This window comes from Garra rufa, chromosome 20 (assembly GCF_049309525.1).
Source record: "Garra rufa chromosome 20, GarRuf1.0, whole genome shotgun sequence".
Classification (NCBI taxonomy): domain Eukaryota; kingdom Metazoa; phylum Chordata; class Actinopteri; order Cypriniformes; family Cyprinidae; genus Garra; species Garra rufa.
In genome coordinates, this window is record NC_133380.1 from 32,080,914 (window position 1) to 32,225,092 (window position 144,179).

Consider the following 144,179-nt stretch of genomic DNA (forward strand, 5'->3'; position numbering starts at 1 on the left):
GAGGAGGAGGAGGAGGAGGAAGAGACAGAGGAGGAAACAGAGGGGGAAGAGACGAAGGAGGAGGAGGAAGAGGAGGAGGAGGAGGAAGAGACAGAGGAGACAGAGGAGGAAGAGACAGAGGAAACAGAGGAGGAAGAGACAAAGGAGGAAAAGACAGAGGAGGAGGAGGAGGAGGAAGAGACAGAGGAGACAGAGGAGGAAGAGACAGAGGAGACAGAGGAGGAAGAGATGGAGGAGGAGGAGGAGGAGGAGGAAGAGACAGAGGAGGAGGAGGAGACAGAGGAGGAGGAGGAAGAGACAGAGGAGGAGGAAGAAGAAGAGCCATCATTTCCAATGAAATTAGAGCAACAATCATACACCATGTTCTGGTTCATGGAATGAGTATGAGGGAAGCAGGACTACGTGTTCAACCAAATATAAGCAGGTTGGAAGGAGGGGTATGTTCTCACAACAGCAGGAGACCATTATTGTCAATATGGTCCTTCAAAATAATCTCTTTCGTCTGCGTGAAATACAACAGCGAGTTGAGGAAGACAACGTGAACTTTGAAGGAATCAACAGTGTGAGTCTCTCCACAATTGACCGTGTCCTGAAACGCAACCTGATAAGTCTCAAACAAGCCTACAGAGTACCATTTGAGAGAAATTCTGAAAGGGTAAAAGAGCTACGATATCAATATGTACAAGTAAGTAATCATGTCCAGAGATTAGACAGCACTATTGAGTTACTGTACATCTTTACTGTGTTGAATGTAATGCAGCACATGTATATAGAGGCATGAAGCCTGGAATGCTATGTAATTTACGTCACTTCAAAAATAAATTTTTGTTCTTTTCTATGGAGAATGTTTCAACTGGATTCCATGGAGAGGCCTCATGAGTGCATTTTCTCGGATGAAGCTGGCTTCAATCTCACCAAGAGGAGAAGGAGAGGCCGCAACATTATTGGTCAACGTGCCATTGTAGAGTTGCCAGGGCAGCATGGTGGCAACGTGACCATATGTGCTGCCATCAGCAGCTATGGGGTTATTCACCGCCATGTGACTTTAGGGCCTTACTGCCCATCTTATAACGTTTCTGTATGCTCTACAGGAAGCATTGCTGAGACGTGTAGAGAGAGGTGATCAGCAGGCAGAGCATCCCATGTATGTGGTAATCTGGGACAATGTGAACTTTCACCGTGGTCCTAGAATCCGTGAGTGGTTTGAAAATAACCCACGTTTTATAAATGTGTGCCCCCCACCATACTCACCCTTCCTTAATCCCATTGAAGAATTTTTTTCTGCATGGAGGTGGAAGGTCTATGACAGAAATCCTTATGCACAGGAAAATCTCATTCAGTCAATGGATGCAGCATGTGACGACATTGGAGTGGAAGCGATTCATGGTTGGATTCGGCATGCTAAAGGATTTTTTCCCCGTTGTTTAGCAAGGGACAGGATTGCCTGTGACGTTGATGAGGTCCTGTGGCCTGACCATGCCCAGAGGCATGATGCTGAGGCAGAATGATTCCAAGACATTGCTTGCTATCGATCTGCTGCATTTTTTGTTTGTGACTACATTTATATGTGTGCAGGATTGTGCAAATACTTCATAATAAATACATTTTTTCCCCTGCTCTGCCCTGAGTGCAGTGTTTTGCATTTATCTCTGTAGTGTGTAATGACTGCTGTGTAGTGTTTATGCATTAGCTGGATGTGTGTGTGTTATCTGAAAACAGTGTTTGGTTTTGGGTAAAGATAACATAGTTCTGAATCAATTGTTTGATATAGCAAGACAAGTCAAAGGTTTTGACAGTATAGCTTAAGTTTGGTGATTTGTGTTTAAGATTTTGAGAAAGTGAGAGAAACATTCAAAAAATGCGTTTTAGCAATTCAGAAATACTGTACTGTTCTTTGTCTTCGCTGACCACCTTGACCACCTCTCACAGGAACACTTCCTCTCAGGCCTCACAAACCAGTGCTCTCTGAACTGGCTTACTGTATATGTTCCCTCACATCATTAGCCACAAGTGTGATCAGTTTTGAGTTGTTGTGTTCAAGTGGTGAAACCTGTGCTTTAATTGTGTTTGACTTTTGTCACCTGTGCTCACCATTATGCAGCACGGGTGCATCACAATGAAAATGTGTTGGCAAGTTGTGTCTAAACAGGTGAAAAGTGCTTATGGTTTTGCCAAAAGAGTGATTGATTCAATCAATGGGTTCAGGCAACTGAGCATTTGGTTCAGACATTAGGGTTTAGTGTTTTAGCAATTGAGAAAAACTGTAATCTCAAAGTTCAGGCCCATACAATTTGTTCATTGTACAGTATACAGCCTACAATGCACTGTACTACAGTATACAAATACTAAAAGGGACAAAAATCAAAGGAGTAAACATGTGATCAATGTGCTTCCTCTTGTCTTTGGGCTGAGTCAGGCTAGAGCACTTTGTCGACATCACAAGCAATATTGTCCTTCCTGAGGAACGGGGGAAGAAGCCTCTTGTGTGCTGTATCCAGCCCTGACATGATTCCTCACCTATACAAATACAATCTTTCTTGCCCTCTCCACAATGTGAGAGGATGAGGATGAGTGATTATGCAAGGTGGGTGACGAGGAGGAAGAGGAGGAGAAAGGCAAGAAAGAGGAGGATGAGGAAGAGGGCAAGAAAGAGGAAGCGGAGAAGGAAGAGGAAGAGGGCAAGAAAGATTGTATTTCTACACAGATAATATTTGACTTGGAATCCTTGGAATATTTGAGCAGCAGGTTCAAAAGCAGCAGGGTCAAGAGCTACATGAGAATCCCATTCCCACCTATGTGATAGTGTGAGACAATGTCAGTTTCCACCGAGCTGCTCAGGTAAGGGAATGGTTTAACATCAATGGGCAGTTTATGAACGTGTACTCCCTCCATACTCTCCTTTCCTGAATCTGATTGAGGAGTTTTTCTCCTTTTGAAGATGGAAAGTATATGATAGACAACCCTACACCAGAGTAAATCTGCTGCAAGCCATGGACTTAACCTGTGGTGATATAGGTGAGGAATCATGTCAGGGCTGGATACAGCACACAAGAGTCTTCTTCCCCCGTTGACTCAGGAAGGACAATATTGCTTGTGATGTCGACAAAGTGCTCTGGCCTGACTCAGCCCAAAGACAAGAGGAAGCACATTGATCACATGTTTACTTCTTTGATTTTTGTCCCTTTTAGTACTATATACTGTAGTACAGTGCATTGTAGGCTGTATACTGTACAGTGAACAAATTGTATGGGCCTGAACTTTGAGATTAAAAATTTACTTCTCCCTGAGAACTATATTTTTTGAACAATGTGTTTTCTGTTTTTTGTTTTATGGTTTACTGACTGCTTGATAGTGTATATCATTTTGCTCACTTTGTTTATGATTTGAGAGCAGTGCTTGATTTTGAACACAGGTAAAACTGTTTTGAGGCAAAAAGTTCCATTTTGCAAGAGGAGTAAGAGGTTTTGTAAATGGTGCTTGAAGATGAGGTTTTGTGTTTACAGTTTTTCTCGATTGTTTACACACATTTTCTGAAAGCATGCCTCATATTCTCAGAACTCTACACACAAATCCAAAAACACACACACAATGGGCAAAACCTCTCAATTCTCCTGCAAAATTAAACTTCACATTCAAAACAATGTTATTTCTTCTCAAAAAGGTATTTTGTTTTCAAATGACACACACAAACCATCATATCAATAGACATTTATAAGAACCAGTTGAACACTGACATGCTCAATGTAAAACACACTTCTCCATTCAACGTAATGACTTAGGACTTTTTTTGTTCAGTGTTACACTTACTACAGACAGTATATAAATAAGTGTGTTGTGATGTAAAATATTTAAGAATATTGTTTTTATACTCAGTCAGAACACACAAATACATGGTAATAATATATTTAATTTTTCCCACAAAAACAATGTGCACGTGTACATCCCAACCAACACAAAGTTCCACATACTGCACAGTAGTCTACATACAAAACAGAAGGATTTACTGTATACAGTTACTGTAAAAAAAAACAAGAAAAAAAAAACTATGCTGCATCCTGTCTTATGTTTCGTTCTAGCCACAGCACCTCATCAACATCCCAAGCAATGTTTTCCCTGGCCAAGCAGCGGGGGAAATATCGCCTAGCATGGCGAATCCAGCCATGAAAAGCATCAACTGCTAAATCTCTACATGCGTCTTCCATAGCTTGGAGAAAGGGTATACGCATGTGTGGATTTCGGTCATACACTTTCCATCTCCAGGCAAAAAAATAATTCCTCAATAGGATTTAGGAATGGGGAATATGGAGGGAGATAAACAACTAAAAAACATGGGTGGGCAATGAACCAGTTCATCAAACCCCAATTGTAAGTCTCTTTGGATAAAAGCGTCTGCTAAATGAAGAAATGTAAATGTAAACCTGTGTGACAGGTGTTTACCATTGTGATGAGTCAGTGTGCATAGTAGGACAACTTAACTTTAGAATTTGAATGGTAGTGTGTTCCTTGTGAAAACAAGATATTTCCGTCATGAAAATTGTGCCAAATTCAGAGAATTGTGTGTAGTGTTGTGAAAAAAATGTGTTTTAGAATTGCAATTTGAGTGTAAAGCAGTAATTGTGCTTGTAGTTTAGCAGAATTGGTTCAGGGGGTTGGTGCACGAGTTACATGTTGTGGTCATTGTGTCTCAAGTACCAGTTTTTGTGTGTAAACAATCGAGAAAAACTGTAAGTCTGTTTCAAAATTCTTAATTTTTTGGACATTAGCGTCAAATGTTTTTACAGAGGGAATTTGGGGTATGTCATTTTGGCACTCCATAATTCCGAGATAAAAAAACGGGGATAAAATTCATATAATCAAGCAAATTATATATGAACAAATCCCTCTGTAAAAACCTTAAGGATAGTGTTGGGTGTGTAAGTGCTACTGAAGTGGAGATTTATAGCCAGTCTAGGAGGAAAAACTTATTTTGAGAAAACAAACTTTAAAAATATGTATTGTAATTTAAATCTGTTGACACAAGTAGATAAAGTGCTATAAAAGAAACCCTTTTGGGTGTTTTCTTTCCACTAGTCTAAAAAAACAACACATCTCAAACTTGACAGGTGCATGAAAAACTGGAGTATGGAGATTTGTTTTCTGAGAAATTGTAATTTTTTCCCCTCTATGCTTAAAACATGTCAATGACAAATGAGAACTTTTGTTTTTCTGAGCCCATTGACAGACATTTGTGTTTGTTTTATTCATATTTATAAATAAAATGTACATTAAGAAAATATATTGATGTAGGGTGTTATTACATTTATTAAAAAAATAGAACCCTGAAGAACCCTATTAGTACAAAAGATAGCATATCAGACAGGATTTGTGCTTCATACTTAGAAGTATGTGGACTGTGTAATAGGTAATATCCAAGAATGTGAGGCAGAAGCAGATCTAACTTTTTATTTTAGACAATCACCCTTTTTAAACACTATTTCAACAACAGGGCTAGAGTACTGTCAACATAAAAAGGCTAAACAAATATGAAAGTTAAAAAAAAATAAATGCAGAACAATATTCTGCTGACCACCACAAAAAATGATCATCTGATATTAGAATATTTCAAATAAAATAAAGGCTAGAAATGGACTGAAATAAATCTATTTACAGTAAATGTTTTCAGTATTGTGCTGTATAAAATTACAGAATTCTGAAGAATATTTCAACATGAGGTTATCATTTTTTGGGCTGACAATATTATAGCATAACATGTATATCCCACAGTAGATATAGGACTGCAAATCATTAGTTTGAATGGGCTGCTGTTATCTGTGATTATTAAAGAAACACATCCTCTAAAGATTCTTTTATCATTTAAACACAAGTAAAAACCCACTGGGACAAGCCAGGGGTCTCCAAACTAGGTCCCGAGGGCCGGTGTCCTGCAGAGTTTAACTCCAACTTGCCTCAACACACCTGCCTGGAAGTTCTAGAATCCCTAGTAAGACCTTGACTAGCTGGTTCAGGTGTGTTTAATTAGGGTTGAGGCTAAGCTCTGCAGCACAACGGTCCTCCAGGACCAAGTTTGGAAACCCCTGTTCCATGAGTGGTCATACATTATCTGGTAAATATCCAATGCCATCCTACATTCAAACAATTCCATTAAATTTAGCCCACATGGAGGAGCACTTTTACCATCACATGGTGGACCTATAGCTATTTCATGCCCTTAGATCTGATGTCCACTGGAGCCTCTGTCCCAGTATTGATGCTTTTTGGCGCAGTTGTTGGTCTTATCAAGTCTGGCTGAGATTTGGACGGTGACTTAGGGGCGGTTTTGGGTCTCGTTGTGTCCTCTGGAGGTTTGGTCGTGGTTTTTGTGGGTGCTGATTCCTGTTTGGGTTTTGAGGCGGTTGCTGGCTGCCACAGGAAGAATTCGTGTAAGAGAGTGTTAACTACATCCGGGCACTCCATCATGACCATGTGACTTCCGTCATCGATGATCTTTAGGAACCCCAGCAAGAGGATCTATGAGAATGTGAACACAGAAGGAAAAACATCTGTGGTCAGGTGCCATTAAAACTCTGAAACAAACTCTTTTCATGGAAACCCCAAGAGAAAAGAGCCACATAAATAACTTTATGGATGAGGCCCAAAGCTTGGAACATAAAGTCACTGTACCTCTGCCATACGCTGGTCCTCCTGTACTGGTACAAACTTGTCGTACATGCCGTGAACCAGCAGAACAGGCACTGTGATTTCAGCATGGTAAACCTCATCGCCCTCAGGCCAGTACTGTCCACTCATCATGGACCGCAGAACGAAGGAAGACACGTTGAAGGCTTTGTTCTCTTTTAGTAGTTTCTTTTCTCTTGTTCCCTGATGGGCAAATCCAGCCCTTGAAGAAAGAAAAAGGCATCTATATTAAAAACGACTAAAGGAACAAGGTGGCTGCCAAACACAGAAAACACATTTAAGCTGGCAAATGGCAAGGCAAGGACAAATATGGGTTACACTTTATTTCAATAGTCCACTTTAGACATTCTAGTCACCAAAAGTCAGAGCCAGTCTGAAAATCCCTAGAAAATTGCATAGTGTTTGATAGTCACAGAATCTGACAAACTGGAGTCTGTGACCATCATACACTACATTATTTTCTGTGAAATCAGTTGACTCGTCTTCAGACTGGCTCTGACTTTTGGCAACTAGCCTCAACTTGTCCAGACTGTAAATGGGTTCAAAAATCCATGCGGAAATGGTGTAGTGTATTCCAAGCTTTAGTAGAAACTACTGAATATACAAGGTAGTTGCCAAACATAAGACACTCAAAGGGCAAGGCAAGGACAAATGTGGATCAACTACGTCAATTAAAGACTGGAATACACTATGCAACTTTTGCCCAGATATTTGCCCCAATTTACAGTCTGGACAAGTTGCCAAAAGTCAGAGCCAGTCTGTAGATTTGAGTTGCCAGATTTCATAGAAAATCTTGTAGTGTATGACAGTCACATCAACTTGTCCAGACTGTAAATCCTGGCAAAAATATGTCCAAAAGTTGTGGTGTATTCCAGGCTTTACTAAAAACTGTTAAATTAACTGGTAGTTGCCAAATAAAGACTCATGTTCAAGATAGAAAAGGGCAAGGCAAGAACAAATGTGGACTGCACTTTATTTTGATAGTCCACTTTAGGTGTTCCACTATCTATAAGTAACTTTGCAACTACGTCAACTAACTTTTGCCCAGATATTTGCCCTAATTTACAGCCCACTATTAGTCAGTTTTGAGTTTAGAGATTTCATAGAAAATCTCATAGTGTATGATAGTCACAGAATCCGACAAACTGGAGTCTGTACCCATCATACGCTATGCACTTTTCTGTGAAATCTGTCAACTCAAATCTGGAGACTGGCTCTGACTTTTGCCAAATAGCATCAAAATGTCCAGACTGTAAATCGTGGCAAAAATTGGTGCAAAATGTGTGTAGTGTACTCCAGGGCTTTAGTAAAAACTATTGAATGGACAAGGTAGTTGGCAAACACTCATGTTCATGCTGGGGAAGGGCAAGGCAAGGACAAATGTGGGTTGCACTTTTTTTCGATAGTCCACTTTAGACAAATTAAAGGCTGGAATGCTACACAACTTTTGCCCAGATATTTTCCCCCCGATTTACAGCCCGCTAGTTGCCAAAAGTCTGTGCCAGTCTGCAGATTTGAGTTGACAGATTTCATAGTAAATTGTGTAGTGTATTATGGTCACAGACTCCAGCTTGTCGGATTCTGTGACCATCATACGCTACATTATTTTCGGTGAAATCTTTCGACTCATCTACAGACATTTGGCGACTAACGTCAACTTGTCCAGACTCTAAATCATAGCAAAAATCTGTGCAAAAATTATTGCATTCCAGGCTTTAGTAAAAAACTATTGAATGAACAAGGTAGTTGCGAAACATAGACACTCATGTTCAAGCTGGCAAAGGGCAAGGAAAAAGCAAATGTGGGTTGCACTTCGATATTATCTATCGGTTATTTCAATAGTCCATTTTAGACATTCTACTAACTGTAAGTAACTTTGCATCTATGACAAACGAAGGTGGAAATACACTAGACAACTTTTGCCCAAATATTTGCCCTAATTTATAGGCCGCTAGATGGCAAAAGTCAGAGCCAGTCTGCAGATTTGACAGATTTCATTGAAAATCTTGTTGTGTATGATGGTCATAGAATCCGACAGGGTGGAGTCTATGCCCTTCATATGCTTTGTGATTTTCTGTGAAACTTCTGACTCTTGCTAACTAGCATCAACTTGTCCAGACTGTCCAAATCGAGTCAAAAATCTGGGTTGCACTTTATTTCAATAGTGCACTATAGACATTCTACTAACTGGAAGTAAATGTGAAACTACGTCAACTAAAGACTGGAATACACTATTCAACGTTTGCCCAGATTTAAAGTTCAAATATCAGAGCCAGTCTGCAGAGTTAAGTCAACAGATTTCATAGAAATCTTGTAGTATATGATGGTCACAAAATCTGACAAACTAGAGTCTGTGCCCATTATACACCCTGCAATTTTCTGTTAACCTGTTAACCTAAATCAAAAAACAAATAGACTGGCTCTGACTTTTGGCAACTATAGTCAACTTGTCCAGACTGTTAATTAGGTCAAAAATCTGCAAGATTTGTGCAGTGTATTTCAGGCTTTACTAAAACCTATTAAATCAAATAGACAAGGTAGTTGCCAAACATAGACACTCATGTTCAAGCTGGAAAAGGGCAAGGCAAGGACAAATGTATCCTGTGGACCATTATTCTTACATGAGAAAGCTCCAGGTGAGGCACGGAGACAGAAAATTAAGGACACACGTGGGCAAGTTGAAGACAGAGCAGAGACTGGGCTCGAGTGCTGTAGGACCTCCACCATTAATCATCACAACTTTATGAACTTGTTCTGGATACTCGTGAGCCAGGAATGTACAAAACGAGACACTGCAAGACAACAAAGAAAATGCTTAAATGAGTGGGGAAACATATTTGCATTAATCAGGCAAATAAGTAAACTCCTTACCCATAAGAGTGTCCTATTAAAATATTCCGCTTCTTTGCATATCGCTTGAAGATGATTCTAACATCTTCAGCCAGAGCGTAAAAGGTATAGGCAGCGGGAATCCGAGGAGCTGAACTTGCACCATGGCCGGCCAGGTCTGGGGCGATGACCTCGTAACCAAGTTGGGAGAAATAGTCTAGTTGGCTTCCCCAGATGTCCAACGACCCCCCGACTCCATGTATGAAAAACAAGGCCACATCAGGGTGAGTACCTTTGCAGCACGTGATCTTCCGCTCACAGTCAATCACAATGGAGCGTTTGGGTTTGCGCCGTCTGCGCTGCACTTGCTGCAGATCCTGCTGCGGTGCAGGTTTGGTATCCGGTGTGGGTTCAGCAGCCTGGCCTGCTACGGGAAGCTCACAGTTGGAAACATCTGTATCCACAGTGCTGTCTCCATTCTGATAGCGGACCAGCTCTGGATGGGTGGCTTCATTGACGTTCTCAATCAGAAGCTGTCCATTTCGGTACACTGAGATTTTACGCTTGCAGCTCACCGTACCCCCTTCCCCAGTCCCTGGTTCCTCAACCACTAGTCTATCTGGGATAATATGTCGAACCCTCAGAACCCTTCCTGGCTTTACCTCAACAAATTCAAAACCATCGGTGGGTTCGGAGGACTCAACAGGGACCACAACGTTAGTAGACTTGCCTGTAAAGCAACAGAATATTCCATCCACAAAGCCGGTGAGCATGGTGAACACCTGGGGAAATAGGAAGCACATTTGTGTTCTCAAAGATTCAATGCTTTAGTACATTGGCTTCGACCAGTTTGGATTGGCACACGAGTTGACCAGTTATCCACATGTAGAGCGTTTTCACGACATACATATCTGTACATATCTTTACCCAGAGTTGTGGACTCGAGTCGCATGACTTTAATATTTGACTCAATTGACTCATTGATTCAAATCATTGAATTCTTAACAAATGAAACAGTGGACTTTAATTATTCAATCAATTAGGCTTATATTTGTTCACAAACAATAATTCATTTCTCAATGAAACAACACTAATATTATTTATTATATCTTTTGTACTTATACCTACTATAGACTATTATTGACTTTAAATTTACTGTAGTAATTAATACAGAGACACTCATTTGGGCAAACAGCACTAATGACTTGTTTAGGACTTGCAACTCGACTTGGACTTGCTCGTCTTGACTTGCAACTTGATTTGCGACTTGTCTGTCTAGACTCAGGACTTGACTCAAGACTTGAATGCAAAGACTCGAGACTTACTTGTGACTTGCAAAACAATGATTTTGTCCCACCTTTGTCTTTACCGCTGATTAACTTCTGGATAACTGACCAAATTGTGATGTAAGTGCAAACCCTCTATTGGATTTCGTGTTGAGTGCAACAAGCTACCCAGTTCCTCTTGCCAAAAAGTGCCCCTAGAGCAGGGCTGGGCAACTACAGTCCTGGAGGGCCACTGTCCTGCAGAGTTTAGCTCCAACCCTAATCAAACACTCCTGCCTGTAGCTTTCTAGTGATCTTAAAGATATTGATTAGCTTGTTCAGGTGTGTTTGATTAGGGCTGGAGCTAAACTCTGCAGGACAGTGGCCCTCCTCCAGGAGTGAAGTTTTCCAGCCTTGCCCTAGAGCAGAGGTTCTCAACTCTGGCCCTCGAGGTCCACTTTCCTGCAGAGTTTACCTCCAACCTTGATCAAACTCACCTGCCTGTAACTTTCTAGTAATGATGAAGAGCTTGATTAGCTTGTTCAGGTGTGTTTGATTAGGGTTGGAGCTAAACTCTGCAGGAAAATGGACCTTGAGGGCCAGAGTTGAGAACTCCTGCCCTAGAGCATGATGTTCCATAAAACAAATTTACCAAATAAGTCAGGCTTATTTCAGTTAGTCTGACTTATTTGGCTCCAACACCCCCCTGGTGAGGCACAGGGCCCACGACCGATCTAAAGTGTTCAGATAGAAATTTGTGGCCCATTTTTGTGCCCAAGCAACATTGTTCAAAAAAAGTTGTCCTTTAGTCAGGGTAGCGCCATATTTAATTTTGGACAGGAATGAAAATGAGGGTGTGAGGAAAAGAAATACAGTGCATTTGATGGATTGTCATATTGTTTAACAACATTGTTCAGCCAAATGAATGTCTTTACGTAGACTAGAGGTGCCCAAACTCAGTCCTGGAGGGCCGGTGTCATGCAAAGTTTAGCTCTAACTTGCCTCAACTCACCTGCTGGGAAGTTTCTAGCATGCCTAGTAAGAGCTTGATTAGCTGGTTCAGGTGTGTTTAACTGGGGTTGGAGCTAAAGTCTGCAGGACACCGGCCCTCCAAGACCGAGTTTGGGCACCCCTGATTCAGACAAAAACTCTATAAAACAGATTTAAAAATTGAGAGTTGTGAAATAATCACAAACACTGTAATTCCCTAGTTTTATCTGCGTAAAATTCAATATGGAGTCTAACCTGGCTAAAGTCTCTCGATGTTAAAAGTGAAGTTGCATGTCGGTTTGTTTTTGCACCAAATATAGTACTTGTGCTGTCAGGCCTATTAGCTACTCTCACAGGACCACAGAATTATGGCACCTACTCGCATCTTCATGAATTACATTCTATTTCAGGAAGTGAAATATATGACTCCATTCCCGAAACATTTTGTTGGGTCATCATTATCAGCAGTACATTAACATCAATACCATAAATGTAATTATTCATTATAGAATTACCTTCACATGTATACTAATTGTGCTTTAGAATTTCCTTACAAGCATTATGAAATTTGGCCTTGTAGGTTGCCTCCATTTGTAGCTATGATACATAAGTACATTTGCATTCCTTCGCATACTGTACAGTGAAATATCTCACCTGATTATCGATGTTCCCGATACATGAAAAAGCTGGATTGTTGACTCCAGTAGCTTCCCTTCCCAGTGTAATGAAATTGCAGGTTGGTAATCTGCAACCCTCAATCCAATAACTGAATCTTAGTAGAATCTCTTTTAACACACAAATAAAGTACTTCTAAGATATTTTCAAAAATCCCTTTGATGTAAAAAAAAATAATAATAACATTAATAATTAAAAGAGCAACAACAGATCCGTTTTTCGCTTTCATTCACTCCCAGTCATCCAAATCTACATGGCCACAGTAAGAAGTCCAGATTAAAGCGGATTACACCTGTTGAGCATATGCTGTTACAGCCTCGCTGAAAACACGCTCTGGCTATCAATCACCACCTATTGTCTTGAATGTATTATAAACTATGTTTAAATCTAAATTCAATTTGGCTTGACACAAAACAGTTTTAATCTCATTTTTATTGATTCTCAAAAAAAAATGTTGTTGACCTCGAACAAAAGTTGGGAAGGCTTCATAAGAACAAGAACATACAAATGCAGGTGTACTTGCGGTAATTGCGCTTTCAGCTAGATTTAGACTCAAGATGGGCTGCTCTCTGCACACTTCCCCCCCAAGAGGTTTTAAAAGCTACCTTTACTCAAAACATGCATGCATTCTTTTTTTGTTCACGTTAATGGCTTCAATACATTTCAATCTTTTCAACAAGAACAAACCAACAAACTTGAAACAGCTGACTTAACCTAACACCGTGTCTCCAGCCACAGAGAAAACACATTATACGTTGTGGACTCAAAGCACACTGGCTGAAAGTATTAAGCCTTGTGTGTAAAGCTCCTCCTGTTTTATTGTACCCGACCATCCACAACCACAGCTCACCGACTCCCTCTGCAGGTTAAGAGAGGAACTGCATAGCTGCACTTTAAAACTCAGAACTCCCAAATGAAAGTACAAATCCAGACAAGGAGAGACACTATTAAACTTGAACCTGGGAAACCCTATTATATTTAGAAGGCAAACTGAATCAGCGCACAGGGACCAAATCAGAGATTGAGTCAGGCATCTAAATGCAAGTGATCCGTTTATAATTCTGGAACGAACACGGCACTGAAAACCTATATGATGAAGGGGGAAGTGAAAGAGACTGACATTTGTATTGTTATCCTCAACCTGTGACAACAGAAAAACTGCCCTAACAGTGCATTCATGCACAAGTATGCACCTGCTAGGAAGACCGGCACATTACCAACACAAAATACTACATCTAAATCTGCCCGAACGTGGCTGTACATTTCCGAAATTTCCCTTTTTGGACACTGAAGCGAGACCCTGTGTGTTCGGAGTATATCATGAAAGCAGTAATTCACAGCTGAGATTACTAGGGTGTTTTTAAACTTTTAAACACTGCATTAATAGTGTCCTAAGAAATCAAATTTCACACACGTCTTCATAGCAGACATTCGTTATTATGTGCTTGTTGAATATCTCTGTACCCGCCCCCCGCCCCCCTCGCAGTTCAGAGTTCAGCAGAATCGTCAAAGCTGGCAGTGGAAACCCGTCGCGCCCCACATGTTCCTAACCGGGCAGACGGGCTGGGAGAGGGGCACTGACTGCATCAGGAAGCACTCAGTAAAATAAAAAAAGCACACTGTAAGAGAAGTGTTCTTCCATTTCTTTCTTTCTGAGATGAAGTTCCTGTGTGGTGTGCGGGTGTTTGGGCTTGTTGTGTCCGTTCTTGTGCTGTTGGATGGTGGGTTACTCTACGAGTCCTCGTTCATCTCCTGGCTGTCTGTCCGGGCGATTTTGCGCGGAGGTGCCGGACTTCCACCCTCCCCTTCTGCTTGCTCCTGCTCTCGCTTTTTAGCTGCATTCTGTATGACATAAAAAAGAATGCAGAAATTCATCTTACTGGTAGCTAGAGATTTGTGCGGGAACAATTTTTCAGTCTCGTTCCTGCTAAAAATACATTTACATTTTGTTCCACTCTCGCTCCTTCTAAAAAGGTAGATATCTACACACAGTTTTCATTCTGTGGCTTAAAATATAAAAGAAATGTAAATACATTTTATTTTTAATCTTTATCCCACTTCCTGTGCACTCAGCAATTCATAACTTGTCCCACATCACATTCAGTTGTGTAGGTTCCCACAGGAAAACAAACCTCTACAAGCAGCTGCAATTTTTTTTTTTTTTTACCAGAGTAAAACAAGAGGATGTTCACCCAGAATGCATTTTTGCATTACATTGCAGTGCTTTTCCATTTATTTTGAAGTATTTTTTTATGTAACAAAACACATATTCCTTTGTTCATTTACAAAAAAGAAGTCCTACATAAACAGTATAACGCTAGTAAAAAAGTAATAGATTTAAAATGCTTTTTTTATACTAAGTATAGTTAAATTCTTATGGGGCGTTCACACCAGACGTGACTTGCGCGAATAAATCGCGCGTAGTTGGACGCTTGAACATTTAAGTTTACTCGCTTCATTCGTGCGTGACATTTACTTCACAACAGACGCAAATTCGCGTCATGGGAGGGGCGTCTGCCACTCGTCAGCGGGAAAGTAGTTGTAAAATAGGTGAATGAGCTCAATTTGCCAGCTTTAGCTTGCTTCAGGTTGCTTGTAGTCTCAATATGTATATATATGTAGGTCAGATTGAGTAAAGAGCGTTTTTTTTAAACTTACCAGATTGTCCGACCTCTTCACTCACTTTCTTCCAAGCAAGATCCTTTTAATTCCCGTTTCTATAAAAGTACAAAGATGTATCGTACAGCTCCGAGTAACCACAGACAGCAACGGTGATTTTGTCCTCCATTGTTGTTTTGGATTTCTGCCTCCGTCACTACTAGAGCAAGCTCCTGATTGTTTAACGTGGCGCAAATTTTCACCAAAGTTCAGATTTTTGAACTCGCGCGGCAAACGCTTGAAACGCTCAATTCGCGCCGCTTCATGCGCGCTATTCGCACATTTCGCGTCTTTGCATTGACTTAATATGTAAATTATTCGCGCTTGCCACTTCATTCGCGTCCGGTGTGAACACACCATTACTAATATAAAATTGTAATTAAACTTTATTTGAAGTACTACTTGAGCACAATGCACATTTCTTAATATTAAGCAACACCGAATGTTCGGCAACCAAATTATTAATATATAATAAGCGAAGAATAAGCAAAAAGACTGAATAAATTATATCCCGTAAAATGACGTGAGATGATCAAATAGAGGCGCGCACTAATGCAGCAAACATGTCGGCAGTGTGGAAGCATTTAAAACTGTCCGAGAAAGACGCAAAACCATTACAAGCAACCATGGGCGACATTTGACTCTTGAGTCAGGGGGGGCAAGAAAAAAAAAAATCAGATGTAAGCATTAAAACAGTGCCCTACGGTATTGCAGCACATCAAAGCAGTCAATTAAAGCGCTGCACGTCAGCCCGGGCCGATGGGCCCTGACTTTTTTTTACACCCCAGGGCTACGGCTTCGGGCCAATTTTCACGTCATAGTTCAGACCCGGGCCGGCATCGGGCCTGTTTTAGGCTTCTCCTTATTTTCATAATTTAGACATCCATCAATTATGGTGAAGAAAAAAAATACCGCGCTGTTGGAAACAACACGAAACTTCACTTTCGCTTTCACTTTTGAGACCGACTCAGACACCGTTTAGTGTGCTTTAGCGCAGCTGAATCCGCGTTCAAGCGCACACAATAGGCTAAAACTCGCCCCAAGCACCGGCAAAAATAAATAACAATGAATGTGTCGAGGAAAGAGTAAGGACATAAATGAATTATTTATTAATTAATTTTTGTATTCTGAGTCAGTGTCGCAAAGATCCTGACTCGCAATCTCCTTTTTGGACGCGCCTTTAGAGAGAAATTCCTCTTTACGGATTACATGAAAGAGTTTGTGCTTTTGATTTGTTTTATTTCGTTAAGTAATAATTTAAAGCTTTCTATAAATGTATTTATTATGTCTGTGAGGCATGCATTTCGCTTCATTTTGTTAAGCACTCCTGTTCAAGAACCAGACGGTAGAAAGCACATAATTTTTGTTTTCTTTATTTTATAAAAATGCTGTAATGTTTTTTTCGATGTATTACTCGTACTTTGTGAGCAAAAATGACGGATAATTTTAAATTGCTTCCAATGAAAAAAATGCAAGTGATCGCGCTGGTGCCTCGATGTCCTGCAAGCTTTAGCTTCCACTTTCTGCACAAACTATGCGCATATAGCGCACATTTATCTGTAACGTTTAAACTACCATTGTTTTATACCTGAACTGTTTTATATCTATAGATTTCATTTTAGGCAAGTCGTGATGATTTGAGAAGGCAAACTGATCAAACAGACTATGATCAGTCTTCCGCTGGGCGCTGTTCGGTAAATATATATAGGCTATATTTAACGAATAAAAAAATGCTCCAAGCGTTTTTCTAAATTAGCTAAATAAAAAACGAAACTAAATATAAACATTTTGCCATTACATACAAAACTGAACTATTTTATAGCTGAAACAGTAAGTTGTTTTGGGAGAAGGGGAAAATATATTTTTATCCCGTCTATTGCTTCACCGTTATTTCGAGAATAAACCCAGCGTAAATATGCAAATGTCACTCCCAAAACATATCAGCTTGTGTGTGCCGAAAAACGAAAGTTTCATACAAATTCTAAATGGATTATAGCCTGGAAAGTGCAAAGCACGCTCCCCTTATTATCACTAAAAGTTCATAGAGATCTCACAATATTCCGTTATAATTAATAAAGCTCTCTAAACTACACAATTCAAATTTTATTTACATCGCGTCTACACTCATAAGATGATTCATGAGCGCACAAAACGGCACTTAATAAAAACCGATCAGGCGCTTTCAGCAGTGAGTGAATTCTGACAAGTGTTTCTAATTGTTCGGAAACAACAGATATGTCTGTGATTGGTTACATTGCTCAACGCTGCAAAAACACGTTGGATAGTTTGCCAGATCTTCAATTGCTTTGCTTTCGTTTGAGGGTTATATAGCACCGTCTAGTTCCCAAGTACAACCGAGCCTAAGCTTGGCTAAAGCAGTTGCAGCGGGGCTGTCGAGGATTCCATGACTAACCACAGGGGGGGCAATTGCCCCCCTTGCCCCCCCCTAATGTCGCCCATGCAAGCAACGACAGCGAGACTGTTTAGTACCACATCGCAAGTCTTCGATGAGAAGAGAAAGGGCTGGTTGTTGCTGGTTACTGGATGATGACTAAAATCGTGAAATGGCCTTAAACCTTTAGTAAATAAACTACAGAACGTTATGTTGTCTAATTCACACACAAATTGTATGTATTCTGACAGAGCTGCACAAGCTTGTAAGCCAGGGTTCAAAGTCCAAAGCGTGAGGAAAATCTGCTTAATGAGAATCATTCATAAATCTGCTGCTGTCAGCAAAATGTAGTACTGAGGTCTTCTTGTGGGTTTCCGCCAAACTAAAAGTCAACATTCATAAATGTTAGCATTGTAATTTTACTGTTGTTCTGTAAAATAAAATAAAAACGTAAGACATAAATGATAATAATCATTACAACATTCTCCTTTGCTCAGCAAGGCTGCATTTATTTGTACATTAAAAATGGGCAAAGAATATTATTTTACTAACTTTGAGTTAAATTGTGCTTTGTTGGTGGGCTATAATGTCTACTAGAATGTTACAAATGTTCAGTAAGTAAATATTTTTAAATTGTTGTATTGTAAATTTTTTTTTTTTTTTTTTTTTTTTTTTTGAAAAGCAAGACATAACTGTAAAAGCACATTTTGGCAAAATAATTGGCAAAATACATGGGGGAAAAAATATGAAAAAACGAGTTCGGTAATCGGCCTATTTTGGCTATTTTGGCTATGGAAACATAGCTAGTATTACATACCCAGTTTTACGTAAGGGAAGACCTTTGATATTCTGACAGTAGTTTGTATGTTGTATGAAATAAGTCAGTTTATCTATCAATTTGCAGTTGCTTTGTCAAAGGAGAATTTGAAAGAATTCGATCCAATTATGGTATTATAGTAAAACTACAACAAAACTATCTTTACCGCGGTTTTACTACAAATAAACAAAACCAAAAACAAACAAACAAGTGAAAAAAAATATATATACACATATATATATAGTTAAATCATAGTAACCATAAATTAACCATGGTTTTGGTACACTAACCATAGTTATTTGTAGTAAAACTTGGGTTATACAAATGGTAATCAATATGCCAAAAACCATAGTTATTACATTTTTACTATAATAAAACCACGGTTAATTACTAAAATAAAGGGTAAATCCATAAAAATACATTTTCATTAAATAAAATAAAATAAATCTTAACTTGAATAGAATTGTTTTATTTCAGCTAATTAATAACGCAACTAAAACAGCTTAAACCTAAACTGAAATACAAGCGAGTAAAAACAACGTGTTTATTGAATTTGAAGAACACTTGCCTTTTTGTCCCACTGTTGATGAAGATAACGCAAAAGGATGTTTGTCTTCTCTGTGACGATGACTGTGAGGAGGGATAAGAACATCTAAAATTAAACTTTGGACTGAAACCAAACATCAAGTTTCATTTTATTATGTAACACAGGTCTACATTTTCATCCAAGCACTCACTCTGTTCGGAGGGATACTCTCGTGTCGGCAGATACACTGACGGCCTTCTGTTCTGTAAGACAGAAAAATGGACTGTTAATGATTTAAACAAACCCTGAAAATGTAATTCACAGCTGCGGCGTGAAATCACTCAGTGAATATTCAGAAACATGAGTGTTAATGTCCGAAAAACAGTGTAAAAGAGCAAATCTTACCGATGCTTTACATACAGAGTCCGCGTGAAATCTGCTGAAGTTTGTCTTGTTATACACAGGTAGACCTTTCAGGAAATCCGCCTTTAGACACAAAAAGAGGTTACTAGAAATACACCAGAAGGGCTAAATTAACACACTTGACATTGGACAGATTCTCGCCTAGAGGGGGAAGACACATTTTCCTTTTAATTCCGAGTTCACTTCAGTTTTAGCTTGAATTCACCACATGATTCAGTGAATACAAATGGCTTTTAAAACACAAACACTGCTTCCCAAAGAGTCCTTTCAATTTTTAGAGATCTACTGAGCGTTTACATACAGATGCACCATTATTAAACTACTGCACATGACATAATGCTAGAAAAATATCAATTTCTCATGACTGTACTGATTGACCATAAATCCATCCATCCATCCGCCAATGATCTGACAGATTCAAAGCACTCAGAAAGCATGACGCATTTAGCCAGCAATCAATGACAGGACAAGACTTGTAAGCTCTTATAGAAATACATAAACAATTAACACACATCTGAATAATATATCTAAAGAAATGTTTCTCATTTGCAAACATATGCTGAGAGAGTAAACTCGAATCCAGATGGAGGATGGTGCATGTCAAGCATTTGGGCGTTGCCAGTCTTGTCCACTACATGTGTACAGGATATAAGCTTTATCCTTTTAATGTTATTTGTTAATTCAAACCAAAAGTAATAAAACATTCAAAACATATTCCGGTTGCGACAGCGAACAAAAGCTTTGGCAAGTCTCGCTCGCGGTTCTCAGTAACTATGCTAACACATTAGCATGCAAAAATGACATGTGTGAGGTGATTTAAAGATTACTCAAGCACCAAATCATCTCATAACCACGAATAGATGTTTTATAACCTGATTCAACCGTGCTAATGTGTGTATTTCGGCCTGTTGATGTAATGGAAGTGTGTATGAACTATCCATGAGTGTTTGAAGCGGCCTAGCATGCTAACTCACTAAAGCAGCCTGTCAGCTCAAAGCGAGTAAAATCTCATCGATATATAGTTTAGATTTTAGCCTTCAGGAGGATATTTCTAAGCCCGGTTCTTTAAAGCTGGTGTTACGTGAAGGTAAGATGAAGTTACGAGTGCAGAAACTTACTTTATCCATGGTGAAGTCAGTTCAGTCCTGTAGGTGTGTTTGTGCTCAGACAGGCCTGAACACTGACAGAAATCAGAGGTTTGAAGCCGGTAAGACTCACTCACTCACTCTTACTACTGAACGAGACACTAAAACACAGAAATATGTGTGAAATAACAGAAATAACAAATATACAGCAGCTACACGCCACAGTACAGACTCTGCTAGCTCACAGCTAAGTTACCGACTGACAAGTCTCTCTCTCTCTCGCTCGCTCGCTCTCTCTCTCTGTGTGTGTGTGTGTGTGTGTGTGTGTGTGTGTGTGTGTGTGTGTGTGTGTGTGTGTGTGTGTGTGTGCTGTAATTTTCTACCAAATCACTTCTTTACAAAAATTCACCATGGTAACAGTAATGTCCTTCAACATACAGTAGCTACTGCGATTGTTGGTTTTACCATCAAAATGTGGTAACCTGGTATTAAACAAAGCTGTTATCAAAATTAGAAAGAAAAGAAGACGAAAATTAAATGCATTTATAAATAAAAGTGTGCGTTACTGAAAATGTATTTTTTTTTTTGTTCTGACCATGTAGTGCAATTTTAAATAGTGCAATAATATAGTTAATGATTCTCTTAATTACCCCTTTTATTATCTTCAAAATGCAGGCGTTTTTTTTTTTTTTTTTGTGTGTGACTGGGGTCATTTTGACCCTAAACTGGATTTAATCCAATTAGGTTATTATAGTAAAACTAAAACTAAAACTATCTGCAAACAAACAAACAAACAAACCAAAAATACTCTAGTTAAATCATGGTAACCACAAATGTGACCCTGGACCACAAAACCAGTCATAAGGTTAAATTTGACAAAACTGAGATTTACATCACATGAAAGCTCAATAATTAAGCTTTCTATTGATGTATGGTTTGTTAGGATAGGACAATATTTGGCCGAGATACATCTATTTGAAATCAGAAATCTGAGGATGCAAAAAAATCAAAAAGACTGAGAAAATCACCTTTAAAGTTGTCCAAATTAGGTTCTTAACAATGCATATTACAAATCAAAAAATACATTTTGATATGTTTACAGTAGGAATTTTACAAAAAATCTTCATGGAACATGAACTTTACTTAATTTCTTAATGATTTTTGGCATAAAAGAAAAATCAAAAATTTTCACCCATGCAATGTATTTTTGGCTATTGCTACAAATATACCCCAGCGACTTAAGACTGGTTTTGTGGTCCAGGGTCACAAATGAACTATGGTTTTGGTACACTATTTGTAGTAAAACTGGGGTTACACAAATGGTAATCAATATGCCAAAAACCATAGTTATTACATATTTACTATAATAATACCATGGTTAATAACTACCCATATTAATACATTTCATTACATAAAATAAATTAAATCTTAACTTGAATAGAATATAGAAATGTGTTTATTTCAGCTAGTTAATAAGGCAACTAAAACAGCTTAAACTAAAGTGAATAAAAACAATGTAGATGTGTTTAAAAAAACAGTAAAAAAAGATCAAGTTACTAAAATTGTAACTAAAATTTACAAAAGCAGAACACATCAAATAAAATCTATTTCAAAATATTAAAAACTGTGGTAACTGTGTATTAAACAGCTGTTTAGAAAAGAAAGAAAAGAAGACGAAAATTAAATGCATTTATAAATAAAAGTGTGAGTTACTGAAAATGAAATTGTTCTTCTGTTCTGACCATGTAGTGCAATATTAAATAGCGCAATAATATAGTTAATGATTCTCTTAATTGCCCCTTTTATTATCTTCAAAATGCAGGCGTTTTTGTTTTGTTTTGTTTTATTTTTGTGACTGGGGTCAGATTGACCCTAAACTGGATTTAATCCAATTAGGGTATTATAGTAAAACTAAAACTAAAACTATCTGCATGAAAATTAACCACGGTTTTACTACAAACAAACCAAAAATACTCTAGTTAAATCGTGGTAACCACAAATTAACCATGGTTTTGGTACACTATTTGTGGGTTACACAAATGGTAATCAATATGCCAAAAACCATAGTTATTACAGTTTTACTATGTGACACTGTCACACAGGACACATGTTTTAACCTGCTCGATATATTATGATTTTATGTATATTTGAGTTTTAATAGGTTTTCATGTTGTCTTAGCCATTTTATTCCTCTTAACCATTTTAATGTGTGTATGTCTTTAAATGAGTCTGGGTCTGCCTGTCATGTGATCAGTCACATGACAGGAATCAGGAACTAAACAGTATAAAGGAGGCAGCATGTCAAACAATCAGGGTCATTGACCAAACACTGGATTGTGGAGTTTCTTTTAAGGACTTACCATTCCAGCATCACTTCTATTGGACTACACTTCTTTGGATTGTATATACACCGGTGGACACTTTTTACTTGGAGCTTTCAACCAACTAGGATTCTTAAGGACTGTTTTAGGGTATGATTTGAATGGACAATCTGCTTTTAACAGCCTAAGTTATTCTGGTTTTACTGTGTTGTTTTAGTTCCTTGTGAATATTGTAAATACATTTATTTATTCACTTTACTTTTGTCGTTGTCTTATCTTTTTAAAACACTTATTTTACCTCACACAGCCTAATCTGACCCCTTTTAAATCTAAGTAACATCTACCAATAAGGCCGATCGTTACATATGGTGGCCCGTACGGGGAACGTTAAAAGATTTCGAAAGCTGTGTTGAGAAAAGTGTTTTAAGATGACGACAAACCACGTTAATGCTGCTTCTTTTAATACATCTGCTGTTTTTAATGATGAACGGATTTTACATCACTGTGAGTGTGTACAGCTTCGCGCTGAGGTGGTTGCTCTTAAAAACATTGTTTTAAAATTGGAGAAGGATTTTAAAGACTCTGTTGAAAGTAATATTAACCGTGAAGTGTGTTTTAGAGACTCTGTGGATTTTAAGTTTGCCAAAATGGAGGAATCTATTAAGGATGCCGTGGCGACACTAGAGAGAGAGGTCTTCGAATGTTTTAAGAGGAGAGACAAGAAATGGGCGAAACAACTGGAGCAACAAAAGGATCCAGAAGTCGCCATCTCTCCTCCCACTGCGACGACCAGCCCAGTGCCTCCCACGTCAACCCCTGGCTTTCCTCCGGCTAACCATCCCAGCACATCTACCACTTCACGGACTATCAACAGAGACATCGATGGAGAATTCTGTGCCACCACTCCAACCAGGTCAGACTTCGACACCATCTTCTCCATCCTCCCCTTCTCCAAAGAGCAACTCTGCAGCGTGCTGGGTGATGACGACACTCTCCAGGGACTTTCCATCTCTCCCTCCACTCCACCGACCAACGGGATTGAAGTGCTCGACCACCAGGGCTTGCTGTATCGGCGGTTCCAGAAGGGGGACGGCATCTACAAGATCCAACTAGTCGTCCCCAAGGCCCTGGTCCAGCAAACGGTACAGCATTTCCACCAGAGGACAGCAGAGAAACATCATCGACGTCTAAAGACCCTCCTGCTGATCCTGGAAGTGGCCTGGTGGCCTTCGGTCCGCAGCGATGTCTGGGACTTCGTCGAGAGCTGCAAGTCGTGTGGTGTGGAGGCCAAGGACTGTGCCGTCATCAACCCTACCAAAAACCCACCTCATCCACCTCAACCCCGTTCATCAGCACCTTCATCATCCATTAAAGAGACCCGCAAGCCGGACAGGAGGAAACGCCAGGGGGGCTGGCGGACCAGCGTGGCTGGGTGCAACAGTATCCTGGGAGGAGCGGCGCCACCTACCCTAGGACGCCCAGGCTGGTATCAGATTCCACCTTTCTCTAGTGTTTGCTTAGATTCCTCCGGCGGACTAGTGCCTGTGTGGGAGGGCCTAGTTTTATCCAACTTTTTACAAAGACATTTTAAGCCACACATTTTAGAGGATACCCACTACATGGACAATGGCTGACAGGACATATACGGGACTAGCCTCTTCCCCGGGAGCCGTAGGCTAAGGGGGGGGACTATGTGACACTGTCACACAGGACACATGTTTTAACCTGCTCGATATATTATGATTTTATGTATATTTGAGTTTTAATAGGTTTTCATGTTGTCTTAGCCATTTTATTCCTCTTAACCATTTTAATGTGTGTATGTCTTTAAATGAGTCTGGGTCTGCCTGTCATGTGATCAGTCACATGACAGGAATCAGGAACTAAACAGTATAAAGGAGGCAGCATGTCAAACAATCAGGGTCATTGACCAAACACTGGATTGTGGAGTTTCTTTTAAGGACTTACCATTCCAGCATCACTTCTATTGGACTACACTTCTTTGGATTGTATATACACCGGTGGACACTTTTTACTTGGAGCTTTCAACCAACTAGGATTCTTAAGGACTGTTTTAGGGTATGATTTGAATGGACAATCTGCTTTTAACAGCCTAAGTTATTCTGGTTTTACTGTGTTGTTTTAGTTCCTTGTGAATATTGTAAATTTATTTATTCACTTTACTTTTGTCGTTGTCTTATCTTTTTAAAACACTTATTTTACCTCACACAGCCTAATCTGACCCCTTTTAAATCTAAGTAACATCTACCAATAAGGCCGATCGTTACACTATAATAAAACCATGGTTAATTACTACCCATAAAAATTAATTTTTATTACATAAAATAAATCTTAACTTGAATAGAATATAGAAATGTGTTTATTTCAGCTAGTTAATAAGGCAACTAAAACAGCTTAAACTAAAACTGAAATACAAGTGAATAAAAACAATGTAGATGTGTTTAAAAAACAGTAAAAAAAAACTAAACAAAAAAGATTTAGTTAGTAAAATTGTTAAATGTGTTTATTAATTAAAATTACATCTGTTGTTTTTTGTACAGCTATGTTCTCACTGACAGTTCTGAATTGTTTTTAGGGTGGCTCAATTTTAATGAGTCTAATGATATACAGTACTTGAGTTCTTTCATTAACCCTGGTATTATGTTTAAAAAATTAGGTATTTTATGAAGACTGGCCTCAATTCGAACATAAAACTGTATTTAACAACTTGTTTTTTCTTTCATAAATTGAGTATTATAATATTGTGATTTATTTTTAACATTTACACAGAAGTGTGGGAAAGCACTTGTGTTTTCCTGAAGCTCAAACAGTAAGTATAGCACTAAAGCCAAGACCATGGGTGTGATACTAAACGTGCATGAATTGATAAAAATATATGCCTTTAATGCAGGGTAAGTTTCTTCAGATAAACCAAATGCACCAAATTTTATGCCTGTTTTTGAGAAAAAGTCACAATTTCAATTACAAACATCACTCAGTTTTTCCAACAACTCAAAGTGTTATTTTATATCATATGCAGTTGAAGTAAATTCATATGAATTAGCCACCAGTTTGGCAAAATAGCTATGAATTATGAGCGTGTGTTGAAAATTCTAAAGCAGACTAGAAGAAATGACTTTCTTAAAAACTGAAAGACGACTCAGAAAAATGATAAATTTAAATCTGTTTATTATCCCATTTCAATTCTTACAAAAATATGACAAAATAAAAGAAATAAATAATCCCATTCCCTAATATTGTTTCTTTAATAAAAGAAAAGTTTTACAGTGGAACATTGGAAGAGCTCATGATAGGTTTGTGAGGTTGCCTTCAGAGAGGGAGATCTGCGGCCCACTCATCACAATCACTTCAGATTTCACAGTTAGACCCAATGTAAAGCAGTTCTTAGACAACAAACCTATACAGCCTCGTAACGCTTCCAGCTTCTAGCTTGACTACTCCAATTAAACAACAATAACAGAAACGTGAATGTTATTAGGCCAGAGCCAATGATCTGACTACATTAACCGTAGAGATGATATGGACGGATGATACTGAAACATTACAGCAGCCTCACGGTTTCAAATACACCAGAGTTCAGTTCAAAAAGAAAACGACCAACCAACAAAAATGCCTCCTGCTAACAAACACGTCCAATTTTTTAACAATTATTGACATTTTTAAAGACATTCTTACAGACCTTTTGAAAGGAAGTACCTCACAAAAGTGAGTGCACCCCTCACATTTCAGCAACCATTTTAGTATATCTATTCAAGGGACAATACTATAGAAATAAAACTAGGATATATTTTACAGTAGCCAATGTGCAGCTTCTATAGCAGTATAGATTTACTGTCCTCTGAAAATAACTCAGCATACAGCCATTATTGTCAAAATAGCTAGCAACAAAAGTGAGTACACCCTAAGTGATAACAGCAGTATGTTGTTTAACCATGTCCTATTCATCATGTTTATGTTTTTGTCTGCTTGACAGGACCATACAAAGTTGTGTATCTTATATTAGAGCAGTTAAAATTAGGTGCTTTAAGTACAATTCTCTCACACTGACCACTGGATGTTCAACATGGCAAAGAACTCTCTGAATATTTGAGAATTAGAATTGTTGCTCTCTACAAAGATGACCAAGGCTATTAGAGGTTCAGTAACACCCTGAAACCAAGTTACACTACAGTGTTCAGGGTCATACAGAGGTTTTCCAAGATGAGTTCCATTCGGATCAATGAAGTTGAGCACTCATCTGAAGCTGGCTCACAAGAAAGCCTGCAAACGGTTTGCTGAAGACAACCTGTCCAAGAGCATGGATAACTGAAACCACGGACTTGTGGTCTGATGAGACTAAGATACAAGGTGTCCAGCATGTGTGGTGATGCCCTGGTGAGGATTACCAAGAAAATTGTGCCTTGCCTACAGTCAAGCATGGTGGTGGTAGCATCATGGTCTGGGGCTGCATGAGTGCTGCTGGTACTGGAGAGCTGCAGTTCATTGAGGGAAACATGGATTCCATTATGTACTGTACATTCTGAAGCAGAACATGATGCCTTCCCTCCAGAAACTAGGCCGAACAGCAGTTTTTCAACATGATAACGACCCCAAACACACCACCAAGTTGACAACTGCCTTGTGGAGGAAGCTAAAGCTGAAGGTAAAGGGGTGGCCAAGTATGTCTCCAGACCTGAACACTATTAAGCACCTGTGGGGCATCCTCAAGCGTAAGTTGGAGAAGCACTGTGTGTCTAATGTCCAGCAGCTCCGTGAAGAGTGGAAGAGGATCCCAGCAACAACCTGTGCAGCTCTGGTCAATTCCATGTCCAGGATGATTAAGGCAGTGTCAGATAACATTGGTGCTAACACAATATATTGACACTTTGGACAAGTTCACAAGGGTGTACTTACTTTTGTTGCCAGCTATTTTGACGATAATGGCTGTATGTCGAGTAATTTTCAGGGGACAATAAATCTATACTGCTATACAAGCTGCACATTGACTACTCTAAAATATATCCAAGTTTCATTTCTATAGTATTGTCCCTTGAGAAGATATACTAAAATGGTTGCTGAAATGTGAGGGGTGTACTCACTTTTGTGAGATACTGTATATTGTTGTAGTAATGGATGAAATTGTCAAAGAAATGAAACAATGGATCTACAACCACAAATAATGGCTTGATTAACATGAACTAAACAAATGTAGAACATAAAACATTAAAAATACAATTCAGGCCAAAATATTATTGCGACAACTTCTGTTCGGCAAATCCTGTCAACCAAATAAAGAACTAAATGCATAGTTGGTTTTGTTTTCTATGAAACTTAAATGTAAAAATGTAATATTCCATTACTTGAGGCACCTCTCATTTCTTCATGACCTTATGCTAGAATATAAACAGCTTTACACAGATTCAACTGCTTCATAGAAACCCCTCATAGGGTGTGACATTGTGACTTTTGCAATGGGTTTTGATAGCAACAACTGAGCACATTGTGTCAAGATAAGACCCTCCCTTAGTTACTCAGGACAAACTTAGTCATTCAAAGAAGTGCTCTTTGATAAAACACACATTCAAACTGCATCTACAGAAAGAGATGGTTTGTTTGAGAGACATTTACACCTTCCTTAACATTTCCAAACCAAAGCACGTGCTTAGCAGCTTTACACAAAAACAATGGGACTTACACTAAAATAATGTGCAAAGAGGAGGCAAATATTACTTTTGCTTCAGTAAGAAACAAAAACATAAACACAAACATAGTTAGGTATCAATAAATTCAAGTTGGCAACAAGTAGATTATTAACAGTGACAGACTCATTAATATTTAATTAGCCAATGATAATCATACGTATTATCATATACTACCAGTCAACTGTTTGGAAACACATTTCCAAATTTTAGAAAATAGGAAAGCCATCAAAACTATAAAATAATACAAATATAAACTTGAATTATGTGTATATGTATAGTTAATATATTTAAGCTCCTTAAAAGTCAGCATCTTCATTTTTTTTAAATTAAAATGTTAGTTTAATACTAATTTGAAGCATTTTAGCAGATCAAGGTTTTTCAGTCCAAATGTTTGACTGGAGGTGTATGAAATGTCTGCACATCTGTTTTCCTGCCGTATCATGTTTCAACACTATCTTTCTAAGTTTAGGGTAGTTTCCAATCGGATGTGATGTAGTTAAGAAGGGTTAAAGTCTGCACTAATAATATACCAGTAATATATGAGCTTGAAGGTTTAAAACAGAGCCATAATGATAAGGATATTGGTGGGATGACCATCAAATTCAGGAGAAGACTAATTTTCGGACGGGAACTTATCTGGCCCCTCCTGTTGCCTTTGTATACAGCGCTTCACAATAGTGTGAAATGGATAAAGGAATTTCAGACAAACAATCAACAACACACATCCTTTTGCATTTGTTTCACTGCAGTTTTCATTATTGATGTTCACTTATTAATTAACATGAGAATATTGCCGTTCGGGGCCTGTTCGGTATTCAGACTATTCAGACTTACTAAACCACCAGTCGTTTTTGCTTGTGAAGTTGCTATTGCTCTACTAAACCAGCTTTTTTAAACATGTACAAAAATTTTCATCACCCATAGTTGAAACGGCTGCTTGTGAGATTATAGTCAGAGGTCGTACTGTGTGATGGGTATAAAATGTGTGGTAACTGATTTTTTGTTGTACTTTTATTTTCTACCGGCAACCCAATAAAATGTTACAATTATCAGACTAGTAATTAAACATTGCACTTTGAAAACCGTCAGAAATGCAGCTCATGCATTTCTATTTGGGTTGCAGAAAAGGCAATGTGTGTGTGGATAAGTGTGCGTGTGTGTGGAGGAGGGTCTTTTCTACAAAGTTCTTCTCAAATACAGCAAAGCATTAACCATTATAGGGCGAATTCACTAAACGGTTGCACCACTGTAGCGCGTAACGTTTCTGCACAAAACCATGCGTCGTTTACCAACATAACCAGGTTGTATATGCACCGATATTGCACTGTGCCATGCGGATTTAAATTACGACGCTCGTCATTACTTTCTATGCAAATGGAGTCCATTATAAAATGCGCCAGATTAACACTGACAAATAAACAGATTTGTATTTAAAATGGATGTTTGTGTACATTTTCCAGCAGCAAGCTATTTTTTTGTTGTTTTTAAAAAGTTGCAAACATTTTACCATTCATCATCTGTCAGTGTTTGTCTGGAAATAAGGCGCAAGCATCCTCAGCACTAATTTTGTTGTGACTAGAGGCCGACTGATTGATCGGTTTTACAGATTAATCTGCACAGATAATTGTACCAGCAACCGATAAACCGGCACCGATAATTGATTTCTGGAACATTATCGGTATAAATTTGTACCGATAGTTTGTGCGTTCAACTAATTTAAGTGGTTAAATGTACTTGCACCTTGGATTTTATGCTTTTATGATGCAATATAAATGTAAACACAGCCCACTGTGAACATTCTTGTAGTTCGCTTCAACCGTTTCAAACTGTATGAATAATTTTTATTTTAGGTTCAAGTGGTGGGGGTGTAAGGAACTGGAAGCAAGCAGAGTTCGGCTGTTTCTAAAGCACAAACTCCCATCTGCTGTTAAAAACTAAGCTTAAAATCGATTTAAAAAAGAAAGAAGAAATCTACAAAATGATTTATCGTGACAACCCTATTGTCACAGTTCAGTACTGTTTTTTGTAATGAAGTTCAGCACTATTTTAATTGGTGTTATGTTTGTTTTCATTCAGTACCTATTTAAAAAAAATATCGGTTGATTAATTGGTAATTAGCCAGTGCGGTGCAACATAGTTCTCATTATCGGTAAAATCTACTTTCAGTCGACCTCTAGGGGTGCTAAAACAAAGCACGTGCAAATGCACAACTCTAATCTTTGGACCCAACGTGTTCTAAAGCTGAAAGTAAACTTCCCTAGTCCATGTTCTGCTCTGGCTAGTGAAGAGTTCATGTGACGAAATATAGCGAAGCATTAACCATTATAGGGTAAATTCACTAAACGGTTACACCACTGTAGCGCGTAGCATTTCCGCATTAAACCATGCGTCGTTTACCAACTTAACCAGGTTGCATATGTGCCGATATTGCACTGCGCCATGCGTATGGAGTGCTTTATAAAACGCACCAGATCAGCGCTGATGGAAAACAGATTTGTATTTACAATGGATGTTTGTGTATGTTTTCCAGCAGCAAGCTATTTTTTTTTGTTGTTTTTAAAAAGTTATTTTACCACATTTTACATTTTACCGCTTGCTATCTGTCAGCGTTTGTCTGGATATATGGCGCAAGCACCCTCAGGACTAATTTTGTGGCGACTAGAGGCTGACTGATCAATCGGTTTTACCGATTAATCGGCACCGATTAATTTTCCAGCAACCGATTAATTGGCACAGATAATCGATTGCTGGAACAATGAGGTATCGACATAAATTTGCATCAATAGTTTTTCCATTGTTAAGAGGTCAGCTGCTATTTTACAGTTAGAGAGTGCCCTCTAGAGTTGAATCACTGCCAGTAGTAGTACTGTTAGTACTGTTTAAAGTAATGAAGTTCAGCACTATTTTATTTGGAGTGTTATGTTTGTTTTAATTCAGTATCTATTTAAAAAAATATCAGTCGATTAATTGGTTATCAGCCAGTGCGGTGCAACCTAGTTCTTGTTATCAGTAAAATCCTCTTTCAGTCGACCTCTAGTGGCGAGCTTTACCTGTTACACTTACTTTCATAAATCGGGTGCTAAAACAAAGCACACAGCATGTGAAAATGCACAACGCTAACCTGCTGACCCAAAGTATTATAAAGCCGAAAGTAAACTTTTCTAGCCCGTGTTCACCTTTGGCTAGCGAATATTCCATGTGACTCAATTTACATTATTTCCGTGCCCAATTTATCATCTTGTGCGCGTACAACAGCGATTTCAGTAGTCAAAAATAAAAGTCCACTAGGTGGCGGACGTGCTAAACACATCCATGTACACTCAGTATCAATAAAGTACATTTCTACACTCAGTTGTGTGCTAGACAGAGCAGAACACGGAAAATAAAGTACACCCGGACTTTTAGTGAATTCCCCATTATTTCTACTTAACAGCTTCCAGGTCTTGCACAGCCTCAAAAAACATTCCCTCTTTCCCACCCTCAGTGTTACTAAGTAGTTTCTCACTGTTTTTTTTTTTCTGGAGATCGTTTTCAGTTACATCTTAGGGCCTGATGGATCCGTATCGGATGAGGATCCATTCTCCCCATTCTCTCCACAAGGGGATGGGATTTCGTCCGGAACCCCGTTGAGGTCAGACTTTGTTGGGGGCTTGTCCTGCACCTGTCCCCCATCCCCTGGTTTTGACAGTTGCGCCCCATTTACACATGCCCCTCCTTCTGATTTCCCAAAGTTAAAGAGTTTCCCAGGATTGAAAGACTTGTTGGGTGATTGGGACCTGTCCGGCCTTTCCTGGACTGGAGGAGCTGTTGACACACTAGCGGAAGCCGTCGCCGCCTCCTTTTTATTCTCAGGAGACTTTAGAAACTTAAAACTAAGGAAACCCGGTAGCTTGGGTTCGCTACCTGTGGGTGACTGTGGGGAACGAGCTGTGCCAGAAGAAAACTTGTTCTGTAGAGGGATGATCTGCTTTAGTTTCATGACATTGTTGTTTCCGAGAAGCGAGCTGGGACGTTTGGGTTTCTCCCCCCCAGAAGCGCCTCCCCCACCCCCTGGTCTGGATTTGCCACTGTGGCTCTTGTCGTGGTGGTGGTCACCACCCGAGGAGTCCGAGCGGCCGTCATCTCGATCACGCCGAGCCTGATACTCTGCCTGACGCTGCCGCTCCTCCTCCTCACGCTTCCTCCTTTGCTGCTCCTGGAAATGCTGCTGTGCCTGACGCTCATGCTTCTGAAAACACATGTACATCAGCAATGAATCCAGCTGCTGCCAGAATCTGGCATTCTTAAGTTTCCTAAATATTGTTTTGGTCAACCGTGGATGGGGTATTACCTTAAACGCCTCTTTGCGCTGAAACTCCAGCTTGGCCATTTCCTCTCCCACCCAGCTGGGGATGTCTGGTATTGCCACATGAATGATATACTTCAGTAGTACTGCAAAGTGCTGCTCATGAGAGGAATGACAGAAAGAAAACACAAGTGTGAATGTGTGAAGTCATTTAACTCCAAGTCCTATGAAGAGGTCTTCAAGTGAAAGAAGTCAGTTTAGAAGGAACTTCGGATTTGCTGGCATAGTTTGAGAACTAAACATAGGTACGCTTTATGATTGTACTGGAAGCATAGAAGTAATAATGATTTTTGAAGTGAGTGCAGATGACAAAGCTAATTTCATATGAATCACTGAGGAAGCAGATGGTCTCAGTGGCTAATTTTGGCCCTGAGGGTTTTATAGAAAGCAGCTTTTCTTCTAAAGCCTGGAATACACTACACAAATTTTGTCCAGATTTTTGCTGATTTGCTGACTTCAGTCTGCATATTTTAAGCAGAGCTGACAGATTTCACAGAAAATCACATAGTGTATAATAGACATAGACTCTGAATTGTCTTAATTGAATGTAAACAGTTCATTCATACAGTGTTGTATTTTACAAGTGTTGTATTTTACATTTGATTACTTTATTCAGTTTCTGTAGTATTTAGTACCTGAATACTAGTAGATAGACTTCCCTGGAAAATTGAAAGCATTGTCCATAATTTTTTGTCATAGCAGTCTGAAGATGATCTGATTTGAATTTGGTGAAAATCAGACAAATAGTCTAGGAGGAGTTCAAAAAAGTAGGTTTTTAAATAAAAGGTTAGGAAGTTTGGCAAATTATATGGCTAATACTCACAGTTTTTAGCATTTCTGGAAATTTCATTGTAACTTTAGATCACAAGGTGGCACTGCCCTTAAACATGGTGCCAAAGACACATACCAAGGTTTGTAATGATATGCCAATGTGTTCATAAAAAAAATAGCATTTCACAACAAAAATTCAAAATGGTATGAGCAAATATGGTATGGTTCGAAATGTAAGTATTCCAGTTTTGTGATTTTTGGCCAAACCATTCAGAAGTTATGAGCAAAAATAGAAATTGTTCATATCTCCTGACCACTAGGTGGCGCTGACCTAAAACTAGGCAGGTAGACTCAGGTCATGGTTATTATAAAACACACCAAATTTGATCTCAATACGTTAAAGCGTTGTAGAGATATAGACTTGCGTCCATTTTTGTGCGCTCTTCATCAACTTCGTTTACGTATTATTTGAAAACAGTTTGACTAATCTACTTGAATTACATAACTTTTGGCCAGCTTTGTCTGATGATGATCTAAGCCAATTTTGCTGAACATCAGACAAACAAGTTCGAAAACAGTGTTTTTTTTTTAACTATTAATTGCGAAAAATCTTTTTCAAAGAATTTGAAATGTTAGTGTCCATTTGATTCGGCATTAATTAAGGAATCAAAGGAACAAATGTTTTGCTTCTAAAATGTATGCTTCAAAAGTTAAAATCTATATACATGTATAAAAAAATAAAAACTACTAAAAATGGCAAAAACACAACATAATGACTAAAACATTAAGATTAAAATGAACACAGAAAATATATATAAAAAACAATAGTAACATTAATAGTATGTCAAATATACTAAAGTAACGTTTGTATGTACCTCTAGGATGACGATGGAGATAATGGCCATCTCAGGACTAAGCCAGGGAAACAGTCTCTGCAGCTGCCCACACTGACCAATCAGATAGCAGTTCACTATGATGGCAATCAGACCCATGGCTTCCATCACTGTCTGTGCAATGATACAGGACTTTTAAACAACCTTGTTATATAAACACTCTTAGACTAGCATCAGATGAGTATTATAATGATTTTTAGAGTACTCTAGTGTAGTCTAACCTGCCATTGCCCGATGCTCCCCACCCTTAGGCCGAAAGGTCTCTGTAAGCTGGTGCACAGTTTAAATGCGTCGCTCCGGATCTCAATGATATTGTTGATGAGGGCACACATGGCGGCCAATGGAAAGGCAGAGGAAAAGAGCACCACATATCCAAACTGAACAAACATCTCCTGGTAGTCCTGAAAAGTGTCCTGGAAAGCAATTTAAGGACATTTTGTTTTAGACTTTTAGAGAAAGTATGTCAGGCAGAACAATCTGCTTGCCTGCAGGTAATAGGACAACCATAATCTACGACACACAGAGACATTTGTGATAGAGTACTTCAATTGCAAACCACCCTAGTGAAAAATAAATATACTAAAATGTATTTGAAATATGTTTATTTAATGCTAAGTATACTACAAATACATATTTATGCACTTAATAAAAATACCCTGCAATTTAAGTATACTAAATTAGTATATTTACAGTCTGCTAAATTGGAACAACTGATGTTCTACTTAATGCACTAATGTCAAACTAAAGATACACTGAAGTGGAACTATTGCAAGTATACTTCAGGTATACTTTATATATATTGCATTTAAAGACTGATATTATTCAAAGATCATGCAATCCCTATCAATAGTGACATTGAAACACATTCTAGGCTTAATATTAAGAAATGTGCATTGTGCACAAGCAGTTCCCCAAATAAAGTTTAATTATAATTTTGTATCAGTAGGTCTTGAGCGATATGTCAGTAAATACAGTTGAGGTAAAAAGTTTACATATACCCTGCAGAATCTGTGAAATGTTAATTATTTTACCAAAATTAGAGGTATCATACAAAATGCATGTTATTTTTTATTTAGTACTGACCTGAATACTATATTTCCCATAAAATACATTTACATATAGTCCACAAGAGAAAATAATAGTTGAATTTATAGAAATTACCCCGTTCAAAAGTTTACATACACTTGATTCTCAATACTGTGTTGTTACCTAAATGATCCTGAATGATTTTTGTTTAGTGATAGTTGTTCATGAGTCCCTTGTTTGCCCTTAACCGTTAAACTGCCTGCTGTTCTTCAGAAAAATCCTTCAGGTCCCACAAATTGTTTTCAACCCTTTCCAACAATGACTGTATGCTTCTGAGATCCATCTTTTCACACTCAGGACAACTGAGGGACTCGTATGCAACTATTACAGAAAGTTCAAACCCTCACTGATGCTTCCCCCGAAAAAACAATGCATTAAGAGCCAGGGGGTGAAAACTTTTGAACAGAATGAAAATGTGTACATTTTTCTTATTTTGCCTAAATATCTTTTTTTCATTTAGTACTGTGCTTCAGAAGCTACAGAAGATACTTACATAATAAATACTTACATACAGATACTTAAAATAAATTTACCCTGATCTGAAGTTTTTACCTCACAGCTCTTATTGCATTATGTTTACTTCTGTAATAGTTGCATATGAGTCCCTCAGTTGTCCTCAGTGTGAAAAGATAGATCTCAAAATCAGTCATTGTTGGAAAGGGTTCAAATACACAAAAATGCTAAAAAAAAAAAACAATTTGTGGGACCTGAAGGACTTTTCTGAAGAACAGCAGGCAGTTTAACTGTTCAGGACAAACAAGGGACTCATGAACAACTATCACTAAACAAAATAACACAGCTGTGGATCATTCAGGTAACAACACAGTATTAAGAATCAAGTGTGTGTAAACTTTTGAACGGGGTTCAACTATTATTTTCTCTTGTGGACTATATGTAAACATCTTTTATATGAAATATCTTATTCAGGTCAGTACTAAATAAAAAATAACATGCATTTTGTATGATCCCTCTCATTTTGGTAAAATAATTAACATTTTGCAGATTCTGCAAGGTGCATGTAAACTTTTGACCTCAACAGTATGTTAATATATTTTAACTATACTTAGTGTAATATTATTTATTTCAAATAATATTTATTTATTTATTTTACAAGTTAAAACTTTGTCACCTTTGATCAATTTAATGCGCCTTTGCTAAATAAAAGTATTTATTTATTGTATCTTATTTGTGTACAATCATCTGTTAAACAACAATATACATTCTATGCTACATTCAAAATCATAAATGGCACATTATAATGATGATGAAGGTTAACACTGACTTTAAGACATATGTGACCCTGGACCACAAAACCATTCATAAGGTTAAATTTTACAAAACTGATATATACATCATATGAAAACTCAACAAATAAGCTTTCTATTGATGTATAGTTTGTTAGGATAGGACAATATTTGGCCGAGATACATCTATTTGAAAATCTGGAATCTAAGGGTGCAAAAACATCAAAATACTGAGAAAATCACCTTTAAAGTTGTCCAAATTAAGCTCTTAACAATGCATATTACTAATCAAAAATTACATTTTGATAGGTTTACAGTAGGGATTTTACAAAAAATCTTAATGTAACATGATCTTTACTTAATTTCCTAATGATTTTTGACATAAAAGAAAAATCAATAATTTTGACCCATACAATGTATTTTTGGCTATTGCTACAAATATACCCCAGCGACTTAAGACTGGTTTTGTGGTCCAGGGTCACATATAAATAGTTCATTTAGATATAAATATAAATAGATCATATAAATAGATCATTTACTTTTTATAGTATTTTATATTATGTTATAACTGTTGTGTTACCAGAAGGCAGAAATGAACGCAGGTTTGGAACAACTTGACATAAAGTAAATGGTGTTTTTGTTTTTAGGTGAATTATCCCTTTAAATTAGATTTGAACATTTTCTCAGTTAAACTGTCTGTTATTGCTTGTTTTAGACCAGAGGGAGTAGTTCACTTTCAGAACAAAAATTTACAGATAATGTACTCACCCCCTTGTCATCCAAGATTTTCGTGTCTTTCTTTCTTCAGTCGTAAAGAAATGATGTTTTCTGAGGAAAACATTTCAGGATTTCTCTCCATATAATGGACTTCTATGGTGCCCCCGAGTTTGAACTTCCAAAATGCAGCTTCAAAGGGCTCTAAACGATCACAGCCGAGGGAAGAAGGGTCTTATCTAGCGAAACGATGGGTTATTTTCTAAAAACATTTAGAACTTATATACTTTTGTCAACACAGAGTACACACAGAGCTAGACAAGACATTTGAGGTTAAATAATATATAATTTGTCTTTTTTTTTTTTTTAGAAAATAACGATCGTTTCACTAGATAAGACCCTCGGCTGGGATCATTTAGAGCCCTTTGAAGCTGCATTTTGGAAGTTCAAACTCAGAGGCACCATAGAAGTCCATTATATGGAGAATAATCCTGAAATGTTTTCCTCAAAAAACATCATTTCCTTACGACTGAAGAAAGAAAGATATGAACATCTTGGATGACAAAGGGGGTGAGTACATTATTTGTAAAGAGAAAAAATTAAACCAAAATATAAGTAAGACGTCTGATGTGTCATCTGACCTGGCATGTTTGCATGCAGCTCTCCATCTCAGCCTGTGTTAGTGTGGTGGTTTCTTGCTCCTCAGGAGGATCCATCCACGAATCTCTCTTGGTCTTACTGTCTGCTCTCTCTAAGCTCCGCCCCCTCTTCCTGAGTCTGACTGACGTGCTGTTCTCCACTCCCGCTGACAGCGGCTCAGCTGTCAGCTCCTTCATCTCCTGAACCCCATTTTCTTCATCATCATCGCACATCTCAAAAACCGAGGCAGGATCCATGCCCCTCTCCACCATGGTGGGGCTCCCCTCCTCCAAGAAGCTGTCGTCCACTGGGCTGACACAGCTTGCGGACTTGCGCTCCACCTTCTCAATGAAACTGACCTTCCGTAGCTTCAGGCCGCAGTCGATGAGGCTCTCCGATTCATTATCTTCTTCACTGTGCCTCTCTCCAGGCTCTTCCTCCACATCCTCATCCGGGACGCCGCAGCCACCATTTAGACACTTGCGTTCTCGTCTCTCCTGAGGGCCCTCTTCGCCCATCTGTGGCCTGCGCAGGCCTGACCCGAGCACGGTGGGGTCGCTGGGCGACACCTGCGCTCGTCCTGCTGCGAGCCGCCCGTATTTGAGCAGCGCAGACACCAGCAGCTCCCAAACGGCCCGCAGTGTGAGCTCACCCAGTCGGTGCCGCTCAGCCAGGTACGGCTGCAGGACTTCCTTCATGTTCTGCACAAACTGCCGGATAATCAGCAGTGTGGCCAGCATCTACAAGAATAGGGACAATAAAATGTTACAGAAAGTTCAAACGCTCACTGATGCTTCAGAAGAAAAAAACAATGCATTAAGAGCCTAGGGTGTAAACTTTTGAACAAAATAAACATGTCTACATTTTCCTAATTTTGCCTAAATATAATTTTTTTTCTTTTAGTACTGCCCTTCAAATTCAAAGGTTTGCTCTTAATGCATCGTTTTTCCTTCTGAAGCATCAGTGGGTGTTTGAACCTTCTTTAAGGGTGTACTCACACTAGGCAGTTTGAACCGTGCCCGAGTGCGTTTGACCACTAAAGTGCGGTTCGTTTGACTAGTGTGAGTGCTCCGAACCGTGCCCGGGCGCGGCTCGTTTAGCCGTCCCTGGCCCGCTTGGAAGAGGTGGGCCAGAGCACGGTTCAGTTGGACTCGGGCGCGGTTCGCATGCAGTGTGAGCGCTAACCGTGCTGGAGCACGGAACAGGACGCGTGATGTCGCGTTTTTGCGAGGTAATCAGCGTTTTTATAGTCCATAATCAAAGCTGCAAAGTCCTTGCTGCACTTCAGCTGGTAATTAAAAACCTCCTCGTACGAACAGCAAGATTGCGCGGAAATTTTCGTGCCACAAAGGCGAAAGACCTGTTTAATAATAGGCTGTGAGAGGGCTTTGGACCACCGCGGACCAAACGATTTAAAATAATTATCCACAAAGTAAAGTATTTCGCGTTCAGCGCGAGCGTTGCTCTTCCTGTTTATCCTGAAACCATCGCAACATAATGACGTAACCGTGCTCCGGCACGAATGCTGAAACCCTATGTGAGTGCAGGCCAGAGGGGGAGTGGGGAGGGGGGACAATCGTACTCGAGCCCGGTTCACAGCAACCGTGCCTAGTGTGAGTACACCCTAATAGTTGGATATGAGTCTCTCAGTTGTCCTCAGTGTGAAAAGGTAGATCTCAAAATCATACAGTCATTGTTGGAAAGGGATCAAATACACAATAATGCTGAAAAATCTGAGGGATTTTTCTGGAGAACAGCGGGCAGTTTAACTGTTTAGGACAAACAAGAGACTTGTGAACAACTGTCACTAAAAAAAAGCTGTGGATAATTCAGGTAAGAAGTAATAGGGTAGGGTAATTTTATAAATTCAAGTATTATTTTCTCTTGTGGGCTATATGTAAATGTCTTTTTATGTGAAATATTTTATTTAGGTCAGTACTAAATAAAAAATAACATGCATTTTGTATGATCCCTCTTATTTTAGTAAAATAATTAACATTTTACAGATTCTGCAAGGTGTGTGTAAAGTTTTGACTTCAACTGTATATAAACAATATAAAAATACAGTAAAAACTAAAAGAAAATATGAAAAATTCAGCAAGTTGTCAATGCAACATTTCTCATTTTCATGTAGTTTCAGTTGATGTAAATATGAAATAAAAAATGAATAAAATTCAATAATATTACATAAAAAACCTTTGTCACTTAAAATGAAATACATAATATAAACTATATAAACATACAATAAAAAACTAAAAATTAAAATATGAAAAACATTTTTGGCTAGGTGCCAGTGCAACATTTCTCATTTTCATTTAGTTGATGTAAATATGAAAATAATATGAAATGATATGAATATGAAAATAAAAGACTCAAATTCTATAAATGATAATGAAATAAAATTCCATAAAATCCGTTGTCACTTGAAATAAAATATATACAATAAAAAAAAATATATAAACTATATAAAAAATTAAATCAAAACTCAAATAAAACATGAAAAAAGCAGCTAGTTGCCAATGCAACATTTCTCATGTTCTGTTAGATTAATCTTAAAATTAAATAAAACGAAATTATGAAAAAATCCCATAAAAAACCTTTGTCACTTGAAATAAAATATATAAACTATATAAAAAAGTACAATAAAAAGATACAAATAGATTTGTACATCATCTGAAAGCTGAATAAATAGCTTTCCATTAATGTATGGATTGTTAGGATATGACAATATTTGGCCGAGATACAATTATTTTAAAATCTGGAATCTGAGGGTGCAAAGAAATCAAAATTTTGATTTTCAAGATTTTTCTAAAATGAAATTTATACTTTAATTCAGCAAGGATCCATTAAGTTGATCAAAAGTGACAGTAAATACATTTATAACATTACAAAAGAATTATATTTTAAATAAATGCTGTCATCGTAAACTTTCTTTTCATCAAAGAAAAAAACAGTTAATTTAAATTGTAATAATATTTCAAAATAATACCGTATTACTGTATTTACTGTAATTTTACTGTATTTTTGATCAAATAAATCATCCTTGGTGAGCATATATATATATATATATATATATATATATTAAAACCGACCCAATTTTAAAAAGTTTTAAATATGAAGGTAAATTTGAAGTTTGTAATATGAAGTTTTCATATATATAATAACATGTGACATATATATTATGATATGTGTATGTGTGTGTGTGTGTATATATATATATATATATATAACAAATACACATTTTTGTAAATATCACTGCCTTTCTTTTTTTGTTAGAGACAAGCACACTGATTTCAGTTCATAATATTTACATAATGCCAAATTACTTGTTTTACTTGTTGTTACTTGTTTTTCTGTGGTGTGGTTTCAGTAAGAACCGTAGAGCAAATATTCACATCCTCCATACAGAAACTCTCACCTCTTTCAGACGCTCCATGTCTTTGAGGTAGAATCCAATATAGAAAAGGCTGAGATAAGAATTTACAAACTGAAACTGAGAAAGAAGGAGAACATTTCAGAAGCAAAATGTGAATTATCAGTGCAGTTTTTGCAAAAGATTCATGATTATTTAAAAAAACCCAGTCTGGTCATTAAACATTTAATATATAAATGATTTATTAATTTATTTTTCCATTGATACTTACAAGAACCATTTTGATAATGAGATTTTTCTCATAGGCACTCTGGAGTCTGTAGTTTTCTGTGGGAAACAGAAGATATAGATATTAGTATTCACCTCACAGGGGCCTAACAGCTAGTGTTTGTTTTTGTTCTCCTTCTCACTCCTGCGTTTGGCTTCTGGAGGGCTGTATTTTCCAAAATCCAGACGACAATGTGTTTACTACTTACTACTACAAACTTCAAAACCAAAACTTTAGTTTAATGCAAAATTCCCTTCTAAAATTCAGTTTTTTAAATACAGTGTTCATGAACACTTCAAATAAAAATAAATGATCGGATATAAACTTCCAGATATCCTGTGACTCACCCATGTCATTTAGCCAGCAGGCGATCTTTCTGTACACCTCATCACACGCCGTCACAGTGATGGCCAACATGATTTTAGGGATGAATCTTGCTACACGTGGAAGCTCCTTAATCCCCATCACAAATTCCTGCCAGAGATCACTTCATTACAACTCACATTACAGGAACTATTTTCTATTTGCACTCTAATATTTACACTTTGCGCTAATATGTACATCTACAGTATCTCACAAAAGTGAGTACACCCCTCACATTTCAGCAACCATTTTAGTATATCTTCTCAAGGGACAATACTATAGAAATGAAACTTGGATATATCTTAGAGTAGTCAATGTGCAGCTTCTACAGCAGAATAGATTTACAGTCCTCTGAAAATTACTTAACATACAGCTATTATTGTCAAAATAGCTGGGAACAAAAGTGAGTACACTCTTTCAAGGTGCAGAACCTGGCTTCAAAAAACAGATGCATGAGTGCTGCCAGCATTGCTTTAAAGGTTGCAGAAGTAGAAGGTCAGCTTGTCAGTGCTCTGACCATATGTCGCACACTGCAACAAGTCGGTTTGCATAGGCGTCATCCCAGAAGGAAGCCTCATCTGAAGCTGGCTCACAAGAAAGCCTGCAAGCGGTTTGCTGAAGACAACCAATCCAAGAGCATGAATTACTAGAACCATGTCCTGTGGTCTGATCAGACTATAAGATAAACTTGTTTGGCTCAGATGGTGTCCAGCAAGTGTGGCGATGCCCTGGTGAGGAGTACCAAGAAAATTGTTTCTTGCCTACAGTCTGCACCGATCAATCGTTGTATGACATCAAAGTACCGCAAGAGCTATAGTGCAGAGCAGACGGCTCCATGCCTTTGAAACGCTTTCGCAGTACTTTGAAGTCATACAACAATCAATCGGCACAGCACAAACAACCACCACCTGGTTATTTTAGGCAATTTAGAAATCTTGTGCAGAATGTCCCCCTGGGAAGTGGTGCGTCTGGTCACCTTAGTATAAGGCATATCTTGGGTCCTGTTACTTGTCATCATCTGTTATAAATGATTTTAATCTGCATTCATAATAATTAGAAAACATTGCAAAATAGGCTGTTAGACCGCAGGACACGTCAGCTACCATAATTCGGTTTGTGTGAGAGCGTGTGTAACTCACCTGAAGCTCAAAGCAGACGAGCATGGCCAGAAATACAAAGCAAAGGCATAATATACAGACAGGAAAGCTGACCAGCCATCTGAACACTCTCCTCCTCCACGGTGGGTAATAAAACTCTTCACAGCCCGTCACAGGACTGCACCGCTTCACCCCCTGAGCAGAAGAGCAAGAGAGAGAAAAAAAAAAAGGATTCCCTTTAAAAGTCAGTTGCTCTTGCACCAAGTGTATTTACAAAGATTGAACGCTTCTCCAACATTTTTTTACTTTGCAATCCTTTCATTTTTTATATTTGGCATGTTTGTGTGCCTCTGTGGGTCCTTGTGTGCGTAATAAGCAGAGTGTACACACGTTTTAATAAATATACACCTTTAAATAAATAATATTTTGCGCTATTGACTTTAGACCAGGTTTTAGTTGGTCAATGATGCAATTATATTTAGTTGCCTCAAAATAGCAATGCGCCAACAATGCACCTGAACACACCACATAATTAACCTTATTGTTGTCACAGTCTGATGGGTTGAGGAGTGGAGATCCGGAGTAGATGAAATAAACAGTTTATTAAATCAAATACTGAAAATACAAACAAACCAAAACCAGGAGTAAGAAATGAGAACATGTAACGTTATCGACTAACAAAGGGGAGTGAGCAGAACCAGACTTATATACACTGAAACAGGGGTGTGGTTACAAACGAGATAACAAGGATAACAAGGGGGAAATACAAATATGGGCAAGAACAAACCAACTGAACACGAACCAAAAGGGGGAGATAAGGACTAAACCAAAAATGACTAGAAACAGAAGGGGAGAAAACACTGGGAGAACAGAAATACAAGACTAAAACCTGACAATTGTAAAGTGTTACCTAATTATTTGTGCAATGTTGAACCAAAATACTTCTTTCTAAAGCTACTTTTTGTAATGGCTATTCAGTGCTTTTCTCATTTAACACAATCTTTTTGGGGTAATTTATCAGCCAGAAATTGATGTGCAATTAATATGCTATTAATTAACATATTAATTGCACATTTTATAATTAATTAGATAAAAATTCTTAATCGCTTGACAGCCCTAGTCATTACCCTGAACTGAGGTCTGGGTTCCTCCAGTGACTCAGTTGGGGTGTCCAGTGTACCCCACTTATAGGCGAGCTCTGCTCCTCTGCGTTTCCAGCGCTCCAGGAACAACGTGGCCCACACCACATTAAACAGAGCAAACACCACACAACAGATATCCCTGCTGGTCTGAGATCATAGCAACAGAAAAATATCAATCACATGAACAACACAAGAATCCAGTTTTAAGATATCATTCCATACATGACATTTAATTAATCTCAGATTCATAGTACAGCTTCAAAACTCTTGAAATATAGTGGATAAGTCACATTTATGATGTTTAAGTGGTCAAATACCTGATCTGATTCTGTGAGCATCCACAATACAAAGCCAATAACGGCTGGATACAACATGGAAGTGGTGTAGAAACCCAGCCAGGCGAAGTACATGGCAATCTTCACGCCAAAATAATCACAAATGTCGTCTAACAAAACAAACAACATGCAGAAACGAATTAAAATTGGTAAAAACTTTTAGATAAAAAAATTGTAAAAAGTATCAAATCAGTTGGAAGACCATCTTAAAATTATAGTTTACCCAAAAATGAAAATTACCTGATGATTTACTCACCCTCAAGCCATCCTAGGTGTGTATGACTCTTACAAGCTTTATAATGGCAGTGAATGGGTGCATTCATCCATCATAAAAAGTGGTCCACATGGCTCCAGGGGGTTAATAAAGGCCTTCTGAAGTGAATCGATGCGTTTGTGTAAGACAAATATCCATAATTAAAACTTTATAAACTGTAATCTCTAGCTTCCGCTAACTGTTGTACACATGTTACTGAGAGAGTAGGACGTAGGCATAGCCTAAGCTCAGGTGAGAATATGCTAGTCTCATGAAAACCAAGTTTTGTTGACAGCAAAGGAAAGCCAGAGTCCTTTTGGTGTATATCGAAACCCTCAGACATTTTTCTTTACAAGTCCTCATTTTGTACTTATAATTTGTGACCGGAGTTTTGTTCTCTTCACAGTGTTCGTCACCGCATTCAGTCATTCAAATATGGATGTTTTTCATACACAAACCCATCGATTTGCTTCAGAAGACCTTTAATTAAATCCTGTGACCATGTGGAGCACTTTTTATGATGGATGGATGCACTTTATTGGACTCAACAGCCATTCACTGCCATTATAAAGCTTGGAAGAGCCAGTACATTTTTTAATATAACTCTGATTGTATTCATCTGAAAGAGAAAAGTCATATACACCTAGGATGGCCTAAGGGTGAGTAAACCATGGGGCCATTTTCATTTTTAGGTGCACTATCCCTTTAAGAGCAGCTTAAACTAATTATAAAATAACTAAGCCCTCCAAAACACATTATATTTCAGTGTTGACTTTTCAATGCTATCTACTAACCCAGTGGCTGTTTTTCACACACAGCCTGCACCCACGACTTCATCAGCTGTCCCAGAATCCTCTGCTCATGAAGCGGGAAGACTTGCTGGATCACACCTCGCGCCCTCAGCTCAGGAACTGGAACATACACACACAGTTCACGCTCACTAACACACACACACAACATGAACAGGTATTCAAAACTTGGGCAAAACTTTTCCTTCCAGAAACGTTCACTTACATCTGTCACCAGCAACATATAAAACCTCATATGTAAAGGTGAGCGACTTATACATACAGTACATACAGGCCACTGGTACAGATCAGGCACACACTTCTCAGGCCTCTCAGGAAGTCTAATGAGAAGAACTCACTGATTGGCTGCCCTTCCAGGAAGCGGATGTTGTGAAGGGCCTCCCCATGTTTAGCTCTGAGATTGTCCAGCCAGTACTTCATTATGCTTTGTCGTTCCTGTGATATGGAAAGAATATGCTTCAATCTTTAATAATGTTCACATTAAATGTATAACCCAAATCGATGTCTCAGTGTAATAGCTTGATTCCTTCACAGAATATAATGGATTAAATACAAAATTAGCTCTACTGACAATGTCCGTGATGTTGAAAAAACAAATTTGTCTCTCAGTTTATAAACAAAAAATGCAAAGTTCTGTCATGAAAATCTAGATGGCTCATGTGATAGCAGGCTCATAGGGTCAAACTCAATCTGACATAATGACATCAATATTCACATGACACTGCTGAGTTGTTTCTTTTCCAATCCGCAGCCAATAATCTTGCTGCTCAACATTTAAATATTAGGCTAGTGCTTGCTGTAGCAGTTGCAGAACATTTCAGTAACCCTCAACCTTCCCCAGCTCCACCTGTATAGATCTTCGAGGTAATTTCATGTATGTTATATATGAGAGTTTTCATATACAGTCAAGCCCGAAATTATTCATACCCCTGGCAAATATTGACTTAAAGTTACTTTTATTCAACCAGCAAGTTTTTTTTTTTTTTTACTGGAAATGACACAGGTATCTCCCAAAAGATAATAAATCGATGTACAAGAGGCATCATTGTGGAAAAAAATATTTCTCAGCTTTTATTTACATTTGAACAAAAAGTGGCATGTCCGAAATTATTCATAACCTTCTCAATAATCAATACAAAAGCCTTTATTGGCTATTACAGCAAACGCTTCCTATAATTGCTGACCAGCTTTTTGCATGTCTCCACTGGTATTTTTGCCCATTCATCTTTAGCGATGAGCTCCAACTCTTTCAGGTTGGAGGGTCTCCTTGCCATCACCCTGATCTTTAGCTCCCTCCACAGATTCTCAATTGGATTTAAGTCAGGACTCTGGCTGGGCCACTGCAAAACGTTAATGTTTTCGTCTGCTAACCATTGCTTCACCACTTTTGCTGTGTGTTTTGGGTCGTTGTCGTGCTGAAATGTCCACTGGTGCACAATGCCATTTCGTTGAGAATTTTGATGTATTGCTCCTTTTTCATGGTGCCGTTTACTGTGATTAGTTTCCATGGTCCTCCGGCTGAAAAACACCCCCAAAACATTAGGTTCCCACCACCATGTTTGACAGTGGGGATGGTGTTCTTAGGGTTGAACGCTTCTCCTTTTTTACGGCAAATGAAGGCTACATCATTGTGGCCAAACAATTACATTTTTGTTTCTTCTGACCATAAAACAGAAGATCAGAAGTCTTCTTTGTCCAGATGAGCATTTGCAAAGGCCAAGCGGGCTTTTGTGTGCCTTATCTGGAGAAGTGGTGTCCTCCTTGGTCTGCGTCTGTGGAACCCAGCGGTGTGCAGTGTCCGTTGGATTGTTTGCCTTGAGATGTTACCACCAGCAGAGCCCAGATTCATCAGGATGGCCTTGGTGGTGATCCTTGGATTCTTTTTTACCTCTCTCACTATCCTCCTGGCCAGCACAGGTGTCACTTTTGGCTTCCGACCACGTCCTCTGAGATTTTTCACAGTGCGGAACGTCTTGTATTTTTTAATAATACTTTGCACTGTAGCCACTGGAACTTCAAAACATTTAGATATGGTCTTATAGCCCTTTCCTTTCTTGTGAGCAGCCACAATGCGCAGCTGCAGGTTCTCAGTAAGCTCCTTTTTCTTAGCCATGACTGTCCACAAACCAACAGCAGAGAGCTTCTGATTTTCACCTGTTGCGTTGATTAAAACAGCTGTTCCCAATGAATCAGGGTAATTAGGATGCTTTAGAACAGCTTGGACTATTTGGAATGGTATAGAACTTTGGATTTTCCCATAGACTGTGACAGTTTGCAAAGGGTATGAATAATTTTGGACATGCCACTTTTTGTTCAAATGTAAATAAAAGCTGAGAATTTTTTTTTTTCACAATGATGCCTCTTGTACATCATCTTAATATCTTTTGGGAGAAGCCTGTGTCATTTAAAAAAAACTTGCTGGTTAAATAAAAGTAACTTTAAGTCAGAATTTGCCAGGGGTATGAATAATTTCGGGCTTGACTGTATGTTTCATAAATGTTACACAGCAGTATTATTTGCTACAATTCTACCTGATTTAACCCATAGAAATGTTGTTGTTTTGTTGGTATAAATTAAGGTATTTATTAGGGCTGCTGTAATGCCAGCCCAGCAGAGGGAGCCCTCACCCAGTCAGACAGTTGCTGCTCCCTCTGCTGCTTCGTTGGTTATTTCCTGTCTGTCAGCCATTTAAGGAAGGCCATGCCAAACACACAGTGCGAAGTATTGTTTTGCTCTTGCAGACTCTACCAAGCGTTTTCCTTGTTTCATTGCCCTGTTTTCTAGTCATAGTCATAGTCTTAGGCCCAATCCCAATTCTATTTTCTACCCCTTCGCCTACCCCTCGCCCCTTCCCCTTGTCCCTTGAAACAAAGTGTAAAGGGGAAGGGCTAAAATATTTCCCCTAAGAAATGGGACACCACTACAACACTGTTATACGTCATCATAGGTTGTCGCTAGTTCCTAATGTTACGTCAGAGGACATGCGCAGATGTTTATCACTCATTCCAAGATGTCAAAATGTTGTCATGTTTCAAAAAGTACAAATGTACGGTGTACGCACTGTTCATTCACATGTGGTCATAAGCAAAACAAACAACGTATTATCACATGCGCGGCAAATTGCTAATCAGTGTAGTGGTGCCTGGAGAAGTATACTTCATTTGAACGTGTTCATTTTCTGGATCCTTGGACTAAAATGTTTACAGGGGTTCACTTGTTTAAGAAATTCCTGATCGTAAAAATCAGCTTCTTTTTATTTGTAAGGTATCGTTTTTATTATTATGTACTGATTTAAATTACTGGTGCGGTAGACGTATTGGGCGCATGCTGGTGCATTAGGCACAATCATCAAATACATTTCAAAGCAAGCCGGCTCCACGGTCCGAACTGCATCATCACTGCCTTTATTAGGGGTTTTTAGCGAATATTTGCAATTATTCACATGACTGGATGTGGTGGACTGCCATGATTTTGGCGAATGCAGGACACTACTGAATAATGCGCATCAGAGGGGATTTAAAAAGTGAAAGTGTGTATACACCATATACCTGCGTACACCCTCCACTACACCACCGTTGCAAATTGCCGTGCCACTGGTCTTTCATGTTTCTAACATGCAGTCAAGTGTAAATGACATAAAAATATATTTTGTAATATCGTGCAATCAGTGCTATCTGCTAGCAAACTTTAGCGATTTTTTGCAAACGTTTATTTACAAAACAACACCATAAACACAAACACAAGATTGAAGGTAATATACATATAATGAAACATTGTCATCAAAATCCTTATTAAAGGCAAAAATTACTTATATTTACGAGTCTGCTTGCTCGAGTGAGCAGCCATGTTGGAAATTTCTCTTAGCCCTTCGTTTGAAGTGAGGTCCTGAAAAATCTTCGTTTGGAGGGCTATCTGGCCCTTCCCCTTACCCCTACCCCTCCAACCAAAAGAGAAATGAGACACCCCTACCCCTTCACGTGAACGCGCCAAACGGAGGGGTAGGGCTAAGTGTAGGGCTAAGGGGTAGAATTGGGATTGAGCCTTAGTCATAGTTTTGCCTGGTTTCATTGTCTTGTTTATTTTGCTACTTTGGACTGCTCACTTGGATTTTGACTCACGCCTGTATTTCCGGATTACTCTTTTGTCTTGCCCTGGACATTCCTGTTTGCTGGTATTGGATCCTGCCTGTTTGACCACGATCTGTAAAATAAAGCTTGCAATTGGATCTATCCACGCTGTTGTCGAGTCCGATTGTTACAGAATACTTCGCCAATACACAGATCCAGCAGCTTCATCCTCAGCCATGGACCCAATCGACCAGCTTTTGCATCTGCAACAAGGAGACTCATCTATCGAGGATTACGTCTACCAGATCTGCGAACAATGCTACCAGGTACCACTATATGATGAAGTGTTCTTAAAAGATCTGTTTAGTTTTGGACTGAATGAGCCAACTAAATCTATGTTGCCTGGAGGAAAGGTAAAATGCAGGCTGGAGGACCTGATGGATTATGCTCTACTGTTATGTGGCTCTCTGTTTACTGTGGGTGTTGCAGAAGAGGACAGTGATTTTTCCACAGCTACTGCCAGCCCAGAGCCACAGCACAAGATGTCTGCTAGCCCAGAGCCACAGCACAAGATGTCTGCTAACCCAGAGCCACAGCACAAGATGTCTGCTAGCCCAGAGCCACAGCACAAGATGTCTGCTAGCCCAGAGCCTGTTCACAAGATGGCCACCCTTCCAGAGCCTGTTCACAAGATGGCCGCCCTTCCAGAGCCTGTTCACAAGATGGCCTTCCTTACAGAGCCTGTTCACAAGATGGCTGTCCTTCCAGAGCCTGTCGCAAAGATGGCCGCCGCCACGCCAGAGCCCAAGATTGTCGTCGAAATGGCTGCAGCATCACACCCTCATGTTTCCATGGCTTATCAGAGACTAATATCCAGCTTGGAGGACCCACCACTGCTGTCAGCACGAACATTCGGTCTCTTACTGTCAGCACCTGCCAAGTCTGCGACCACTAAAGCCACATCAGTCAAGCCAGCGCCCGCTCATGTCACGTCAGCCAAGCCACAGAATGTTCACGTCATGTCTTCTGCTTCTGAGTCTGCATCTATCATGGCTGTCCTTCCAGATGTGGTTCCTCAGTCAAGTCCCGTCCCAGCAGCGGTTCCTGCAAAGTCAAGTCATGTCCTGGCTGCTGTTCCTGCAAGGTCAAGTCACATCACCGCTGCTGTTCCTGTAAAGTCAAGTCACGTCACAGCTGCTGTTCCTGCCAAGTCAAGTCATGTCACAGCTGCTGTTTCTGCAAAGTCAAGTTACGTCACAGCAGCTGTTCCTTCAGAGTCAAGTCAAGACACAGCTTCACTTTCTGAATCAAGTCAAGACATAGCTATACTTCCTGAATCAAGTCAAAGACACCACTTCACATCCTAAGCCAAGTCAAGCAGCACTTCCTGAGCCAAGTCGAGCAGCACTTCCTGAGTCAGGTCAAGACACCGCTTCATATCCTGAGTCAAGCCAAGACACCGCCTTACATTCGGAGGCAAGTCAAGACATAACAGCACTCCCCGAGTCAAGCCAAGACAAAGTTTCACACCCTCAGTCAAGTCAAGACACCGCTTCATATCCTGAGTCAAGCCAAGACACCGCTTCATATCCTGAAGCAATTCAAGACATAACAGCACTCCCTGAGTCAAGTCAAGACAAAGTTTCACACCCTCAGTCGAGTCAAGACACCCCAACACTTCCAGACTCCAAGCTAGTTACAGCAGCACTTTCAGGGTCACATCAAGACACTACAGTGCCTCCTGAATCATGTCAAGTCACAGTTGTTCCCTCCGAGCCAAGTCAAGTCACAGCTGTTCCTGTCACGCCAAGTCAAGTCACAGCTGTCCCAGCCACGCCAAGTCACAGCTGTTCCTGTCACGCCAAGTCAAGACACAGTCATTCCTTCAGGGCCAAGTCACGTCTCGCCTGAGCGTCCAGAGCCAAGTCACGTCTCTGAAACCCTTGTCTACCCTGTCACGGCTATGGAGGCCGTTCCTGAAGTCCCTGTCTGCCCTGTCACGGCTATGGAGGCTGTTCCTGAAGTCCCTGTCTGCCCTGATGTGGCTATGGAGGCCGTTTCTGAAATCCCTGTCTGCCCTGACTCTGCATCTTGTTCCCCCCACAATCTTGGACTTATTGCCTTTGTGTTTTGTTGGAGCACCAGGAGTCGCTTCTGGGGGAGCGTTGGTTATTTCCTGTCTGTCAGCCATTTAAGGAAGGCCATGCCAAATACACAGTGCAAAGTATTGTTTTGCTCTTGCGGACTCTACCAAGCGGTTTCCTTGCTTCATAGCCCTGTTTTCTAGTCTTAGTCTTAGTCTTAGTCATAGTTTTGCCTGGTTTCATTGTCTTGTTTATTTTGCTACTTTGGACTGCTCACTTGGATTTTGTCTCACGCCTGTATTTCCGGATTACTCTTTTGTCTTGCCCTGGACATTCCTGTTTGCTGGTATTGGATCCTGCCTTTTTGACCACGATCTGTAAAATAAAGCTTGCAATTGGATCTATCCATGCTGTCGTCGAGTCCGATTGTTACAGCTGCCCTCGACTAAAGATTTTTCTGGTTTCTAGTAGTCATTTAGCCATTCACTATTAGTCTCTAATTGTTAATTATGAATGTGTCAGAGAAAAACAGCAAGGAGACTGCATTAACGTTTTAATAATTTATTGATAAACTAGTCCTTTCTTTGTTTTTGGTTTAAGGGATTAAGTCGCAACACTGACTAGACTCATTTCTGCAGTAGTGATGCGCCTGTATGTTTCATACGGATTACATAATCTGAGAATATTTGTTTTCCAGTTGAATTGATTCATTTGAAAGTATACATTTCACTCTCTGTAGATATACAGTATGTCACAAAAGTGAGTACACCCCTCACATCAGCAAATATTTTGTATATCTCAAGGGACAATACTATAGAAATGAAACTTGGATATATTTTAAAATAGTCAATGTGCAGCTTGTATAGCAGTATAGATTTGATGTCCTCTAAAAATAACTCAACATACAGCCATTATTGTCAAAATAGCTGGCAACAAAAGTGAGTACACCCTAAGTAATAACTGCTGTATGTTGTTTAATCATGCAAAGCCACATGTCCTATTCATCATGTTTATGTTTTTGTCTGCTTGACAGGACCATACAAAGTTGTGTATCTTGTATTAGAGCAGATAAAATTTGGTGCTTTATGTATAATTCTCTCACACTGACCATTGGATGTTCAACATGGCATCTCATGCAAAGAACTCTCTGAGGATTTGAGAATTAGAAGTGTTGCTCTCCACAAAGATGGCCAAGGCTATTAGAGATTCAGTAACACCCTGAAACCAAGTTACACTACAGTGTTCAGGGTCATGGGGGAGGGTTTCTTAGGTTTCATTCAGAACAGGCCTTGCAAGGGTCGATCAACAAAGTTTAGCACTCGTTCTGTGCCTCAGGTGCAGAACCTGACTTCAAAAAACAGATGCATGAGTGCTGCCAGCATTGCTTTAAAGATTGCAGAAGTATAAGGTCAGCTTGTCAGTGCTCAGACTATACGCAGCACACAAGAAAGCCCACAAACAGTTTGCTGAAGACAACCAATCCAAGAGCATGAATTACTAGAACCATGTCCTGTAGCCTGATGAGACTATAAGATAAACTTGTTTGCCTCAGATGGTGTCCAGCATGTGTGGTTATGGCACTTTGGACAAGTTCAATTAGGGTGTACTCACTTTTGTTGCCAGCTATTTTGACAATAATGGTTGTATGTTGAGTTATTTTTAGGGGACAATACATCTATACTGCTATACAAGCTGCACACTGACTACTCTAAAATATATCCAAGTTTCATTTCTATGGCATTGCTCCTTGAGAAGATATACTAAAATGGTTGATAAAATGTGAGGGGTGTAGTCACTTTTGTGACATACTGTATTTTTAGATGCTACCATTAAGGTTACTACTTTTTTAGTGTATGCAATTCCACATTTTAATAGCCTTTTTCTGTTTAAATGAGATTTCATCTGCAGTCTTAATAACAAGTGGAAAAAAACAAACTTAATGCTGTAGCAAAACCTTTATGATCAATATTGTGAAGGACCTGTGAGGTGAAGAAACAGAGTTCACTCTCAATGTTCTCGTAGATGTAATCTTCCTCACAGGAGAAACTGCGAGAACCACCACCAAACTCCGGCTTCACAGCTTTCTGCAGTCCCATCTCTTCAGCCCCTCGTAAAAGACTGAGCACACAATAAAAAATACATTAGCGTCGATGTCAAACTCAAACTAGCCTTCAACTATGAACAATAATAAAGCAAAGAAAGATATAACTTGTTCTACAACAAACATTCTGTGTATTCTAGTATTCAAGCGTTTGGGGTCAGAATATTTTTTATTTAACGTAATGAAAATGTTTTTATGGTTTTAGTTAACTTTAATAACCCTGATTAAAATCAAAAAGTGACAATAAAGGCTTTTACATCGTCACAAAAATGTCTATTTGAAATAAATGCTGTTCTTTTGAACTTTTTTCAACAAAAAATAAAAAAAAACTAAATGTATGACTGTTTTTACAAAAATATTAAGCAGCACAACTGTTTTCAACAATGATAATAATAGGAAATGTTTCTTAAGCAGCAAATCAGCATAATCGGATGATTTCTGAAGGATCAAGTGACACTGAAGACTGAAGTAATGATGCTGAAAATTCAGCTTTGACTCACAGAAATAAATTACGTTTTACAATGTATTTCCATAGAAAACAGCTATTTTTAAATTGTAATAATATTTCACAATACTACTGTTTTTTAATCTAATAAATGCAGGCTTTGTGAGCATTAGAGGCTTCTTTCAAACACATTTTTGACTCTGGATCACAAAACCAGTCATAAGGGTACATTTTTTAAACTGAGATTTAAACATCATCTAAAAGCTAAATAAATAAGCTTTGCATTGATGCATGGTTAGTTTGTTAGGATAGGACAATAGGACTATTTGGCCGAGATACAACTTTTTGAAAATCTGAGGGTGCAAATGAAGTTCCTAGCAATGCATATTACTAATCAAAAATTAAGTTTTGCTATATTTACGGTAGAAAATTTACCAAATATCTTCATGGAACATGATCTTTACTTAATATCCTAATGATTTTTGGCATAAAAGAAACATTGATCATTTTGACCCATACAATGTATTTTTTGGTTATTGCTACAAATATACCTGTGCTATTTATGACTGTTTTTTTGGTTCAGGGTCACATTTTTAAAAATCTTACCGACCCTAATACTTTGAACGGTAGGGTATTTCATAAATTGTCTTGATGAAATGATCTCCCATGAGGTCTACAATTTCTCAAGGGTTTTTTCAGAGGCTCATGTTGGAACATGACAATAAACTAGCAAATCAAACTAGCATTTGCCTGGCCCTCATGTCTCATCTCATGTGGCGTACATGATAATTACATCAACATCGCCTAAAAAAAACATTAATAAACATAGGAGATTAAACTGAAAGAAAGATAAAAGCAATTTCTCTCTTACTTCTCATATGTGGCCGTGACGAAGAAGGCGTACATTCTGGTGTGTTTGTGATGTCGGATCTGGATAATGAGTTCTGGGATGCCGAGCCGTATGTGGTTCAGAAGCCAAAGCAGCGTGTGGTCATCTGTGGTGTCTGTATGGAGACAAATATAAATACTAATATGTAATTTATTACATTGAGACACACCACTGAAAAATATAGCATTAACAACATCCATAACACCAGCATATTCTCTTTGTTTCGGCAGGTAGTAGGTACAATGTGTCTGTTTGCGTAAAATACCATTTCACAGGCCTGAATAATGTAAATTCAACTTCTGTTTTAATTCTACTTCCATATATGTGACCCTGGACCACAAAACCAGTCATAAGGGTCACCTTTTTGAAATTAAGATTTATAAATCATCTGAAAAAAAAAATGATTTGTGGTTTGTTAGGATAGGACAATATTACTATTTAAAATCTGGAATCTGAGGGTGCAAAAAAATCTAAATATTGAGAAAATGGCTTTTAAAGCTGTCTAAATAGATCTTAGCCATGCATATTACTAATCAAAAATTAAGTTTTTAAATATTTACGGTAGGAAATTTACAAAATATCTTCATGGAACATGATTTTTACTTTGTATTCTAATGATTTTTAGCATAAAAGAAAAAACAATAATTTTGATCATACAATGTATTTTTGACTATTGCTACAAATATATTCACGCTACTTAAGATATCATATTTTAAATTACAATTGTCCTGTTTGCTTTATCAATTATTATTTCAGCAATAAAAATGGGCATTGTGAATAAGGCACAATCTATCTTATATTGAAATCAATCATTTTACTATCACTGAGGTACTACTAAGTTTTTGTTAATATTTTAAAATAGATTTCCTGCTTTCATGTTAATTTCAGTTGAATTTTAATTTTTAAATATGTCTAGTTTATACATTTTTATTTCGTTATTTTAGTACATCAAGTTAAGCTAAATGAAAATGACAAATGCTGCCCTGTTAACTAGCTTAAAGTAATACAACAATTTTTGCATTTTATTTCAGTTTCAGTTTAACGTGATCTAAATTAACTGGTTTTATTCAAAAATATTGTTTATTATGATGAACCTGACTACATTTGGGTAAAAAACAAAAGTCATTTTTAAGGATTAGGTCAGGCAAAAATAGTATGTTTTGGATGTTTTCACAACAAATTATGATTCATAAATATGTTTTGTAATAAAAAAGATATTCCACTGAATTTTACTTGCTAAAAAAATTGTGGATTATTTCTATTTATACATACAGGAGAACTTCTCACGAATATTTTTTAGCTAATTCACAGCATGTGAATTTGATCTTAATCGTGTTTAAATTTTTGATACTGTTTTGAACAAAATAGGCAAATAATTATAAATTACACATAAACTATAATTATGCATTACATATTTCTTCTAACATATTTGTGGAAAAGAAAGTACTGTGGTGGTAACACATTACATTTACCTTCAACATTTCTCACATTATCACAGTTTATTCACTATAGTTTACAAAAAGGTAATAAAATATGAGAAGAACTCAGAGTTAAACTGTGTCAGAACAAATTTATCTTGATGTTAGTATGACAATATTTATAAAACTATCAATACTTTGTTGACCAATTACCAAGCAATGCTTAATTTTGTTTAGTCTGTGGTGTAAAAAGGTCGCTTTAGCAATCAAAGAAAAAAAAAAACACTTTAGCAAAACATGTTCAGGTAAACGTGTCTGACTAATTTTTGGTCCCAAATTTAGGTATAATATCTCACAGCTTACTTTATTTTGCTATCCTGACTTACATAAATGAACTATAGTGTCCTGCATCCACTAGTAAAAAAAATATCAACAATGATATCTGGTGTCTGGAATATTTTTGGTTTGACTGTAGATTAAACTAATATATCATCGTACTGAAAGTTATTTAATCTGTGTTTTGTAAGAAATATATAAAGAAAGAGGCACATCTGAGGCACCTGGAAACGTCATAAGGACATCACAGTTCTCTGTGGGCACCGTCTTCATCCAGGATTTATGGGACATGATGTGTCTCCCGGCCTGCAGCAACCGCTTCCCAAATAGCTTATCTGAGAAACACAACAAGGACAGAGACAGAGGAAAGAAAAGAAAACAAACGTCAGTCACTTTGCAATGTTGCTATGGACAAACAGAGCCAGTCCATGCCGCTCATTCTCCCCCTCGCTCATGGTGCCAACTTTAAATGTCACTCTCATTCCCCTTGAAACATGAGAAGAGGAGACATAAGCGAATGCTCCAGTGCTGGAGTCCTGACAGCACAGCGGCCAGTGTCTGAATATGAACAATAACCTCAGAGAGTCGGCTCAGTGTGTGTGTATATACAGTCAAGTCCGAAATTATTCATACCCCTGGCAAATTCTGACTTAAAGTTACTTTTATTCAACCAGTAAGTTTTTTTTTATTAGAAATGACACAGATGTCTCCTAGAAGATAATAAGATGATGTACAAGAGGCATCATTGTGGAAAAAAAGATTACTCATCTGTTATTTACATTTGAACAAAAAGTGGCATGTCCAAAATTATTCATACCCTTCTCAATAATCAATAGAAAAGCCTTTATTGGCTATTACAGCAATCAAACGCTTCCTATAATTGCTGACCAGCTTTTTGCATGTCTCCACTGGTATTTTTGCCCATTCATCTTTAGCGATGAGCTCCAACTCTTTCAGGTTGGAGGGTCTCCTTGCCATCACCCTGATCTTTAGCTCCCTCCACAGATTCTCAAATGGATTTATGTCAGGACTCTGGCTGGCCACTGCAAAACGTTAATGTTTTTGTCTGCTAACCATTTCTTCACCACTTTTCCTGTGTGTTTTGGGTCATTGTCGTGCTGAAATGTCCACTGGTGTCCAAGGCCAAGTTTCTCTGCAGACTGCCTGATGTTGTTGTTGAGAATTTTGATCTATTGCTCCTTTTTCATGGTGCAGTTTACTGTGATTAGCTTCCCTGGTCCACCGGCTGAAAAACACCCCCAAAACATTAGGTTCCCACCACCATGTTTGACAGTGGAGATGGTGTTCTTAGAGTTGAAGGCTTCTCCTTTTTTACGCCAAAAGAAGGCTACATCATTGTGGCCAAACAATTCAATTTTTGTTTCATCAGACCATAAAACAGAAGACCAGAAGTCTTCTTCTTTGTCCAGATGAGCATTTGCAAAGGCCAAGCGGGCTTTTGTGTGCCTTATCTGGAGAAGTGGTGTCCTCCTTGGTCTGTGTCCGTGGAACCCAGTGGTGTGCAGTGTCCGTTGGATTGTCTGCCTTGAGATGTTGCCACCAGCAGAGCCCAGATTCATCAGGATGGCCTTGGTGGTGATCCTTGGATTCTTTTTTACCTCTCTCACTATCCTCCTGGCCAGCACAGGTGTCACTTTTGGCTTCCGACCGCGTCCTCTGAGATTTTTCACAGTGCGGAACATCTTGTATTTTTTAATAATACTTTGCACTGTAGCCACTGGAACTTAAAAACATTTAGATATGGTCTTATAGCCCTTTCCTGACTTGTGAGCAGCCACAATGCACAGCCGCAGGTCCTCAGTGAGCTCCTTTGTCTTAGCCATGACTGTCCACAAACCAACAGCAGAGAGCTTCTGTTTTTCACCTGTTGAGTTGATTAAAACAGCTGTTCCCAATGGATAATCAGGATGCCTTAGAACAGCTTGGACTATTTGGAATGGTATAGAACTTTGAATTTTCCCATAGACTGTGACTTGACTGTGCAAAGGGTATGAATAATTTTAGACATGCCACTTTTTGTTCACATGTAAATAAAAGCTGAGAATTTTTTTTTTCCACAATGGTGCCTCTTGTACATTGTCTTATTATCTTTTGGGAGAAGCCTGTGTCATTTCCGGTCAAACTTGCTGGCTGAATAAAAGAAAACTTCAAGTCAAAATTTGCCAGGGGTATGAATAATTTCGGGCTTGACTGTATATACATACAGGACGTTTCCTCTGAGGAGCCAAGGGAGGCAGTGTCTCCTCAAAAAACTGGACACTTATAGCGTCTCACGTCTCTCACCTCCCCTAAGCCCATTGAGTTTTAACAGACCACATAAAGTGTTCAGTGAGTTTGTTGGGGGGTAATTGAGAATAAATGGGGGAAGTCACATGAGAGGAGGCAATGCCTCCATCGCAATATGATTGGATATGACTGGTTATGTTCAACTGTGATTGGTTCATGCAAAAAATCCCGCCTCTTATGTTTGTGCACATTCACGAATCAGTCTGAACAATATAATGGTGTTCATGGGAGGACTAATAAAAAAGTAAGTAAACAACTCACACACTTAGATATGACCACTTTGTCAAGTCAAACTTCAAAAAGCCTGAAAACATGATCTGTTTTTTTTTAGTAAGCAAACAGCTTGTTAGAAGGTACATCTCCACATCTGTGACCAGTGTTTATTGAACTCTGATGACTGATGATCCAAAAATATGTTTATTGTTAAAAAGAATATAAATAAAATATATAATTGTTTACCTAAAATATATTGTTTATATTGTTACTGCCTTAAGTTATTATTTTGGAATGAATGTAAAATGCATAAAACACTAAACTGTTTTTGGTTTTAATAAATAGAATAGCCTAGGTACTAATTACATGCAAAATACAAATAAGATTTTTTGATTCTGGTAGTAAGTAATGTTTATTTAACCAAGAAAATATGACTGGGACATGAACTTAAAAAACTCACACAGATGCAATCAAAATTATTCAACCCCCTTGACCTGCATGACTTTTTGCTGCAGAGAACATTTTATGAAAACAATTCAACAAAGGCATCAGTAAACTACAGTATTAGAGATAGTTTGAGTATTCTGAGAATGTAAGTTGATGAATAATGAAAAAAAAACTTTCATTTTCAAAATTATTCTACCCCCAAAAGTCAAATTTGGTGCAAAATCTTCCAATGAACGCTGCTTGGAAGTGCTAAGAAGCTTCAGTCACCTCTCTACTGCAATATTGGTCCATTCCTCGCTTGAGCTTTCAGATCACTTTGCCACTACTTTTTTTTTTCAAATTCAACCAAATATTTTCAATGAGAATTAAATCTGGAGACAGAACAGGCCACTCAAGAACATTCTATGACTGATCCCTGAACCAAGCAGAAGTAGATTTGGATGTTTACTTGAAGGCCATACTTGTTTAGTGTTCTTCTTATACTCTGCACTGAAATATTTTTCCTCCTTTTTGTCGGGTCATCGACGAGTCGCAAGTCTTTGGCTGTACATTGCAGGTTTTTCTCAGTTGTTCTGATCAAACATTGTATGATATTGTGCTTTTTTTATTCAACACCCTCAAAGGTTTTCTGGTACAACACACTTTAAACTAAGGAATAAGGCTGCCAGCCATGTCTTTAGGAACTTTTAATCCTTAGTCTTGGAAATCCTCATGTAGTCTTAAACTTTCTAATATAAAAAAACTTTTTCTTCTCTATAGCTTTTGTGAGAGCTCTGTTATATTATATTGTTGACCATATTTGCTACTTAACATCAGCACATGCATGAGCTAACTGTATGTATGTGTAGCAGCCCAAGCTAATTCTGTTTTTAAGTTTCTAAAGGCTGAATTGTGTTTTAAGACAATTTTGTTCCCTACTAAAAAATAAGTGACTTAAAACAGCAATGTTGAAAAGGGGTTGAATAATTATGACATAGCCGTGTTATTATATGTTATGTTATATATTTAAAGTTACTATTTAGAGACTCAAATGCATTAAAACATGGGTAAAGAGGTTCTGGTCAGATGTGTTGTTTTTTGGCAGCGGGCGCTCTGTAAATATTCAGCTGCTCACAGTGGCTTCATGCTCACTGGTGCATGACCTTCAGAAAGTGGGACACAGTCTACATAAATCTACCGCAATATCAGCTCACTATCCAGCACTTTACCAAATAATCTGATAGGGAAATAAGATTATCATAAAATATCACTATCACCAATGCACACTATCAGTGTTTATAAATGTATTATTTGTAAACAAAAACAGCTTAGATCATTTTACTGGGAGAAATGTCTGATGTTCTTAAATTCTCTGCATGATGCATCGCAATTGGATTCAATTTTGTGAATATATTAAATAAAAAATATATTATATTTAAGCAATAGTTGACAGAATAATTACAATTATGTAATTGATTACTCACCCGTAAGACCTTCATTCATATTTGTCGTAAGACAAATTAAGATATTTTTAAAGAAATCCAAGAGCTTTCTGACGCTGAACAGACAGCTACGACTTTATTCAACAATTTCTTCTCTTGCGTGTCACTCTCCACCGCACGTTAGGGGTGGGCGATATGGCAAAAATATCATAACACGTTTTTTTCCTGAAATATCACGATTTAATCAGGATGCTTTGTCATGTTGGTTTTACTATTTTGTAAGTTGTCTAAGCAGAACAGCCAAACTAAAACCAAAGACGTACAAGGTAACAAAATATAAAACAAAAAGTATGGCAGATGTTGGGCCAAGATAAAAAATCTTTGTCATTTTTTAAATCTTTGTTATTGTTAAGTTAATTTAGTAAAACTATTTAGTAAAAATAGATTTAGAGAGCTCTCTATTTGTATTTGTTACTAGTAAAAATTCTGTTGTATAAAAGTTTTTTTATATTTTTTTTCTTTACTGATAAAATAGACAACATCAGAAATACAATAACAAATATAGATACTACAGCAACCGATACTTCAGCATTATTCATTACACCCAAAGAAAAACTGCAGTGCTTTACAACTATAGAACAGGAAGAATTAATTAACTTATCGTCGCATCTAAACCAACAACATGCCTATTAGATCCTGTACCCACTAAATTACTAAAAGAGTTGTTACCTGTAGCAGAAGCACCGCTTCTTAATATTGTTAACTCATCGCTATCTTTAGGTCATGTCCCAAAACCATTCAAACTAGCGGTTATTAAGCCTCTTATTAAGAAACCACAGCTAGACCCTAGTGAACTGGCAAATTACAGACCCATTTCTAATCTTCCATTTATGTCTAAAATTTTGGAAAAAGTTGTGTCTGCTCCTTCTTGCAAAATAATAATCTCTTTGAAGAATTTCAGTCAGGTTTCAGGCCCCATCATAGCACAGAAACTGCACTTGTAAAAATCACAAATGACTTGCTACTTGCGTCAGATCAAGGCTGCGTCTCATTGCTAGTTTTACTTGATCTTAGTGCTGCATTCGACACTATAGATCATGACATACTCATAGATCGGTTACAAAACTATACAGGTATTCAAGGGCAGGCTTTAAGATGGTTCAGATCATACCTGTCCGATCACTACCACTTTGTTTATTTAAATGGAGAGTCATCGCAGCTATCACCAGTAAAGTATGGAGTGCCACAAGGATCTGTCCTAGGTCCACTACTATTTTCAATTTATATGTTACCCCTTGGTAATATTATTGGGAAATATGGGATTAGTTTCCATTGCTGATGATACTCAACTATATATTTCAACAAGACCAGATGAAACTTGTAACTTAGCAAAGTTAACAGAGTGTGTTAAAAATGTAAAAGACTGGATGACCAATAATTTTCTACTATTAAATTCAGATAAGACCGAGATATTACTTAATGGACCAAAAAACAGTACACAGAATCTCTTAAACTGCAATTTGCATCTAGACAGATGTACTGTTATTTCCTCTACATTTAAATTAATGTAATGTCTAATGTGTTATATTAGACAGCAACCTGTCTTTTGAAAATCATATTTCTCATGTTACAAAAACAGCATTCTTCCATCTTAGAAACATTGCTAAGCTACGGAACATGTTACCTGTCTCTGATGCAGAAAAGGTAGTTCATGCATTCATGATTTCTAGACTGGACTATTGTAATGCACTACTAGGTGGTTGTCCGGCTTCTTCAATAAATAAGCTACAGGTAGTCCAAAATGCAGCTGCTAGAGTCCTAACCAGATCAAGAAAATATGATCATATTACCCCAATTTTACGGTCTCTACACTGGCTACCTATTAGGTTCCGTATTACTTACAAAATATTACTTCTTACCTATAAGGCCCTTAATAGTTTAGCTCCTGCATACCTAACTAGTCTCCTACCACGCTACAATCCCTCACGCTCCCTAAGGCCGCAAAACTCTGGACTTTTGGTAGTACCTAGGATAGCAAAGTCCACTAAAGGAGGGAAAGCCTTTTCACATTTGGCTCCCAAACTCTGGAATAGCCTTCCTGATAATGTTCGGGGTTCAGACACACACATCACATCCAGATTAAAGACTCATCTCTTTAGCCAAGCATTCACATAATGTATCTCATAACGTTGTACTTCAGTTACATCTGATCACATACAGATCAACATTCTTCAGCTTAGGCAAAACACATAATTTTTGCTTGGTTGGAACAGCAGCTACGCTGATTATTTTTCTATTTGTTTCTCTGTTTCTGCCATGGGATTTCCATCCCGTGGTAACTAGGAATTACACAAGATTCAGCCTGGATTCAGAAGAAGAGATGATGCCAACCCCCAAGAGGACCGCCGATGATGCCAGCCCTGAAACAACATACAGCACTACACAATTTTTCTACAAGTTTGATTGCAACACATAATCATTACTATTAATAGTGTTCATCATCTGTTTTTGATTACACCATTACTGTTTTTAATATTTATACCATATGTACATCGACTTAACATACAGTAGTCACCACTAATAAGCTACTAAATATATTGTAGTAGCCTACATTTTTTTTTGTACAGCTGCTTTGCAACGATTTGTGTTGTTAAAAGCGCTATACAAATAAACTTGAATTGAATTGAATTGAATATAAAATTTAAAAAAAGGCTTTCTTGCAAACCACAGCTGCCTGACTAACTTTAAGTGGATTTTTTCTTTTTCCTTTCCCACTTTAATCCACACACACACGCACACACACACACACACACACACACACACACACACACACACACACACACACACACACACACACACACACACACACACACACACACACACATGTTGGGTTTACATGTTTTATGGGGACATTCCATAGGCATAATGGTTTTCATACTGTACAAACCGTATTTTCTATCGCCCTACACCTACCCTACACCTAAACCTAGCCCTCACAGGAGATTGTGCACACTTTTACTTCCTCAAAAAAACTCATTGTGCATGATTTATAAGCCTGTTTCCTCATGGGGACCTAAGAAATGTCCCCACAAGGTCAAAATCTACTGGTATTACTATCCTTGTGGGGACATTTGGTCCCCACAACGTGATGAATACCAGGTACACACACACACACACACACACACACACACACACACACACACACACACACACACACACACACACACACACACACACACACACACACACACACACACACACACACACACAGTCAGAACAGATGGCTTTACTACATTGTCTGAAGTAAAGCATCATCATCAAACTCATAACACATGTCACTAGTAGACACATGCGATCTGGCCAATCATCAGTCAGCGCTCACTGGCTCGGTTTCCTAGAACTCTCTAAGCTTATTTTTACCCGGTGTGTAAAGCCAAATGCATGAGTGATGCCATGCTGTCATAATGCTACACATCTCCAGCCCAGGATCATTGAAATGAAACAGTTAGACATGCAGAGAGAACGCTTTACAAATATAAGCAATGAAATCTGTGAACTTCTTAATAGAGGCTACAGCATAAAAACTGCACAAGCAAAGACAAACCCTCTCCATTTTTGGATACTTTTCAAACGCTGCAGTGATTTACCACTGTGAGTGCACTTTTGCTATCAAGGGCCAGACATTATAAAGTGCTACAAACGTTTATATGAAAATGAAAGGGTGCTGAAAATGAAAAAACTGCAAAATGGCAATATTTCACACTGCTGATGAGCCAATAAGATCTGGTAATTACTAAAGCATATGAACAAAGCCAGGGAAGAATTTAATGCATGGTCAAGCACAGAGTCACAGTACACTAAAAACAAATGTTTCATGTGCAAATGAGAAATATATTTACTGATTTCATAATAAAATTCATGTGAAGCAGATAGTCATCTACTCATATGAATGGGGCAGTGTGTGAGAAAGCTGAAATTATGAATGACTGAATGGGCTGGAATTTGAATACAAGCTTTGTCTTTTCCCAGGGTACAACAAGCTGATTATAGAGTTTAATAATCAGTACAATAGAATTTGTCTGTAAGTAGCGTGTAAAGAAAAATATTGCAATTAAATGAGCCATTCACAGGTTTCACAAATATGTTAAACAAATTTGTGCTAGTTTATATTCACTCAAAATGGAAGTGGTTCTAATAGTTCTAAAACAAGTTACTATAAATACGAACCAGTTCATAAGTATGATGAGGATTTAAATTTAGCTAAATTTTCAGCATCATTACTCCAGTCTTCAGTGTCACATTATGCCTTCATAAATCATTCTAATATGCTGATTTGCTGCCCAAGAAACATTTCGCAGGATTCTTTGGTGAGCATTTACTTGAACAGAAATCTTCTGAATAAAGGTATTGATTTCTGATCTGTAGATGTACCAGAAAGATTCAGTATTTAATGGTGTGTTTTATTTCTCATTTCTCAAGGTGCCAGACACAGAAATGGCTGAAATGGTATTGTGAATGTAAGGAACACAGCTATAAGAACAGCTGGTATTATGAGTTGAAGGAGTGAAACCTCCACTTGAGTGAGTCTTGAGTGCCGTCTGGAAATGTAAGCATATGTCATTTGGAAACACTGGAGTTGAAACAAGATAGCTTTAACTGTTAAAGACAGCTGTAAACTTTCACAGAGCGTTCTACTGCGAGGAAACGAATAATCTCAAAACATATGTGACCCTGGACCACAAAACCAGTCTTAAGTCGCTGGGGTATATTTGTAGCAATAGCCAAAAATACATTGTATGGGTCAAAATTATTGATTTTTCTTTTATGTCAAAAATCAGTAGGAAATTAAGTAAAGATCATGTTACATTAAGATTTTTTGTAAAATTTCTACTGTAAACCTATCAAAATGTAATTTTTGATTAGTAATATGCATTGTTCAGAACTTAATTTGGAGAACTTTAAAGGTGATTTTCTCAGTATTTAGATTTTTTTGCACCCTTAGATTCCAGATTTTCAAATAGATGTATCTCGGCCAAATATTGTCCTATCCTAACAAACCATACATCAATAGAAAGCGTATTTATTGAGCTTTCATATGATATATATATATCTCAGTTTTGTAAAATTTAACCTTATGACTGGTTTTGTGGTCCAGGGTCACATATTTGCTTCGGTTTGGTATAAACCTAGTACATAATACAGTACATGTAAGAATGAAATTAAAAAAATAACTTGAAAATATGTTGGTACAAAAGCTGTCACTGGGGGGTACAAATATGTACATTTTAAGTTCTAATATGTACCTTTACGGTATTAATATGCACCCTTAAATAAAGTACAACAGTGTACCTTTTGAAAGGGTTACACCCCAGTGGCAGCTTTTGTACCTTTTTTGTGAGAGTGTGTCCTCCAGGCTCAAAATCACAATGTAATGTGGTTTTGTAACTTCACAAAACAGGACTTCTTCATAGCCATTTCCAGACTCCGTAACACCAACTACAACAATGTCAGCGCTTTAACCATCTAAAGTTTTACCACTCTGTTCAGGTGAGATATCTGCACTGGTTTGCAACAACCGATCTCTAATGGTAGCAGAACTAGTTTCTGACACTGCCATCCATTGGCAAATTGCTGGCCTTTTATTTACTTTATTAAAAAAAACAATTGTGGTAATGACATCATGTGAGTGCTAATGGCTCAGATAATGTCTCTGTCTGCTCCACTGCTGATGTCTAAAACTCACTGCATAACCCTGAAAGACAGCCCAGATTACACCAAATATATTATGCGCAAACTATACTCTTCACACCCAACATATAAATCATCATATACAAGCCTATTCTCTTCATACCAAGGGAACAAGACACTTTAAACAAGATGGTGTTACACTGAGTTTATACAAAAGTCCAAAAAACAACTTACAGTTTAGACACAATATCAGCCTACCAGATACTATTTTTTAAATTATTATAATGTCACGTATTCAAGTCGCAAACATAACAGGGAAGTAGCCTCCACTAAACAAAAGAACTGATAAATAGCTATTATTCTTAATTTAAGTGTTTTCATGAGAAACTGTTTGAATAAACTGTTTCAAAGATTAATGTCTGAAATAAAGGTCTCGATATACAGTATCTCACAAAAGTGAGTACACTTCTCACATTTCAGCCATTTTAGTATATCTTCTCAAGGGACAATACTATAGAAATGAAACTTGGATATATTTTAAAATATTCAACGTGCAGCTTGTATAGCAGTGTAGATTTACTGTCCTCTGAAAATAACTCAACATACAGCCATTATTGTCAAAATAGCTGGCAACAAAAGTGAGTACACCCTAAGTGATAACAGCAGTATGTTGTTTAACCATGTCCTATCCATCATGTTTATGTTTTCATCTGTTACACTATTTGCTTGAAAATAAAATAAAAATAAATAAATAAAAAAAATCTGCTTGACAGGACCATACAAAGTTGTGTATCTTATATTAGAGCAGTTAAAATTTGGTGCTTTAAGTATACAATTCTCTCACACTGACCACTGGATGTTCAACATGGCAAAGAACTCTCTGAATATTTGAGAATTAGAATTGTTGCTCTCTACAAAGATGACCAAGGCTATTAGAGGTTCAGTAACACCCTGAAACCAAGTTACACTACAGTGTTCAGGGTCATACAGAGGTTTTCCAAGATGGTTTCCATTCGGAACAGGCCTTGCAAGGGTCGATCAGCGAAGTTGAGCACTTGTTCTGTCTGTCAGGTGCAGAATCTGGCTTCAAAAAACAGATGCATGAGTGCTGCCAGCATTGCTTTAAAGGTTGCAGAAGTAGAAGGTCAGCTTGTCAGTGCTCAGACCATATGCCGCACACTGCAACTATTCGGTTTGCATAGGCGTCGTCCCAGAAGGAAGCCTCATCGAAAGCTGGCTCACAAGAAAGCCCGCAAACAGTTTGCTGAAGACAACCTGTCCAAGAGCATGAATTACTGAAACCATGTCCTGTGGTCTGATCAGACTATAAGATAAACTTGTTTGGCTCAGATGGTGTCCAGCATGTGTGGCGATGCCGTGGTGAGGAGTACCAAGAAAATTGTGTCTTGCCTATAGTCAGTCATGGTGGTGGTAGCATCATGGTCTGGGGCTGCATGAGTGCTGCTGGTACTGGGGAGCTGCAGTTCATTGAGGGAAACATGGATTCCATTATGTACTGTACATTCTGAAGCAGAACATGATGCCTTCCCTCCAGAAACTAGGCCGAACAGCAGTTTTTCAACATGATAATGATCTCAAACACACCACCAAGATGACAACTGCCTTGTTGAGGAAGCTGAAGGAGAAGATGATGAGGTGGCCAAGTATGTCTCCAGACCTGAACCCTATTAAGCACCTGTGGGGCATCCTCAAGCATAAGGTGGAGAAGCACTATGTGTCTAAAGTCCAGCAGCTCCGTGAGGAGTGGAAGAGGATCCCAGCAACAACCTGTGCAGCTCTGGTCAATTCCATGCCCAGGATTATTAAGGCAGTGTCAGATAACAATGGCGCTAACACAATATATTGACACTTTGGACAAGTTCACTTAGGGTGCACTCACATTTGTTGCCATCTATTTTGACAGTAATGGCTGTATGTTGAGTTATTTTCAGAGGACAGTAAATCTATACTGCTATACAAGCTGCACACTGGCCACTCTAAAATGTATCCAAGTTTTATTTCTATAGTATTGTGCCTTGAGAAGATATACTAAAATGGTTGCTGAAATGTGAGGCGTGTACTCACTTTTGTGACATACTGTACTCACATCAAAGTTCTCTAATGTAAAAAGAAGTTTGAAAAACCTGAACAGCGTTATAATGTTAGCGAACATCCCAGTCCCGCTCAATAACAAAATAAACACACATCAAAAATAACAGCAGTAAGAAAACAGCAGTTAGGAAAGTGTCTATTCATAGCGTTGTGGATTTGTTTGGACCAGCTCTTCAATTCAACAATTCGGCACTCCAGCCAAGTGACAACACATATTATTTATATAGTACTTTACACAATAGAATACTTTAGAGCAAGTAGCTTTACGGTGTTAAACATAAAAAATAGTGTAAGTGTCACTTTAAGTTGTAATTGCAACTTTTTTTTTCTGTAAAGCAGCTGTCCAGTGTGTTTTATGTGCATCTGACCTCGACGGATTGAACAGAAGAAATTAAATGAAAGAGAATGCGGAGCACCATAGCACACCTACTTATATAATGCATATTGGCGATATTTAGATCAGCATTGATTGCACGATTGGTACTACTGAATTCATTGTTCTGCTAATTTATGCTGTCTAAACCATGGAAAAATGCATAGATGCTGCTAAATCATATAGAGAGGGACTTAATAAGCAGGAAAGGGTGCAATATTTCGACAAACTGAAGTTAACAGGTGGTAAAGATACGTACAAGCAGTATTAATTAAGATATTAGCCCTACCTGATATTTCACCTACCTGACCAGAAATTATAAGAACAAACATGAATGTTGTCAAGATTCTTGCTCTGGAAATCCTGGTTCAGTTTGGCCAACCACAAACAACTTTTGTTCTTCAGGCAGTTTTTTGCACTCTTCTCCTTGATTTGTTATAACTTTTGGCAGTCTATAGTACTCCAAATGTTTTTCCTGGTCCAACCGATTAGTACACCCCAAAACATGACAATAATTGACCATTTTCTGCAGCAATAATCAGCAAAATATGCGAGTTGTGTTCGCTTCAGTGGCATTGTTTACATTCAGTGCCACCAATATGGCGTCGTGGAAACACTCTATTATGTAACTGATATGGACCAATGGTAGTTGGTCGCCAGTTTGTTCTTCAATTTTACTTTACAATTATTTTTTATTGGTCAAATGGGGAAACTTTTGAAAACCGTTTAAAAGTGCATGTTTTTAAAGGGATAGTCCCCCAAAAATTTAAAGATTGTGGTAGTCTCGTGAACTTGTTGAAGAGAAGAAATTGTTGAATTAACTCATTGTAGTTGTCTTCTTTGTGCACAAAAATACTCTTGTAGCTTTGAAAAATGTAACAAATTCCTTACTACCTTTCTGAGCCTTGAACGTGGTTGCGTTGCTGTCTATGCAGGGTCAGAAAGCTCTCAGGTTTATCAAAAATATCTTCATTTGTGATTTGTGTTCTGAAGATGAACAAAAGTCTCTAACAGGTTTGGAACGACATGAGGGTGAGTAATTAATGACAGAATTTTCATTTTTGGATATCTATAAAAGATACCGTGATTGTCAAACTACAAAAACGTAAACAACAAACTTCTTTACAAAGTGACATTGCCAACTACTGGCCTGAAATGCATAACACAGGGTAAACTGGGATGTTTTCCTTAAAACTTAAAAACGTAAAAATGTTGTCCTGTAAATGTAGGCTGCCCTTGGAAAACACTTTCAAAAATACCTCCACATCATCTGCACATGGAGAGACAAACAAAGTGTTGATAAAATTCCTAATGCTTTTGGACTAAATATCAGCACTCCTGGAATAGCGTCCATCCAATCATATTCGAGGACCAGAACTGTCTCACAACAAGCAACAACAAGAAGGCCATCCAAGCATCAACAAACACCAAAACATCAACAATTTCTCAAAACAGCAATACAAGCGCCTCAGACAACTGCCCAAAGGCCCGTGAAAAAGGACTAGTCGAGCGCAAAAAAGTAGCGCATGGCCCATATTATGTAGACTACAGCTCCATTTGAAGTGATGTTGCCGCATGACCTTCTATGGGCCATAAATACATCAGAAGGGAGAGTTTAATGCATGTATCCCGGCAGCAGAATGGGCATAAGGGGCAGACAGCATAACAAAGCGCCGCATTGTTCGTTCTGCTCGAAGGATATGCCGTCTGTCCCTTATGCCCGCTCTCCTCTCGCGTCACATCCACCTGTCCCGTCCGTATTCGCCCTCTCCGGACTCACCCAAAACGCCCGCTGATGTGGACTGTGGGGCAGCGCTGTGCTGCTGCTGCTCTGGCCGCTCCGCGTCCCCCTGCGCTCGGTGTCTGTGCCGCGAGCTCTCGCTGTCGCTGCTGCTGCTGATGTTGCTCGCCGATGATGCAGCAGCGGCCGCCGCCGTGTCGGGCATCATGCTGCTGCCGTTTCAGCGGGAATGGATGTAGAAATGGGGCGCAGTGTGTGTGGATACACACTGGCTGGGTTAAATGAAGGTGAGGGTGAAGTGAAGGTTGTTGTGAGTCATCCTGTTTGCGGCGGGATGCGAGGTTAGACCGACTGCGGCGTGAGGAGGAGTACTATGGTGGAGGAGGGACAAAGAAGAGGAGAAGATATACACCGCCTCTCTCTCCCTGTCTGTCTTTGCTTTCAAACACTCACATACAGATATAGTCTACTCGCAATGCCACCCCTCTCATAAGAGACATGCATTAGCTGGCTGACCTCAGCATGAGTGTATTGATGTATCGATCTGTACATTAGAAATCAAACCTCAGCATTTAGAATGTCAAAACCATGCAATTCTTTTAGGCTAAAGGCTTTACAGTGATTTGCTGACTTGTATGTTATGAAATGCAAAATATTATCTCAGCATGTTACATTTACCTTCTTATTTTCCCAAAAGGTTAACCGTAAAAATAATTCTTAGTTTTTTTTGTTTTTTTTTTGAGAAAGTACTATTTAAGTCTTTCTACTTCAAAGTTTCATGTTTTTGATTAAATGTTGTGCTGTTTCTGTGAAATTTGCTAACAATTTTTGAGAGAAAAATGTTGGAACCTGCATTGCTAGTTATTTTATAGAGCAAATGCAAGAAGAGCAAATCATAATAGTCGTAAATGCAATAATTTGCGTGAAGACACACGTTTTTAATGGCAAATAATTCACATTTAAATAGTTCCAGGCAAGAATTAATTGCAATTAATGGCATCCAAAATAAAAGTTTTTGTGTACATAATACAGTGCCTTGCAAAAGTATTCATTTTTGTCACATTTTGTTTTGTTGCAGCATTATGTTAAACTGCTTTAAATTAGTTTTTCCCCACATCAATTTACACTCCATACACCATAATAATGACAAAGCAAAAAACAGATTTGCAAATTTTACAAATTTATTAAAAATAAAACATTTTTGAAACGTTTTTGAACTGAAATAAGTACATTGCATAAGTATTCATACCCTTAACTCAGTACAAAGTTGAAGTACCTTTACAGCCTCAAATCTTTTTGGGTATGATGTGACAAGCTTTGCACATCTGCATTTGGCAATTATCTGCCATTCTTTGCCTCACCTTTTCACCTCTCAAGCTCTGTCAGCTTGGATGGGGGCTGGCAGACATTTTCTAGAGTCCTAGTTGTTCCAGTCGTCTTCCATTATGGATAATGCTTCTGTGAACCTTCAATGCAGCAGATTTTTTTCTGAACTCTTCCCTTGATCATTGTCTTAACGCAAGTCTGTGACTGAGCTCTACAGGCAGTTATCTTGACCTCAGGACTTGGTTTTTGCTCTGATATGCATTTTCAGCTGTTAGACCTTTTCTGAGAGGTGTGTGCCTTTCTAAATCATACTCATTCAAATGAATTAGCCACACTTTAACTCCACTCCAAGTGTAGTAACATCTAGAAGCAATATGAATGCTCCTGAGCTAAATTTCGAGTGTCCCAGAAAAGGGTATGAATACTTATGCAACGGGATCTTTTCAGTTTTTTATTTTTAATAAATTTGCACAAATGTTGCTTTGCCGTTATGGAGTAGGGAGTGTAGATTGATGTGGGAAAAAAAGTAATTTAAAATAGTTTAACATAAGGGAGCAACATAACAAAATGTGAAAAAAATGAAGGGGTATGAATAATTTTGCAAGGCACTGTATATTATGTACACAAAAACTTTTATTTTGGATGTGATTACTCACGATTAATTGATGCCCGGCACTAAGTTTAAATAGTCCCGCAAGGTGACAAATTCATATTAGTATGAATATTGCATAGTCTCCCAGTTAAAATGAGTTCATAAAAATTGCATGCAAAATGATTATAAACCAATTACAAATGCTGTTTGCTGTTTGACTGCCAAAGTATTTAAATATCCTATTACCCATAATTTACAGTAAAACTGCTATTAATTGCATCATTGATTACATACTTAGTTAATCTGTCCATAAATGTTCAAAAAAGTGTATTTGTGAATATATTTCTTTTTCTGCATTTCTGCGGGACTAAAATGAGACACAGTCTGTCCGAAAAGGATGAAGCAGGGTATTATTTATTAATAAATGCAAAAAATATCTTCCCAGCTGAATATTTCAGCATGGCTTAACTATGAAGATGATCTATTATACCCCTCTCTGAACAAAAGAGCACAATTGAAGGCATACAGGGTGGTTTTTTCCATAATCCAGAACTACAGTCAAGAATAATTATTTCCATGCAGTCTAAAATATAATTTCTGTTTAAATGGTTATTTATAATACTATTTAACTAGATTTGTTTAAGTTTTGCATTTAAAGTTAAATAAATAAATTAATAAATAAATGTGTAATAAAACACTTGTGCACTAAGCATACACTACCAGTCAAAAGTTTTTGCACAGTAAGATTTTGAATGTTTGTTAAAGAAGTTTCTTCTGCTCACCAAGCCTGCATTTATTTGATTCAAAATACAGCAAAAGCAGTAATATTGTAAAATATGTTTACTATTTAAAAGAACTGCATTCTGTTTAAATATATTTTAAAAATGTAATTTATTCCTGTCATCAAAAATTTTCAGCATTGTTACTCCAGTCTTCAGTGTCACAGTATGCTGATTCGCTGTTTAAGAAACATTTTTTATTATTATTATGAATATTTAAAACAGTCGAGTGCCTTTTTTCCCCCTCAGGATTCTTTGATGAATAGAAACATCCAAAGATCAGCATTTATCTGAAATAAAAAGCTTGGAGTCATTATAATTTTTGTATAGAAATTAATACTTTTATTTAGCAAGGATGCTTTAAATTGATCAAAAGTTTTTCAACATAATAATAATACTAATAAATGTTTTTGAGCAGCAAATCAGAATATTAGAATGATTTCTGAAGGATCATGTAACTGTAATGATGCTAAAAATTCAGCTTTGAAATCAGAAAAAATAGATACATTTAAAAAATATTCAAATAAAAAGCAGTTATTTTAAACAGTAAAAATATTTCTACTAATTTTACTGTTTTTGCTGTACTTTGGATCAAATAAATGCAGGCTTGGTGAGCAGAAGAGACTTCTTAAAAAAAAACATTAAAAATATTTAAATTTGACTGGTAGTATATTTGTAGTGTATATTTTCGGTAAACGTCACAACACATTTTCAAATGGTCTCATTACCACAACTGAATCAAAAAACTGAAAAACACATTTATAACATTAAAAAGAATAACAATTTAACACTACAACATAATTCTCAATATTTGAGAAGTCAAATGAGGGTTTCCGTCACTAGTGTCACACGGACAGAATTGTAGTGCGCACAAGGGGAAAGACTTTTGTTTGATTGACAGTGAAGCTGACGAATAATAACCACCTTTGCTCCAACGTGTTACGACGCGGACCAATGAAATCGCCTGAACAGAATCAATAACAAACCGCCTAGAAAAATAACTGACCTAAACTCACGTGGAGCGCTACCGTTTGTGACAGCAGTGTTAATAATAATGCTTCACCCAGGCTATTGACACATTAATCCTGTAATCAAGTTATTAACATGCACTTTATTAACTTTAGTTGTTGGAGAAGAAGCGCGGCTCTCATAAGTGCTATAAGGTCTCTTGCATTTGTTTATAACTTACTCGTTTAGGTTTCTATTATAATAAGGTTAGTTAACACACACAGTAAAAATGACTGCTTTGTGTCTGACAGATCTCTTCCAGTGAAAAGGCTGTTGTGTTCTGTCGGGTCGGAGGATGATACTATCTTCGCCTTGTCGTCGGGTCAGGGCAGGTGTGGGGTGGCGGTGGTTCGGGTCAGTGGTCCGGAATCAGCGCTCGCTGTCCGCAGTCTGACCCGAGGTCTCCCCGCTGCTCGAACAGCCAGCCTCCGCAGCATCACACACCCGCAGACCAAAGAGCTGCTGGACCGCGGGCTGGTCCTGTGGTTTCCAGGTCTGATAACTAGTTTTATATAGAGAATAGCCCGTTTTTTTCTTCATGTGACATCCTATGGTGACTGTTAAAAAGGCGACATAAATTGCATTGTCTGAAAGGATCGATTATAATAGCTTTAAATCTTTTTGTTGTGTACACTACCAGTCAAAAAAGTTTTTGAACGGTAAGATTTTAAAGTTTTTTTTAAGTCTCTTTTGCTCACCAAGCCTGCATTTATTTAATCTAAAGTACAGCAAAACAGTAACATTTGAAATATTTTTACTATTTAAAATAAGTGCTTTCTATTATGCAGTCTTCGTTTTGGAATCACACTCATGGTCTTTGGGGTCTCTAGAGACCCCAGGCAACAAAACTTACATTTTGTAACAAAATAATAGTTAAAAAAAACCCGAAAAAATGTTTTTCCTGTTTATTAATGTTTTTACTCCACATTTGTGCAGTTTTCGCAGTTTTTATGCTATTTTTAAATATATATATAAATTATTAAATAAATATATGTTTTTAATAGGTTTATATGCAAAAACAGCTTTTTATGTAAAATTCACTTTATAAAATACCCACATTTTAAACTTTCATTCATGAGGATAACATGGATAATTTGATATGGTTTAGTGTAAGATTTTTGCCCATGCAGTTTTAAAAGTAAAAAAAATATAACTTTTACCACTAGATGGCTGCAGAGCACTATTATTAAGTATTAACTAATTGCTTTTTGACCAACAATAAGATATCTTTTCACAAGTTTTTTTTCAGTTGAGTTCATATCTACATATTATGAAATCACAATTATTACAATAAAAAATACTTTTTGACAAAGTTAAGCATTTTTTGTACGGAAACATAACCAGTTCTATTACATATTGAGTAGCAGTACACAACATGAACATAAGAATGAAACAACAACATCTTTTTTTTTTTTTATTTGACAAATTATAAGAGAGCAGTTTTTATGGTCTCCAAATGTAGTCCTGTGTGTTTCATGATATGTAGATATGAACTCAACTGAAAAAAACTTGTGAAAAGATATCTTTCAGGTGGTCAAGTAGCAAAAAGCATATAGTGGAGCTCTGCAGCCACCTACTGGTAAAAGTATTTTTTTTACGTTTAAAACTGGATTTTCCAAAAGATGGGCAAAAATCTTACACTGAACTATGTGAAATTATCCATTTTATCCCCATGAATGAAAGTTAGACGTGGGGTTTTTATGAAAGGGAATTTTACAAAAAAAGCTGTTTTTGTGTACAAACCTATAAAAAAAATATGTATTTATTAATTTATATATATTTAAAAAATATCCTAAATCCTCCAAAAACTGCACACATGAGGAGTAAAAACATTAATAAACAGGAAAATAACATTTTTTTTATTTTTAACTATTATTTTATAACAAAAATTGCATTTTGTTGCCTGGGGTCCAGAGACCCCAAAGACCACGAACGTGAGTATTTTTTTCACACTAACATAAAATCAAGCTATCATTCCAATTTAATTTTTTATTTGTAGATCAAGATAGTGTTGACGGATTTACAAAGTCTCATACCATTTGGACAAAGGGAACATTTTTTTTAATTTTAGCGAACGCCATTCAGGGTCCAGAAATCCACCGAAGACTGCATAAGGGTTAATATATTTTAAAATTTAATTAATTCCTGTGATGCAAAGCTACATTTTCAGCATCAGTACTCCACTCTTCATACATGATCCTTCAGAAATCATTCTAATTTGCATTATTGTTATTATTATTATCAATATTTAAAACAGCTGAGTAAATTTTTTTCAGGATCCTTTAATAAATAGAAAGATCCAAAGATAGATATCTGAAATAAAAAGCACATTATGCACGGTACCATTCATTTTCTTTATTTTTTGGGAGAAAAGAAATTATGGAAATGAATACTTTTATTTAGCAAGGATGCTTTAAATTGATCAAAAGTGCTGATAAAGACATTTATAATGTTACAAAAATGAATGCTGTTCTTCTGAACTTTCTAGTCATCAAAGAAACCTGAAAGAATTCTACTCAGCTGATTTCAACATAATTAAAGTTTTCTGAGCAGCAAATCAGAATATTAGAATGATTTCTGAAGGACCACATGACTGGAGTAATGATGCTAAAATATCAGTTTTGGAAACCCAGGAATAAAATACATTTTAACATATATTCAAATATAAAACAGTTATTTTAAATGAAATTAAAAAAATGTTTTTGTAGTACTTTGGATTAAATAAATGCGTTAAAAATCCTACTGTTCCAAAACGTTTGACTGGTAGTGAATACATTTTACAATGTATTCACTGCCGGTCAATGAATACATTAGGTAAATAAATTTTTCTAATTTGTAAGCGCTTTAGCAGAATTTTATTTAGGGTCTCCACTCAGACGTTATAACTTTGTAAGACAGCAGACCATTTGATAAGCAGAAATGTAATTAATTTTAAATATTTATGCATTTAGTAGATTTATTAGGTGTCTTTTTTGTCAAATAAATAATTAAAAAGTAGAAAAGAGAGAGAAATAATGAAAAATTCTGATGCATTATGATATGAGAGCAGCTTTATCATGTCATTTTTTTGGTCAAATAATTAATTAAAAAGGGAAAAAAAATAGAATTTAGAATCGCAGAGTGACTGCGAATTGTTGTCCAAGGCTAATTTGCAAGTTTGAGGCGTATTCAACTTTTTCTACAAAAATTAAAAAACTAATTGCTCTGATAAAATAATAACAATACTCTCACGCTTTATAACAAAAATTCACGTATAGGTTGATCAAGACCAGGATCAGATCTATACTCCAGGACATGAGATAAATGTTTTAATGTTGTTGTTGAAACATAGGTTTAAGTAGTGTAATTTATTTTAAGATTGTGCAAAGTCATAATCCCTTAAGCTAACACACACACACACACACACACACACACACACACACACACACACAAGATTCAAACACTCACTGAAGAAAGGAAACATGATGCATTCATTTAACAAATTTAACAAGTTTTATCTTCTGGGAAACATGGAAGTATCTTCTGAAGTTAGCTTCTGAAGGGCAGTACTAAATGAAGAAAAAAAGATATTTAGGCAATATAAGAAAACTGTACACATCTTCATTCTGTTCAGAAGTTTTCACCCTCAGCTTGTAATGCATTGTGAGCATCAGTGAGTGTGTAAACCTTCTGTAATAGTTGCATATGAGTCCTTCAGTTGTCCTCAGTGTGAAAAGATGGATCTCAAAATCAAACAGTCATTGTTGGAAAGGGTTCAAATACATAAAAATGCTGAAAACCCAAAGAATTTGTGGGACCTGAACGATTTTTCTGAAGAAGAGCAGGCAGTTTAACTGCTCAGGACAAACAAGGGACTCATGAACAACTATCACTAAACAAAAAAACACAGCTGTGGATCATTTAGGTAACAACACGGTATTAAGTATCAAGTGTATGTAAACTTTTGAGTCATTTTTATAAATAAAAATTCATTGTAATATGCTGATTTGCTGCTCAAGATACATTTCTTAGGATTAATGTTGAAAATGGTTGTGCTTAATCATATTTTTGTAGAAACTGCTGTTTTTGTTTTGTATAAATAGAAGGTTAAAAACAATGCTATTCAGTTCTAGTATTTATTTTGTCCATAAATATCCATACTGATACTTACTGGTACTTTATATTGAATTTACAGTTACAGCAGTATCGCAATTATGTATTAATTCTGGCGTGACACATTTCACTCTTTTTACTCTTTCAGGTCCTGGTAGTTTCACAGGAGAGGACAGTGCAGAGTTTCACATTCATGGGGGTCCTGCTGTCATTAGTGGAGTCTTACAAGCACTTGGTATGTGTGAGAGAGATCTAAGATTGTTCAGAAATATATCACATTTGTGTTATCAGGAATTTATTTAGCAAATTGAATCAGCATTTTAACACTAGATGGCAGCATTTGTTTTGTCCTTGGAAATGGCTAGCTTTTATTTCACGAGCTGAAGTATTTACTTATTCATTTCTCCTTTTATGGGAAAAAGTACTTTAATAACTTATAGTCTTTTTCTGAAGATATAGGGTAAAATGTAAATGTTTCTAAATGGTAACGTGGTAAAGTGAATTTTATTTTAAAGATAGCTTATTTTGTGTGTGTTTCAGGGAGTTTGCGGGGTCTGCGGCCTGCGGAAGCGGGTGAGTTTACCCGACGGGCGTTTTATGCTGGAAAACTGGACCTTACTGAAGTAGAGGGTCTGGGTGACCTGATCCACGCAGAGACAGAAGCACAGAGGCGACAGGCTCTCCGACAAATGGCAGGAGACCTGGGCCGCATTTACCAAGACTGGAGTGTACGGCTTAAACGAGTGAGTAAAGGATTGATTCTGAATATCACATGTGTTTAGAACTTCCTTATGGCCATATACTTTTGCCTGGCCCACTTATTAACATTGTTTTCTAGCCGCCTTTGTGTTACAAAAATATTGCAGCAGCAACCTAAATTGCTTTAACATGTTTATCAGTAATGGGAACAGGAAATTCCTGACAGATGCTATACACATGCATATTGTGGGAATTGTTAAGAGGTGTACGTGTTTGATGCTTTCCTAATGATGGGAATCAGTGAAACAAACAAAAAACTTGTGTTTAGTGAGCAGAACACCTTGAAGGGGTAGTTCAGCGAAAGATGATTTACTCATGCTCAAGCTATTCTAGGTGTATATGCCTTTTTTCTTTCAGATGAATGCAGTCGGAGTTATATTAAAAAATGTCCAGGCTTTTTCAAACTTTATAATGGCAGTAAATGGGTGTTGAGATTTTGAAGTCAAATAAAGTGCATCCGTCCGTCATAAAAAGTACTCCACATGACTACAGAGGGTTAATAAAGGCCTTCTAAAGCAAATCAATGCGTTTGTTTAAGAATAAATCCATATTTACGACTGTATAACCCGTAATCTCCAACTTCCATTAACTGTTGTGCTGACATGTGCTGTTAGTCACAGGGAAAAGTGTTTTCCTTCTGAATGGGCTGTTAATGTGATTTACTGTACAAGCCAATAGAACACTTCTCATAAGTGTGTTCAAATGAGAGGTTATTGTTTTTTAATTTAAATAATTCCAGAATTTACTGCTATACTGGCCAGTCTAGTCTCTCTATCTCGGATGGTGTCCATCTATTGTTTGTGTGTGGAGCGTGCTGATTGCTTGAGTCAGTGAGGAGCAGAGAGCAGGAGACAGGACATCCTGAGTAGGGTGTGCGCCAAGCAGCCAGAGCCCTCAGGACCCAATGTGATGTTGGCTAATGGTTGGTGTAAAGACTCCTGGATGCAGGTTTTTGGTAATGAGCACCAAGGATTTAAGAAAAAAAAGTTAGGACTGGTTAGGGTCCACAAAACCATGAAGTTCCATGAAGATATTTTGTACATTTTCTACTGTAAATATATCAAAGGTAAATTTTTGATTAGTAATATGCATTACTAAGAACTTAATTTGGACAACTTTAAAGGCGATTCTTTCAGTATTTAGATTTTTGGGCACTCCTGATTCTAGATTTCCAAATAGTTGTATCTCTACCACATATTGTCCCATCCGTCTAAATCATACATGATGATGATGAATAAATCTCAGTTTTAAAAAATGTACCCTTATGACAGGTTTTGTGGTCCAGGGTCACATATACTATTTGGATCATTCTCAAATTATGCTGGATGATCATCTCACTTTAAACGAGGACCTTATGCAGCTGAAAAAAAAAAATGCAAAGATGTCCTAATCTCCATGATAGTTTCTCAAACGTTTCAAATAAATTAGGTTGAAAACTAACTGAAACAATATGTTCTTGTCCTCAAATTGGATTGGTTTGGTTTTCCAAGACTGATATGCTAGTTGGTACAGAGTCACTGAATTACTCACTCAACCATTTTGTTCAAAAATAATGATTCATTCAGGAACGAAAAAGACATACAGTAGAAACTAGAAATATTATGGCTAGAATTTACACTGCAGTTTAAATGTTTAATCAGCAAGATAATGTTTTTAAAATAAGTCTCTTATGCTTATCAAGGCTGATCGAAAATAAAGTAAAAACATTAATATTGTGAAATATTATTGCAATTTAAAATAACGGGTTACTATTTGAATATATTTTAACATGTAATTAATTCCTGAAACCAAAGCTGAATTTTCAGCATCATTACTCTAGTCTTCAATGTCACATGATCCTTCAGAAATCATTCTAATATTCTGATTTGCTGCTCAAAAACATTTATTATTATTTTTATGTTGAAAGCAGCTGAGTAGAATTTTTTTCAAGTTTCTTTGACGAATAGAAAGTTCGGAAGAGCAGCATTTATCTGAAATAGAAATCTTTTGTAACATTATAAATGTCTTTATCATCACTTTTGATCAATTTAAAGCATCCTTGCTAAATAAAAGTATTCATTTCTATACTTTCTTTCCAGCTTTTTATTTCAGATAAATGTTGATCTTTCGATCTTTCTATTCATCAAAGAATCCTAAAAATGTACTCAGCTGTTTTATATATTGATAATAATAATAATAAAAAAATGTTTTTGAGCAGCAAATCAGCATATTAGAATGATTTCTTAAGGATCATGTGACACTGAAGACCGGAGTAATGATGTAGCTTTGATCACAGGAAAAAATTACATTTTAAAATATATTTAAACAGAAAGCAGTTAGTTTAAATAGTAAAAATATATTTTACTTTTGCTGTATTTTTGATCAAATCAATGCAGGCTTGGTGAGCAGAAGAGACCTCTTTAAAAAACAATACAAATCTTACTGGTGGTGTATTTAAAATAGGATCTTTTTTTTGTGACAGTGTAAACGTCTTTACTTTTACTTATAATCAACCGAATGTGTCTTCTTGCTGTGTAAACATAGTCATTTCCTTTCCCCAATCTTTCAGATGGTAGTTAACCAACATTAACTTTACATTAATGTTAAATATCCAGCTAGTTTTTTGAACTGTTGCCCAAGTTTAAAACTACATTCTGTGGAAATATGCCTAAGTTGTGGTATTTGTGTGTGTGTTGTCAATACAGTGCTTGGCGCACGTAGAGGCATTCATCGACTTCAGTGAGGATGAACTCGTAGAGGATGGAGTGTTAAATGACGGTATGTCTCTACAGATGGATCGCTATCATCACTGATTCATTTCCACAATCATTTTGAGACTTTCCTGTTAGTTTGGATCTCAGAGAAACAACAGCAGCTGTTGAAACAAGTCAAAAACACGAAAAGTTGCATTGAGAGGCCATTGAGAGGCAAATGAGAGACGTTGTCGTTGTGCCTGAAGAATACAGCATGTACATTTAATGCCCCTTCCATCTTTTGTCCAAATTTATTTAGATGTTTGGGTATTATATGTACATTCGAGTCTTTTTCTCTGGAGAATTGAGGGATTTCATTGTGCGTCAAGGAACAAGTCTGTCACAGACCATCTCCTTCCTCTGAGAGTTACAGTGGGATGTAAAGTCACAAATAGAGGTCATGAAAAATAGTGCTTCCCCCCCACTGACACACTTCTAGTGTGTCAAAGCACTGTCAGTTTGTATATGTTCAGTACGAAGTGCAAATACTTTTTTAGCCTTGTCTTTTAAAGTCAAAGCTGTTCTGTTATTGAACCAGCAAATTATTGCAAACAGCATTTGCAATAATTTTGTATTTTTATTGGAATTTTAATATTTTACCCTCATTTTTTTTTATAAATCTTTTTTATACTAGGCCAAAAATATTTATATACCAAAAATGTTCTCATTATAACACATTAAAAATGATTAATCCCAGTGCGATTTGCGCATAAAGTCATGCATTCTTTCTTAATAGATTTTCATTCTGTTGGCAAGGCTTCAAAATTTCTAATGTTTTTAATTTTTTTTTACTGTTTTTCCACCATATAGCACCATTTTCTCAGGTTTGGCCATTTAAACAAATGCTTGAAAAAGGCCAACTGAATTAAAGTTATATTATAATTACAGTTGTGTGGCTGTATTTAAAAAGATGAGGTCGTTTGTTTTAATTTTATTTTAAAGGGGTCATCGGATGCCCATTTTCCACAAGTTTGTATGATTCTTTAGGGTCTTAATGAAAAGTCTATAATGTACTTTGGTTAAAAATTCTCAATAGTAGTGTAATAAAAACACCCTTTTACCTTGTCAAAATTAGCTCTGCAAAATATCAGCTCATTTTATTGCATGGGCGCTTTAAATGCAAATTAGCTCTGCTCGCCCCGCCCCTCTCTGCTGGATTAGGAGCTGTAATGTTTACTTTAGCCGCGTTTATCGACGAAACTTGCCAACAAGCACATTATTAAGAAAGGCCATTTGCAAAGATGCATAAAAAACCCTTATACTCGCTTCTGCTGTGGGTGAAGCTGCATCACGAATGATTCACACGAACATAGATGCATATGTAGATCGGGATCGGTGCTTTCCTTTTAAAAAATGAAAATTTTGTTGTCCTCTGCCTATTAAGCGGCTCAGATGTCAGGAGTAAATGACGACTTCTATGTTCATTATTACATCCAACAATAGAACACCTCAATCGCTCAGTTAGAGTCTTCCTCTGCACCTGAGTCACACAATGGCGATCGTATTCGGACTGTTTCAGCTCGGTGAGGGTGGGGCTAAGATAAGGCGCTCATGTCAATCAACTGTGTTTCGTCACACCAACAAGAAGCTGAGAATGACCTGATTTTTTTAAAAAGGGGATATTATTTAAAGATTAAAAAAATACCACTGGGTGGATTTTTATCGTTGTAGGGTGGTTGTGTACACAAACTGCTAACACACATTAATGTTCAAACAACATGTAAAAGTTAGTTTTGCATCCGATGACCCCTTTAAACAAACTAGTTTTTTTTCTTTTTTTAAATCTGACACTTCACATAATGTATCATAATTAACATTGTTTCTAATCATTGACCTGTCCAAGACTGTAATAAAACAAGTTTAGCATTTAGGTATATATTTTTTTTACATTAAAAAAAAACTAGTTTACTATATTTAAAAGGCTAAATTCTAAAAATAAATGAATATTTGGTAGTTATGAAACAGACTGATGTTTTATAACAAGATTTATGTCAGTAATAGCGGAAAAATAATATGTTATAAAATAATATATAATATTTTTATGATCATTTTGACATGGACATCTAAGGATCTCTATGTAACTTTTTAAAAAACATTGAATTTCAATTTATAAAATGTAAAATTGCCATTAAACTGGATGTTGTTTTTCAGTGCATTGAACTGTGTGTTTCGTCTATTGCAGTGGACACAGCTGTTCGGCAGCTGCAGACTGATATAGAAAATCATCTTTTGGATCAGAGGAGAGGAGAGCGTCTGCGCAGCGGTGTTCAGGTGGTCATCGCTGGAAGCACCAATGCGGGCAAGAGCAGCCTACTCAACATGCTCAGTAAGATCAGACCTACTATCTATGTGAAATAATCAATTATGCTAAATCTGACATACCAAATATAATGTGTTTGTGTTTAGCAAGTGTCGAACTAAATCCTTGCTTAGTAAAGACTAGTGGTTCTTAGCTGGTTTTGCTTCAGGACCTGAATTATACACTTGATATTGTGTGTGTGTGTGGTGAACCAAAAGCAGCATATTATCATATTATTAAATATAGCTGCAAGCAGCGAATATGGGGCCGGAAGAGCAGGAAGAACAAAACCAGCAGAAAATTGAATGAACATGAAAACAGCCGGTTCATAGTTATTGGCGAGAATGAACTAAGAATAAACAGAAGTTCAAATAAAAATGAACGCAACATGGATAAAAATCCAGGAGCAATACAGATTTGTACAATGCTGATCTGGATTACACACAATTTTACTCAAACTCAAACCCACAACACAACATCATTTCTGTGCAGCTCAGTCCAAAGATCATCTAAGCCAATTTTGGGAAGAATTGGATCAATTTCCAAGGAGGAGTAGCAAAAAAACAGAATACTGTACTTTTCAAAATGGCCACTACTGTAATGGGTGAAGTCTTAATGTGAGCTAATAAATGTGGTGAGCATGAAGAGAGGAATCAGTTATACTAAGTTTCTTGTATTTTTGAACCAGTGGTGGCGCTATAGAGTTGGTCCTAGAGACCCCAAAGTTGGTCAGATCACTATTCATGGCCGTCACTACAAGCGTGCCAAATTTCATCATCTTCTGATGTTTTGTTCATAGGGCTGCCAAAGACTCCCTTTGGCCAAAAATAATTATAATAAAGAATGCCTACAGATATAATAGTGGCTACACCCAGCGGGCTTAGTGCCTAATTGAATATAAAAAAAGAAATATATGTAATAAAAATTATATATACAGTGCCTTGCAAAAGTATTCATACCCCTTCATTTTTTCACATTTCGTTTTGTTGCAGCATTATGTTAAACTGCTTTAAATGAGTTTTTCCCCACATCAGTTTACACTCCATACAACATAATAATGACAAAGCAAAAACCAGATTTGCAAATTTTACAAATGTATTAAAAATCAAACACTGAAATAAGTACATTGCAGAAGTATTCATACCCTTAACTCAGTACATAGTTGAAGCACCTTTACAGCCTCAAGTCTTTTTGGGTATGATGTGACAAGCTTTGCACATCTGCATTTGGCAATAATCTGCCATTGTTTGCCTCACATTTTCACCTCTCAAGCTCTGTCAGCTTGTATGGGGGCTGGCAGACATTTTCTAGAGTCCTAGTTGTTCCAATCGTCTTCTATTATGGATAATGCAGGCTACATGCTTCTGTAAACCTTCAATGCAGCAGATGTTTTCATTTCCTTAATGCAAGTCTGTCACTGAGCTCTACAGGCAGTTATCTTGACCTCAGGACTTGGTTTTCGCTCTGATATGCATTTTCAGCTGTTAGACCTTTTCTGAGAGGTGTGTACCTTTCTAAATCATACTCATTCAAATGAATTTGCACACTTTAACTCCACTCGAAGTGTAGTAACATCCAGAAGCAATATGAATGCTCCTGAGCTAAATTTCGAGTGTCCCAGAAAAGGGTATGAATACTTATGCAACAGGATCTTTTCAGTTTTTTATTTCTAATAAATTTGCAAAGTTGTTACAGACCTGTTTCGTGCTTTGTCATTATGGTGCATGAGATGTAGATTGATGTGGAAAAAAATTTAATTTAAAGCAGTTTAACATAATGCATAATTATATATATTTATTTTATTTATTTAAAATCTATTGATTCACTGCACAAAGCACAATAGTTAGTACGAACTGTTTATATTTGATGCAAGTGAACCCGCTTTTAGTATAGATTGTATTTAGTTTCAGTTTAGCATAGTTTTGTTCATCTGCGTAATTTGACTTCTACCAAAACAACAGATGAGAAAGTGCTGAAAGATTTTATTGGCTGTACAGCCTTTGATGTCAGAGTAAAGGATATGGGAAGTGTTTTGTTCTCCCCAGTGCATTATTATTTGCTTAAAAACTATGCACTATTATATTGTTTGGTGAATTTTACTTTTTTTTTTGCATTTAGCATTGTTTCTTCCAGCTGTACGTGACTCTATTAGAACAGATGTATCCAGCAGTTAAAAACTACCAAGGTTTTTAAAATCTTTTTAATGTCAAGGTTAAACCAGCTTTATACGTCCGTGTCTGCAAGCTGTGATAGAAAGTTTGTGACAGTTTGACAAATATTAATGGTACAAATATTAAGCAAATTAAATACTTTTTTCCCCTAAAATTCAATAACATGAAATACATAGTACTAATTCAAATTCTAATTCTGTTAAAATGTTATCTTAAACAAATTTCTTTTTCCCCCCCATATTTTCTGCTGTTCCATTTGCTTCTTCGTTCTCTCACAGTATAATTTTTATTCATTTGGGCAAGTTAGTCAAGGAGTACTCGGACACTGCACCAAATCAGGTTTCTATATACAGTGCAGGGCATAAATGTGTACACATTAAAAAAAAAAAAAGATGTATTTTCTTAATGATCACTAATATAATTCATAGAAAGATGGCAAAAGTGAAATGTATTAAACATATTCTTAATAAAAACAGAGAAATATATTCCATTAATATCTGTAAAATAACCATTTTGTTTAAATGAGGGATTGCAGAAATAAATACACCCTAGATTTGATTCAACAAAGTGTAATATTCTAGTACTTAATATGTCCTCCATAATTCTAAGTATGGCACTTTGGGACAAATTGTCACATCTGTCCATCTGTCACTCCTGGAGGACAACCTTCTTAAATGCTTCATTGTCATGTTGAAAAAATGGCCAACAATGGAGGAAATTAGGAGAGGGTAGCATCTTCAGTTTCAGGTTTTTGTATCACATCACACAGTGGTGTGTGAATTCATGATAGCATTGATAAAGCAATACTTCCTCCAGGGCTCCAGACAAAAAAACTGAGTAAGAAACCACTTGCTCCTACAAGAAACAAACTTGGGCACCAAATAATTTTTTTAGGTGCCACAGAATAAACATGTTTTATTTTTTTATTTTTTTCACACTTTCATATTTCAGTCATTCTGTCATGCTTTTATGACTTTATCATTGTAGATGTCCTGGGTAATATTAAACTATATACGCTCACAAAGAATCGTTTATTACACAGAATCTTTGGCAATATCATGGACCTTAAGCATCACTTGGCCACTGAGTGTAGTTTGGGTTCCTTCTCAATGCATATATAAATATTGTCATATGTCTTTCACACATCCTGTTGGTTTTTCTTCATTAGTAAAATGCAATTTTTATAGGAAGTATTGAAGTTCATCTTTAGTTCATCTCCTTGCATTCTCTTATCATGCAGACAGGTTAAATATAAATATTAATATGCAATAATGCATAAATATAGCAAAATGCTCCTCTTCATAGTTATTTTTTTAGCTGACTGATGAGCTTATGGACGCAGAATGGTTATTAAAGGAGAACTCCGGTGTGATATTGACCTAAAGTGTATTGAATCATGATACCGAGTGTGAACGTACCTTGCATATTTCATCTCGGTTTGTGTCCAGCTGTCCGAAATCTGGGGTCAGTTAGCCGATGCTCACAACAGGCGGTCTATGAGAGTGAACAGGGCATCGGAAAAGCCATGTAAATAAATCACTGTTTTACGCCATTTACGAGGCACAAAGTAGCTCCACACTTCATCGGTAGACTTCCTAGGGCCCTGACATTTAAAACGAGACATTGAGAACTCAGAAAAAGCACCGGTAGTTTATTTACAAGAAGATTTATACAGACAGTACCTGGAAGAGAAAATCCGGTCGCCGCCATCCTGAACTTAGTCACGATAAATCGAGTGTGGAGCACCAATGAATTTATCTGGTTATCAACGTATCAGGTTGTAGTTTCCTTCGTGCTCGACACTCGACTTATCGTGACTACATTTAAGATAGCGGCCACCGCTCTGTTCCTGGTGGAAGATGTCTGTATAAATCTACTTGTAAATAAACTACCGGTGCTTTTTCTGAGTTCTCAATGTCTCGTTTTAAATGTCAGGGCCCTAGGAAGTCTACCAATGAAGTGTGGAGCTACTTTGTGCCTCGTAAATGGCGTAAAACAGTGATTTATTTACATGGCTTTTCCGATGCCCTGTTGACTCTCATAGACCGCCTGTTGTGAGCATCGGCTAACTGACCCCAGATTTCGGACTGCTGGACACAAACCGAGATGAAATATACAAGGTACGTTCACACTCGGTATCATGATTCAATACACTTTAGGTCAATATCACACCGGAGTTCTCCTTTAACAATGTTTGTGCTTTCCGCAGTTTGAAACACTGAATGAGCGATTACAGACATTTAAGTAAATTGTCCTGTACCTTTTTGTAGGGCTGCTCGATTATGGCAGAAATCATAATCACGATTATTTAACATGATTATGACTAGGTCCAAAACTTTATATTAGTGATTAATTCAAATATGGCAATACAACAGATAAAAAGTTTGAATGTAATTATCTGAATGTAAAATAAAACAGCGTCTTCACTGTAAGAATAAAACATGCTTTGTTTCTTATTAAAACTACAAAAGTCCTTCTTTCAAGAGCAGTGATTTTTCTCTTTGTATTTTTACGTTTTATTAATATTAAGCACAGAGACGGCAGAAGGAATATCATTTGTTGCCGCTTTAAGCGCCACACGGATCCAATATACTGTTGCATGCAAGGCCGTAACCAGGGTTTGAAAATTAGTGAGGTCCGAAGTAAGGTGTTAAGAATTGTGCTATAATAACACCCACAAATGCACTAATAAGGTCTGTTACCATGGTAAATTTGCACGTGTAATTGAAGAGTGTGCGCAAAGAGCACAATATGACTGACAGGACTGGACAGTTAGTTTTTTCTTTAGCTGAGGGAATTTTCATTTTATAACAAGTTATAAAAATAACGTTAGAATAATGACACTGACATAAAACTTGACAAAATCTCATTTGACCGTAGGAGGAGCGAAAGCGCACCACTGGAAAGTGGGCGGAATGGGGCGCAATAATCGTTTCATCTCGATTACGGTGTTTTCATGATCGTTTGAAGCTGAAAACGAAACTGAATTTCGGTTAATTGCACAGCCTTACCTTTTTGTACCTTTTAAAGTCTATTCATGTTCATTTCGTACTATAGTAGTGAAGAGAAAGACTTGTCACTTGTCGCTTGAACAGAGGCGCTAAAGCGATCGCTCCTGCTGCATTAAAAAGCGTCAAAACCGTATTTATTGTTTGAATTTCGTTATGAATTTGGCATCATTTTAAAGCTGATACTTTGTTTATTAAAAGGTAACAAAGCACATAACGTATACGATTACTGGACGGCAAGTGCGCTACAAATAATATGATGTTCACGCGTTAATAGAACAGCATATAGAAAAAGATCTTGATAGCAAGAATAGTATATCGTTTATAAACGACATTTTGTTAACGATACTGTTATTGTACAAACAGCTGACAGCTTTACCTGTTGTAGTTTGTTCAGGCTGTGCTCAAAATAGACACTGCTTGTCTACACTTTTACTTTGCTTGTCTCCTTCATTTTTTCATTTTCTCTCTCATGGTACACAACTGGAGCTGCGTTTAGTAGGCGCGTCATTAGCGCTACTGTTCGGCAGAGATGAGAACTGCTTAAAAGTCTTTTTTGAACTAAAACTTTGATGTGTATTCTATCAGTTTAATACGTGAACATAACAAAAGATGTGATCGCATTTTTTAAGTCATAACATGTAAATTTATATAGTCGCCAGTGGCGACCTCGGCAAAAACTTTTATATTTTTGGTCGCCAATGGCCAACAACAGAGGAAATTAGGAGAGGGTAGCATCTTCAGTTTCAGGTTTTTGTATCACATCACACAGTGGTGTGTGAAGTCAAGATTCTTAACTCGCAATTTTCGATTTTTTGGTCGCAAATGCGACATTTTAGTCGCAGTCTGGAGCTCGGAGCCCTGCCCTCACACCTTTAGCACTCATACATCCCTATATACAAGCTGTACTACCACTGAACATCACTGAGGGAACCAGACACTTCTCACTGTACTCCTCCTCTAGCAACACCATAACATTATGTATGCTGTTAGAGCCGAAATGATTGACTTGGTCTCTTGAGACCACAGTATAGATTCCCAGAAGTCTGTATTTGGTAAATATGGGCCTTGAAAAAAGCTAAATGAGTATGTTGTGCTTTGTCTACAGTAGATAGTTCTGGTGTGGATGAACAACCGTTCACTTCTGCAGGCTGATCTTACTCTGTAAAGTAAAGTGTCATTCTTTTCATAGCTTTTGCTTGCTCTGAGACTCTTTCTTAGTATTTCTCCTGCTCTTTTTCTAGCAAAAACTCACTCATCACTAAATGAAAGCTTAAAGTGAAGATCTGAGTATTCAGAAGCTCATTCTTTTTACATTTCTGTGTTACTTTTACTATATTTTCACACTTAAAACAATAATGTTTTATTCCTCTTATACTGTTGTGCTTTTTTATGCTAAGAAATAAATCTCCTGACAGTTCTGTCCTAAGTGGTTTCATTGTTGTCAGGATTACGTGTGGGTATGATTCAGTGGGCTATATAACACTTTTAATTGTCAAGAAATTACTCATCTTTAACAGATTTGTTTCAACATATTTACCTGTTGATCAAAAATTGTCTGAAAGTTACACCAGAAATTCTTATTTAGTTTTATCTTGTAACTTTCAAAAGGGTGTACTAATTTTTGCAGCAAAACATTTTGTCACTTTGATAAGAAAATTGTATTTTCCTGAATAATTAAAAAATTCTTCCTTGGTAACTGATCAAGCAGACTTGCTAGAATACTATGTTATAATATGTTATATTCTTAGTTAAGAGTAATTGCTGAATTTGTTAAGTTTCAGAGGGCGTGTATTCATTTATGTTGTGCATTGTATATGGGAATACCATGTTTTTCCATAAATGTTTAAACAGATTTTAGGGGCAAAAGTGTCACATTGTCCTATGTTTGTGATAAATGCACATATTATCATGCACACTCATAAAGTGACACCGTACGACCTTTAATGACGTTTATCTCAGACCTCTGAGCTCTCCAGTAGCAGAAGGGGATGTTTGGATACCACCGCACTTCCTGCTCTGAATTACCCCACATTCATCAGGCCTGTTATTGTTTGCTGTCCAGCTTGCAGTGCTGTGCTCTGCTGTCAGTTCCTGTGTAGTGTAATTTAATTAAGCATTTTGTCAATTTAGTTAAAACTAAAAAAAAAAAAAAAAAAAAGTAAGAATTTAGAGAATTTGTTATGCATTAAAAAAATTGAGATTCGCAGAATACAAGATTTAGAAATGTAAAATTAGTTGATTTTGGGATTGGTAAGGTATATAAACTCTTAAAGGAAGTTCACACAAAGAGCACTTGAGTGAAACTGGCCTCTTCCTTCCAGTGGACATATGGAAATATACTCTTATACCAGACTATACCAGAATGGCAACAACAGTGAAACTTTTCTTCAAACTTTCATCCGCTCAAGGAAACTGCAAAGCGCAGCACTGGTTTAGAGCGGTTTATTGTGTTGATATATGCGCAGTTATTTCGGTTCAGCAGCAGACAACAAAAGACAAAAGGACAAGAGTTGCTGAAGTTGTCTTATTCAAGTATTTATTTTAGTGTTATTTATAGGTGATTTATTATTACATAGATATTTAATTCCATGGCTAACATGCTGTTCAGAATAAGACCAAAGATATTTACATCATAAAAGCATTTAATGTTACTGTACTCTGGTGATTTTATATTATAAAGAAACCATTAATTCAAAGTATCTGACAAATAATTAAATGCATATAAAATATTGACGGCATTCACTAGATAAAAGATTCACAGAATGTCGCGATTGATCAGCATCGATCAGAATTGTAAAGGATAAAACTTTACAATGTCACATTTGTTGACATCAGTTGATGCATATTGTCCTGGTCACTTCAGAATTCACTTACTGAAAGGATTATGTTTATTTTGATAGAATTGCATAATCAGTTTTTAAGGATTTTATAATGGTCACAGGATTGATTTATAAACTGAGGATGTGACTTTTTTTTATAAAGGGATAGTTCACCCCCCAAAAAGGGAAATGCATCATTTACTCACCCCGCTTTAAAAGTGGTGAACTTTGTTTTTTTTGGGTTTTTTTGCCCACCCATTTAGAGTTTTATTTTTAGCTCTATTTTTTAGGAAGACGTTTCCTTATCTCATCTAAAAATTGCATATGTTCCTGCCCATGCATGTTATTTGCCCATCACTGTAACACTGGTCTGTCAGATGCCACGTTTCAGGATGTGAACTTTGTGTTGTTTTTGTGTGCTTGCAATCATCATATTTTAAATATAGTAAATCTTGGTTTTCTCAAAGTCGCATGCATCTCCCTTGGTAATACCTTTGCCCTCCATCCTGAGAAATTAAAGACTTCTCAGAAGTCTGAACTAAATGTTCCGAGTCGATGGACAACATGTCTCACGGGCCCCCCAACATCTCGGCTTTAAAGATGAAATTGTGAACTAGTTTATTGTCCTTGGAAGTGCAGTATGTGTGCATTGCTGTATGGCAAGCTGTTTTAACATTTAATCCTTAAAATGTACAGTGAGGGGAAAAAAATATTTGATCCCCTGCTGATTTTGTACGTTTGAAATGACAAAGAAATGATCAGTCTATAATTTTAATGGTAGGTTTATTTGAACAGTGAGAGACAGAATAAAGAACAAAATAATCCAGAAAAACTCAATTAAAAAAACTTAGAAATGGATTTGTATTTTAATGAGTGAAATAATTATTCGACCCCTTCGCAAAACATGACTTAGTACTTCAGACTTCATGACTTAGTAGGTCAGACCAGTTTTCACAAATCTCAAGAGGGATTTTGTCTCCTGCACTCCTCTTTGCAGATCCTCTCCAAGTCATCAAGGTTTCGAGGCTGACATTTGGCAGCTTGAACCTTCAGCTCCCTCCACAGACTTTTTTTTGGGATTAAGGTCTGGAGACTGGCTAGGCCACTCCAGGACCTTAATGTGCTTTTTCTTGGGCCACTCTTTTGTTGTCTTGGCCATGTGTTTTAGGTCATTGTCATGCTGGAATACCCATCCACAACCCATTGGCTAAGGGAAGGAGGTTCTCACCCAAGATTTGAAGGTACATGGCCCCGTCCATCGTCCCTTTGATGCAGTGCAGTCGTCCTGTCCCCTTAGCAGAAAAACACCCCCAAAGCATGATGTTTCCATCTCCATGTTTGACGGTGGGGATGGTGTTCTTGGGGTCATAGTAGGGTTGGGTCGATAGACGATGCCATCGTCCATCGCCGATGGCCGATAGACATCACGATGCTGAGCCAGCATCGCGATCCTCCGCCCCACCCCTGCCCCGTCCCCGCCCCCGCCGCAGCAGCAACCCGCACGCGAAAAACACACACTGAATCACACTATATAGCCAGAAAATGCATGCTTTCAATTTTTTCTTTACTTATTTTATTATTATTATGAGGAAATAATAACAAGGAAGTTGTTAGCGATCACAATATAAATTACAGTGAACTCCAAACGAATTACATGAACTAGTTCGTTTACATTAATAAATGAGGCATACAAAAACAGCAGAAAAATTTAAAAATAATTTTAACTAAATTAGATTAAACTACACCAAATATGCCTTTTTCATGTTTTACCATAACGAATATTTTTTTCCCCCATCAGAATACAAACGTACAATACAAAGCCTATACATTATAAATAACAGTTTATCATTCAAATGCATTGGGAATATGGAAACACTTGGATTTGGGCCGAATTACAGAGGTACGTGAGCCCAACGCCTGCTATTTTTAGTTTCGCTTTGTTTTGGATTCTTAACTTTATATATTATGTTTCATTCCTGTTCTGTTCAGAATACCGTTACATTTAGATGATTCGTTTTGGAGTCAGGGTAACTAACTTATAGCTATATTTATAGTGTTTATAATGTTAATACATAATAATATTTCACTTGATTTGGTATTATTTCTGATATTACACTTTCTCTCTAAACATTCCGCTGCTCATTAAATGCATTTGGAGAGAGTGGGTTAAGCAGTAAGCAATCAATGAGAGCAATTTTGAACTTAAAGCTGACTGGTCGAAAATACATGTTAACACACATCCTCCAAATACATCTACATAAACCCGCGCTTGCTATGTCTCGTATGCACGCACGCACTGTCACGATCTAATGTACTTGTTAATGCCGGATCTTTAAAAATCCGGCTCAAATTAAGCACTGGTCAAAACGGTAGGCTACAATTTATTAATTCGTTATGAATTAATTATTTAACAACAACCATCCCGTACTCCCGCCCTCTCCCCACCCCCCGCGGACGATTCCATCGTCCATCGCGATGTTTCACGTTAGACATCGTACGATGCCAAATTGGTCAACATCTCCCAACTCTAGGTCATAGGCAGCATTCCTGCTCCTCCAAAAAAAACGGCAAGTTGAGTTTATGCCAAAGAGCTTGAGTTTGGGTGACTTTGGTCCCAGTTGCCTTGAGATCATTGACGTGTAGTTCTGGGCTAATTCCTCACTCTTCTCATGATCATTAAAACTCCATGAGGTGAGATCTTGTATGAAGTTCCAGACTGAGCTAGATAGACAGTTATTTTGCGTTTCTTCCATTTGCGAAAAATTGCACCAACTGTTGTCACCTTCTCACCAAGCTGCTTGGTGATGGGATGGGAAAATTCTGTGTGATTTACTGACAATTTGCACATTAAAGAACACAGACTCAGTCAGATCATTTCCATACTGACTAGTGCAATCTACCAAGATGAGCGCTAATTACCACCTACTTTAACACTCGAAGACCGAGACAGGCGCAAGCGGCTAAAATAACTATTGTTCTTAAATGTTTAATAACTTTTGAACCGCTAATCCAATTTGAATGCTTTAAAAAGTCTTGTAATGTACAGAGTTTACTCTTTTCAGTGATATTGCGTATTCAGAGGCTCCATAGTGATCGTGATTTTGTCATCACATTACCTCAGCACTGATTCATCAGATGAAACCAATGCATTTGGGTCCTCTGAGCCACACAGGAACGATTGTTGATGCTTAGCTGTGCCCAGATTTGTTCAAACTGTCATCTATTCAACCAGTAAACATAGGTTTTGGTCTTTTGAACCACCAATTAGCATGTTTCTTTGGAAATCTGAACAAACGCAAAGTGAAAGTGAAGTGCGTGCTGTGTGCATGAAAACAAATGCAAAATAACACATTTGCATGACAGCATTCTTTGAAAAAGCACAGAAATCACGACAGAGCCCTTTTGACATGACACAAACCAAAAACAAGGATGAAACAGCAGGACATATTGGACAAAGCAATGGAATTTTCCTAAATAGGCCTGTTTTTCACTGAAAAGCACCTAGAATAATATTGTAATAAATGGCTATAACGTGCTTGGGGAATGTTATATATAGACAAAACTTTATTTGGAAGTTTAAAACACTTAAATACAAAAAAAGAAAAAAAAATCCAAACTTCAGGAATTTTTGTTTGGTTAAACAGTAAAAAACACCCAGTTGTTTCTAGCGTTTTTCTTAAAATTCTGGAAATTCACTAACTTTTAGAGAAAACAAAAGGAAAATTGTAATTTTAAATTAGCTACACATAACGTTCAAGTTCTTATGTTTATAATGATATATGACAATTGATGCTGACTGCTAGAATAGGTCTGAAAAAAACAAATAAATGTACAGGTGCATCAGGTGCCCCAAAAATGTTCTAGGTTTTTAAGGGTTAAAACATGCTCTTTTTGGGTGTTTAAATAACGGCACAAACACCAGTAATTTGACAAGCGCAAACGTTAGTAAATCGTGTTGCGTGATTCATTTTAATACTCTCCTCCTATAAATTTTGCGTCTGAAGGAGAAACTCCTACAAATGCATATTCAACAAGGTTAGGCGCAAAAATAACTGTGTCCACTGTGTCAATGCGTGTTCTATTTTAATGCCAAAAGACAGTTTGTGCTGGTGCAAGCTTAGTAAATCTGTCCCTAAATGTCAAAACAGCTTGCCATATACTAGTTAGAAATAAATAGTTACTTATTGTTGAAATAAATACCTGTATCTAATGAATAAGTACTACTATCTAATAAAGTACTAGTACTAGTATCTATATAATAAGTACCAGTATCTAATTAATTATTTACAGTATTTGTTAATGAGTACTAGTATCTTTAAAAAGCTAAAGAGTAGCTAAAGAGCAGTTTAAGAATATATAGAAGTAGCTAAAGAATAACTATTAGTCCTTAATGGACAAGGTACTAGTAGCATGAAAATAGAAGGGTTGAAGGCTTAGGTATTGCAATTCTTTGTTGAACTTGTTTGTTTCTGAACTAATTTCATTGTCTTCTGTCACTCTGTAGCTCAGCGTCCTGCTGCCATAGTGTCTCCCACAGCCGGCACCACCAGGGATGTGGTGGAGGTCCCGCTGGACATCGGGGGCTATCCCGTGCTGCTGAGTGACACAGCAGGGCTACGGGACACCACAGACAGCGTGGAGCAGGAGGGCGTCCGGCGCGCCCGTCAGCGGTATGTATTTACGGACACGTGTGGGAAAATCAAGGTAGAATAAACACTGAGGCATTTTTGCGCAAACAATTCAAAGTGAAAAATATTGCCATCCTAAAAATGGCCTGCAGAGGGGAAATATCTCTCAAGATTTTTGCCACACATTGTGCCGTGTGAGGGGAAACGATCTGTTTATTCACAGATTTAGATATAGGTGTGTGTTATATTTTTCACGAGTGAATAAACAAGGCAGGTTATGCAATAATATAAAGAGTTTAGTTACATGTTTGCAGAAAAAGAGGCAGCAGTTTTAATGATGACCTAAAATTATTTTGTTATTTCGAAATTTCATAACAAGTGGCGTGCATTTTAAAAGAATGTTACAAAAGAAGTTTGTTAGGTTTAAAAAAAACAATAGATGGTTGTCAAAGTTGAACTTGAGAAAAATTGACAGTTTTTCATGTTTATTTATTTAATCAGGGAAAATACGTAATAATAATAAATACAAATGATTGGAAAATTCCAGATTTAGCTAGAGTAGTGATTTTTATCTGCAGTCCCAGGGCAGGTTGATGTATAAAAAAAATAAAATAAATCAATACCTAAACAACATTAAAAATGTGTATAAATATTCACAATTTTCATTCGACAACAATCAAACAATTTTTTTTTTTTTTTTTTTTTTTAAGAAACCACAATGACTTTTAGTATATTTTAATTCTGGTGGGAGATTATTCTAGTTATGGTTCCTCTAAAGGCAAAAAACCAAAATTGACTGAAAATTAGAGATAAGTATTTGTATTTATTTATTTCTGGCATATTAACCGTTAATTTTTTAAACTTTTTTTTTTTTTTTTTTTTTTTTTTTACAATAGCTACAACTACAAGTGAGCAACATATCAATCTTTAGACCAAAAAAAAAGATTAATCAAATAAATAAAAATTAATTTGGATCATTTAGCCCAGAGGTGCCAAAACTTTTTAATATGAATAGCCAAAAATCAAACTTGATTGATTTCTGTAGGTTAAAAGTAAATGTTGCAACATATACAACTATATTATATAAAAATGTATTCAATTCAAATTCAAATTAACCAAATTTAAAACATTAAGAAATTTAAAATTGAAATATATAAATATTTAATTAAAACATTTTATATATTTTAAATTTTCAATCCAAAAAACTTTTTTTTTTTTTTACATTTTAATATATGTGACCCTGGACCACAAAACCAGTCTTAAGTCGCTGGGGTATGTTTGTAGCAATAGCCAAAAACACATTGCATGGGTCAAAATTATTGATTTTTCTTTTATGCCAAAAATCATTAGGAAATTAAGTAAAGATCATGTTCCATGAAGATTTTTTTGTAAAATTCCTACTGTAAATGTATCGAAATGTAATTTTTGATTAGTAATATGCATTGTTAAGAACCTAATTTGGACAACTTTAAAGGTGATTTTCTCAGGATTTAGATGTTTTTGCACCCTCAGATTCCAGATTTTCAAACAGACGTATCTCGGCCAAATATTCTCCTATCCTAACAAACCATACATCAATAGAAAGCTTATTTACTGAGCTTTCAAATTATATATACATCTCAGTTTTGTAAAATTTAACCTTATGACTGGTTTTGTGGTCCAGGGTCACATATATAAATAAAAAAATTAAATATGCTTTAATGACATGTTTTTTTTTCTTTTTTTCACCCTTGTGATATGGTATGGTGGGCGAAAGTAAATTAATATTAGATCACAAAACAGTTATACATAAACAGCGCAATTCATATTAAACATTTTTATTTATTGTGATTGATCTATAAAATATTACTATATTGTTATTTATTGTTATTATGTTTTATGTTTATTTTTTTATCAAATTACTGTTTAGTTTTAAAATCGAAAAAAGGGGGGGTTCTGCAAAAATAATTCTATAAAAATGTATTTGCAGATACCATTTTTAAGTTTTATTTTATCTAATGCAACGAAACACAAACATTATAAATGCGAAAGGCCAGTTTGTGTGTTGCAGTGAATAATATTTTTCTGCCTGTACCGTATGCTGTGATTTACTAAAGAGATGGCATAGTCAGGAAGTGGCCACTTTGTTTCTACGAGGTTAAAGGTTGTAAGATGCTGACCAGGCTCAGGAAACAGGCTTAAGAAACGACCTTCCGCTGCTGCCCACAGGGTGGAGCAGGCCGATCTGTCTCTTGTGGTCGTGGACTTGACGCAGCTTCCTTCAGAGCCCCGGCGAGTGCCTGTCTTCCTCAGTGGACACTTGAAGAGTATCCTTGAGCACTCATCTCACAGGAGAGAGTGCATCCTGATCCTCAACAAAAGTGACCTCATCTCCGCCGAGCACAAGCGCAGCATCCAAACAGCCCTCGAGGAGGCTGCTGATGTTCCTCCTGCTTATTTTTTGTCATGTCACACCAGAGAAGGCCTGGAGGATCTCCTGACTATGTTACAGAACAGACTAAAGACTCTGTGAGTGAAAATACTCAACCCCGTTCAAATACGTTATTTAGATACTACAGAAGTGATGCACCGGAATGAAAATTCTGGGCTAAAATCAAAACTTCATACTTGGTTTTTGCCCAGAAAACTGAAAATAAATGTTATTTAAAGGGATAGTTCACCTAAAACTAAAAGATTGATCTTGAGATTTAAGAATCCATATCAGTATGGATACATTTTAAAATGATAAATAGTAAAATAGTGTCCACACAGCTGACATGTTCATCTGTTGTAGTTATTCCACATTGTGTGCACGAATTAGAAACTGACACATTCAAAACATGCCATCGAAAAAAATCGAATTAAAAGTCACTGCTTTGGTCAATAATATTGGGCCTGCAGAACTATTTTTAATACTTTCAGTTGGCTATATTTTGGTGCATCACTTGAGCAAACCTAATTATGACACTGTTATACAGTACTATATCCTTGTCTGTTGTCTAAATATGACACGTTCATAAAGTCTTATATCTCTTTCTGTTCAGATGTGGCGACCCACTGATCGGCAGCCCGAGTCTGACTCAGACCCGCCACCGGACTCACTTGCAGAAGAGCGTGGAGGCTTTACATCAGTACTATGAGTACAGGGATGTGGATCTGGTGCTGGCGGCTGAAGGACTTCGTTTGGGTCTCACCAGCCTGGGCAGGATCACTGGTAGAGTCAGTGCTGAGGAAATTTTAGACGTCATTTTCCGAGACTTTTGTATTGGGAAATAGAAGAATTCTCTATATAATATAAAGAATGTTCATGTGATTATGTTTATTTGTAATACTAAAATAAAAATCAGACTTGCATTTCATTTAAAGAAACTGTTATTTTCAGGACTTGTTCAAAAGGTTAGGATCAGTAACATTTTTGGGTTTTTAAAGAATATTATTATGACTTTCTTCCTTCAGATGAATACAATCAGAGTTAAATTAAAAAATGTCCTGGCTCTTCCAAGCTTTATAATGGCAGTAAATGGGTGTTGAGATGTCATACATCATCCGCTGGAAAAACCACTCTCTTGTGAATGCACACACAACAGTTAGCAGACGCTTGAGATTACGATTTATAAAGTTTTAAATATGGATTTTTTCTTACACAAGCACATTGATTCACTACCAAAGGCCTATATTAACCCCCCGGAGCCGCGTGGAGCATTTTTTATGATGGATGAATGCACTTTTTTGGACTTCAAAATCTCAACACCCATTCACTGCCATTATAAATCTTGGAAGTGCCAGGACAATTTTTAACGTAACTCCGATTATATTCGTTTGAAAGAAGAAAGTCATAGGATATATAAATTGTAATTTAAACAAATAAAAAAAATTAAAAGGAAAGCGCCGATCCCGATCGACATATGCCTCATATGCCTCTTCGTGCGAATCATTCCTGATACAGATTCACCCACAGCAGAAGTGAGTATAAAGGTTTTTTAATGCATTGTGAATGGCCTTTTTTAATAATGTGCTTGTTGGCAAGTTTCGCCGCTAATTGCGGCTAAAGTAAACATTAAGTCTTATAATCCCAGAGAGGGGCAGGGCGAGCAGAGCTCGTTTGCATTTAAAGGGACCATGTCTTAAAATGAGTTGAGTTTTTGTAGAGCTGATTTTGACAAGGTAAAAGGGTGTTTTTTTTACACTACTATTGAGAATTTTTAGCCAAAGTATATTATAGACTTTTCAGTAAGACCCTAAAGAATCAAATGTACTTGTGGAAAATGGTCATCCGATGACCCCTTTAAGTAAGTCATCATTTTGACTTTTATCTCATAATTTCGACTTTTTATCCCACAATTATTACTTAAGGCATCATTTCAACTTTTTATCTCATAATTATGACTTAAGTCATAATTTCGACTTCTAAAGTCATAATTTTGATTTTTTTTATCCCATAATTTGGACTTTTATCTCACAATTTCGATTTTCAAAAATTATGAGATAAAAGTCAAAATTATAGGATAAAAAAAAATCTAAATTATGACTTTAGAAGTCGAAATTATGACTTAAAATTATGATTTCATAGTCATAATTACAAGATAAAAAGTTAAAAAAGTTACTGACTTAAGTCATAGTACGTTATGACTTAATAATTATGACTTAAATCATATTTATGAGGTTAAGTTGAAATTATGACTTTAGAAGTCAAAATTATGTTTTAAGTAAATCATAATTTCGACTTCCAAAGTCATAATTTCAACTTTCTTCGCATAATGAATACCTAAGTCATAATTTTGATTGATCTCATTTCAACTTTTTATCTCATAATTTCGACTTTTTAAATAATTATTTAGACTTTTAACCTCATAATTTTTTACTTTTTATCTTGTAATTATGACTTAAATCATAATTTTGTCTTCTAAAGTCATAATTTCGACTTTTTATGATTCATGATTATGATTTAAGTAAGTCATAGTTTCGATTTTTATATCATTTCGTCCTTATTTCGACTTTTAATCTCACAATTTTGACTTTTTATCTTGTAATTTTGACTTAAGCATGTCATAATTTTGACTTTTTAAGGCATTTTTCCTTACGTGGCAGAAATAGGCTTCCATGTGATAATTTTTGGGTGAACTATCCCTGTAATTCTTTTATTTCATGATAAAAAGTATGATGTTGCTCACACACAATTATTAAGGTTTTGGAACGGGATGATCCGTTAAAATTTGTATTTCATCTCAAAGTGATTCTGTATTATCTTATGTATCTTCTAAAGGGCAGTACTAAATAAACAAAAAAAAACATTCTATCATAAATGATATGATAGAATGTTTAATATATATATATAAAAAAAAGCAATTACAAAATCTACAAATCAAACTGTAAAAGCTGATCAATCCACACAGTTAACAGAAGAGCGCACTGTAACCAGGCCAATGTGTCATTTTTTTATTGCATATAGCAGGCAAAATCTCGGCTTTCCCAAAAACAATTAAACTTCCTCCCAATGGCTCTTTTTAAAGAGATGACTTCACACTAGCCTTGGCAGGAGGAATTCTTATTTGTTCTGGCCGCGTTGGGCTCAAACGCGTTGGTGGCGATCTGCTGCAGCTGAGCGTTCTCTGTGTTCGACTGTAGCGGCTGTTTAGGAAGGAGGTGTTCAGAAAAGTTCCCCACGGCCTTTTGTTCTCCTGTCAATCTGACATTCATTTAAATATTTATGTGTGCTCGCTGAACTCTTCACCCGTTTGACGACATCGGGGTGCGAGGAGCTGTGCGCAGCACGCTGTACCTTCTGCCTTCCTCTCATTCATGACGCTGTTGTGCTGTTGTTTCTGCTGATTAGTAAGGTTAAAAGAGGCCCATAAATCTCTCTGGCCTTTGCTCTACTATATGAGGTCCTGGAAAGGCCAAAATGTTCAGAAGGAACTGCCTTGGAACAAGCAGATTCCTTCAGAATGGTGTTGGAAAATTATGTTTTTATTTTTAATTATGTTATCTTAGAGTAGGAAGCAAGACATCTTAAATATTTATTAATTTTTGCCACAACTTTTCTTTTTTAAAGTTGAAATACAGGTTTATTAAAAAATAGAAATAGGATTTTTATGTTTTTTTTTATTTATTCAAAACAGGCACATCAACATATTAAAAAGACAAAATCTATAGAAAACAAAATGGTTCAAACAAGGGATCACTGAAACACAATTAATGTGTAAAATATTATATACATCATCACAGGACATGTAAAGGCTTCACTAAATCAGATTCTCTTTGTATTTAACAACTGATGCTGTTTAATATTAATTGTTTGCTTTTAGGAAAGGCAGGCTCACATTTTTAGGTCTGAACCACTCTAAATAACTAAATCAGACCTCAGAAGTACATCATGTCATGCACGTTCACAGGCCATTATGCTTAAATACAATATATACAATGTGACAACATTATTTACAAAAGAGATCGCAGGCTCAAAATCAGGAAACTCCCACACACGAGACACTCAAAAAGTCCGGCCTTGAGATTTAGATCATTCCCTTCTCCACACCCAGCCTGCGGAAAAGAGTGAAAACAATAAAAAAAAAAACATTCAGACTGACTCCGCCTGAAATGTGTAATTAAGTCTTCCAAACAAATGATAATCTCTTCAAAATCTAAGCCTTAGAGTTTTTTTAGCGTAATATGTAATATTTTCACATTATATGCCACTATGTGACTTGTAAGTATTGCGTGACAAAACTATAGAAAGTATGTGACCCTGGAGCACAGTCATAAGGGTCAATTTTTTAAAATTGAGATTTATATATCATCTGAAAGCTGAATAAATAAGCTTTCCATGATGCATGGTTTGTTAGGATATATATTGTTATTACAATATTTGAAAATCTGGAATCTGAAAAAATCTAAATATTAAGAAAATTGCCTTGAAAGTTGTCCAAATGAAGTTCCTGGCAATGCATATTACTAATTAAAAATTACGTTTTGATATATTTACGGTAGGAAATTTATAAAGTATCTTCATGGAACATGATCTTTATCTAATATCCAAATGATTTTTGGCATAAAAGTAAAGTCGATCATTTTGACCCATACAATGTATTGTTGGGCTACCTACCCTTTAGAAAAAAGGTACAAAAGCTGTCACTCAGGTAATAACATGTAGCCTTAAGGTATTAAAATATACTTTAAGGATACTAATATGCATCCTTCAGGGGTAAATAAGGTACAAAGATGTGTCTTTTTAAAGGGATACCACCCCAGCGACAGCATTTGTATCTAATTTCTCAGAGAGTGGATTTGTAGTTAATTGTGAGGTATTTAGAAATCCAAATTCTTCCCTCGTACACTAAAAGACTATTTTCTATTCCCTATATATTTACAAATTTTCATGCTGTTTTGGCAAAATGCCAAACAGAGTGCTCAAGGCAAGTTATTACGAGTTTTATTTGCCACAACCATCTCAAGAGCTCAGAGGTATCCAGTCCTGCTTCTGGAGAGCAACTTTTCAGCAATGTTTTTAATTAAACACGCCTAAACCTGCTAAAGAAGGTCTTCAGAATTACTAGAAACATCCGGGGCAGGTGTGTTACGGCTGAAATGTGACCCTGGACAACCAAACTAGTCATAAGGGCCAGTTTTTTTTAACTGAGAAGCTGAATAAATAAGCTTTTTATTGATGTATGATTTTTTTAGGATAGGACACTATTTGGCCGAGATACAACTTTTTGAAAATTTGGAATCTGAGGGTGCAGACAAATCAAAATATTGATAAAATCACCTTTAAAGTTGTCCAAGTGAAGTTTTTAGCAATGCATATTACTAATCAAAAATTAAGTTTTGATAATTTTACGGTAGGACATTTACAAAATATCTTCACGGAACGTGATCTCTACTTAATATCCTAATGATTTTTGGCACAAAAGAAAAATGATAATTTTGACCTCCAAATTTTTGGCTACTGCTACTGTGCTACTTAAGACTGTTTTTTTGGTCCAGGGTCACAAATCTGCAGGAACGTGACCCTTTAGAATCAGGATTGGATTGGACGGTCTAAGCATATTTGGCTATTTCATTGTCAACATAACATTCAAGATTAAAGTGAGGTTATGTCTTAGTGAAGGACAGGTGTATCTAATCCTGTTCCTGGAGTTTGGCACCAACCCTAATTAAACACACCTGGGATACTTCACCTGAAAATGTCTGTCATTTATACTCACCCTCATGTCGTTCCAAATGTGTGACTTTCTTTCTTACCAAACCGTTTCTGGTTCCCATTGACTTTCACAGTATTGTTTTTCCATACTAAGGAAGTCAGTGGGGTCCAACAACTGTTTGGCTACCCACATTTGTCAGAATATTTTCTTTTATGTCCAACAGAAGAAAGAAATTCATGCAACTGAACAGAAAACAAAACAAAAAAAAAGACAGAGTTTTAATTTTTGGGTGCACTTAAGGTCTTTCATATTACTTGATACTTTGAAACAGGTTGGTGCTAAACTCTCCAGAAGCAGAATTGGATTTCTCTGGTGTAGCATGGACAGTAATGTCCTGGACCCCTCATAGTGGAAGGGCCAAGTAAATATTGACTTTCAGTGAAATTCTGGCCATGACGAATAAAGACCCACTTACCTTGTGTGCTTAATGGCCCCTACCAGATATGGGTGGGAAAAGGGGTTGAGGACCAGCAGGTTTGGGCTGCACAAACAGTAAAGATTGATTTGAGTTAATTACGATACATTCAACAGACATGCACTTCAGCTAAAATTGGCCACCATGGAAGATTCTCCAGATCTTAAGTACCAATATTCATCCCAACATAACTCCTACCTGCTGTACACAGCCGTTTTGCAGAGATATAAGGGTGGCGTCCTTCACAGCAAGCTGGGCGTCTAGTAGTTCTTTGGCACCCCTCAGTCTGCTTTGCTCTTTGAGAAGCTGCTCCAGCTGCTTGTCATACTTCTGTTGGGCGTCCTGCAGTTTCTTGCTGCTCTCTGCAGTCTCCTTCTCTCTGTCCTTTTTGCACTTGTCCAGTTCTGAATTCAGTCCGCTGTTCTGTACTTCCAACCGACTGCTCTGTTTTTGAATGTTCGACACCTTGGCTCCAACATTGTCCAGGTAGCTCTGGAACTTGTCCTCCACCTGTCGAGAGAGGCTAGAGCAGTTGGAGCGAATCCTTTCCATCTGTTCTTCCTGTTTCGGACAGGTGAGGTGAAACGTCACCGAGTTGGTGAAGAAGCTGTCGATTTTGCTTAGGAAAGCGGTTGTGACTGTTTGGATGCCTTGGAGAGAATCTGCAAAGTCTTCTTTGCATTTCTTGGTGTAAACGTCAAGCTGGGATTTCAGATTCATGTTTTCTTGTCTCAGCTGTATCACTTGGCTATGGTGTTCGTTTTTATCCCTCACCGCATTGTCCAAATCAGCTTTAAGGTAGTCCACCGTTTGGCTGAAGTTACTCTTAAGGATTCCATATAGAACTCTCTGCTGTTCCAGAAGAGTATTTAGAGTTTTTATTTCACCTGAGAAGAGAAAAAGGAACCATGTCAACAGAAGGATCTATTTAGGAATGTTTCGTGACTATTCATTGATTATTGATTGAACTTACCATTCTGATTGCTGTTGGTTGGTGGACATGGAAGTGGAGTGTTTCGAGTGCTTGACAGCTTCATTTTACTGACCTCACAAAGAGACTGTAAAACAGCCAATCAAGTAAAGTCAGTCATACAGGTTTGAAACAACAGGGAAGCTGAGTCAACATTGACATATAAGTAAATAAAGGACTCACAAGTGACTTCTGATAGTTACTTCCCCTGATTGTTGTTGCGTTCAAGTCGTTTTTCAGCTTCGCTATCTCTTTATCCGCCGCATCCTTCTCTCCAGACTTTGCTTTGAGGGCACTAGTGAGATCAGCTTTGTCTTTCCTAAGTTTGGTGTTGTCTGTGGAAAGCTTGTTGAAGGCCATCTCCAGCTCTTCCACTCTCTTCTCGTCGGCGGTCTTCTCCGGCTGGCCGTACACGAGGAAGAGCACCAAACTGGCGATGATGAGCGACTGGATCAGAGACGAGAAGAAGAAGACGATTCTCATGTAGTAACCACAGCTTTTCCCCTTCGCCTTCGCCTTCGCCTTGTGGATTTGCTTCGCCTCCAGTCCGAAGGTCGCTCGGGAGTAGTTGCTGTTGTACATCTCTGAAGTCCTGTTGTGGGAATGAGATAGACCTTCTGACAATTGTGATTTCTCGAGGTTTGTTATGAAAAAGCAGTGGTCAAAAGGTTAGCAAAATACGCCGTCGCACTTGTGGGTGATGTAAACCCTTCTACCAGGACAAGGGGCAGGAGCTGTGTTTATAAATGCAGAGACACACTTCCCGCGCCGTGACTCTTTCCGGACCCTCCCCAGGAAAGCTCCCGAGGCTATCGGTACTTCACACTGAACCTGCGGAGATCTCCAGAGATAAACAGAGCTGGAGCTCCTCCCTTGCGCTCCCTCATAAATCACACCAAACCCTGACAAGGAATGCAGACCACAGTCAAACATCTTGATAAGTTCTTATATAAATTCATTGTGGGATTTGTCTTTAGTTTTCTTGGCGTCCATATTGGTATTTCTCAATATGAGTTAATTAACTTTATATTAGCTGTCATGTACTATGGCCAAAGAAAACAATGTCCCTGCAAAAGGACAAAAGCAGGTCTTTCCATCTCTTCCTGGATCAGATCAGATACATAAACACATATGATCAAAACAGCCCATCTGAAACTGTTTCCTGCAGAGCGGCATCGGTGGAGTCGGAGGGACAACAATGGTGACCCGTCATCCTCGTCGCAGGAATGAATAACAAACTCTCCCCGAAGTCCAGGAGGCGGCCGCTCGTTTGATCCCGGGCTGGCGATGACGCTCGCAGCTGACAGTTGTGTCTGGGAGAGTGTGAAGAGGGAACATAAAGTAAGTCAGGGGTTTTCCTGCAGGCCATTGTCTCCTTGCCAATCCATCCTCAGCGGAAAGTCATTTACAGAGGGTTTTCGAAACTGACTAGAAGTTCTCACCAAATTCCCTTACAGAACGAAAATGAGCTGCAAGACAAAAACAGGAAGCTGAATCTGCAAAAGACAGGAGGACACAAGGCATTTGACAGCCAAGACAGATTAGCTGTGGTTCTTATAGGGCATCAGAGCGAGAGCTCAACAAATATTCATCACTCCAAGAATTTTGGCACGCATTTTTGGTTCTATCAGATTGAAAGCATAGCTCAACCAAAAATGAAAATTCTGTCATCATTTATTCACCCTCAAGTTGATCCAAACCTGTTTGAGTTTCTTTCTTCTGCTGAACACAAAAGATATTTCGAAGAGTTGAACATTAAATGTCAAACAGGTTTGGAACAACATGAGGGTGAGGAGATGTTGGGTGAACAAGAAAAAGGAATAAAGCCGTTCAATAAATCACATACAGTTGAGGTCAAAAGTTTACATACACCTTGCAGAATCTGCAAAATGTTAATTATTTGACCAAAATAAGAGGGATCATACAAAATGCATGTTATTTTTTTATTTAGTACTTACCTGAATAAGATATTTAACATAGAAGATATTTACATATAGTCCACAAGAGAAAATAATAGTTGAATTTATAAAAATGACCCCGTTCAAAAGTTTACATACACTTGATTCTTAATACTGTGTTGTTACCTGAATGATCCACAGCTGTTTTAATCGTTCATGAGTCCCTTGTTTGTCCTGAACAGTTAAACCGCTGTTTTTCAGAAAAATCTTTCAGGTCCCACAAATTCTTTGTTTGTTTTTTAGCACTTTTGATTATTTGAATCCTTTCCAACAATGACTGTATGATTTTGAGATCCATTTTTTCACACTGAGGACAACTGAGGGACTCTAGTTCTGTAACTATTACAGAAGGGTCAAACGATCACTGATGCTACAGAAGGAAACAGTGCATTAAGAACCAGGGGGTGAAAACTTTTGAACAGAATTAAGATTCTTATTTTGCCCATATATACATATATATATTTCTTTTTGTACCATTCAGAAGCTACAGAAGATACTTACATGTTTCCAAGAAGACAAAATAAGTTACATTTACCCTGATCTTCAAATTTAAAAAGTTCAAAAGGCTCTTAATGCATCATGTTTCCTTCTGAAGCATCAGTGAGTGTTTGATCCTGCAGATGAGTCCCTCAGTTGTCCTCAGTGTGAAAAGATGGATCTCAAAATCATAGTCATTTTTGGAAAGGGTTCAAATACACAAAAATGCTGAAAAATCTAAGAATTTGTGGGACCTGAAGGATTTTTCTAAAGAACAGCAGGCAGTTTAACTGTTCCAGACAAACAAGGGACTCAAAAACAACTATCACTAAACAAAAAAACAGCATTAAGTATCAAGGTATGTAAACTTTGAATTGGGTAATAAAAAAAATCAATTATTTTCTCATCTATGTGAAAAATCGTATTCAGTGCTAAATAAAACAGAACATGCATTTTGTATGATTCCTCTTATTTTGGTGAATGTAAACTTTTGACCTCAATTGACCTTATGCACGGAGCGTTCTTTAGAACTTCCGCATAAGGATAAGCCAGCTCGTAAACTTCCGTTGAAGCTCATTTTATATGTGCTATATATTAGGTGGACACTCTTGAGACTGATCTAGTGCCTCGTTCTTATCAGAAACTGAGAAAAATTATAATTGCAACATTATAAATAATGTTAGCGGCATGAACATTCAGTTTCATATTATTTAACAACATATAATTTAAATGCGGAGCCTAGTAATCTCATACTTACCGTATCTGCATAGTTGTACATTTAAATGCTGACAGCTAAACACTGTCATAACGTGTTTAGGCTAACGTTAGCCAGCTGTCATATTTCTCTTCAAGGACATCTTAATCGTATTCTTGATAATCACTAACTTGCCTTCGTAGTCATGAACACATTTTTAAAACCTTGCAATATTTCAAAGCCTTTATTATTTTCTAACTCTACAGCTGTGAAATAAAATGTACTTCAAGGACTCACTTTTCATTCATAAAAAGGGCATCGGAAAAAATGACTTCACGGAAAACAACGTCTATTTTTGGCTAAAATAATATGGAATTACCCCATATAACCAATAGATGGCAGCAGAGGATTGTTTATTATGCAGCTGTCTCTCCCTATATTTTTCAAGACGTCTTGCTTTCGATTTATTATAAAATACTAGTATAATAAATTGTAGTACTTTTACCTTTTACTTTTATAGTATAGCAAGTGCAGAAAGTCATTAAGCTCACACACAAACAGCCTATAAGGGTGAATTATGTAAATACTACACTGGCATTTGTCATTCTTGAAACGGTATACATGGACGTTTGGTCCTCTTTAGACAAACAACACTTTTCTTCGATTGTGAATCGATTATGTAGAGAAAACGAACAAAGTACGCTCATATTACGGCAGAGTACAGTTGACCGGAGATGACTTAGCTGGCTTGACTAAACAAGGAAGTAATCCGTGCATATGGTCAATTGTATTTGTGATTACACCTTTTATTCACTCCTAAATATAAAGGTTAGTTATTGTCATTTATTGTTCCAAGAACGATTTTTTTAGATTATCGTAATGTTCTTAACACCAATGTATTATAAAAACTGTTCACTAAAAGATTCATGGAACCAAATATGTTTGTTTTTCTTCTTCGCGAATGAAAATGGAAGCCTTATTTTTAAAAGCGAAACTTTAAGGACCGTTTCTGAGAATTCAGCATCTTCATGTACGGTTTTCCTCCATCTTTGTTTACAGCTCGGTACAAAATACTTCTCAGAAGTAAGGAGGCTGCGGGGTGAAAGAGGTTAATGATTATTAACACAATAAAGGAGAAAAAAATTTGACCTGAACACTCTTCCGGCTATTATCTCCGAACTTTTGTGCTGCTCAAAAGCAGGATACAAAATCACGGATTCAGTTTGTGTGGTCAGAGAATCAAAACAAAGAGATTTCGTCTAGGAGTAAAACACACAAACACAAACACACTTCCAGTTAATAATCCCAAAGGTAAATTCCACAAAATAATTAACGGTATTCATTATGAAGACGAATGCCTGATTTCTTTTGTTCAGCTGTACTCCTGCGACCTCTTGTGGTCACACAATTAAATTGGTGCTTTCATTTTTTCCATTAAGGGAAGACACTGCAGGCAAAAACGCTATTTTTTCATGCACCTGTCAAGTTTGAGGTTTTGGCCTTTTTTGTTTTTCATAGTGTTTTTTATGAAAGAAAAGAAAACATCCAAAAAACACCGTTGAGTGTTTCTTTTATAGCACTTTATCTATTTCTGTCAATAGATTTCAATTACAATATATATTTTTAAAAGCCGTTTTTTTCTCCTACACTGAGCCATAAATCTCCACTTCAGTAGCACTTACACACACCAAACTTTACATTTTTAAGAATTTTTGAATGCAATTATTTTTTATGCAAATTAGCGTATAATTCATTAAATAATAGCTCATTTGCACATTTTAGAAAACTTGTAACACAAAAAATGTTTGCAATTATCAATGTAATCAAACAACTGGGTAAGTAAGGTGATAACTATAAGTTCATTTTTTTTACCCTATTCATCTGCAGTGTGTCGCCTTAAGAGTTTTGTATTTCTTTGATAAAAATTTTAAATTGACTGGCGTTTTCCAAAACTTTATTAACAGGATATACATTCCGTACAGTATGTAATAATACAGTTTAGCATATATCCATACAAAATAAGGGATTTGGTGGAATATAATTACCAATTATATTGTTTTTTGATTTGAAAATGTCTTCAGTGTAAATGCCTTGTCATTTAATGAGACCAGTGTTTGTTAGATGCTGTTCAGATGAACTCAGTTAAACCTTAAGCACATTAAATATCTAGTCAGTGGATGGCCATCAGTCACATGAGCTCATCTGTGAATTTCTGCCACATAACTAGTGGACCTTTGAGGGGTGTATGATGTTTCCAATCATGGGACGTTTTCAGAAATCAAAACATTTATAGCTGACATTATCAAAACTAATTGGTTAGCTTTAATGGGCTGTTCCTCAAGAGGGTTTTGAGCTGTGTTATGGCTGCTCTGCTAAGTTAAGACGCTGAAGTTTTCTAAAAGAGGCATTTCCAGCAGAGAAACCGTGGACAAGGCCATATGCACGCAGTTATTCACAGGTCACTCCTTCATTTTGGAGTTTATCAGTCAGGTTAGTCAGTATCACACCGTGGCTTCGGTCTCCTGCGTGTCATCGTCCTCCAGCAGACTGTAGGACGCGTGGCTCTGGAAGGGTCTCTGCAGCGGGTGGCACAGCAGTTTGGCCATGCAGTTGTGCAGCTCGATAGCAGGACCACACAGTGACACCTCAAAGCGATAGCACATTCCCTTAGAGTCCAGCTCGCTGAAAGAGGAGTACACGTCCTGGCGATACAGACACAGACATTCAGTACCTCTTTAGAAAAACTGAAACATATACAACTTAAGGCCACATTTACACTAGAGCGTTTCTTTTTGTTTTAAAGGGGTCATCAGATGCCCAAGTTCATAGGATTCTTTAAGGTCTGAATGAAAAGTCTCTAATATACTTTGGTTAAAAATTCTCAATAGTAGTGTAAGAAAACACCCTTTTACCTTGCCAAAATCAGCTCTGCAAAATATCAGCTCATTTTATCGCATGGGCCCTTTAAATGCAAATGAGCTCTGCTCGTCACGCCCCTCTCTGCTGAGGGACTACAAGCTGTAATGTTTACTTTAGCCACGTTTAGCTGCATTTTGGTGTGTTAATCGGCGAAACTTGCCAACAATTACATTATTAAGAAAGGCTATTTGCAAAGAGTCATTTAAAACCCTTATACTCACTTCTGCTGTGGGTGAAGCTGCATCACGAATGATTCACATGAACATAGATGCATATGTAGATCAGGCTCGGCGCTTTTCTTTTAAAAACGAAAGTAACGTTGTCTTCTGCGTCTTCAGCGGCTCAGATGTCGGGAGTAAATGACTACTGCTATGTCCATTATTACATCCAACAACAGAACACCTCAATCGCTCAATTAGAGTCTTCCTCTGCACCTGAGTCACACAATGGCGATCGTATTCGGACTGTTTCAGCTCGGTGAGGGCGGGGCTAAGGTAAGGCGCTCATGTCAATCAACTGTGCTTCGTCACAACGACAAGAAGCTGAGAATGACCTGATTTTAAAAAGGGGATATTACTTTAAGATTAAAAATTCCACCGGGTGGATTTTTATCATTTTATCATAACTTTTGCTACGGTTACGCCTGTCGTTTACAAAACTCCAGCATTTTCGACCCTCGAAAATTGAGACTTTTCGAAAACGATGCAAACCCTATTTATAGTTTGAAAACTCCAGGATTGCTTTTCAGTGTAAACGGACCAAAACGTAGACTTCTGACGATGATGTGGCCATGTGAATGGTCATGTGACATGCATTTTAGGTTGTGTAGTGTAGACGAGAGATCGTTTCTGATATGCAGTGAAAAGGCCAGTGTAGACGAGGATTGTTTTCATGCTAAAAAGCTGTTTTAAAATGTGAACGCACTAGTGTAAACAGCTCCTAAGAGATTCAAAGTAAGTTTAAACCTTCCAGCTGGTGTCTTCTGTCTGTTCTTCAGCTCCATTATGAAGGTAAACAACATCAAAGAAAAAATATGGAGACTGCAGCATTTTCTGGAAAGAAAGAGAATATGCAGGATTACTCATTTGAAGACATGGTTATTTTAGTATCAGTAGATATTATTTAAGTTTTTGTAAATATTTTGAATTTTAGTTTAAATTTGAGTAATTTTGTTGTGGTTTTGACATTTTTGTAAGTTTTTTTTAAAATGCCTATATATTTATTATTATTATTATTATTTTTTTAAATGTTATTTATTTTATATACAGTCAAGCCCGAAATTATTCATACCCCTGGCAACAGCTTGGACTATTTGGAATGGTATAGAACTTTGGATTTTCCCATAGACTGTGACAGTTTACAAAGGGTATAAATAATTTTGGACATGCCACTTTTTGTTCAAATGTAAATAAAAGTAATAATTTTTTCCACAATGATGCCTCTTGTACTTCATCTTATTATCTTCTGGGAGACGCCTGTGTCATTTCTAATAAAAAAAACTTGCTGGTTGAATAAAAGTAACTTTAAGTCAGAATTTGCCAGGGGTATGAATAATTTCGGGCTTGACTGTATAAATATATATACATACATACATACACACACACACACACACACACACACACATTGCGAAAAGTATTGGGACGCCCCCTTCTTTTGACTACTTTAGTAATTTCCATGAGTACCCATCTTATATTTAAGCATATGATAGTCTAGGGAATTGTGTGCTTCTTATTTTATAGCAACAGTTTGGACATGACCCTTTTCTATTCTAACTTGACAATGCCTCTGTGTACAAGGTAAGGTTCAAATCGAAATGATTAATTCCGTCACTGTGGATGAACTTGACTGTCTGCAAAAAGCAAAATCCTAATCCCATCTGAACACCTCTGGTGTGATTGTAAATCCAGACCTTGAGCCAAAACTCATCACCAAACACCAATGACTCGTACGTATGGGTCCAGTCATTTTAGACACTTCCAAAACCGTTGCAACAGAGATGGAAGATACAGTTTTTTAATTATGTCTCCATATTTGTTGCCACAGTTTTGGAAGTGCCTTTTTCTGTTCTGAAGAAGGGGTGTTCCAATACTTTTGTCCATATAGTGTATGTACAAGTCATTGGTGTTTGGTGATGAGTTTTTGGCTCAAGGTCTGCATTTAAAGTCACACCAGAGGTGTTCAGCTGAGATTAGGACTTTGCTTTAGTTTTTACAGACCAGTTAAGTTCTTCCACACTGACTGAATTAATCATTTGTATGTGAACCTTGCCTTATACACAGAGGCATTGTCATGTTAGAATAGAAAGGGTCCTGTCAAAACTGTTGCTATAAAATTAGAAGCACACAATGCCCTATAATATCATTATATGCTTAACCATTAAGATTTAAGATTTGAAAATACTACGGTAGTCAAACCTGTTTATTAAAATGGGGTGTCCCAATACTTTTGGCAATATAGTGTGTTTATATATCAAATAAAAGTGATTTTATGCCCATAGAAAGCACATTGAATGTAAGTATATATGTATTACATAAGTATATATGTAAATGAAAAAAATATATAAAAGAAAACGAGAAATGTTGCTTTTGAAATTAACTGAATTAAAATGTTTGAACTAAAGTTTACAAAAGTTTTTTTTGCATTTTATTTTCTGTTTTATTTATTTTATTTTAAGTAATGACATTTTTTTGTTATTCTAGGGTGTGTTCACACTAGAGCCCGTCCGATAAAGGATTTCGAAAAGGAAAAGGATTTTTGAAAGTTTTAAAATCCGATATATCGGCCGATATTTATTTTTTTAAATTTCAGAAACGCGCAACACAAAACTTTAACAGATTTCCCTAACATTAGTTATTTGTAGTTATTTATGAGTTTTAACTAACATAATATGATAATGCATTTTAAAAAGAAACTTGTTTCTTTTATTGTCACAACAGAACAGAGGAACATCAAAATATATTAAAGTTCTGATAAATAAAATGTATAAAAATAAGCTACCTTATAATTACAATGTCAGCTTGCTTATCCCTTTACCTGCACTTTTTAAATTCTTTCCACCAAGCTACATCAAACCATTTTCAATCATCAGTTGCTGCCTGCCTTCTAAAACCTACTATTTAGCGATCTAAATCCATTATGTGACTCGTTAATGCTGCGGCTGAACGACAGTCTGCAATGCACACTTGGCGTCATTGGATTTCACACACGTGTAAAAGAAAAGCGAACTTTTATGCACAAGCTACGTTTGATACTTTTTCTCTATGTCTAAATGTTCACTCCTCGCAAGTCTAACTTACATTTTACAATCCAGGGACTTTAACTAGAGATATGCTATTTATAAATACAGTAATCATTACTTTATTTAGGCAGAATAAGTTCATTGTGGTTTCCAAGCTCATTAATGTTAACGTTAGCGGTCTTCCAGTGGCATTGACAGTGACATTAGCTTCCACTGATAGAGTTCGTTACTATTAAGGGGGTCGCACACCGGACGAGAAACGCAGCGCAACGTCGCATCGCGCCGAGGACAGCTGGAGGTATCGCACACCGGACGTGCACATTCTATACGCGCCAGCTCATTTTTCATTGAAGTTCTGAACTGCAAGTGACGGTTGTGACCTTGTAAATCCAGTAGGTGGCAGTCAAAGACAGTGAATGTAATAACGACAGGCAAATGTTACATAGGACTTTAGATTTTGCATATGTAGAAATGTCTCAAGAAAATAAAATGAATTAATTATAAAGGTTTACATTTTTTTCAAGCTGTAAACCTAATGTAAATAGTATTTTGCAGCAGTGGTATCTTGTTTTTTTAATCTAATAGGACGATTTGAGACAAATATGTTATTTAATATAAAACTACGCAGATGGCGCTCTGTGGCGCGGTAGAAGTTTGAACAGCTTCCTGAGTCGTAGCTGGGTGCCGCGGACAGACGCCGAATGGCGCCGCCGGTGTGCGTATGCTCATAGAAATCTATGTGTTCAAATTTTAAAGACGTGGCGCGACGCGGCGCTGTGTTTCTCGTTCGGTGTGCGACCCCCTTTACTCTGATCATCTTTGCCTTTACATTAAAGGGAAGGTTTGTTTCATGCAGCCAAGAGATGAAGTAGATACCTGTCTTCCCGCGGGGGTATAAGTTACTTTTATGTGGGCTTTTGCGGGACAAAATAACATATATTCCTTTTGGAGCGGGCGGGCGCGGGACTAAAACATCCGTCCCTTGCAGATCTCTAAGATGAAGTTTGCGTGCAGCGGTAGCTTTGTCTTCGGTTTTTACAAAGCGTAGCCACACTTTTGAGCACTTCGCGCGATCCATCTTGTAGTAGACTGATGTTTACATTACCACACAAGGTCCTGGCAGATTGCACGCGCGGAAGGCCCTGGCAGATCACTAGATGAAAATTTGCACCCAGGAATTGATAAGAGGAATCGACATTTTAATTTTATAAAAAGTATCCGATTCTTTACTCTTAAGTATTCAATTCCAGAATCGGAATCGATTTTCGATTCCCAACCCTACCATGAACACACTTCACCGATGATCTCACTCGCGGATAACTGGCTCTCTCTGCCCGACTCAGCGGGTTGCAGGATGTGTGGCACGTTGTACACGAGTGTTGCCAAAAGGGACGGTGTAGCGTGCCCTCTGGTGGACAAACTATACAACGCCAACACTCATGACATGGTTAAAGGGTGTTTCGTCCGCTTTTATTTTATTTTTTAAAAATATTCATTTATCGGCCATTATAAATGGCGATACCGATAGTTTGGAAAATGCCTAATATCGGCCGATAAATCGGTCGGGCTCTAGTTCACACTTGTAGTTCCATACATTTGGTCCTGGTCCACTTAGCGTTCACACTGGCAATTTTGACAACAAACCTAAAGATACAGAACCTAAAGACATAGTGATACATACACAACCTGATTGGTTGGATTGAGTGACTTATATTTCGTGACGGAACTCACCAAACCCTCCAAACAAAAGGAAAAGGTGCGTTTAACTTAAAGCGGCGCTGAGCTTTAGGTTGAATACACCAAGGCCCGGTTTCATAGACATGGCTTAGACTAAACCAGGATTAGGCTATAGTTCAATTAGGACATTTAATTAATTTTCAGAAACATGCCTTAGAAAAAAATATTACTGTTGTCCATCTTGAGACAAAACAAATGTATTTTAAGATCAGTCAGTGCAAGTTTCTTTCAGTTGAAACAGCTCAGATTTACATTTTAGTCTGGGACTAGGTTTAACACTAGAACCGCCACGGGGTCAATTTTACCCGTATCGGTTATTCAAATGTACCTAACAGATTTTCAGTAAAACACTCAAGTCTCCCAGTCATTGACTTTTACTAAAATGTTGTAATTTAAAATCACCTGGTGTTAAAAAGTGTTTAGATAATAGCAGATCGAAAAACTGAAAATTTATACCTAAAAGCGCCAGCGCGGGTCAAATTTACCCACTATATAACGCGTGTATTTTCGCGCTGTCATAATCTTGCCGGTTATGTTTTTACATTGTACATTGCTAGGCAGCGCCTTTTACTCACTGAATTAGTGGTTATCAGTTTCATAAAGTCAATATGAGCAAAAGAAGGCAGCTGATTTTTGATGAAGAGCTATTACAAGCACTAAATACCATGATTATTGGAGAGTCTGTTATGCGTCCTGGGTCGCCTCAGCATCTGACGGCTCATCTGAAAGTGATCTAATATTTAGATGTTTTAGCCTAACGTTACACATATTGTTAAAACTTTGGATTATTTATTTAATTTTTGTTTTGCAATTTCTATTGTTTTTTGTTTGCTATTTATTCTAGTCTGACCGTTTCCTGAAAAAATCTAAATCAAAAATCCGATCTATGTAATGAATACTTTTTTTTTAAGTTTATTTGTGTTGTTCTCTTATTCATATTATAAATGATATAAGTAAACAAATTAATCATTCATTAGGTGAAGCTGTGCACTTGAATTTCACATCTCATAATCCTATGCAGTGTGCGCAAGTTATTTTTGCACATTGTTGTCTATGGGCTATTTTCGTAATTTAAATAACACGAATTGTCTAAATTTTTTGAATAATGACAATGAATTAATATTACACCACACAATTATGTAGTTATGTACTTCCTTTTAATTCCCTTTGTCAGCGCAGTCTTGTTTATGTTAAATTGACTGTTATGAAAAAGGACTGTAGCCTGCATAAAAATCTATAAACAAAACAACAGGGCAAAAAAAATAAGTTGATGACTAGACAATCATTTTTTTTATGACACTAGACACTTCTTTATCAAGACAGTGGCATAATACAGTGAATGGCGGTTTTAGGTATACAGCGACCTCTGGTGGTTCTAGTGTTAAGACATTAAACTAGTTGCTAATGCCATCTGCTGGACTAAGCGCACACATTATTGCGTATATATGATTTTATTTTCACCAAAAAGAGCTCATGAAAGGCATATTACCTTCTTGTTGCTCCATGTTTGCCCTCTGCTCATTTTGTTTTGGTTACACCGCTTTTGTATGAAATCATGTCGCATAGCGTTGTATCTTGTCATTACTTCCTGTTTTTGGTTCGTTTAGAAGTATTTGGTCCGTGTTGCGTTCATATTTCATTCGACCACACCAGAGTTCGTTTGGAAGCGGTCTCAGATTCTCGGTCCGCTTGTTTGGTGTGCACCAGAGTTCGGATGGCAGCGTTCACACTTACTCAAATAAACTACAGAGCAATCGCACCAGAGTTTGTTTTCATCGAACCAAACATGACAAGTGTGAACACACCCTTATTTTTAGCTAACTATAATAACTGTTTTGGGCTAAATCTCTCAGGGATTAATTTTGTTTAAACCTGAATGATAAAGACTTTTTGTGTTCATGTTGCTTTCATATGGTTTTGAAAAATATTATACTATTTTTAAATTCAATGACTCCAAAGAGTGTAATGTGGTGTAACCATGAAGTAAAAAGTAATTTGTGTTACAATTAGAATATATGTGGGTGTACACATTTTCATAATTCAAAAAATTATTTATAAAAGTATTTTAATATAGGGAGTTGTACCACATGACATTTTACAACCTGAACTTCATTTACAAACTTAAAAGACATTCATGAAGGCTTTTAGGGGTCCTCTTCATGATATCACTTCCTGTTAATTTTTTTCTGCATATTTTGCACATTGTTGGTTGCACCACATGACTTTGATTTGGTGGACAAAAGGTGGGGTCACATTTATAGCTGTTCTGCAAATTTTCACAGGTAATCTGGTCATTTTAATAGGAATCCAAGCAAACAGGAATGTTTCATGAGGGCGAAAGATTTTCTCACAGCTTTCAAAGTTGTAAGTATAAATTATTGATTAAAGGTCCCATATTGTCAAAATCGAAATTTCCTGGCTTTTTTCATGATAACTGAGGTCTAGGGGCTATGTAACTACCAAATGAGTTTCAAAACAGTCAATCCACAGTAAACTGCACACAGCCTGCTTAAAGTAGCTGTTCATTTTCACGAGCCGCTGTGACTTCCGCAAAGATGTGACGTCTGATCTACTCAGTCACCGCCTTCGGTCACCACCTCGAGCACCAATCACATCCCACCCTCCTTTTGTCAAACCCAGACAATATCGTGTCCATAACATTGCTAAGCAACAACAACACGAAAACAAGTTGAGAAAACCCTGTTCAGTCTATAGATGTCGAAACTACATTATTGCACAGGCTTCAGAACAATGTGAATATAAGAGACCACTGGCACGTCGTCAACTTCAGCCTCTTTCACACAGCGATTCCGGTAAATACACGGATAATGTTTCCCATGATTTGTTCCGGAGTTGTTTGATTTGGTTCATTCACAGTTGTTTTCCGGAATCTGTGCGTGCTTTACACACAACCCATAAAGACATGTGACGTTTGGATGTGAGATGTAATGCGACGCGTACGTTTCACTAAACTGAAACTAACCTGAACAAACTGTGCTTCAGCGCTGATAGTGAGGAGCTGGCTCTGTCTGATCGCCGCTTCATTCCACTTTGCACGTATTTTTTCGTCGTGAAGAGTCGCATGATAACGTGCATCATCACTACAACACTGCCTTTATGGTTCTGGCTTTTGTTCACACAGCGCTCGTTACCATAATTTTCCAGAATCAGCGCGCATTGTGAAAGGGGCTTTACAAAAGCAACAGTTATGTAGCTTACTGCATTCGGTGTTTGAAAAAGAAAAAACATTAATGATCATTCTGAAATATTCTGTTGAGTATCAGCAGGCTAGGCTCTCTCTATGGCTCTGGGCTCAGCTAAAGCATACATGACCGTAGTTAACTGTGACTGGCCTGGCTGTGCGTCACTCAGAAAACAACAGGCCAATCAGAAGAGAGGCTCATGAATATTACTTAGATGGGCCAAAATCGACCTGTTTTTGACAGAGCTCCTAAAAAAGGAGCTGTAAAAATATATTGAGATGGATTTTGGCACTTATACCGCAAATATATATTCTTAAGGACATCAACAACTAAAATAAACTTCCAGAAATGTGTACAATATGGGACCTTTAATGGTAAGACCTTTGTTCATCTTCGCAACACAAATAAAGATATTTTTGAATAAATCGGAGAGCTTTCTGACCGTTATGACTCGGCTACGAGAACACTTTTTGTATGCAAAGAAAACAAAAATAATGACTTTTTTCAACAATTTCTTTCTTATTCTCGTAGCTTCATAAAATTAAGGTTGAACCATTGATGTCACATTGACTATTTTTTACTTAGATTTTTTGTCTTGTTTCCAGCCAAAATATCTGAAAACTTCTTAATTTAAAAATTATTTTCTTGTTTTCAGTAAAAACAAGTCAAAATTAAGTGTGTTTTTGCTTGAAACAAGCAAAATAATCTGCAAATGGGGTAAGAAAAATAACCTGTTTTCTGTTTGAGATTGACATTATTTTTCTTACCCCATTGGCAGATTATTTTGCTTGTTCTAACTTAATTTTGACTTGTTTTTACTGAAAACAAGAAAATCATTTTTACTTGTCTAGAAAATCCTTCTTGATTTAAGAATTTTTCAGATATTTCGGCTGGAAACAAGACAAAAAATCTAAGTAAGAGAAGCATTTTTTGCAGTGTAAACGTGTCAATTGCTTTGCTGTCTATGGAAGGTCATAAAGCTCTTGGATTTGATCAAAAATATCTTAATTAGTTTTTTGAAGATGAATGAAGGTGTTACAGGTTTGAAACAACATGAGGGTGAGTAATTAATGACAGAATTTTCATTTTCGGGTGAACTAACCCTGTACATATTTTAAATAACCTAATAAATCTAAACCAAATAAAGTGTTCTTGTCATTAACCTATAATTGTGTAGTAACGTGTCAAACAAACTCACTTTGGCAGCTTCAGAGGGGTTGAACTGGAGCATGCCAGCATGCCGGCCTAAGATGAGGAGAGTCCGGACTACGAAAGGAGGCGGGATGGTCTGAATGTTCTCCATCTGAGGAAGTTCAATTTTCTGCAGACTACAAGAGAAGGAAAACATACAAATGAATGGAGGGAGTTTAATCTACAGCAGTCTAATGATCAAACACAGAGGAAGAAAACTACTTACATTACATTGAGGAGATCTTCCAGATCTATAGTTAGTAGTTAAGGAAATAATCAGTGTGATCACGGTTCATTCTCACTGCTTCCTCTGCAGCTCTTATCACTGTTTATCTGGACCAACCTGATTCCACAAGCACATAAAATGGGCCTAACTCTCTAAATAAGGATACTGAAGGACTCACAGACATTGGTCTCCAGGTCGTACAGACAGCTGCACAGCTCTCGCGGGTCAGACGTGAATCCTGATAACTGTGTGTAAAAGAGATTTAAAGTGAAGGGCTCATAATATGCTATACTTCAATCAAAACTATTGAATTCTGGATATGTTTTTGAACATATAAATAAAAACAATACATGACAAATAAGAGTTTTCTTGATGAAGAAGAAAATTAAATTAAAAAATACATTTAAAAAATGTTCTTAACATACTCTTTATATTCATGTTTGTTTCGGTTTTGAAAAAAAAAATCAACAAAAGGATACATTTAAATAAAATACAAATATGAAGTAAGTAAAAGAAAACTCAAATCTGAAACTTTGCACAGATAACTAAATTTCAAAAACTAAAACTGAAAAATACATGTAAATATTAACAAAACCAAAACAACAACAAAGTAACAAAATGTTTTGATGTTATTTTAGTTAACTATAATAACTCATGTTGATTTTATATGGTTTTGAAAAGCATTATACTATTTTCAATAAAAAAAAAAAAAAAACTGTTTAAATACAATGACTCTAAAAACGTGCATTTGTGGTGTATCCATTTATCCAGTAAATTTCTGGATGGTAAGTAATCTTAATAATTACTTCCAAAAAATAATTTAAATTTAATAATAATTTATAACAATAATAATTTGCATTTTCAAAATAAAAAGGATACATTTAAATAGAATATAAATATTAAAAAAGTAAGTAAAGAAAAAAAAATCTGAAATGCTGCATAGATAACTAAATTCAAAAAACGTTTAACTACTAAAATTATAAAAACTAAAACAAATAAAAATAAATAAATGTAAATATTAACAAAACAAAAACACAACAACAATAAAGTAACAAAACATTTTTAAGTGATTTTAGTTAACTATAATATCTCTGTTTTGGACTAAATTTAGATTACTTTTGTTTAAAGCTGAATGATACATATTTTTTGTTCATGTTGATTTCACATGGTTTTGAAAAACATTTTACTATTTAAATTTTTTTTTAAAACACTTCCAAAAATAATTTAAATTTAATAACAATTTATCATAATAATATTTTAATAATAAATTTACTTTTAAAACAAAAGGATACATTTAAATAAAATATAAATATAAAAAACAAGTCTAAATTGTTGCATAGATAACCAAGTACTAAAATTACAAAAAATTAAATTGAAAACTGAAAATATAAAACTAAAAGGCAATTCAAGTTAAATATTAGTAAGTATAGAAATAGTACATAAATAATAATTTAATTAAACTAGAGGTTAAAGTTTTTTTTTCCACATTTCCCAAACACATTGAATGCTTGCAAGTCTCTTAATTATTCAACTTTTAAAATACATTTTTCAGTGTCAAAATTATAACTGTGTTCAGTAATTAATATAAAACCGATACAAAAATATTACATTATAAATTAAAAATATTGCCATGGCATCCAACTGCAAATAAGCTGAAGTGGTAAAATGATAAAAAATGAATTCAATTAATCTATATAGAAAAGAAAAAAAATGGGAAATGACAAAAGCACATAACAAAATTAATCGATTAAAAGGAAAATATAAAAATAAAAGCAAAATAATAATTTGGATTTTTTTCTGATTAAATGAATAGGTTTTGTCCACTCACCCACATGGCATCATCATTCACCACCACCAGAGCAAACTCATGCCTTTTGTCAATCTTGTGCTTGGTTCTCACAAACATCTCAATCATTTTCTGTGAAATATTTAAGGCGTTCGTCTTGGATCTGGAAATGCAAATCATTTACAAAAAAAATTATATAAAATACATTCGTTTTAAATGAAAATGACAAACCAAAGACAACAAGTGAATTTAAAAACTGTAATGTTACCCATTAAACGACTCCAGTTTTTGCAAAGACATCTCCTCTGAAAGGTCCAAACAGATGATCTGTTGAAAAAAAGACATTGTGAGAACACTTGACTGACAGAAGTGTTTTCAAATGTAAATATCCTTAAAGGGACAGTTCACCCAAAAAAGAAAATTATGTCATTAATTACTCACTCTTATGTTGTTCCAAACACATACGACCTTCGTTCATCTTCAGCACATAAATTAAGATATTTTCAATGAAATCCGAGAGCTTTCTGACCCTGCATAGACAGCAATGCAACTGAGAACATTGATAAAATAGTCTATGTGACAGTGGTTCAACTTTAATTTTATAAAGCTACAATAATCAACATTATTCAACAAATCAAAGCACATGCATGCATCATGGTACTCTCCAAAAGGGCGCTATGTAGGGCTGTGCAATATGGACAAAATAATCATATTGCGATTTTTTGAACGAATATTGCGATTGCGAGTTTATTTGCGATTTTGGCAACTGTTTTTGCTTTTTCAAACAAGCTACATACATACATTCTAAATGTATTCAGTGCACAAGAAGTGCATAACAAAACATTTCACAATGAAATAACATAGTATTAAGTTTAATAAACAAAACTGTTGTAAAATTGTCTTTAAAACAGACAACATAAAATAAATTAGCCATGTTACTTTTTTCCCCGGTACTTTAGCCTACTTTGTGTAATAACGAAAACATTCATTTCAGTGGAAAAATAAGTCCAAAACTCTATATTTTAACATTTTGAGGGCTCTACAATCTTTTTCTTTTTTTTTTTTCTTATGTGTTTTAATTTTTCTGACAATCAAAAAGCATAAACATTTATTTATTTTTAATCAAATGAAAAATAAACCCTTTTATTTTTTGGCAAACAAACAGAAGTTCACTGTTAAAATCAATACATGAAAGAAAAATTATATTCAGTTTAAAACGTTTAAATAGTAATACAATTAAGTGGTTAATCTTGTTGTAATATTTATTTTTTTATCATATATATTGTTTTATGTATGTTTTGTACATTATACTGTACAAAAGTAATACAAGACTAATATTCTTCTGTTACATGTTAAACCGTACTTTTATTTTGACAGGTTGCCAAGAAGTTTCTGTGTAGTATGATATGATGCTAGTTTTCTCAAATGAAACGGTAAAAGTGACACTCGCAGCAGCTTTGGAGATTGAGTGTATCTGTTCATGTTAGATGCAAATGCCAAAAATTAGCAGGAGCATCACGCATGCTTCAGTATGCGTGTAGTTAAAGGTTGTATCAGCGATTTCTAGCCTGAAACATAAAGTATCAAATTCAGCTGAGCTTTCTTCATGATCCGCTCGCTGCCTGCCCCATAAATTGTCTGTGAAAAAACCGCGTCTCTCTGGTCAGCCTAGGGTCCGAGATATGCCAAAAAAACAATCGGCACTACCAACCTTTCCACAGATAAACAAACAGTGTTCCAACCAATCAGCGTCAGGGGTTTGGTGTTGTGGACTTTCGCTCCGCCTCCCTCACATCCCTGCACCAGTAGGAAAGTCCACAACACCAAACCCCTGACGCTGATTGGTTGGAACACTGTTTGTTTATCTGTTTAATAGTTGATAGCGCCGATTGTTTTTTTTGGCATATCTCGGACCCTAGGCTGACCAGAGAGACGCGGTTTTTTCACAGACAATTTATGGGGCAGGCAGCGAGCGAATCGTGAAGAAAGGTCAGCTGAAATTGACACTTTATGTTTTAGGCTAGAAATCGCTGATACAACCTTTAAAATAAAAAAAAATGCGTCTCTGCCATTCATACATAACAGAGGCAAACGGAACATGCAGGATTCATATTAAAACGGTCTTTTTGCATTTCAGTTTTCACAGACACTAGTCCATATCGCGATTTGAATTAAGAGACAGACCAACTTTTGATTTATTAATCCAAAAATCAACTTATTCCGTGGTATTCCGCGCTATAGTAAATTCCGTTTTTATGAATGGAGTCCGCGATCCCGTCCTGTTTTCGCCGAAGAGACATTATAAACGCGCGACCATGTAGAGACAGAAATGACATGCCTTCGTGTAAATACGATAAATAACATAAGGCAATTTAGTTTGTTTAATAAAAGAACAATGTATAGCCCTGTTCTATAAGAAAGATAACCTTAAATGACTTCTATTGTGATCTGGCACTATATCGAAAATAAAATAAACTTGACGTTCAAGGGGAGCGGGGGGGTGCCGTTGGGAGGGGGGGGGGGGGTTTAGATAAAATCGCAGTCTTATGCGGTTTAGAAATCACATGTGCTTAAATCGTGATTTTTTTGCGATTGCAATTAATTGCACAGCCCTAGCGCTAGAGTGATGCAGAGGAGAAGAATTGTTGAATAAAGTTGTTATTAGGAATGCTCCGATCCGCCTTTTTTGCCTCTGATACCGATTCTGATACCTAGGGTTTGATATTGGCCGATACAGATAACGTAGACTAACCATGTTCCGTACACTTTTCGCCCTTCACCGCGCGCCAGCGACCACTCCTCCATTGCTGAAAGCATGACAAGCATGTTTGTGTGATCATTCTCTGGGAGAATAACTATTGCGCAGTACACACTTTGATTGATGTCTTTTGGGCCAATAGTTTTTGAGAAAAGTGGGGAAAAGTACCTCCTCCGCATGTGTACTGAAGATGATAAGCATTAACGGTGTTCCGTACAGGTTGCAATGGTGTTCCGTACAGAGTGTGTTCCTTGATTTCAGTGAAGAAAATTATTAAATAACTTTTCTGAATATCCTATCTTTTTTTTTTTAAATAAATTAAATAACTTTTTTATGAAAAGTTGGCAATGAAATAACGTTACAACGTTATAACGTTTAATTAATGTTTAATTTGTTAATGCATGACCATTTAAAATGTTAAAACATTAAATTCATGTAACGTTAAATTGATGCCAACTTTTTTTCTCCTTTAAAAAAAATTAACATTAATGCTTGTGTTAATGTTAACTTAATTGACTAAGAAAATAAAAATCATCACTGCACGCAGGATGATGGTGGGCAAACAGCCTCTGCTGACTGTCTCTGGCATTGAGTGGCGCCAAGCTGTCATCGCCCACAATTGACGTTTAAATATTCCCATTTCAAAGCATTTATTCAACAAAAAGTAATTTATTTAACATAATGATAACATAATATTCATTTCATAAAGCCTGCAATACTGTGAGATCCATAAATTAAATCAAAATGCACGTTTTCGCTGCTTTAGTTGTCTCCCCTCCCAAGTGCCTGTCTCACGTTTAGTTTGCCCACTATCCATTTTCAAGCACAGTGGGCAGACCTAGCAAACTTATCGAAATGTCACTGGAACAAATGGTGGGAGTGTCGCTGTCGTGATTGGGGATGAAAGAGAGAGAAATGAAGATGACGCAGATATATAGTTTATATATGATCCGAAAGTATTTATTCAGCGATCGGCGGTAAAAGGTAATCTGTACGGAACATCGTTGTGTACGGAACATGGTTAGTCAGTTTTTTTTTTCATTTAAATAAATGCAGAATTTATATACCTTATGTGTTTGGAACTGATAATCATTCTTTCACACTGTTTCAAAGACTGTTTCATTATAAAAAAAAATTTAAATAATAAATCTGAAAAAATATAGGTATATTCTAGGGGTGTTACAAGACTCACGAGACGAGATTTTTAAACTTTTTTAAAGAAATCCTCAATGATGAAATATATAGGGAAAATCTGTATTTTATTCAACTGAAAAACATAAAATGCATGTGCATTTTGATATGAACTTGTACTTTATGAAATTAAACTTCTATTTTAATGAATTATATGCTGTAATAAACATGTAAACTAAAGCTGCATGATTCTGGATAATTTAAAAATCCTTGCAATGTCGGCGAAATCATAGGCGTTTATCCACAAAATCAAGCATCACAATGGAAACACAGAATGATCTTGGAAAAAGCTTTACCGAACTGACTGGCGTAACCGAACGCGACCAGGGTTTGAAGGCTGAATTAATAACCAGCGGAGAGAAGAGTTTATGTGAACTTTAATGTAAGGACTTAAATATTCATACGTACCTCACAATAAGCTATTGCATGGATTCAGAAGACTTGGAATATGGTGCACGAAAACGTTATTGTGCTTTATAATGCTTTTATACTGCTTAACGGTAACAGAATAATACGCACAATATCGGATTTGGATCGGCCCTCTATGATCGATACCTGATCTGACTAAGCATTAGGGGTGGGAGAAAAAAATCGATGCATCGATGCATCGCGATTCTCTCTTCAACGATTCTGAATCGATTCCTAATATTTCAGAATCGATTCTGAGCTTGTTTTTTTTTTCTGCATATGGCACGTGTGCGCGCTAGAGACGCGGCTGGCTACAGCGCACAGAATTTGCACTGTGAGACACGTGCGCATTGCTTGACAGCGTGCTTCCATCCGCCGTGTTTTACTTTAGATATGCGTTCATTTCTGCCGTCTGGAATGCAAGAATCTGTTGCACTGGCAGACTCACGTGCGCTTTGTGTTTGTTCGTCCTAAAGCTCGATTGCGGATGCGGTTAAATGCACTTGCATTTTGGAATAGTTTCAAACGAAATTGTTATACAGTCAGTTATGTTTTCAGAGCAGGACAAAACATCTGATATATTGAAATAGATCTGTGCATCATTGGCGTTCCGTCCATATACAGTAAGCTGCTAATGCTCTGCATATCCAGGCTGTCAGAGAGAATGCGTTCACGTGTTAAATAATATAAACATGCTTATAAATGAATCCCTTATTTGAATCTTCTGGGCAAGCAGATTCTCCGCATCTTCCTTGACTCCTCAGAATTGATGCGCATTCTGTTTTCTGATTTCATTCGCGGGGTAAGCTGTCCGCGAAGCGCTCGCCCAAGCGGAAAAACGCGCTGTTGCTGCCAGATCCTGATTGCCAAAAATGTATTGTATTTTTGTATATTATATATAATATGTATATTTTCATAATTTCTCAACAATTCAAAAGTTTAAAGTCCACAGAAAAAATAGCCTATATAAAATGTATATATATTTTTAAAAATAATAATAAACAGGAAAAAGAGGAAATATTAAAATATGATTTCGTCTCTGATTTTATTGGTGTCTAAATAATGTAAAGATATTATTATTTTTGGTATTACTGGTGGTTTTAGCACTCAGCATACCTGGTAAATAAAAGTGTCACCTCTCGCCACTGCTGTGCATTAGTTTGGTAAAGCTGCCTGTCTATGATCTCATCAGTAATAATAAAATGGCAGTAATGCTGAGGAAAAAAGAAAAACTATTGTCTGTAAACTTTCGGATACCTGAAGAAAACTTATTTTAAATAAGTAATTGTTTTAAAAAGTACCTTTCTTACATAATTTAAAAAAATAAAGTAAAGTTGGCCCAAATTAAATTTGATATAAAACAAATATGAAAATGTAGCCATGTGCAGTACTATTGAAAACTGAGAATGTGACCATCGTGATATTTAGTTGTTAATGAAAACAGTAATCAAATTGAATCTTGAAACCGGTGAAGATTGACACACCTACTTTTACAGAGATTCCAACTATAAACAAAAAGCATAGAAACTGCAATTTTACATGTTTTTAAAATTGTAAAGTTGTATTTGCACAGCAGAAGAATTAATTGGGGAAAAAATGTAGATCAAGAATCGTTTTGGAATCGGATCGTGACTCCCAGAATCGGAATCGGATCGGATCGTGAAGTGCCTGAAGATTCCCACCCCTACTAAGCATGGCCGTATTGGAGCCGATACCCGATATGAATATCGGATCGGAGCATCCCCAGTTATTATTTTAGTTTTTTTTGCACTTAAAAAGTATTCTTGTAACTAGGGATGCACCGAATGTTCGCCAACCAAAATTATTCAGCCAAAAATAGCAAAAAAATCTCTTTCGGTGTTCGGCCGAAAAAGCTAAAAGGCAGAATAAATTATACCGAACAATGACGTGACACGATCAAAGGTGCACACTAATGTAGCAAACATGTCGACAGTTTGGAAGCATTTAAAACTGTCCGAGAAAGATGCAAAACGCTGTCTAATACATGCACAAAGCCAGGTTCCAAAGTCCAAATCGCGAGGAAAATCTGAACGCTGAAACAGCGTAATAATAATTATTGTACTGATGAAATACTGTATTGTTACTGTTACTGTACAATCATTACAACAGCTCTATTAATACATTTATTATAACATTCTCCTTTGCTTAGCAAGGCTGCATTAATTTGTACATTACTAACACATGCCTGATTCAAGAAGGGGCTCTTAAAAATGGCCAAAGACTATTATTTTACTAACTTATTAATTTTAAGTTAAATTGTGCTTTGGTGGTAGGCTATAATGTCTACTAGAAAGTTAAAAATGTTCAGTGGTAAATAAATATTTTTTAATTGTTGTTTTGAAATAGATTTTTTTTCTTTGAAAAGCAAGACAAAACTGTAAAAAGCAAATATTGGCTATTTAATTTATGCAATGGTGAAAAAAATTGGCAAAATACATTGGGAAAAATCACAAAAAAACCGTGTTCGGCTTCGGCCAAGAATTTTCATTTCGGTGCATCCCTACTTGTTACTTCATAAAAATACAGTTGAATCACTGATGTCACATGGAGTATTTAGTTGATGTTCTTGGTACATTTCTGGACCGTGAACGTGGTAGGACGCTTGCTGTCTATGCAGGGTCAGACAGCTCTCAGATTTTACCAAAAATATCTTACTTGGTATTCTGAAGATGAAGATCTTATGGGTTTGGAACAACATGAGGGTGAGTAAACCATTCCTTTAAGTTCTGTTTACAGACAGACGTACCACTTTCTCTGGGCAGTTGACCCGTGGCGCCCGCAGGTGTAACTCCGCCGATGGAGGGATCTGGGTGCTCATGGACGGCTGAGGGGGTTTGGGTCTCTCCTTGACAGCAGAAGCCATCGCAGGCATGCTGGCCGTGGAGTTTGCTGCAGTAACGGGTGTAGGTGCAGCAGCTGTGATGGCAGAGGCAGAAGGTGGAGGGCTATCGGAGCTGGCCGCCTCTCCCTCTCCCTCCACACGGCTGCCCACGGCCGGCTGCGGCGGGGACGCCAGGCTGTTGTTCAGGCTGCCGGTGCTGCTGCGCCGGTCCTCTGCACCCTCCGGATTGGACCGGGTCCTGGGTCTCAGCTCCATCATGCGCTCCTCTCCATCTGCCTGACCGGGCTCAGGGGTCTCCATGACCACCTGACAACATCAGATAGTCACATATTAGACTACATCACACTAATAAATCAATATACATATGTGACCCTGGACCACAAAACCAGTCTTAAGTAGCACAGGTATATTTGTAGCAATAGCCAAAAATACATTGTATGGGTCAAAATTATCGATTTTTCTTTTACGCCAAAAATCATAAGGAAATTAAGTAAAGATTCCATGTTCCATGAAGATATTTTGTACATTTTCTACCATAAATATATAAAAACTTGATTTTTGATTGGTAATATGCATTGCTAAGAACTTCATTTGGACAACTTTTAAGGCGATTTTCTCAATATTTCGATTTTTTTGCACCCTCAGATTCCAGGTTTTCAAATAGTTGTATCTCAGACAAACATTGTCCTGTTTTAACAAACAATATATCAATGGAAAGCTTATTTACTCAGCTTTCAGATGACGTAAGAATCTCAATTTGGACAAATTTACACTTATGACTGGTTTTGTGGTCCGGGGTCACATATAATAAATACTGTATTTGATGAATATGATACAGGTAACTGAATGAGGAGGAAATAAAAGTAAACATTCTTATATTATTTGAATAAAAACGCATAGGAAGCCGCAAAAATGATAACAAAGGGGATTATTTTTTTAAACCCAAACCTAAGTTAACTTAGCTTTTAAAAATATGTTTTTGAATATTCGTCTGTATGAAGAAGAAAAGGCAGGTTAAATAACATACGCGATTTCTCAAGAACGCAAAAGACTTGTACAGGCAGCGCAAATAGAATAGCGAAATGACGTTTAACAATAACTTACCAAGCATGCAACAGATGAAATTATGATTTTAGTGGGAAAACTGATCTAAATCTGATTTCACAATATTATTCTCCGACACTTCCTCGTTCACTTCTGTGTCGGTGTCATTCAGAGTCGAGTGCCGAAGCGGGTTTCTAATCAGTAGCGCCTCCAGCGGACTGGAGAGTTACTGCGGCTCTTTTTTTTTTTTGAATGATGCGTTTTCTAATTGAATTTTTTTTCTTTATTAAATCAATGCCACAAGAACAACAGGTATTACATATTTATGTCAAGTTAACATTAGCTGCCAGAGAAAAAGAAGAAACGAAAATAGAAAAAGGAAAGAAAGAAAATTACATAAATTTCAATGCTTTCATAGCATTACATGTTTTCAGTGTTTTTTGTTTGTTTGTTTGTTTGTTTGTTCCAAGAGATTTAAATGCAATTTGAAGTCATTAATAATTTTTTTTTTGTCTCAACTGTACCCATATGCCATAGTACAGTTGAGACACCCATTGTTAATGCTCTAAAGCTGGCTAACCATTTCTTGCAAATGTAAAAAATTACAAAATTGTGCAACATTGTTTTGAAATTCAGATTTATTTATTTGCTTTATTTAATTCAGATTCAGTTAAACAAAATAGGAACAAATATTTAACACTAGAAAAGATATGGCAAACAGTACAAATGTAAACATAACAATATACACACAAACATACATATATAAGCATCACTCAATACTTTCTGCATTTTTACGTTTTCAGTCATTCTGTATGATTTATAAGGTTGTTTCCTTATGGGGACCAGTCTCTCTCAATTTGTTTTCCTTTGATTGAAAGTCATGAAAACACAATCTTGGAGTTTTTCTTTTGTTATTTGAACAAATGGGAGTGCAAAAAATATATATTTGTGGTACTCTCCCATTCACTGCTCTCGGATTTTACCCAACTATGACGACTTCTGCTATGAGAAACCCAGAGATGTGAGAAAGGTCCATTACGAGCAGTTCAACAACAAAACAAAAAACTAAAATATAGCTGCAGCGATAGGGTTCAAGCGCTTAAGCATGTAAGGAAAAAGACATTACATACAGATCATTAAAAAGCATTTTTTGGCAAATGCAGGTAATTTACCATAGAAATATAATGTTAATGTTCATGACTGTTGTAGTCCCAGCTGTGGTCCGATCACCTTAAAATTTGCATGCATGTTTAGAATCACCTGTCGCATGTGCTCAGCAGGTTTCGTGATGTTTTGAATTTTCTTTTAGGCTTTAAAGGATTTGGGGTAAATTTGGACAGGCCCCTTTTCTGCACGACCCCATTATAGCTTTCCAAATGGTACATTTCAAAGTTTTTGATAATTATTGGACTATAGAGTCCAGAGAATTGTACTGATTGAAAAATGTGATATCGGCCCCAGTAACTTCTTTCAAATTTCTCTCAGACCTGTAGGGCCATGAGTCAAACAGGCCCACAGAGTTTTGTTCCGATTGGCCTCCGTTAACCTTTTCTAACAGGTGCTTAAACTTCATCGGACAATGGATGAAGTTTGAGATAGGCAAACTTCTGTTTTTTGAGATACGCAAATGTCCTTGTACACACTTGTGGCACTTTGGACCGAGGTTGTGCACACAGATTTTCATGTTGCTAGAACAATCAGTTGCGCAGTTATAGCCATTGTTTATTTTTTCCTCTCTTATAGCACTACCAAGTCACCAAGCTGTGCAATTTTTGTCTTGCAACATCAGATTGAGCTCTTAGATAAGTGTTCTGAGTTTGGCGAAGATTTCTTATTCCATTCAGGAGTTATAGTCGTTTTACTAAAAGTGTCCCTGCCCCTTTCGAACATTTTGGCATCCCTTTGTGACGGAGAGTTGAAAGTAAATTTTTTTTTGTTGATAATTATTAATATTTACTGTCCAGAGAATGTTTGAAATAAAATTGAAATTAGAATGTTTCTGCACTGGTTTGGTTCCAGGCAACTCATTACCCGTGTTTTTCCAAACGTCTACCCATGAAAGTGCACTGGAACGGCAGTCAAACCTGTGACTTCCCACCCGTAAACTCATACTAGATCAATGTACTCCCAGTTCTGCGCTCTGACATCACATAGCCCGCGAAACAACAATGGCAGCCCCTACGAATGCGGTGTTTATGCAGTTTGGCGTGACTTGCCTGGAATGCTACAAGTCGTGAGTTGTGGATTGAAGTCGTACTTAAAAAACCTGCCTGGAACGTGACATAAGACACTTGAGCCTGCGACTGACAGTTTAGGATTTATGAGTGAATTCGTATTTTTGATCATTGGGGCGAACCTTGAATTATGGATTAGTTTTACATAGAGATCGCCAGAGGTGGGACCAAGTCATTGTTTTGCAAGTCACAAGTAAGGCTGGGGACACACTACACGACTAGCAGAAACATTCTAAGACTGACCTGAACACACTTAACAACTGTTTCCACCAACTGGAACTGATTTTAGTCTTTGACAATCGAAAAGGAGCACAAACCTAATGACTGAGTCACTACACAACACACTTATGGATTGGTGAGTCACGACTGGACAAATTCTGACCGACCAAAAAAACAAAAAAAACAACAACAAACAAACAAACTGTGGACTACAACCGCAGCATCTACCTACCCACGCTCCCTCGGCTGCACCAAAATACAACACTACGCACAACACCGGTACTTTTATTTGACACCTGTTTTACCAATTGAAACGTTGAAATGCATTTTTATTATATGTCTTTTCAAATGCATAGGTCTGTTTAATCTCCTTAAAGGTTGTATCAGCGATTCTAGGCTGAAACATAAAGTGTCAAATTCAGCTGACCTTTCTTCATGATCCGCTCACTGCCTGCCCCATAAATTGGCTGTAAAAAAAAAACGCGTCTCTGTGGTCAGCCTAGGGTCCGAGATATGCCAAAAACACAATCGGTGCTACCAACGATTCCACAGCATGGGAGATTTTAGACGTACCCTAACTGTATTTACCTCAATCACACTGAGTTTGCATGTGCTGCGCAGAGATGAGACAAGACGAGCATTTGAGGTTAAAAAGTATATAAATTGTCAATTTGTTTAGAAAATAACCGATCGTTTTGCTAGATAAGACCCTTCCTCCTCGACTGGGATCGTTTAGAGCCTTTTGAAGCTGCATTTACACTGCATTTCGGAAGTTCAAACTTCGGGGCGCCATCCATATCCATTATAAAGAGAGAAATCCTGAAATGTTTTCCTCAAAAAAAACACAACTTCTTTACGACTGAGGAAAGAAAGACATGAACATCTTGGATGACAAGGGGGTGAGTACATTATCTGTACATTTGTTGTTAAGAAAGTGAACTAATCCTTTAAACCTATTAAAATGTTTTTAAATAGCACATGGCTCCAAAGCGCCATCACTTGGCAATGGCCGTCAGTTGTCAGTGCCTCACTTTAATGAGTGTGTAGATGACACGAAGCTGCGGACATTAGCTACATTAAAAACAGATGGACGCTATTTGAATGGGTTCCTATGGAGACCGGAACAGCAAAGCATTCAATCAGTGCTTAGAATTCGTAATGGCGGCGCTCATCGTTTACTCAGGAAAAAGGTCTATACAATTAATTTATGTAGAATAATTTTATTTCGTCATATTCGTGATTTATGAATTTATAGGCTATATAAAAACTTAATTTTGAAGTGTAAGTTATTCTTTATGTTTGTATATTTATTATGAAGAAAGTTCGTTAACCTAGCCTATAAAGTTGATTTAATATTGTTGATATTACATTTTTAGAAGAAGTTAAATAGTAAAAAAAATAGTAGGAATTAGTACGGTGACGCATTGCTGCCACACACTTATTTTTTTTCCCACTCAGCTAGGCCTATGTCGTTATAACGAGATGTTTTCTCGTAAAAACGACATCTTTTCTCGTAAAAACGACATCTTTTCTTGTTAAAACGACATCTTTTCTCGTAAAAACGACATAATTTTCTCGTTAAAACAACATCTTTTCTCGTAAAAACGACAGAATTTTCTCGTTAAAACGACATATTTTTCTCGTAATAACGACATAATATGTCATAAAAACGATCTGATGTTCCTGTTATAGATGATATGATTATGTTATGTGAGGGAGCTAAGCGTTTGTCCGCGCTGCCTTTGCCACAGTCCTGACATAAAGGAGGATGCACGCTGCTGGAGTTAGAATACACTAGCTATATATAGAAATACACTGTTTTAATAATTTTAATGTAATGGTTTCAATTGTAGCGTGTTTATAAGGATTAATCTCCAATCTGCCCTCAGACCCAGAGGATTTAAGATGATCAGATCAAAACTGTTATTTCTGAATAATCGACTCTGAGCTTGGAATATTATTTGGATGAAAGTTTGATTTTGAAATGAAATAGAAATGACAAACGGTTTGATTATATTATGATAAACAATTTCGTTCTGTTTAAAAAATGGACAAAATCAATGAAAAAAAAATCAGTTTTAGTATTTTTGTCCGTGGGTAAAAAGAGAGCTTATGCTTTAATAATTATATGTGGGCGGCAATGAAAAGCCACTTTTCAACTCAACCTGTCTTTACTGTCTATGGCATCATGCAGAATAAATACGAATTAAAAAAATACAAACAAATCTAGCTTAATTTCGTTTTTCTGTTTCTCAAACATAACGAAATAATAATAATAATAATAATAATAATAATAGTAATAATAATAATAATAATAAGCTATTATTATTATTATTATTATTATTAGGCCTATTATTATATTTTTCTTATTATGAATTCTATTTATTTATTTCTGCTCGTATTTCGATTTGCTGTTAAATCAATCAAAAAGTCAATTATTCAGAATTAATAGTTTTGATTATCTTAAATAAGATTTTGTAATAAAAAAATAAAAATAATAATAATAAGCATAATAACAATTTGAGTAGCCTATTATTATTATTATTATTTCATTTTGTTTGAGAAATGGAAAAACGAAAAGCTTGATTCTTCGTATTTTTGTTCGTGGGTAAAACACCTGAGCTTATTGCTTGAATATTAATTTAACATGCCTGTGCGGCCTTGATACTTAGTATGATTATATACAAATTACACATTATTTATTATGTATTATTAAATTTTATCTTTAGCTGAATCAAGCCACGAATCCGGTTTTTCATCTGGATTATAGGCTACTTTGGAAATATGCTGCGCTGGCTCTGAGTGTAAGCACAATGGTAGGTTACAGATAATGAACTCACACGGGAAAGACTGTACATTACCTCTTGTTGGATTTATACGAATTAAGTAAACACAATTTTGTTTCCGATTCTTTTATTGAAGTAGACCTTTCAAGCTGCATAGAGAGATATAAATTGCGAGAGCGCACCCTGTATTTTTACTAAGGCAATTTGTAACGTTTTGTTGTTATCGTGGAAGTTCATAAAATAAAGCAGACATTTATATTTCTTTCCTCTGTAATCACAAAGTAAGGGATCGCGCTGATGCCGACCCGAGAAGTGCAGTGTTGCGCTTTATAAATGAGACTTGCAAAGAAACGTTGTTGTGACTAATTTGCAGAGCGGTACATCAGACGAACATTTATTCTGCATGATGGGACAGACCGTAAAGACAGGCTGTTGTTGAAAAGTGGCTTTTCTGGGCCGCTCACGCACAAATATTAAAGCATAAGCACTCTTTTCATGAAATAAAATCTGGCTGTATTTATTTATTTTCATTTTTTAAACAGAACGAAATCATCATCATCATAACACGATCAAACCGTGTGTCATTTTTCTTTTATTTATTTCTGATACTATTTAAATTTTCTGTAAAATCAAACTTTCATCCAAATAATATTCCAAGCTCAGAGTCAGAAATAACAGTTTTGATCTGATCATCTTAAATCCTCTGGGTCTGAGGGCAGATTAGTATGGAGATTAATCCTAATGAACATGCTGCTACAATTGAAACAATTACATTAAAGTTATTTAAACAGTGTATTTCTATATAACTCCAGCAGCGTGCATCCTCCTTTAGGTCAGGACTGGCGAAGGCAGCGCGTACAAACGCTTAGCTCCCTTACATGTCTATAACAGGAACATCAGATCTTATGACATAATATGTCGTTATTACGAGAAAAATATGTCGTTTTAATGAGAAAATTATGTCGTTTTAACGAGAAAATTATGTCGTTTTAACGAGAAAAGATCTCGTTTTAATGAGAAAAGATGTCGTTTTAACGAGAAAAGATCTCGTTTTTACGAGAAAAGATGTCGTTTTAACGAGAAAAGATGTCGTTTTTACGAGAAAAGATCTCGTTATAACGACATAGCTGAGTGGGAAAAAAAATAAGTGTGTGGCAGCAATGCGTCACCGTAAATTAGCCTGTAGTTTATATATATATATATATATATATATATATATGGCTATAGGCTAATCTTTTTCTTGACTTTTCTTACACTGCAGATCGAAATAAAATCTTGATCATCTTTAAAATGTGAGAATCACTGGCATAATTTAGAGTAGGGGAGCGCGGGGCACAAACTAACGCGGGGTTGTAACACACGTGGTTTAAATATTCCCACACATGCTATAACCAAATTTTCGGTATTTACTAGTTGGCTTAACACAGCAGAGAAAAAAGTGCGCCAAAATGCAAAAGGCTTTAGAAGATATCGCAGAATTTTTTGTTTGCCATAGTAAAAGTACATTTCTGGCTGAAATACATTTTTCTTTCAGTTTTTAGTATTCATTTAAAATGAGACAAATCTGCTAATATTTTAATCTCCAACCTGTTATTTATCAGTTTAGATAGTTTATTAATGCTTTGCAAACCAGCAGAAGACACTAACCTGTTTTAACTCCAACACTGTGTTAAAATATGCCCCAATGTTATTAAACTATGCTATTCTATGACATTAGCGATGTAATTTACACAATTGACTTTTATGGATTTTATTGAGATCCATAAAACTACAAGAAACATGAAAATAAAGACTGACAATTGATGTTTAATGTTCAGAAATTATTTCAAGAAATGTAAAGCATTGGCTCGTTTATGTGTGTCGTGTTCTATGAGATCTATGTGTGGAGGGAGGGGAGTGTTTTTCTGAATGTCTAAATGTGTTTCATCTATTTGTCCACATTGTTTTAAACTACTGTATAGCTGTGTGTTGCGATCAGGGCCGTCCCAAGCAACTCCAAAATTAGATTATTATTTAAAAAAAAAAAAAAAAAAAAAAAAAAAGTCATTACTTTATTTGAAAAAGTTAATGCATGTATGTTATTGACAAAATATTTTAGTTTGTTGTGTATTGTCACGGATTAGGCAGGAACACACGAACAACGACGTAATAAAAAGACGTATTTAATAAATCCAACGGAATGCAAGTAGACACAGGAACACCAGGGGAAAACATCCATATAACATCAAAGACCGACAAGAGTACAGGGGAAAACACACACCTTAAATAGACAGACTAATTACACACACACACAGGTGCAGACAATGACGGAGAAACCAAAAACACTCAGAACAGCGGGGGAAAATGGGAGAAACCAACACGAAAGTCCGGGGGTGTGAGATTACCTCCCCCTCCCGGAAGGCATGTCCTCGTGCCGACAAACAGAAAAAAGGAAACAGTACAAAGTCTTAGGAGGGGGCTTAGGTGGAGGACGGACTCCCGGGAGGAGGGCACAAGATGGAGTCCAGGGTGGTGACGGAGGGAGGAGCCAAGGAGGTGACAGGAAGGGGCTGGAGCAGGAGGAGCCAGGTGGGGCCCAGAACTCAGCCATGATGGGATTCCAAGGTGGAGCCGATGGAGGGAGGAGCCATGGTGGAGAAGAGGCTGACGACTCCATGGGGCCGACCGACGGAGGCGGAGCAGGTGGTGGGAGAGCCCGAGGCGGAGACGGAAAGCCGAAGATCTTGGGTGACACCGTGGAGCCGGAGGGCTAAGGCGGAACCCAAGGCTCTGGCGACCAAGGCGGAGATGGAGATCCGGAGGTCCGCGGCGGAGGAGTATAGTCCAGAGGCGAAGGTGGGGCGACGACTGACCAGGGCGGAGCCGGAGGGACGATGGAGCCCGGTGGAGCTGGTGGACCGACGGCGGAGACGAGGGAGCAGAGAGCCGGGGTGGAGCCGCAGGGTCGAAGGGCCGAGGCGGAGTCCAGGACTCTGAGGCTGGAGGCGATGGTGAGGGATCCTCCAGCCATGACACCGATGGATACTGGCAGACCCGCGGCGAACCCACCACACAGATGGTGGGCTGAGGGTGAGCAAGGGGACAGACAGCAGACAACGGGGATTCAGGAAGGCTGGGCGGAACCAGCGGAGATTCAGGTATAGACAGAAAAGGGAGGGTGGGTGGGAAATCCAGGCAGACAGGTAAATCCGTAAAACAGTCAATTAAGTCCCCAGAGTCTTGTTCATGCTCACCCCCAGTGGTGGTGCAGTGGGCAGGGCTCTCTACCGCCCTCTCTTGTTCCACGAAGCACTCCACCGTCGCAGATGTAAAGGCCGGCTCTCGCACCTGGTCGGAAGTTTTGAACCCATTGGCGCTCCATAATACTGTCGCTCCGGGCTCGGGCTTCCCATCTACGAAGGGCTCGTACTCCGCGGGTCGGGGTGGCTGGCTGGGCTCTGGGTCCGGAGTGGCATTCCACAAACGCGGTGAAGTCCTCGGACGACGGCGCTCTGCAAGACGCGTTGAGACTGGCGTCATAAAAAGCACAGAGCGCGTCGTCCGGATAGCTGGTGGTATTAGCTACGAGCTGGAACATTAACGTATAACCCTCGTGCGGTAAATCCCCCTGCTTCAGCCGGAGGAGGATGAATTCAGGACGGAGGAAGGAATCCATGGGGGAAAACACTACGGAAACAAAAAGACTGAAAAACAGAACGAAAAACAAAATGGGGTGGAATACGCAAAAAAAAAAAAAACAGTTTCGGTCAGTGTTTCTGTCACGGATTAGGCAGGAACACACGAACAACGACGTAATAAAAAGACGTATTTAATAAATCCAACGGAATGCAAGTAGACACAGGAACACCAGGGGAAAACATCCATATAACATTAAAGACCGACAAGAGTACAGGGGAAAACACACACCTTAAATAGACAGACTAATTACACACACAGGTGCAGACAATGACGGAGAAACCAAAAACACTCAGAACAGCGGGGGAAAATGGGAGAAACCAACACGAAAGTCCGGGGGTGTGACATGTATATGATTTTCATTCGATCAGATAACATTTTAAGCTATCATATGGTCGTGTTACAATGTACCCCACCTACGGGGCATGTTGTCACATTTCACTTCCTTTCTTTTGAGGTAAATAACGAAAAACGTATACACTGTAAATATGAAACAAAGCCACATATTTGTACCAGACAAGTGTGAAAATAATTGTACTCTGAACCCCACGTAGACTTACACAAAAAATGAAATTCAAAAAGTGTTAGCTTGTGCCCTGCCCTCCCCTACTTTGAAAACGAAACTATTTAAATCTGTATAGCCTTAAATTATGAATTAAAAGAAAGGCGAAATAAATCACACCAAGAACAATCTGTATTTTCTAATAATCAAGAACATTTATTTTGACAAAATTACCTAATTAATGCCGAATGACAGTGAACGCATCTCCACCGCATAGCTGCATAAGATAGCTGGTATCAGTCGCAAATATTATGTCACGAGTCTGGGCTGCGGTGTTTCCCCTTTTCCACCAGAGGTCACTATCTCCCTTCCTCCCGCACTTCCCTCCGAATCACATACACCTGTCCCATCACACACACCAATCACACTCGTTACACCCACAGCTGTTCCCTATCACCACGGACTATATAGTCTCCCATCTCCCAACACTCCTCCTGGTTGCATTGTTTCAATTCTGTCTGTCTTGCATTTCATGTCGTGTTGTGCCGTGTTGGCCTTTTGTTTTTGTTTAATTAAAAATAATCCTTACCTGCATTTTGGACCCTGACCTCATCCCTTCACGTGACAGAATGCAACCAGCACGTATGGGTCCAGCGGGGAGGCTATTTTTCGAGGCGGCGGTGCCCGCTCTCGGAGCGGTGGCTGCACAGGAGCTCGTCCGCTTTATGGCGGCAGCAGAGGCACTCCTTCGCGAGATGACGGCCGCGCTGGTGCCCGCTCACGTTCCTCTCAAGGCGGAGGTGCCCGCTCACGTTCCTCCCAAGGCAGCGGTGCCCGCTCGCGCTCTTTCCAAGGCGGCAGTGCCCACTCACGAGCCTCCTGGGGCGGCAGTGCCCGCTCACGTTCCTCCCAAGGCGGCGGTGCCCGCTCACGTTCCTCTAAAGGTGGCGGTGCCCGCTCACGTTCCTCCCAAGGCGGCAGTGTCCGCTCACGAGCCTCCCGGGGCGGCAGCGCCCGATCTCGGAGTGGTGGCTGCGCAGGAGCGCGTCCGCTTTATGGTGGCGGCAGAGGCGCTCCTTTGTGAGTTGGCGGCCGCGCCGGTGTGCGCTCACAGGATGGCAGCGTGTGCAGAACCGGTTCCTGAGTCCGGTCAAGCTGCACTTCCTGAGTCCGGTCAAGCAGCACTTCCTGAGTCCGGTCAAGCAGCACTTCCTGAGTCCGGTCAAGCAGCACTTCCTGAGTCCGGTCAAGCTGCACTTCCTGAGTCTGGTCAAGCTGCACTTCCGCAGTCCGGTCAAGCTGCACTTCCTGGGTCCGGTCAAGCAGCACTTCCTGGGTCCGGTCAAGCAGCACTTCCTGGGTCCGGTCAAGCAGTACTTCCTGGGTCCGGTCAAGCAGCACTTCCTGGGTCCGGTCAAGCAGCTCTTCCTGAGTCCGGTCGGGACACCGCGGCACCAGAGCTCCGGTCAGGCCAAGTCAGGCCCTGCCCGAGCTCCCAAGCCCTACACTGGTCTCGCCCAGCCTCCCAGAACCTTTGTCTCCGGGCCTACTTCCGCTGCACAGGCCTGGCCCACCATCCCTCCCCCTGTTTCACCATTCCCCCGTTCCACCTCCGAATCACATACACCTGTCCCATCACACACACCAATCACACTCGTTACACCCACAGCTGTTCCCTATCACCACGGACTATATAGTCTCCCATCTCCCAACACTCCTCCTGTTGCATTGTTTCAATTCTGTCTGTCTTGCATTTCATGTCGTGTTGTGCCGTGTTGGCCTTTTGTTTTTGTTTAATTAAAAATAATCCTTACCTGCATTTTGGACCCTGACCTCATCCCTTCACGTGACATATTAAACATATTTAAAAAAATCTTAGTGAAACGACTAGCAACGACTGGTTTTTGAATTCTAAGATTATAATCTTTAGACACCACACACTATGCGATTTTTTTGTGAT

The 144,179-nt window shown here is 37.3% G+C and overlaps 6 protein-coding genes across 7 annotated transcripts; 1 reads left to right on the plus strand and 5 right to left on the minus strand.

Moving 5' to 3' along the window:
- Positions 1-5,209: 5,209 nt before the first annotated feature.
- Positions 5,210-12,764, minus strand: abhd8b (abhydrolase domain containing 8b). 2 transcript variants are annotated; one of them, XM_073825628.1, is made up of 5 exons: positions 12,414-12,764; positions 9,547-10,286; positions 9,297-9,467; positions 6,661-6,877; positions 5,210-6,507 (listed from the first exon to the last, which is right to left on the minus strand). In XM_073825628.1, the coding sequence occupies exons 2-5, from the start codon at positions 10,275-10,277 to the stop codon at positions 6,196-6,198; spliced, it is 1,431 nt and encodes a 476-aa protein (XP_073681729.1). In that variant the 5' UTR covers positions 10,278-10,286; positions 12,414-12,764; the 3' UTR covers positions 5,210-6,195. The 2 variants fall into 2 exon arrangements, with proteins under 2 accessions (XP_073681729.1, XP_073681728.1); XM_073825627.1 differs by having other exon boundaries at positions 9,547-12,764.
- An 84-nt stretch (positions 12,765-12,848) lies between these two features.
- On the minus strand, positions 12,849-20,648 carry dda1 (DET1 and DDB1 associated 1). The gene is made up of 5 exons (XM_073825629.1): positions 20,369-20,648; positions 19,233-19,313; positions 19,039-19,090; positions 18,870-18,931; positions 12,849-14,276 (listed from the first exon to the last, which is right to left on the minus strand). Exons 1-5 carry the CDS (start codon positions 20,375-20,377, stop codon positions 14,166-14,168), a joined length of 315 nt encoding a protein of 104 aa, XP_073681730.1. The 5' UTR covers positions 20,378-20,648; the 3' UTR covers positions 12,849-14,165.
- A 5,180-nt stretch (positions 20,649-25,828) lies between these two features.
- ano8b (anoctamin 8b) lies at positions 25,829-71,540 on the minus strand. The gene is made up of 17 exons (XM_073826218.1): positions 71,372-71,540; positions 57,255-57,365; positions 55,259-55,391; positions 53,821-53,959; positions 46,029-46,125; positions 45,676-45,792; positions 44,611-44,738; positions 44,279-44,440; positions 43,194-43,346; positions 42,039-42,165; positions 41,695-41,750; positions 41,469-41,543; positions 38,053-38,790; positions 34,589-34,780; positions 34,350-34,481; positions 32,689-32,799; positions 25,829-32,586 (listed from the first exon to the last, which is right to left on the minus strand). The coding sequence occupies exons 1-17, from the start codon at positions 71,538-71,540 to the stop codon at positions 31,894-31,896; spliced, it is 3,333 nt and encodes a 1,110-aa protein (XP_073682319.1). The 3' UTR covers positions 25,829-31,893.
- A 3,489-nt stretch (positions 71,541-75,029) lies between these two features.
- Positions 75,030-100,896, plus strand: gtpbp3 (GTP binding protein 3, mitochondrial). Its single transcript, XM_073826041.1, has 9 exons — positions 75,030-75,192; positions 75,289-75,530; positions 79,278-79,364; positions 79,670-79,872; positions 82,573-82,645; positions 84,803-84,946; positions 97,425-97,590; positions 99,757-100,056; positions 100,572-100,896. Exons 1-9 carry the CDS (start codon positions 75,134-75,136, stop codon positions 100,801-100,803), a joined length of 1,506 nt encoding a protein of 501 aa, XP_073682142.1. The 5' UTR covers positions 75,030-75,133; the 3' UTR covers positions 100,804-100,896.
- Positions 100,897-103,614: 2,718 nt separating this feature from the next.
- plvapb (plasmalemma vesicle associated protein b) lies at positions 103,615-108,442 on the minus strand. The gene is made up of 5 exons (XM_073826000.1): positions 107,294-108,442; positions 107,114-107,198; positions 106,339-107,027; positions 106,141-106,206; positions 103,615-104,064 (listed from the first exon to the last, which is right to left on the minus strand). The coding sequence occupies exons 1-4, from the start codon at positions 107,690-107,692 to the stop codon at positions 106,150-106,152; spliced, it is 1,230 nt and encodes a 409-aa protein (XP_073682101.1). The 5' UTR covers positions 107,693-108,442; the 3' UTR covers positions 103,615-104,064; positions 106,141-106,149.
- Positions 108,443-112,176: 3,734 nt separating this feature from the next.
- Positions 112,177-132,984, minus strand: babam1 (BRISC and BRCA1 A complex member 1). The gene is made up of 9 exons (XM_073825948.1): positions 132,864-132,984; positions 131,664-132,065; positions 124,808-124,866; positions 124,582-124,702; positions 122,920-122,998; positions 122,754-122,778; positions 122,535-122,664; positions 114,124-114,210; positions 112,177-112,941 (listed from the first exon to the last, which is right to left on the minus strand). The coding sequence occupies exons 2-9, from the start codon at positions 132,057-132,059 to the stop codon at positions 112,741-112,743; spliced, it is 1,098 nt and encodes a 365-aa protein (XP_073682049.1). The 5' UTR covers positions 132,060-132,065; positions 132,864-132,984; the 3' UTR covers positions 112,177-112,740.
- Between the last annotated feature and the right edge of the window lie 11,195 nt (positions 132,985-144,179).

Coding starts and splice junctions, on each gene's coding strand:
- dda1 (XM_073825629.1), bottom strand. Junction 19,091..19,232: donor ACTCTGTATGTAAAGCATCG/GTAAGATTTGCT, acceptor TCTGTCTTACAG/AACAGAAGGCCGTCAGTGTA. Junction 14,277..18,869: donor ATCAACAGTGGGACAAAAAG/GCAAGTGTTCTT, acceptor TATGTCATACAG/AATGCAGCTAAAAAGCGAGA.
- plvapb (XM_073826000.1), bottom strand. CDS start 107,692: ATGTACAACAGCAACTACTCCCGAGCGACCTTCGGACTGGAGGCGAAG. Junction 107,028..107,113: donor AACCAACAGCAATCAGAATG/GTAAGTTCAATC, acceptor TTCTCTTCTCAG/GTGAAATAAAAACTCTAAAT. Junction 106,207..106,338: donor AAAACGGCTGTGTACAGCAG/GTAGGAGTTATG, acceptor CTGTTTGTGCAG/CCCAAACCTGCTGGTCCTCA.
- ano8b (XM_073826218.1), bottom strand. CDS start 71,540: ATGATGCCCGACACGGCGGCGGCCGCTGCTGCATCATCGGCGAGCAAC. Junction 42,166..43,193: donor TCGTCTGCTTTGAGCTTCAG/GTGAGTTACACA, acceptor GATCTCTGGCAG/GAATTTGTGATGGGGATTAA. Junction 32,800..34,349: donor TCTCCATCGTCATCCTAGAG/GTACATACAAAC, acceptor TCTCATGAGCAG/CACTTTGCAGTACTACTGAA.
- abhd8b (XM_073825627.1), bottom strand. CDS start 10,307: ATGTGCTTCCTATTTCCCCAGGTGTTCACCATGCTCACCGGCTTTGTG. Junction 9,468..9,546: donor TTAATAGGACACTCTTATGG/GTAAGGAGTTTA, acceptor GTTGTCTTGCAG/TGTCTCGTTTTGTACATTCC. Junction 6,508..6,660: donor AGGACCAGCGTATGGCAGAG/GTACAGTGACTT, acceptor ACATTCTCATAG/ATCCTCTTGCTGGGGTTCCT.
- gtpbp3 (XM_073826041.1), top strand. CDS start 75,134: ATGCACTTTATTAACTTTAGTTGTTGGAGAAGAAGCGCGGCTCTCATA. Junction 75,193..75,288: donor GCTCTCATAAGTGCTATAAG/GTCTCTTGCATT, acceptor TGTGTCTGACAG/ATCTCTTCCAGTGAAAAGGC. Junction 97,591..99,756: donor GTCCGGCGCGCCCGTCAGCG/GTATGTATTTAC, acceptor TGCTGCCCACAG/GGTGGAGCAGGCCGATCTGT.
- babam1 (XM_073825948.1), bottom strand. CDS start 132,059: ATGGAGACCCCTGAGCCCGGTCAGGCAGATGGAGAGGAGCGCATGATG. Junction 124,867..131,663: donor TCAACTGCCCAGAGAAAGTG/GTACGTCTGTCT, acceptor TTTTTTCAACAG/ATCATCTGTTTGGACCTTTC. Junction 114,211..122,534: donor ACCCCTCTGAAGCTGCCAAA/GTGAGTTTGTTT, acceptor CTTTCTTTCCAG/AAAATGCTGCAGTCTCCATA.